This window comes from Dendropsophus ebraccatus, chromosome 1 (genome assembly GCF_027789765.1).
Source record: "Dendropsophus ebraccatus isolate aDenEbr1 chromosome 1, aDenEbr1.pat, whole genome shotgun sequence".
Classification (NCBI taxonomy): Eukaryota; Metazoa; Chordata; class Amphibia; order Anura; family Hylidae; genus Dendropsophus; species Dendropsophus ebraccatus.
Window position 1 is genome coordinate 171153983 of NC_091454.1, and position 144179 is coordinate 171298161.

General features: G+C 43.7%; 1 protein-coding gene across 2 annotated transcripts; it reads right to left on the bottom strand.

The window, feature by feature from the left end:
* Positions 1–34730: 34730 nt before the first annotated feature.
* LOC138801642 (ammonium transporter Rh type C-like) lies at positions 34731–91617 on the bottom strand. 2 transcript variants are annotated; one of them, XM_069984693.1, is made up of 10 exons: positions 91377–91617; positions 69233–69419; positions 55678–55828; positions 52266–52413; positions 49225–49391; positions 47846–47983; positions 44923–45059; positions 44483–44607; positions 37982–38055; positions 34731–36190 (listed from the first exon to the last, which is right to left on the bottom strand). In XM_069984693.1, the coding sequence occupies exons 1-10, from the start codon at positions 91561–91563 to the stop codon at positions 36101–36103; spliced, it is 1404 nt and encodes a 467-aa protein (XP_069840794.1). In that variant the 5' UTR covers positions 91564–91617; the 3' UTR covers positions 34731–36100. The 2 variants fall into 2 exon arrangements, with proteins under 2 accessions (XP_069840794.1, XP_069840787.1); XM_069984686.1 differs by lacking the exon at positions 91377–91617 and adding an exon at positions 79714–79976.
* Positions 91618–144179: the final 52562 nt, after the last annotated feature.

Below are 144179 nucleotides of genomic sequence, written 5' to 3' on the forward strand. Positions count from 1 at the left end.
CACCCACCCATTGTAGGACCCTGCTCTCCCACCCACCCATTGTAGGACCCTGCTCTCCCACCGAAAGGGAAAATGCCCCAAGGAGTGTGTGTATACAGTGCTGGTGCAGGGCGAAGAATCACAGAATCTGTTTACCATAAATAATCTCTTGTTTACTCTGAAAGTACTTGTGTGCAGCAAAACATACAGCTGTGCCTTGACAGGAGACATTACACTTGATAACACGCTTGATAATACACTTGATAATACAGGGTCCAGATCTGTGATAGGAGTATAGCGAGGAGTATAGTCGTGCTGACTGGGTTGCATATTGAGAGATACGTAGAAAAATCAGAGGAGCAGAGAGGAGGATGTTGTGAGAGTCCCAACTCAAGAAGTAATATGCTCTGCCGGGATGTTGGAGGATGAGGTAGAGATATAAGAAGATTTGAGAGAGAATACTTGTGCCCATGCATCAACCTTTGTCGGACTGAACCACCTGTTGCCCTACCAGTGTCAGGAGACCCGTCCTAGAGAGTGACACAAGCCCCAGACCCTGTTACCTGGGATGAGCGGAATGCTGAGAGTTTCCCTGCTGACAACCGCGCTGCGAGATACAGTTCATAGGTCTATAGCAACTTTGCTCTATCCGGATCAGTTCCTAGCTTTTTGCTCTTTGTGGATACTGTCCTGCACTGTGACTTTCCTAGTCCATGGTGTGGGTTGAGATCATCTCTGATGTGTCCTCTCCTGTGAGGGGTTTAACACTGCATACTGCTTAGTAAGGATACTTGAAGAGTTAGGTGCGTCCTAGCTCTAGAGTCTAATGATTAAAAGCCTCTACACTTCCTCTACCAACATAATTTCCTATCTACAGCTCCCTGGAAGGTGCATTGTGAATGGGTGAAGAATGCATAAAGAAGAAGCAAAGTGACAGATGATAGGACAGAAGAAGAAGATATTCCCATAGGTTCACAGATTCATGTGACACATAAGTAAACAATAACCCTTTCCATAATTCAGCCCTGCAGCAACTGAGTACACATACCTATAATAGCGACATCTAGTGGCGAAATTTTATCACTACTACATCACCTTTTACTTACAATAAGTACAGGCTTTTGCAAAGGGTATAACCAACAGCAACACCCGTGGTGGGACACCACAAATGTGTCGTTTAACTGTCTCTGTGCAGCATGTATGAGGGCTCACACATAAGATGTCACTGTCCTGCTGGCTCCAGCGCCCTCCTCCTTCCTGCTATCCCTATCCATCCGTACTTCTGCCCCAGCAGTGAGGGAGCTGACGGTGCTGCTAGGAAGAGGAGTGTAGGTGGCTCCAGGTGGCAGCCTCCCGGCCCCTTAGTAACAAACTTTCCTGTGACCAGCGCTCCGCAAAGCAAGGAGCAGGGCTCAGCCTAACTGCTGCCCACACTCTCCAGAGTCTAGAGGCTAGATCGTGTACTAGCCGCTGCACAAGTCCGTGCCAGGCTTCTAAAAAATGGCACCTACACCCTCCCACATTGGAATTAGGCTGTGTACCGCGCACATGCAGTACACAGTGTTGGAGGTGCATTGTAAGTTAACCAGACGGACTCTGTTGGTTCATTTCAATGCTCAGGGGGTGCCGACATCATACACAAATGCTATTGAACATGGCAGCCCCCTGTGCAGACATCACACTGTGTTGAAATAGTGATGCCACATGTAAAAATAAAAATAAAGTTATTAATGATGAGCGAGCATGCTCGTCCGAGCTTGGTATTCGTTCGAGCATTAGGGTACTCGATGGCACTCGTTACTCGGACGAGCATCTTGCAAAGATTCGGGTTCGAGTTTTATAAAACAGCTAATCAATTGTTTGTTTGGCTGTAGTGATGAGCGAAAAGTGAAATATTCGAATATTTGATATTTGTTCAAATATCTCCCCGATATTCGAATATTCGATCGACTTTGAAAATAGGCGGGACCCTATGCATTTTTTTAAAATTATTTATTTAAAAAAAAAAAAAAAAAAAACGCATAGGGTTCCCCCTATTTCTATAACTAGCTGGGTTAAAAACCAAGCAACAGCAGCCTGGTAACACCAGGGTGGGAGGGGCCATTGGTTTAGGCCCTCCCCAGCCTAAATATTACCAGCCTGCTGCCGCCCGGTCCAGGAGCGCCAATTTTGACGCTCTGGGACCACTGGCACCCAGCTCTTCCCAGTTCCCCAGGTGGCATTGGGTACTGGGGTAATAATGGGGGGGTTAGTGTTAGCCATTTTATACCGGCTAACACTAGGCCCCAACTTAGTAATGGATTCCGTCTATTAGACGGCTTCCACTACTAAGTCTATATAGTAAGGAAATAAAGACAAGACACAAGTGAAAAATATTTTTTATTCAAATAAAAACACCCCCACACCCCTCATTGACCATTTTAGTAAAAAAAAAATCCAAACAACCGCTGGTCATTGACGTAGTCCAGCGAATCCGACGTAATCCACAGGATACCGATATCTGAAAAACAAAAAGGGAGAAACACACAAAAAACACACAAACAGGAGCACAACACACATCATTACAGATCGCTGCTTACAGTCTGGCAACCAAGGGGTTAAGGGAGGATGCATTGCATCCCCCTTAACCCCTTGGGGGCCAGACTGATGTCAGACTGCACCCATACCAGCAAGAAAGGGGTTAAGTGACCCCCCTTCTTTGCTGGGATGGGTGCATTGTAGGGGAGGGGGTGGGGAGAGCTTTATACGCACCCTCCGATGTCTTGACGTTGTCTCTTCTATCTTCTCTCTTCGTCGGCCCGCGGCACAATGAAGTCACTGTGCTGCGGACCCGCCCTTTATATGTGCACTCAGCCAATCAGCTGAGAGCACATATGAATCAAAATGTTTCTTCTAATAATGCTACTGTGATAGCATAATTAGAAGAAACATTTGATGTTTTAATTAAAGTAAATTATTAATTATTACAGTCAGCTCTATTACCAGCAATATGAATTAATGGCTTTAATAGAGCTTCCTGTAATAGTTAATATTTAATTAATAAAACATATTTTCGTTCTAATAAAGTCACTTTCGTTTCGTTGTTAAATATACTGTAAATAAATAAATATATATATATATATATAAATATACATTTATTTATATTTATATATTTATTTTAACAGTATATTTAATTGCACAAGTATGGATTCGTTTTAATTAAATTATTGAACAACAAAAGTAACTATTAGAACGAAACTTTGTTTTATTAATTCATTATTAGAGATGAGCGAACGTGCATTAGGGTACTCGATGGTACTCGTTACTCGGACGAGCATCTCGCGATACTCGAGGAAATCTCATCATCCGTTTCCTGTAAGTTTGCGCACTTTTTCGCAACCAATAAACATGCAGGAGACTCTTTGGTACATCCTGCGATGACGTGGGACCCATACATGTCGATAGCAGCGATTGGTTGGCCAGATCAGATGACCCTGCCATATAAAACTCGGCACTGGCAGTGCTCGCTTCAGACACATGCTGTGAGAGATCAGGGACAGAGCTGCTGCGGGTCAGTGAGAGTGTCAGTGTAGGATTTAGCGTTCCATTAGGCAGGGTATATAATAGCAATATAAACAAACAGCCCTTTTCAGGGCTTAAAATAGTTTATTATTACTATTACTACAGACTGCTGGCTGGGAGTTGCAGTGCTGCTACCGCGATTTAACCAGCACACTGTGGTGACCTGCTGCTGGCAGAAAGGGGGCATTAGGTGTTGTATACACACCCCTAAGAAGTGCTCAGTGTACTCCTTTTCGATTTTGGGGCTGGTGGTCCTGGTGTACTGCACTGTATAGCTGGGAGTTGTAGTGCATCCTGCATAGAACTTACTTCACTGCTCATTGTATTGGGGTGACAAAATGTGTACAGTTGTTGCCCATACCAGATAGCACCATCAAGCCCCCCCTAAAATAGTGTGTACTGCACTGTATAGCTGGGAGTTGTAGTGCATCCAGCATAGAACTTACTTGACTGCTCATTGTATTGGGGTGACAAAATGTGTACAGTTGTTGCCCATACCAGATAGCACCGTCAAGCCCCCCCTAAACTAGTGTGTACTGCACTGTATAGCTGGGATATGTAGTGCATCCTGCATAGAACTTCACTACTCATTGTATTGGGGTGACAAAGTGTGTACAGTTGTTGCCCATACCAGATAGCACCATCAAGCCCCCCCTAAACTAGTATGTACTGCACTGTATAGCTGGGATATGTATTGCATCCTGCATAGAACTTCACTGCTCATTGTAAGGGGGTGTCACAGCGTGTGTGTAGAGTTCCGGCCAATACCAGATTGTACCGTACAGCCCGCCCTAAACTAGTGGGTACTACACTGTATTGCTGGGATTTGTAGTACACCTGCATAAAACTTCACTGCTCATTGTAAGGGGGTATCCCAGCGTGTGTCTAGGTCCAGCCACTACCAGATTGTACCATATAGCCCCCCTAAACTAGTGGGTACTACACTGTATTGCTGGGATTTGTAGTACACTACCCCTCAAGTGATGATCCCTTTGCATGAGACAATTGCCAGATGCTCAAGGATGAAAGTCAAATTCAAAATCAAAACAGCGGTGGGGGGAGAGGTGGTGAGTCACATTATGCAGGGAAGGCAGTCAAATTGAAAATCGAAAGGGTGGTGGCGGGGGTAGAAGTCAGTAGTTACATTATGCAGGGAATGTTACCCTAACTGCTGCAGTCAAATTGAAAATCAAAAGGGTGCTGGGGGTTGTTGGCTACTGCTGGGCCTTAACTGGCACCCATGTAGACTACTGGTGTGCCTGCCCTTGCCTCGTTGTTGCTGGGCCTTAACTGGCACCCATGTAGACTACTGGTGTGCCTGCCCTTGCCTCATTGTTGCTGGGCCTTAACTAGCACCCATGTAGACTACTGGTGTGCCTGCCCTTGCCTCATTGTTGCTGGGCCTTAACTAGCACCCATGTAGCCTACTGGTGTGCCTGCCCTTGCCTCGTTGTTGCTGGGCCTTAAGTGGCACCCATGTAGCCTACTGGTGTGCCTGCCCTTGCCTCGTTGTTGCTGGGCCTTAAGTGGCACCCATGTAGCCTACTGGTGTGCCTGCCCTTGCCTCGTTGTTGCTGGGCCTTAAGTGGCACCCATGTAGCCTACTGGTGTGCCTGCCCTTGCCTCGTTGTTGCTGGGCCTTAACTGGCACCTATGTAGACTACTGGTGTGCCTGCCCTTGCCTCATTGTTGCTGGGCCTTAACTGGCACCCATGTAGCCTACTGGTGTGCCTGCCCTTGCCTCGTTGTTGCTGGGCTGTAACTGGCACCCATGTAGACTACTGGTGTGCCTGCCCTTGCCTCGTTAATGCTGGGCCTTAACTGGCACCCATGTAGCCTACTGGTGTGCCTGCCCTTGCCTCGTTGTTGCTGGGCCTTAACTGGCACCCATGTAGACTACTGGTGTGCCTGCCCTTGCCTCGTTGTTGCTGGGCCTTAACTGGCACCCATGTAGACTACTGGTGTGCCTGCCCTTGCCTTGTTATTGCTGGGCCTTAACTTGCACCCATGTAGACTACTGGTGTGCCTGCCCTTGCCTCGTTGTTGCTGGGCCTTAACTGGCACCCATGTAGACTACTGGTGTGCCTGCCCTTGCCTCGTTGTTGCTGGGCCTTAACTGGCAACCATGTAGACTACTGGTGTGCCTGCCCTTGCCTCAATGTTGCTGGGCCTTAAATGGCACCCATGTAGCCTACTGGTGTGCCTGCCCTTGCCTCGTTGTTGCTGGGCCTTAACTGGCACCCATGTAGACTACTGGTGTTCCTGCCCTTGCCTCATTGTTGCTGGGCCTTAACTGGCACCCATGTAGCCTACTGGTGTGCCTGCCCTTGCCTCATTGTTGCTGGGCCTTAACTGGCACCCATGTAGGTAATGGCCACTTAATTTTTTTTTATTTTCTAACCTTCAATTTAAATTTTAAAATAAAATCGACTTCAATTAAAGTGCAATTTTCACTGTTCAAAGTAAGAGACAGTGATAATGGTGGATCCTAATTTAGCATCCTTGTGTTATCCATTTCAAACCATATGACCTGTGGATGTGAACTTGCGTTGATTCTCTGCTGTCCTTTCATTTTTTAGCTCGGGGCTTGGGGGAAGAAGACTGTATTGTTATTCTTCGTCCCTACCTCCAAAGAGATGCCTATCACGCACAACTGCATGATGGTGTGAGGCTAAATCTAGCCATAATACGGCTATTTTACTTTTAGGCGCAGCAGCACTGCCGTGGGTAAGCGCCAACAGGCGGTGCTCAAACTGCTGAATAGCACCTTCTACCTTCCTTGGATGTTTTAGCCGTTTTGAAGGCAGGATTGACCAGGCCTTTTACCAGTAGCTTCTTTCCTTTCTTGGATGTTGTAGTAGCTTTTTTGAAGGCAGGATTGACCAGGTCGTTTTAATACACAGGCTACCGCACTTGCCGTCTCTTAGAGACTCTTTAAAGGATTAAAAGTGTATTTGATCAAATTCCGTGGCCTCTTAAGCAGACTGTATTGTTCTCTGTGTCCTCACTGCCATGCTCTGATGTCACACTACGTCTGCGGAGGAGCAGGACTGCCGGGGGCCCGCCGATCGCGCCCTTGACAGACAGCTGTTTTATTTTAGTCTTTTTGGTTTAGCTGTGGTCGGGGCCTCACCACCCCCGGTCGAGAGGCATCAGGTGTACCCTTGATGGTCACTGACAGCTGGCCTAGCCAGTTAGCTGTCAGCACCCGGGTTCGTGTGTAATTAGCAGTGAGCTTGGTTGCGTGCGACAAGGGGCGGAACCTGGTGGCGGCTCTGCAACTCGGCAGCCTCACACATGTACAATGCCTGGCCCTTGTCTTCAACCTAATGTTGCTGCGGTTCCTTAAAGAGTACCCCAATGTGGCTGACTTGCTCAATAAGGTGCACCGCATCTGTGCGCATTTCCGCAAGTCAACTGGCATCCATGTTGACTACTGGTGTGCCTGCCCTTGCATCCTTGTTGCTGGTCCTTAACTGGCATCCATGTTGACTACTGCTGGGCCTTAACTGGCATCCATATTGAGTACTGGTGTGCCTGCCCTTGCATCCTTGTTGCTGGTCCTTAACTGGCATCCATGTTGACTACTGGTGTGCCTGCCCTTGCATCCTTGTTGCTGGTCCTTAACTGGCATCCATGTGGACTACTGGTTTTGGACAACACAGATTACTGGGTGTTCACTCTCCTGGACCCTTGGTAGAAACCGAACTTTTCCACTGTCATTCCTGCCGAGGAACGCAGTATGAGGCCAGGTTCAGACTATGTAAGTGTGCGGCTGTATTTGCGGCTGTAATTGTGCGGTGGTATTTTTGGTGGTTCATGCGTACGCTGGAAAGTATACGATATACGGCTGCACAGTGCACACTATGTATGAATCTATGGCCCGATCGTAAACGGACCCGTAAAAAATGAACAAGACCATTGTTTGCGGCTGAATATGCGGCCGTGGATTGACAGGCGGTCCGTACGGAGTACTTCAAAAATAGCCGGCAATGATGCCGAATGCCGATGCCTCTAATAGTTAATATATTAAATTACTAAAAAACATTTTCTTTGTAATAAAGTCACTTTCGTTGTTCAATAATTTATTTCTAACGAATCCATCATTTTGCAATTAAATATACTGTTAAAATAAATATATATATAAATAAATGTATATTTATATATATATTTATTTTTTGACAGTATATTTAATTGCACAATGATGGATTCGTTAGAATTAAATTATTGAACAACGAAACTGAATTTATTTCAACGAAAATGTGTTTTATTAATTAAATATTAATTAGTACAGGAAGCTCCATAAGCCGTTAATTCATATTCCCGGCAATAGAGCATTCTGTACTAATCATCACATTACTTTAATTAAAACATCAAATGTTTCTTCTAATTATGTTATCACAATAGCATTATTAGAAGAAACATTTAGAATTATATGTGCGTTCAGCTGATTGGCTGATCGGCTGAGCGCACATATAATGAGCCGGTCCGCAGTACAGTGACTTCATTGTGCTGCGGACCAGCGAAGAGGACACATCGGGGTGAGTATAGAGCTCTCCCCACCCCCTCCCCTGCACTGCACCCCTCCCAGCAAGGAAGGGGGGTCAGTTAACCCCTTCCTTGCTGGGATGGGTGCAGTCTGGCATCAGTCTGGCCCCCAAGGGGTTAAGGGGAATGCAATACATCCTCCCTTAACCCCTTGGGGGCCAGACTGTAAGCAGCGATCTGTAAAGATGCTGCATACTGTAATGAGCACAACACCGCTCACAATGATGGGTGTTGTGCTCCTGTTTGTGTGTTTTTTGTGTGTTTCTCCCTTTTTGTTTTTCAGATATTGGTATCCTGTGGATTACGTCGGATTCCGTGGACTACGTCGATGACCAGCGGTTGTTTGTTGTTTTTTTTTTATAAAATGGTCAATGAGGGGTGTGGGGGTGAAGTCACTGTACTGCGGACCCGCTAATTATATGTGCGCTCAGCCGATCAGCCAATCAGCTGAGCGCACATATAATTCTAAATGTTTCTTCTAATAATGCTATTGTGATAACATAATTAGAAGAAACATTTGATGTTTTAATTAAAGTAAAGTGATGATTAGTACAGAATGCTCTTTTGCCGTCAATATGAATTAACGGCTTATGGAGCTTTCTGTACTAATTAATATTTAATTAATAAAACACATTTTCGTTGAAATAAAATCAGTTTCATTAAATATACTGTCAAAAAATAAATATATATATAAATATACATATATATATATATATATTTATTTTAACAGTATATTTAATTGCAAAATGATGGATTTGTTAGAATTAAATTATTGAACAACTTAAGGGACTTTATTACAAAGAAAATGTGTTTTATTAATTCAATATATTAACCATGAGAGGCATCAGCATTGGCATACTGCAGAGGATCGCAAACCCCGGTAATAGCAATTCATGTAAACTGTTTCCCTGCTTTCCCAGATGCATCCAGAGGTGTTTGCATCACTTTCTTAAGATTTTATTTGTTATTTTTAGTTGAACCAGATTTCCAAGTAAATGACCGTATGTTTTCAGCCGCATGTCGATTTTTTCCCACGGCCGTAGTTTCATCCGCACATTTACAGCTGCATAAAAAATACAGCCGCACAGTTACATAGTGTGAACATAGCCCGAGAGTAAATCAATATCAACAGGCCCTGATGCAGAAGCTGAAAATGTACTTCCCATCTGACTTGTAATGGTTTTCTGGGTGCTCAATGCCATGCAGCTTCTGGCCTAATTTTTGGGAGTCTGTAATGGTTATCTGTGTGTTCAAGGCCCTGCTGTGTCTGGCCTAATTTTTGGGAGACTCACTTGCTTCCTCACTGACTTGTAATGGTTATCTGTGTGTTCAAGGCCCTGCTGTGTCTGGCCTAATTTTTGGGAGGCTCACTTGCTTCCTTACTGACTTGTAATGGTTATCTGTGTACTCAATGCCATGCTAGGTCTGGTATAATTTTTGGAAGGCTAACTGGCTACTGTTTCTACCTTGTTCGCTCTGTTCTCACCGCCATGTTGTGTCAGGGTGGTTCATGATATGCTACCTCTGTTTTAATGGTTCCCCATGTTCTCAAATTCCAGGGCCTCTTAAGGCGAGGAGCGGGACTGGTTGCATGTACCCTTGATCGTGAATGCTGACTGACAACTGGCCTAGCCAGTTAGCTGTCAGCACCCGGGTTCATGACCACTACATATCCCAGCCCCTGGACTTACTCCAATTTTTGGGTGGACTCACTTGTAATGGCTCTCTTTGTCTGGCCTAATTTTTGGGAGGCTCACTAGCTTCCTCACTCACTTGTAATGGTTCTCTGTGTGTTCAAGGCCCTGCACTGTCTGACCTAGTTTTGGGGAGCCTCACTAGCTTTCTCATTCACTTGTAATGGCTCTCTGTGTGCTGAATGCCATGCTGTGTCTGGCCTAGTTTTGGGGAGCCTCACTAGCTTCCTCACTCACTTGAAATGGCTCTCTGTGTGTTCAAGGCCCTGTAGTGTCTTGCCTTGTTTTAGGAAGCCTCACTAGGTGTGCCTGCCCTTGCCTCCTTTTTGCTGCCCCTTAACTGGCATCCATGTTGCCTACTGCTGGGCCTTTACTGGCATCCATGTTGACTACTGCTGGGCCTGCCCTTGCCTCCTTTTTGCTGGGCCTTAACTGGCATCCATGTTGACTATTGCTGGGCCTTTACTGGCATCCATGTTGACTACTGCTCTGCCTGCCCTTGTTTTTTTAAATTTTTTTATTACTTGTATAGCGCACACAGATTCCGCAGCGCTTCACCTATCTGTATGTTTTTGGGTGCGGGAGGAAACCGGAGTACCCGGAGGAAACCCACGCCAACACGGAGAGAACATACAAACTTTTTGCAGATGTTGTCCTTGGTCGTCTTTGAACCCAGGACTCCAGCGCTGCAAGGCTACAGTGCTAACCACTGAGCCACCGTGCTGCCCTTGCCTCCATGTTGGCTACTGCTGGGCCTTAACTGGCATCCATGTTGACTACAGCTGACTACTGGTGTGCCTGCCCTTGCCTCCATGTTGGCTACTGCTGATCCTGCCTGGCCTCCATGTTAACTACTGTTGCTCCTGCCTGGCCTCCATGTTGGTTACTGTTGCTCCTGCCTGGCCTCCATGTTGGTTACTGTTGCTCCGGCCTGGCCTCCAAGTTGGCTACTGCTGATCCCGGCAGTTCTCTGTGTGCTCAATGCCATGCAGTGTTTGGCCTAATTTTGGGGAGGCTCACTTCCTTCCTCACTCACTTTAATGGTTCTCTGTGAGCTCACTGCCATGCTAGGTCTGGTATAATTTTTGGAAGGCTGATTGGCTACCGCTTCTACCTTGTTCACTCTGTCCTCACCGCTATGCTGTGTCAGGCTGAATTTTTGGGTGGTTCATGATAAGCTACCTCTGTTTTAATGGTTCCCTGTGTTCTCAATGCCATGCTGTGTCAGTTGTTGGGTGGTCCCTATGCCTACCTCTGTTTTAACCAGGCTGTTGCACAGAATTAGGCATAATGGTGCCATTAGGCAGCCTCGGAGGCATGCATACATGCTGCCCCTGCTGTTTCCTGTCCATTTCCGTTGTGTTTCCATCAATTTCTGAGGTTGATAGGTTTTCACACAACCTTCTCTCTACCGAACTTGAGTCCCCTCAAAAAATGGTCGAGTCTCCCATTGACTTTAATGGGGTTTGTTACTCGAAACGAGCACTCGAGTATTGGGAAATACTCGACTCGAGTAACGAGCACCCGAGCATTTTAGTACTCGCTCATCACTATTCATTATATTAACCAATACAGGGATCGGCATTATTGCAGAGGATTGCTAACCCCGATAATGCATATCCCTGTGTTACTGCTGTTTCCTGTCCATTTCTGTGGTGTTTCCATCATTTTCTGTGGTTGATAGCTTTTCAAGCAACCTTCCCTCTGCCGAACTTGGGTCCCCTTGAAAAATGCTTGAGTTTCCTATTGACTTCAATGGGGTTCGTTATTTGAAACGAGCACCCAAGCATCGGGAAATACTCGTCTCGAGTAACGAGCACCCGAGCATTTTAGTACTCGCTCATCACTAAAAGTTATGTAAAACACTTATTTTGCAAAGTTACATTAAAATAAAATTAAAAAGTGACACATTCCCTTTTAGATCATCCAGGATAGATTGTGTGAATGACACATACCATATGGGAATAAAAGTAGTAGAAATAGGGGAAAACCAATGTTGTTTACTACAGCTGTTAAGAGTGCAATAAATGATAAGAAACAAGCATTCAGACTTCTAAAACAAGAAGGTAGTGGGGAAGCTTTGAGAAACTATAGACAGAAGAATAAAATGCTTAAAAACAAATAAAAGAAGCAAAAATTGCAACAGAAAGAAGGATTGCCACAGAAAGTAAAATGAATCCCAAAATGTTCTTCAGTCACCTATTAATAACCATAAATACCATGAATAACAAAAAAAATAAAACTGAAAATGTTGGTCCCCTCAAAAATAATCTGGGTGTAATGGTGGAGTGGGAAAAGGAAAAGGCCAATTTACTAAATACATTCTTCTCTACTGTATTCACAGAGGAGAATCACATAACAGACAACATGACTAGGGATAATGTAAATCCTCCCATAAATCTCGTCTGCCTAACACAACAAGAAGTGGGGAGATGCCTTAAAAACATTAAATTCCATAAGTCACCAGGCCCATCCATTCTAGAGTTTTGCAAGAATTAAGTACTGTTTTAGACAGACCCTTATTCCTAATATTTAAAGATTCTATAATGACAGAGATTGTTCCACATGACTGGTGCATAGCTAATGTGGTACCAATATTCAAAAAGGGATCAAAGAGTGATCCTGGAAACTACAGGCCCGTAAGTCTAACATCTATAGTTGGTAAAGTATTTGAGGGGTTTGTAAGAGATGCTATACTGGAGTATCTTAATGAAAATATTCTTATAACACAGCACCAGCATGGATTTATGAGGGATCGATCTTCTGAGACTAATCTGATCAGCTTCTATAAGGAGGTCAGTTATAGACTTGACCTGGTTGAAGCTGTGGACGTTGTGTATTTGGGCTTTTCAAAGGCATATGATACTGTTCCGCACGAAAGGTTGGTCTATAAAATGAGGATGCTGGAACTAGGGGAAAACAAATGCAAATGGGTTAGTAACTGGTTGTGTGATAGGAAACAAAGGGTGGTCATTGATGGAACATATTCACATTTGGTTTTAGTTACTAGTTGGGTACCACAGGGGAAAGTGTTGGGTCCACTTCTTTTTAATATTTGTATTAATGACCTTGTAGAGGGGCTACAGAGTAGAATCTCAATTTTTGCAGATGATACTAAATTGCGTAAAGTAATCAGCACAGAGGAGGATAATATCATATTACAGAGGGATTTGGAGAAGCTGGAGGTGAAATGGCAAATGAAATTTAATGTGGATAAATGTAAGGTTATGCATTTGGGCCGTAGAAATAATTACAGTTATGTGCTAAATAATAAAACACTGGGTAAAACTACTACCGAAAAGGACCTGGGGGTATTGGTGGACAGTAAACTCAACTTTAGTGTGTACAGTTTTGGGCACCGGTATATAAGAAGGACACAGCTGAACTGGAGCGGGTACAGAGGAGGGCGACCAAGGTCATTAAGGGAATGGGTGGGTTACAGTACCAAGACTAAGGTTATCAAGCTTGGGGTTATTTACACTAGAAACAAGACGTCTTAGGGGCGATCTGATTACAATGTACAAATATATGAATGGACAGTACAGAGATCTTTCTAGTGATCTTTGTACTCCTAGGTCTGTAACCATGACAAGGGGGCATCCCCTACGTCTAGAGGAAAGAAGATTTCACCATCAGAATTGACGCAGATTCTTTACTGTACGAGCAGCAGGACTGTGGAACTCTGCCACATGAGGTTGTCATGGCTAATTCATTAAATTATTTCAAGGAGGCCTGGATGCTTTTCTTAAAAAAATATAATACTACTGTCAGGAATGTGCAGTCAGCCTGGTGTGAACTGGGCCTGTTTTTACCTTTTGTCTGACACACCCACTTTTTTTACGCCTCCTGGCAATGCAGAAGTTACACTGCTCACTGCTAGCCTTTATCGCTGCAGCTGAGCAGTGTTTTTTGATTGACAGATGCCTCTACCTGTCCGGAACCTTGAGGATCAGAACTCGTTACCTGACCTCCCGATTGACTTTTTTACTATCCGTTTGCTTCCTGACTTTGTACTGCATAGTCCGTTTGGTTCTGACTAGAGATGAGCGAACTTTTCAAAAGTTCGTTCCCACCGTACTTCTGGATTTTTTTGAAAAGTTCGGTTCGACCGAATTTTGGATTTCATAGTTTAAAGCATCTATATGATACGGGGGAAGTGTATTTGGTTGAATTTAGGGCTCTACATGTCAGTAACATCATTATCTTTTCAATATCTCAAAGTCAATTTTTTTTTTTTAGACTTCAATATTCACCATTACAGGGTCTATGCAGGAAATTCACCATTACATGGTCTAGGAAAAATGTCACAAATGGAGTGAAGGAGCAGCAGTAGTCATTGGAGGCCAGTGGAGGTCCAGCAATAGTCATTTGAGGCCAGTACAGGAGCAGCAGTAGTCAACATGGAGGCCAGGCAGGATCAACAGTAGTCAACATGGAGGAGAGGCAGGATCAACAGTAGTCAACATGGAAGCCAGGCAGGATCAACAGTAGTCAACATGAAGGCCAGGCAGGATCAACAGTAGTCAACATGGAGGTCAGGCAGGATCAACAGTAGTCAACATGGAGGCCAGGCAGGATCAACAGTAGTCAACATGGAGGCCAGGCAGGATCAACAGTAGTCAACATGGAGGCCAGGCAGGATCAACAGTAGTCAACATGGAGGCCAGGCAGTAGCAACAGTAGTCAACATGGAGGCCAGGCAGGATGAACAGTAGTCAACATGGAGGCCAGGCAGGATCAACAGTACTCAACATGGAGGCTAGGCAGGATGAACAGTAGTCAACAAGGAGGCCAGGCAGGATCAACAGTAGTCAACATGGAGGCCAGGCAGGATCAACAGTAGTCCACATGGAGGCCAGGCAGGAGCAACAGTAATCAACATGGAGGCCAGGCAGGAGCAACAGTAGTCAACATGGAAGCCAGGCAGGAGCAACAGTAGTCAACATGGAGGCCAGGCAGGATCAACAGTAGTCAACATGGAGGTCAGGCAGGATCAACAGTAGTCAACATGGAGGTCAGACAGGAGCAACAGTAGTCAACATAGTGGCCAGGCAGGATCAACAGTAGTCAACATGAAGGCCAGGCAGGAGCAACAGTAATCCACATGGAGGCCAGGCAGGAGCAACAGTAGTCAACATGGAGGCCAGGCAGGATCAACAGTAGTCAACATGGAGGCCAGGCAGGAGCAACAGTAGTCAACATGGAGGCCAAGCAGGATCAACAGTAGTCAACATGGAGGCCATGCAGGAGCAACAGTAGTCAACATGGAGGCCAGGCAGTTGCAACGGTAGTCAAAATAGAGGCCAGGCAGGAGCAGCAGTAGTCATTGGAGGCCAGTGGAGGTCCAGCAATAGTCATTTGAGGCCAGTACAGGAGCAACAGTAGTCAACATGGAGGCCAGGCATGAGCAACAGTATTCAACATGGAGGCCAGGCAGGAGCAACAGTAGTCAACATGGAGGCCAGGACAGGAGCGGCAGTAGTCAACATGGAGGCCAGGGCAGGAGCGGCAGGAGCCAACATGGAGGCCAGGGCAGGAGCGGCAGTAGTCAACATGGAGGCCAGGGCAGGAGCGGCAGGAGCCAACATGAAGGCCAGGGCAGGAGCAGCAGCAGCCAACATGGAGGTCAGGGAAGGAGCAGCAGTAGCCAACATGGAGGCCAGGGCAGGATCAGCAGTAGCCAACATGGAGGCCAGGGCAGGAGTGGCAGTAGCCAATATGGGGGCCAGGGCAGGAGTGGCAGTAGTCAAAATGGAGGCCAGTGAAGGCCCAGCAGTAGTCAACATGGATGCCAGTGAAGGCCCAGCAGTAGCCAACATGGAGGCCAGGCAGGAGCAACAGTAGTCAACATGGAGACCAGGCAGGAGCACCAGTAGTCAACATGGAGGCCAGGCAGGAGCACCAGTAGTCAACATGGAGGCCAGGCAGGAGCAACAGTAGTCAACATGGAGGCCAGTGAAGGCCCAGCAATAGTCAACATGGATGCCAGTGAAGGCCAAGCAGTAGCCAATATGGAGACAAGGGCAAGAGCGGCAGGAGCCAAAATGGATGCCAGTGAAGGCCCAGCAGTAGCCAACATGAAGGCTAGGCAGGAGTGGCAGTAGCCAACATGGAGGCTAGGGCAGGAGCGGCAGTAGTCAACATGGAGGCCAGGCAGGACCAGCAGTAGTTAACATGAATGCCAGTGAAGGCCCAGCAGTAGCCAACATGGAGGCCAGGCAGGAGCAACAGTAGTAAACATGGATGCCAGTGAAGGCCCAGCAGTAGCAAATATGAAGGCCAGGGCAGGAGCAGCAGTAGCCAACATGGATGCCAGTGAAGGCCCAGCAGTAGCCAACATGGAGGCCAGGCAGGAGCGGCAGTAGCCAACATGGAGGCAAGGGCAGGAGCGGCAGTAGCCAACATGGAGGCCAGGCAGGAGCAACAGTAGTCAATATGGAGGCCAGGCAGGAGCAACAGTAGTCAAAATGGAGGCCAGTGAAGGCCCAGCAGTAGTCAACATGGATGCCAGTGAAGGCCCAGCAGAAGCCAATATGGAGGTCAGGGCAGAAGCGGCAGCAGCCAACATAGAGGCCAGGGCAGGAGTGGCAGGAGCCAACATGGAGGCCAGGGCAGGAGTAGCAGTTATAATGGGGTGACATGAGCAGCGGAAGCAGAATAATGAGGTCCATGGACAGGCAAGAGGTAACAGGGTGTAGAAAACTGGGAGTCACCTGTAATTTATGGCTCGCCACAGTAGGATGACATCAGAGGGGTTTCTTTATAAAATGGAGATTTATTGCTTCTTCTTCAAAAGTAATGAAAGTTACAGAAGTGAATAGAAATGAATATCAGAGAAATGTCTTACAGTCCTTAGTGTCTAGTGTCCATAGTTCATATGAAGTGAAGGGTCTATTTGCAAATCCTCACGAGCTCCAAGCAGCTGTTGCTTCACTTAAGCATCCTGGATGACACTCCTTCCTTCACGCTTCCATCATGGATTCCCCATGCGACACAGTCTTCTCCTTGGATCCCTCTTGTGACATAGGGCTCACAGCCCTGATCCAACCCCTTCCATCTTGGTGACTACCATTTATATAGGGTTCATGACTCACTGTCAATGTCATGTGTGGGTGTGTTTATTATAATTGAATGTGTGTGTCTGCACATATATGACAATAACAAATATAGCTCATCTTCTCTATGTAATGTTTCTCAATATAGATTTTGCTTTGTTGCTTATGTAGCTATTCCCAACTTATACACGTCTCCCTAGTATACAGCGAATATGATATTATAATGTCAGTATTACAATTTCTTTATACAGTGAATAGTGTTGTGCTATTATGGTGAGGTCAGTAGTATATATGACTTACATTATATTATATCAAGATATTGTTCATTGTAAAACACATCGTATTTAACACAGGGCAGCAGCAGCAGGAATGGTGGAATGACCAGTAAGTCTAGTTTACATATAGGCCATAATATAAGCAGAAAAGGTCCTACATCTTGGTGACAACAGGACCAAATCCTACTCTGTGGTATCAGGAGCAGATGTCACAAAGTCCTTATTTATCCATGTGGTGTTCATTTTGATGAAAGTCAGACGTTCCACACTATCACCGGACAATCTGGTTCTCCTGGGACTGACAATATGACCTGCTGCACTAAAAATTCGCTCGGATGACACCGACACTGCTGGCCGGACAGGGGAGTATGTCCAAAGCAAATTCAGCGAGTTGTGGCCAGACATCTAATTTTCCCACCCACTAGTCCAGGGGGTCCGGCACGTTAGGTGGCAACGAGTCCAAAAACACCTGGACTTGCTGTTTGAGGTGTGCCGCCATGTCCTGCTGCTGTGAGGGTGCTCCTGTTACCCCGGCCTGTGGCTGCATGAAAGCGTGCATCATGGACATCTGGCTCAGACTGATGCCGCTGCTCATGCCACCCAAGCTGCTAGAGGAGGATGTGGAGGAGGCAGCGCTGCTGGTGTGGCCCTGGTGGGAATGGCGTAAATGAGAGCGCCATGTTCCAAAGGCTGCCACTAACTGTGCACCCAGCTCCTCTCTATAATAATTAATTTTCTCCTCCCGCTGGGAAGGGTGAATGAATTCACACAGCTTGTTGCGATACCGTGGGTCCAGTAGTGTGGCCAGCCAGAACTCGTCCCTTTGATGAGTCCTTTGCAAGTGTGGGTCAGCCTGAAAGCATATCAACATGCGCTTAGCCATTTTCACCAGGGAGTGGGAAGGAGTCCCCGCCTCCATCTCCACAGCATACTGCCAATGGGTACTGCCTCCATCCAGGGGCGGTCTTGGCATTTCTGGGGCCCCAAGCGAAGCTATGTCTGCCCCCCCCACTCGACACGCGATCCAAAACAATAGACCGCTGTGTGTTGCCCCCAGTAGTATTTACCCCTTGTGCGCTACCGCCAGTAATATATACTCCTTGTGTGCTGCCCTCAATAGTATATACCCCTTGTGTCCTGCCCCCAGTAGTATATACCCCTTGTTTGCTTCCCCCAGTAGTATATAGACCCCTGTGTGTTCCCCCAGTTTTTTATAGCCCCCCCGTTTGCTCCCCCAGAAGTATATAGACCTCCTGTGTGCTGCCCCAGTTGTATATAGACCCCCTTTGTGCTGCCCCCAGTTGTATATATCCCCTGTGTGCTCCCCCACTAGTATATAGGCCCCCTGTGTGCTCCCTCAGGGGTATTTAGCCCCCCAGTGTGCTCCCCCACTTGGATATAGACCCCTGTGTGCTCCTCCAGTAGTATATAAACCCCCTGTGTGGTTCCCCCAGTAGTATAAAGACCCCCTGTGTGCCCCACCAGTATTATATAGACCCCTTGTGTGCTGCCCCAGTAGTATACAGACCCCTGTGTGCTCCTCCAGTTATATATAAACCACCTGTGTGCCTCACAAGTAGTATATGGACCCCCTGTATGTTCCCCCAGTAGTATATAGACCCCTCTGTGTGCCCCACCAGTAGTATATAGACCCCTGTGTGCTCACCCAGTAGTATATAGCCCCCCTGTGTGCTCCCCCACTTGGATATAGACCTCCTGTGTGCTCTCCAAGTTGTATATAGACCCCATTCTGCTGCCCCAGGTAGTATATAGACCCCCTGTGTGCTGCCCCCAGTAGTATATAGACCCCTCTGTGAAGCCCCAGTAGTCTATAGCCCCCCTGTGTGCTCCCCCTGTTATATAGCCCCCCTGTGTGCTCCCACCATTTATTTAGACCCCCGATGTGCGCTCCCCCAGTTAAACAGACCCCTGTGTGCTCCCCCTCCCATATAGTATATAACACAATAAAACAAACACTTATTATCACCTGGGTCCGGGCGTCTCCTCTTCTCTTCACTCTTGTGGCCGCAGGAAGGGTTTTCCCTGCGATCACAAGAGACAGCACTCCCCTTGTCCTGGCGTCGATGCTCCAGTGATGTCACTGGAGCGCCGGCACCACAAGGACAAAGCTGCCACTTGTGACCGCAGGGAAAACCCTTCCTGCGGCCACAAGAGTGACTGACAGGAAGGGGGCCAATGTCTCCCGCCCTGTCAGTGCTGCTGCATGTAACTATGAGCGCTCATTATGAGTGCTCATAGTTACAGTTCAGATGGCAGCAGCGAGCGGGGCAGCGGCCCTGTCCAGCGGTCTTGAGCACAAGAGCGGGGCGTGGGGGCCCCCCTGGATGTTGGGGGCCCCAAGCGATCGCTTGGGGTGCTTGGTGCCAAAGACCGCCACTGCCTCCATCCTCCTCTTAGCCCTACATATCCTCCTCTGGCTCCCCTCTGGTCTGGCAGGAAGGCTCATCTCCTTCTCCTCCACCCGTCTCCCCTAAGAGTTCCTGTGCGTTCAGGTCCTCCTCCTCAACTTCCTCTCCCTCCTCTTCCACCAAGCCTTCCTCCAGCGACCCAGGCTGCGACAGTGGCAAGACCTGTTCCCCCTCGCCACTGAGTCGCATCAGCATCAGCTCCAGTACATGAAGCATGGGTATGATGGGGCTCAGTCCTGTGTCTTGCCCACTGACCAGAAAGGTGGCCTCCTCAAAGGGTCGTAGCAAGCGGCAGGTGTCACGCATGAGCTGTCACTGGCTGAGCTCCAGGGGGGTCGCCGTGTCCGCCTGCACCAAGAGGAAATCCGTCAAGGCCTTCCTCTGCTCATTGAGCCGGTCCAGCATTTGGAGGGTGGAGGGTTGAGTTCCACCGCATGGCTACATCGCAAATGAGACAATGGTTGGGAAGACCATTCCTCCGCTGCAGGTTGAGGAGGATGTTGTGAGAGCGACTTGTATAGCTGAACTTTAGAAAGTGTGTAACTATTAGGTTTAAAACATGTGCCATACATGGGGCGTGCCTCATACCTCCTCGACGCAGTGCGGAGAGAATGTTGCTCCCATTGTCACTCACCACCGTCCCAACTTTCAGATGGCGTGGATTCAGCCACGAGAGGATTTCTGTCTGGAGCAGGCGGTGCAGCTCTTCCTCTGTGCGTCTCCTTTCCTCCAGGCAGGCTAGGTGCAGCACAGCGTGACACCTCCGTGCTACACCCAAGTGGTACAAGGGAGGAACACTGTCGGTTGAGGAGGCTTTGGACCTACTGGAGGAGGAGGACTGCGACACAGGAACCCTGCTGTGACAACGGGGTGGTGTCATCGCCCTTCCCTGGCCAAGTTGCTGGGGGGCCGCCGGCCATATTACATTTACCCACTGAGCAGTAATGGACATATACTGCCCTTGCCCGTAATTACAGCTCCAGATGTCTGTGGTTAAATGTACATGTCTGCTCACTGAATGTCTCAGCGAGTGAGGAACCTTTTCGCGAACATAGCTGTACATGGCCGCCACAGCTGTGTTGGAAAAGTAGTGTGGACTCGGCACCTTCCACCGTGGCTCCGCACACAACATCAGTTCACCACTTTAAACGGCAGAGCCTGGAGCACCAGCAACTTGGCTAGGTGGTGTTCAGCTTGACTGTTGGGGGATTGCTGGGTGCATATGTCTGCCTCCGGTATAGGGACTCCATGATGACAGGATGCCTACTGCTAGCAACACAGGGGCCACCAGCTGAAGAAGGGAGTGAAGCCACACTCCCTTCTCCAGAGGAGGTCTGACTGTGTGAAAGGCCACCCTGACTACTGCTGCTTTCTGCTGCTGTTGACTGCAGCTCTGCCTGGGCCTGCTGTGACCCACTATCACCCCGTTTCTCCCAGGTGGAAAGGTGGTGTCGCTTCATATGGGCAGCCATGGCGCTGGTGCCAGGATGGCAACTCTTGCCTCTTTTAATGCGCCTGTCGCACAGGCGACAGATGACCACATAGGTATCCTCCTGGCACTTTTTAAAAAAACTACCATACAGGCGAGGTGCAGAGTCTAGTACCGACAGGCTGCGAGGATGGGCGGGCGCTGCCGATACTAGGACCTGCAGTGGAGGAGGTTTCCCCGGTGGTCATCTGCTTGTCCCGGCTACGCTTCCGACTTATTTGACTACTGCTGCCTGTCTGCTTTTTAGTTGTGGCGGGCCTGCTGGTGGACGGATTCCCAGTTGATGAATCCGTCGAATGAGCCAACTCCTGCCGTGGATCCCCTGTAACATCCGATGTAGCATCATCCAGTTCCAGAATGATGTTATCATCCTCATCAGGCTCCTGCCCAGCCCTCTCTCGTCTACTGCCTACTGCTCTCCTGCCAGGCCTATCACGGGCCTGCTCTGATATCGCCTCCGACACAGCTATGCCCTCCACTTGATTGTCCCCTGTCTCTTCCCCCACGTGCTCATAGTCATCAAAGAGCAGTTGGCTGCTCATAGACGCCAACAGTTCCCTTGCAGACGGCGGTTCAGAAGTTAGCGGGATGTTGCTTATGATGTCAGATGGAGGAGGTGAGGGAACTGCTGCGTGCCTGTGCCAAGTCAGGGACATGTCCGAGGTACCCACAGATACCTGGCTGGCTGTCTCACTACTCATCCTTGTCGACGTCGAAGTGTGAGCCAGCCACTCCAGGACTGTGGACACGACCCTGGTGTGACAAAGGAAGCCTAGGCCTGCCACTGGACCCTCTTCCTGCACTACTTCCTCTTCTGGCCCTTGAGCCAGACTCTTTGCCCTGCCCTCTGCCTGAAACGCTTTGTGAGGTTTCCTGCTGCCGCTGTGCCATAACTTTATATTCAAATTATGATTTCTACACTTGGTAGATGAGAACAGTATTTTCTGTAATACAGTCTAGCAGGCGTCCCACTTTAGTACTTGTATATCTGTATAGCAGGTTTTTTTTTAGTTTTATTCTACACACATGCACAAGAGATATATATTTGTGCCTCAGGAAAACACGTATGTCATATACACTCTCACAAGGGTTCAACTACAGAACTTGGATATATGTATAGCACTATTTTTAGAGTTTTATTCTACACACATGCACGAGGTATATATTTGTGTCTCAGAAAAACACCTATGTCATATACACTCTCACAAGGGTCTAACTATAATACTTGTATATCTGTATAGCCCTTTTTTAGAGTTTTATTCTACACACATGCACAAGGTATATATTTGTGTCTCAGGAAAACACCTATGTAATATACACTCTCGCAAGGCTCTAACTATAATACTTGTATATCTGTATAGCCCTTTTTTAGAGTTTTATTCTACACACATGCACAAGGTATATATTTGTGTCTCAGGAAAACACCTATGTAATATACACTCTCGCAAGGGTCCAACTATAGTACTTGTATTGTCATGAATGTTTCTGTTGGGACCTTGGCGCAGTCCTCAGTTTGTAAGATACGACCGAGACTGCGCTTTTGGCCATGATTCTACACTTTTATGTTTGTATTTCATTTATTTCTGAACCTGGTCTGAACACTGTTTTATTCCAGCCCTTGCTGGGTGGTGATTAGCAGGCTTCCACTACACTTGTGTCCACCTGTGTAGCTCTCTGGCAGGTTCAGAGTTAAGCTTTCTTGCTCTGGTTTCTCTGTGATTGAGGGATCTTGTAGCCAGTCAGTTTCCTTGTTATCAGCTGTGTATGCTCTGCAGTCAGGAGGCTGCTCCAATGGGATTCTGGACCGGGCTCTGGTTCACTATAAGTCATTCTCAGTATCCCAGTTCATTGCTGGTTATTTAGTATAGCTTCCTGTCCTGCATTCCAGCTCTGCCTGCATTTATATGTGTTACCTCTGTTTTTCTGTCCCTTGCTTTGTATTCTGACCATCCCTGCTTGCTGCCTGCCCCTGATCATTTGGCTCTATTGGATTGAGATCTGGTGACTGTGGAAGCCATTTGAGTACAGTGAACTCATTGTCATGTTCAAGCAGAAATCGAGACTCATCAGACCAGGCAACGTTTTTCCAATCTTCTACTGTCCAATTTCAATGAGCTTGTGCAAATTGTAGCCTCAGTTTCCTGTTCTTAGCTGAAAGGAGTGGCACCCGGTGTGGTCTTCTGCTGCTGTAGCCCATCTGCCTCAAAGTTGGACGTACTGTGCGTTCAGAGATGCTCTTCTGCCTACCTTGGTTGTAACGGTTGGCTATTTGAGTCACTGTTGCCTTTCTATCAGCTCGAACCAGTCTGCCCATTCTCCTCTGACCTCTGGCATCAACAAGGCATTTCCGCCCACAGAACTGCCGCTCACTGGATGTTTTTTCTTTTTCGGACCATTCTCTGTAAACCCTAGAGATGGTTGTGCGTGAAAATCCCAGTAGATCAGCAGTTTCTGAAATACTCAGACCAGCCCTTCTGGCACCAACAACCATGCCACGTTCAAAGGCACTCAAATCACCTTTCTTCCCCATACTGATGCTTGGTTTGAACTGCAGGAGATTGTCTTGACCATGTCTACATGCCTAAATGCACTGAGTTGCCGCCATGTGATTGGCTGATTAGAAATTAAGTGGTAACGTGCAGTTGGACAGGTGTACCTAATAAAGTGGCCGATGAGTGTATATAAATATACATTTATTTATATATATGTTTATTTTAACAGTATATTTAACCCCTTCAAGACCAAGCCTATTTGTACCTAAAAGACCAGGCTCATTTTTCAAAATATGACCTGTCTCACTTTATGCGCTTATAGCTCAGTGATGCTTTAATGTATGCTAGCGATTCTGAGACTGTTTTTTCGTCACATATGGCACTTTATATTAGTGGCAAAATTTGGTCACTACTTTGTGTGTTTTTTGTGAAAAACATCAAAATATCATGAAAAATTAAAAAAATTAGCATTTTATGAACTTTGAAATTCTCTGCTTCTAAAAAAGAAAGTCGTATCACATAAATTAGTTACTAAGTCACATTACCGATCTGTCCTCTTTATTCTGGCTTCATTTCATAAAGATATTTTACTTTTTTAGGGTGTTACGGGGCTTTTTTTTAAGTTGATTTAGGAGGTTTGTATACTGGAAACCCCCATAAGTGACTGCAATTTGGAAACTACACACCTTAAAGAATTAATCTAGAGGTATAATGAGCATTTTAACCCTACAGGGGCTGGAGGAAAGTATTCACCATAAGGCTAGGTTCACACTATGTAACTGTGCGGCTGTATTTTTTATGCGGCTGTAAATGTGCGGATGAAACTCCGGCCGTGGGAAAAAATAGACATGCGGCTGAAAACATACGGTCATTTACTTGGAAATCTGGTTCAACTAAAAATAACAAATAAAATCTTAAGAAAGTGATGCAAACACCTCTGTAATGCATCTGGGAAAGCAGGGAAACAGTTTACATGAATTGCTATTACCAGGGTTTGCGATCCTCTGCAGTAATGCCGATGTCTCTAATGGTTAATATATTAAATCAATAAAACACATTTTCGTTGTAATAAAGTCCCTTTTGTTGTTCAATAATTTAATTCTAACGAATCCATCATTTTGCAATTAAATATACAGTAAATATGTAGATCTTGTAGAGGTAAATAGGATTGTAGATAAAAGATTCTGGATTAAACGAGGGGTAATTAAAATATATCAGGTTATTGATAAGGGGAAAGGGGTTTGAGTTGTTAACTCAGGAATATGATATTAACACAAATCACTTATTACATTACTATCAGCTATCTCATGCACTGGAATGCACACAAAATAAGCAGTGTTTGCAAATTCACACTCACTTTTTAATTGAATCTCTGGTTAATTATAAGGGTTATAAAGTCGGTGAATTAGGGAAATTATACCGTAGTATTAAGCACTTTAAGGATAGTAATATGTATAATAGAAGCCACGATAGATGGGCAAAGGAATTAGGAGATTTAACAGAAGGGGAATGGTCACAGATTCATAAAAATATCACGATTGCATCTTTGAATTTTAGTTTTCGGCTCATTTAATTTAAAATTATTTGCTACCTGTATTATACCCCTTGTGTATTATTTAAGATGGGATTTCAGGACCACTCCAGATGCCCACGCTGTAAAATGGAGGATACAAATATGCTCTGGAGTTGCCCTAAAATGCAGAGATTCTGGTACTCCATAATCCAGGCTATAGAAATTAAACTGGGAATTAATATTCCCTTTAAACCCGTAGTAACAGTACACGGGTGTATAGATGAAATTAATAAGGACAGACTGATTCTTCTACGACTATTAACTATTGCAAAGGTGTTGATAATGAGGGCCTGGATTAGAGGAGAGCCTCCGTCTCTAAAAGAATGGGAAGCTCTGACCTGTAAAATTTTGAAATATGAGAGAAGGCACTATCTATATACAAATCGAATTAGGACTTTTGAAAAAATCTGGGGGAAATGGTAATTAAATCTTCCGACCCCTTTTGTCCTCCGTTTCTTGTCCTTTTTTTTTTTCTCTTTCTTTCTCTTCTCTTCTTTTCTTTTCTTTCCTCTCCCATCGCAGGTCGCCGCTCAGGGGTGGGGGGGTGGGGGGGGGGGGTGTTGGGGGCGGGTAGTTGGGGAGGGTGGGGGGGGTTGGGCTGGGATGGGATGGTTGCAATGCTTATGTGTATTTTATATTCGTGTATAGGTTGCATGGTACTGTGAAAAAAGGTCAACTTCTGATATGTGCTGTGTAGGTTGAAAATACACTTTTGACATCTATGTATCCTATACGAAATTGTACAAGCTTCGTTGGTATGCCATGACGTATCTATTATGTTTAGATTGGATGGATGTTTTCTAATTTTCCAATCATGTTTTTTACTAGTAAAATATTCAATAAAGACCAAGAAAGATAAAAAAAATATACAGTTAAAATAAATATATATATAAATAAATGTATATTTATATATATAATTATTTTTTGACAGTATATTTAATTGCTAAATGATGGATTCGTTAGAATTGAATTATTGAACAACGAAACTGATTTTATTTAATTGAAAATGTGTTTTATTAATTAAATATTAATTAGTACAGGAAGCTCCATAAGCCGTTAATTCATATTGCCGGCAAAAGAGCATTCTGTACTAATCATCACTTTACTTTAATGAAAACATCAAATGTTTCTTCTAATTATGTTATCACAATAGCATTATTAGAAGAGACATTTAGACTCGACGTGCCATTGACATCATTGATGCAGTCAATCAGCAGTCAGAGAGGGCCCTGATACTTAGTTTAGATGCTGAGAAAGCGTTTGACCGCCTAGGGTGGCCATTCATGTTCGAGACCCTCCGTTGCTGTGGTTTTCGGGGACCCTTTATGGCTGCGATTGAAGCCTTGTATGCACGACCTACTGCTGCCATCAAATTCCCACATATGATGTCTGGGACCATTCCGATTCGGAATGGCACCCGCCAGGGCTGCCCGCTCTCCCCTCTTTTGTTCGTCCTCTGTATCGAACCCCTGGCGGCGGCCATCCGGAATTGCCCAGACATCCGTGGTGTATCAGTCCGAGGCAAGGAGTCCAAAATCATGCTCTTCGCTGATGATGTCCTCCTCACCCTGTCGTCTCCTCATACGACCCTGCCGGCGCTTAGGGCCTTACTTTCCCGATTTGGGGTACTCTCTGGTTATAAAGTAAATACCTCTAAATCTGAAATCATGCCCCTTAACCTCCCTAACTCCACAGTAACACACCTTCGATCTGTCTTTCGGTTTAAATGGTCTGAGTCTTCTATTAAATATTTAGGAATTCATCTTACGCCTACGTACTCTTCTCTATATACGACCAACTATCCTGCTCTCTTTAGAGAACTCAGGGCTCTTTTGTCCAAATGGAACTCCCATTTCATCTCCCTCCTGGGTAGAGTGGCTTCGGTCAAGATGACGATTCTCCCGAAGTTGCTTTACTTCTTTGAAACCCTTCCAGTTCGCATACCCCTATCCGAGATAAAAGCATTACAGCGGGACATTTTTAAATTTATTTGGGTGACAAAGCGGCATCGTATCCCAGCTTCGGTTATGATGAGTAGTAAAACTCAAGGAGGTCTTGCGGTTCCTAATATCCTACATTATTATTATGCAACTCATTTACGACAAATTACTGCGTGGTCTAAGTACCTAGCCTATAAGAAATGGGCTGAGATTGAAAAAATATGGCTAGCGCCCTTCCATCCTAACTCCTTTCTTTGGCATCCCTCTCCGCCTTCTTTTTCCCGTTTAAATCTACTTGGCCCCATTAACTTTACTTTGCACATTTGGTCCACTTGCTCCTCCAAATTCAAACTTTATTCCAAAGCGTCCCCCCTAAATTCTTTCCTTCTTTATCCTGACTTCCAGCCTGGTTTACAATCTCACACAGTTAGGCTATGGGGTTCTAAAAAGCTGTTTCAGTTCGCTGACGTTGTAGACCCGCTTACACGCACCCTTCTCCCCTTTCATAGGATTGTGGACAGATTTGAGCTACCGTCCTCAGAGCAATATACCTATTTACAGATCCGCCATTTTATGCTGTCTCGCTTGGGATCCCTCACAGTCTCGAAACCATCTGCCTTCGAACAATTAGTGAGAGGTGGCATTTCTACATCGGGTTTGATACCAGATATTTATCGAATTCTTAATTCACCTTCTGATGGCTCCCAGGCTAGACATCACTACATGGATAAGTGGGAGGCAGTATTGGGCAGACAACTCCCGCCAGAATGTTGGGCTGTGATATGGGAGAGGGCGGCAAAATCCTCTATTTGCACCACATATAAGGAATCCCACTATAAGCTGTTAATGCTATGGTACCATACACCGGAACTCCTCCATAAGCTAAATAATGCTATCCCTTCACTTTGTTGGAGGTGCACAGGTAGTGTGGGGTCGCTCCTCCATATATTTTGGGACTGCCCCCTTATCCGTCCATTTTGGGTGGAGGTTTGCAGGTTGGCCTCGACAGTCTTGGGCACTACCATTAATAGGGACCCAGGAATTTGTCTGTTGAATTTGTTCCCGAAGACCCTCCGGAAAAAGCAGACAAAGTTATTACTCACTATCCTAACGGCGGCCAAGTCCTTGATTGCCCGTGCTTGGAAGCAGACGTCCCCTCCTTCCCGGCCCTGTTTGCTTACCAGAATTCGGGAGTTGCGCTCCCTAGAAAAGCTTACTGCTTCCCTTAATAATGCCATTGATAAATTTGAGTCCATATGGATTCCGTGGGATTCCTTTGATATGACTTCCTCTTCTGGCAGCAGACCCTAGTTTCCCCGTCTCCCCCACCTCCCCTCCCTTTCCTTCCCTTTTCCCACCTCCTTTGTATTGAGTCCTGTTTTAGTCTATCTGTGTTGTATGTTTGTCAAAGGGTTTCATTATTGGGCTGTAATATGGTTACAACCCCTTACCTGGGCCATGAGTAGCAGTAATCTCTCATCTGCTGGCAGCTGCTGCGTTATTCTCATATACTACCTTTCTTTGTAGAAATACGCTGTACCGCCATGATTATGTAAGACCTAGCTGTCACCACTGTTGCTTTCTACATGTGCCTGATATGTTTTCTACTGCTGATACCCCATTATTCTACTGTTTTGTACATTATTCTATATGTTTCCTGTACTCCTTTGTTATGTCTTTGCTAAAAATTTGAAAAATCTTTTCAATAAAAATTACAGTTATAAAAAAAAAAAAAAAAAAAAAAAAGAAGAGACATTTAGAATTATATGTGCGCTCAGCTGATTGGCTGATCGGCTGAGCGCACGTATAATTAGCGGGTCCGCAGCACAGTGACTTCATTGTGCTGCGGACCAGCGAAGAGGACACATCGGGGTGAGTATAGAGCTCTCCCCACCCCCTCCCCTGCACTGCACCCATCCCAGCAAGGAAGGGGGGTCACTTAACCCCTTCCTTGCTGGGATGGGTGCAGTCTGACATCAGTCTGGCCCCCAAGGGGTTAAGGGGGATGCAATACATCCTCCCTTAACCCCTTGGGGGTCAGACTGTAAGCAGCGATCTGTAAAGATGCTGCATACTGTAAGGAGCACAACACCGCTCACAATGTTGGGTGTTGTGCCCCTGTTTGTGTGTTTTTTGTGTGTTTCTCCCTTTTTGTTTTTCAGATATCGGTATCCTGGGGATTACGTTGGATTCCGTGGACTACGTCGATGACCAGCGGTTGTTTTTTTTTTTTAATAAAATGGTCAATGAGGGGTGTGGGGGTGTTTTTATTTGAATAAAAAAAATTTTTAACTTGTGTCTTCTCTTTATTTCGTTACTTTATAGTCTTAGTAGTGGAAGCCGTCTAATAGACGGAATCCATTACTAAGTTGGGGCCTAGTGTTAGCCGGTATAAAATGGCTAACACTAACCCCCCATTATTACCCCAGTACCCAATGCCACCAGGGGTACTGGGAAGAGCCGGGTGCCAGTGGTCCCGGAGCGTCAAAATTGGCGCTCCTGGACCGGGCGGCAGCAGGCTGGTAAGATTTAGGCTGGGGAGGGCCTAAACCAATGGCTCTTCCCACCCTGGTGTTACCAGGCTGCTGTCATTTGGTTTTTAACCCGGCTGGTTATAAAAATAGGGGGGACCCTATGCGTTTTTTTTATAAATAAATAAATAATTAAAAAAAAACACATAGGGTCCCCCCTATTTTTATAACCAGCCGGGTTAAAAACTAAACGACAGCAGCCTGGTAACACCAGGGTGGGAAGAGCCATTGGTTTAGGCCCTCCCCAGCCTAAATCTTACCAGCCTGCTGCCGCCCGGTCCAGGAGCGCCAATTTTGACGCTCCGGGACCACTGGCACCCGGCTCTTCCCAGTACCCCTGGTGGCATTGGGTACTGGGGTAATAATGGGGGGTTAGTGTTAGCCATTTTATACCGGCTAACACTAGGCCCCGACTTAGTAATGGATTCCGTCTATTAGACGACTTCCACTACTAAGTCTATAAAGTAAAGAAATAAAGAGAAGACACAAGTTAAAAAAAAATTTTATTCAAATAAAAACACCCCACACCCCTCATTGACCATTTTATAAAAAAAAAAAAAAAAAAAAAAAAACAACCGCTGGTAATCGACGTAGTCCACGGAATCCGACGTAATCCCCAGGATACCGATATCTGAAAAACAAAAAGGGAGAAACACACAAAAAACAAACAGGAGCACAACACCCATCATTGTGAGCGGTGTTGTGCTCCTTACAGTATGCAGCATCTTTACAGATCGCTGCTTACAGTCTGGCCCCCAAGGGGTTAAGGGAGGATGTATTGTATCCCCCTTAACCCCTTGGGGGCCAGACTGATGTCAGACTGCATCCATCCCAGCAAGGAAGGGGTTAAGTGACCCCCCCCCCCTTCCTTGCTGGGAGGGGTGCAGTGCTGGGGAGGGGGTGGGGAGAGCTCTATACTCACCCCGATGTGTCCTCTTCGCTGGTCCGCAGCACAATGAAGTCACTGTGCTGCGGACCCGCTAATTATATGTGCGCTCAGTCGATCAGCCAATCAGCTGAGCGCACATATAATTCTAAATGTTTCTTCTAATAATGCTATTGTGATAACATAATTAGAAGAAACATTTGATGTTTTCATTAAAGTAAAGTGATGATTAGTACAGAAAGCTCTATTGCCGGCATATGAATTAACGGCTTACTGGAGCTTCCTGTACTAATTAATATTTAATTAATAAAACACATTTTCGTTAAAATAAATTCAGTTTCGTTGTTCAATAATTTAATTCTAACGAATCCATCATTGTGCAAATAAATATACTGTCAAAAAATAAATATATATATAAATATACATTTATTTATATATATATTTATTTTAACTGTATATTTAATTGCAAAATTATGGATACGTTAGAATTAAATTATTGAACAACAAAAGGGACTTTATTACAAAGAAAATGTGTTTTATTAATTTAATATATTGACAGACAACCTACAAAGTCCTGCCTACACAATTGTGCTGCGCAACAACAAACCCAAGGAAACCAAAAACACTTGCACAACAACTATAAATATACAAAAAGTCTTTATTGAAGCTCAATCAATTCATAAAAGCAGCTAAAATAACATATGGGATAGAACACAGAGGTCAAAACCAGAGGGGGAGAAAGACATCAGTGTGGTATTACATGAATGAATAGAAAAGAGTAGGTGGTTGCTACAATGTAATCATGTTAGAGCACTGCCATCTAGTGGTCATTACTAGTTATGGCACAAAAAACAGGCTTCTAAAACATAGAAAGCCAATGGTGACTAAAATTACTCAAAAAGGATATTTCAAAAAAGATTACAAATGCTGAGGGAAACTGGTATGTAATCCCAAAGGTAATTTTCAAAATATAGGTGGGTAGATACAGTAGTCAACCCACCATAGTATACAGAGATTATACACTTATGCCGTTCATGATATCAATACCACATAACCACCACTGAGGTCTTACCCCCCGTCCAGCACAGCAGCCCGACGTACGTTTCGCTCACTTCATCAGGAGCTAATGATGAAGTGAGCGAAGCGTACGTCGGGCTGCTGTGCTGGTATTGATATCATGAACGGCATAAGTGTATAATCTCTGTATACTATGGTGGGTTGACTACTGTATCTACCCACCTATATTTTGAAAATTACCTTTGGGATTACATACCAGTTTCCCTCAGCATTTGTAATCTTTTTTTAAATATCCTTTTTGAGTAATTTTAGTCACCATTGGCTTTCTATGTTTTAGAAGCCTGTTTTTTGTGCCATAACTAGTAATGACCACTAGATGGCAGTGCTCTAACATGATTACATTGTAGCAACCACCTACTTTTTTCTATTCATTCATGTAATACCACACTGATGTCTTTTTCCCCCTCTGGTTTTGACCTCTATGTTCTATCCCATATGTTATTTTAGCTGCTTTTATGAATTGATTGAGCTTCAATAAAGACTTTTTGTATATTTATAGTTGTTGTGCAAGTGTTTTTGGTTTCCTTGTAATTTAATATATTACCTATTAGAGGCATCGCCATTCGGCATCATTGCCGGCTATTTTTGAAGTACTCCGTACGGACCGCCTGTCAATCCACGGCCGCGTTTCCAGCCGCAAACAATGGTCTTGTTCATTTTTTACGGGTCCGTTTACGATAGGGCCGTAGATTCATACATAGTGTGCACTGTGCAGCCATATATCGTATACTTTCCAGCGTACGCATGAACCACCAAAAATATCGCCGCACAATTACAGCCGCAAATACAGCCGCACACTTACATAGTCTGAACCTGGCCTCAATCCGTAAAAAAAAATGAAAAATTAAAATTTTCCAATAATATATACTTTTATATTAAAGTTTCTCATTTTCAAAAGGAACATGAGAGAAAAAGCACCACAAAATTTGTAACGCAGGTTCTCTTGAGTACTACGGTACCCTATATGTGGGCGTAAACCACTGCATGGGCACACAGCGGGGCTCAGAAGGAAGGGAGTGCCAATTAGCTTTTCCATTGCAGATTTTCCTGAAGAAGTTTCCGAGCGCCAGGTGCATTTGCAGAGCCCCTGTAGTGTCAGCAGAGAGAAAAACCCCTATAAGTCACCCCATTTTGGAAAGTGCAACCCTCAAAGAATTCATCTTGGGGTAGGATGAGCATTTTGACCCCACAGGTGTTAGAGGAAAGTATTCAAAATTAGACAGTAAAAATGAAAAACTCCAATTTCTCCAATAATATGTTCGTTTAGTTTGAAATTTCTCAATTTCACGAGGAACAAGAGAAAAAAAAGTACCACAAAATTTGTAACGCAGGTTCTCCTGAGTAAAAAGGTACCTCATATGTGGGCATAAACCACTGCATGAGCACACAGCAGGGCTCAGAAGGGAAGGAGCGCCAATTAGCTCTTTCAATGCAGATTTTGCTGAAGAAGTTTCTGAGCGCCAGGTGTGTTTGCAGAGTCCCTTTAGTGCCAGCGGAGTAAAATCTCGCCATAAGTCACCCCATTTTGGAAAGTGCACCCCTCAAAGAATTTATTTTGGGTGTGGTGAGCATTTTGACCCCACAGGTATTAGAGGAAAGTATTCAAAAGTAGTAAAAATGAAAAACTCAAATTTTTCCAATAATATGTTCCTTTAGTTTGAAATTTCTCAATTTAACAAGGAACAGGAGAGAAAATTCACCCCAAAATCTGTAACGCAGGTTCTCATGAGTAGAACGGTACCCCATATGTAGGCACAAACCCCTGTGTGGGCACACAGCCAGACTCAGAAGGGAAGGAGCGCCAATTAGCATTTTCAGTGCAGCTTTTTCTGAAGAAGTTTCGGAGCGCCAGGTGCGTTTGCAGCGCCCCTGTAATGTCTACAGAATAGAACCCCCCCCCCAAAAGTCACCTCATTTTGGAAAGTACACCCCTAAAAGAATTCATCTTGGGGTAGGACGAGCATTTTGGCCCCACAGGTATTAGAGGAAAGTATTCAAAATTGGCCAAAAATGAAAAACTTTAATTTTTCCAATAATATGTTGGTTTAGTTTGAAATTTCTAAATTTCACAAGGAACAGGAGAAAAAATGTACCCCAAAATCTGTAACGCAGGTTCTCCTGAGTACAACGGTACCCCATATGTGGGCATAAACCACTGTATGGGCACACAGCAGGGCTCAGAAGGGAAGGAGCGCCAATTTGCGTGCGGTGGTCAAAGGCGACGTGCGGTGGTCAGAGGCAACCTGCGGTGGTTGTGTGCAATCTGGGGGATACTTGAAATCTGGCATGATTACGGCATGGTTATGCGCAACCTGCGGTGGTTACGGGCAACCTGGAGGGGTTACAGACAATCTAGAATTGGGGGTGGTTCTGGGTAATCTGGAGGTGGTTACGGGCAGTCTGAGGTGGTTCCGGGTAATCTGGAGGTGGTTACGGGCAATCTGGGGTGGTTACGGACAATCTGGGGTGGTTACAGACAATCTGGGGTGGTTACAGATAAACTGAAGTGGTTATAGGTAATTTGAGGTTTGTACCTGTAATCTGGCATGGTTACGGGCAATCTGGAGGGGGTCACTGGCATTTTGGGGTGGTTAGAGGCAAGGTGCGGTGGTCAGAGGCAAGGTGCGGTGGTCAGAGGCAAGGTGCGGTGGTCAGTGGCAACGTGCGGTGGTCAGAGGCAAGGTGCGGTGGTCAGAGGCAACGTGCGGTGGTCAGAGGCGACGTGCGGTGGTCAGAGGCGACGTGCGGTGGTTGCGTGCAATCTGGGGGGTTACATGTAATCTGGCATGATTACGGGCAACCTGGGGTGGTTATGCGCAACTTGCGGTGGTTACGGGCAACCTGGAGGGGTTACAGACAATCTAGAATTGTTACGGATAGACTGAAGTGCTTATAGGTAATTTGGGGTGGTTACAGGCAATCTGGGGTGATTACGGACAATCTGGAGGGGGTCACTGGCAACGTACGGTGATTAGGGGAAACGTGCGGTGGTTACGGGCAACGTGCGGTGGTTACGGGCAACGTGCGGTGGTTACGTGTAATCTGAGGGGTTACATGCAATCTGGCGTGATTACGGACAACCTATATATATATATATATTATATAATATATATATAATATATAATAAATATATATATTAATCATTAGTGATATATTCGCTTTAATTAGGATGTGACTATAGAAGCAAATGACACAGTGAAGTAATATCAAATATATTTATTTATTCATGCTTATGCGAGATTCATTTAGAATAAACAAAACCATCACTGCATGCCGAACCCAGTTATTGGAATGAAGAGAGCTGTGAGACTTGAATTGACTTGAATGTAACGCATTAAAGTCAATGGAATGATTGATGTCCAATGCACACAATGTATAAAATGACGTTGTCTGTGCGAACATCAAAATAATGATCGTGTCAATTATTTTTGGACATCTATTGCAAACAGCGGATGTTATTTTTTGTTGTTGTTCACACACAGTTTTTCTTTTTTTGCCATCCTTTCACCATTTTTTACTATTAAATTCAATGGACTTTTCAAGACACAGCCAAAGGGCAATCAGTCCACCTGAGCTAGAATAATGTACCCCGCACTGACGGGAAGTCAAACAGCAGAATGGACGTCATTTTAAATTGAGAGGAAAAAACGTTGTGTGAACGTCGCCATAGACTTTACATTGACTAGACATGTATTGCAGTCTGAAAGAATATTGCACATACATTCCTGAGTAGGTGGCAGCACTGAATACAGGCCCTTCTACGGTAGTGCTTCAGGAGAAAATTTTGCAGATGCATGCAGACACAGCTTTTATTTACTGCCACTGCAGATTTCTTTTCCCCAGAGAAAGCCAAGTGTGGGAACAAAAGGGAATGAGAAATTTGAGGGAAAACGCTTATACCTGTCCTTTCTGCTGCACCCACTTCTGGCTACAAAAAAATGTGGTCACATATATAACAATACAAAAAGAAAACTCTGGTGCTTGACACCAGCCTTATAATATAATTTAACTTGGTACTATAACTTGCATTATTCCCAGAAAATAAGTGCCAACAAACTTCACAACAAAATGCTATATTCTTTTGTAGTAAAGATCCCGTTGTTGCCTATTGTGACCCATCCACAACCCACGATTGTACAGGTGACATTGCATGCTTTACTTTTACAATTTTTATTTGGTTGGATGATGGCACAACCATGTATACTTACTATACTGTATATTATTTGAGAACCACCAGATATGTGACATATTTTATTGTGGAATATCGACAACTGTGGTTACCTGCTCAAGTTCATATATCAGTACATCTTGTGTGTGGTGTCTTATTACTAAAATGTAAAAAGTTTTTTGTTGTGATCGCTCTAGAGTTCTATAGGCAAATGGCACAGATCCCTCTACGAGATACATCTACCATTTGAATTCTTTCTGATTTATCTCACTGGAGCAAACAAAACAATAATTTGATACTCTAATAAAATCTAAAATGGGCCACAGTGAAAAAAAACTTGATGCACAAACAAGAGATACAGTTTAAATATTCCATGATAAGATATGATACTCCATTAAAAAATCTATGAGTTTTTATTGATTTCTTTCATTTCAGGTACATGAGTGACATAAGGTTTGGCAGCCTCCACATCTTCACCTTCGTCCGAAGGAAGCTATAGAAATAGAATAATTAAAAAAAGAAAGAAAGCAATGAATCCCTACTTTAGGAGCCCCGACAAGAATAAACAAACAATACTGAACTGAATTATGTACAGATTATGTGCAGTTTATAAAGCCAATGACACAACAATGTACAGTAAAAGAAGTTGTCTTATGAACAAACGTTAATTTACTGTTGGGGCGTGCATAATGTATAAAAAATGCTCCTGTAACTAGATATTGCTGTGATATATGTTATGGTGCCCCTTAGTGTTCTTTTGCTCCCCTCTCAGAATTTCCACATATTGTGCCCAGTGTTGGTGGTCACACGTGCTCAGGGTTTTATCACTTTTTATCAGCAGTCATTGTGCATGTGGCGCCTCCTGACCCCCTCAGCGCGGCTGCAATGACATAGCCAGGTCCGTGCCGCCTCTCTGGTATCCTCACAATGCTGCCCCCGCCCCATATTTGTGACGTGCCCGGCCTTTCCCCGCCCTTCCTGCGCCGCCATGCCCCCCCCCCCCCGCATACCATTGTGCCGCCCGCTCCCTGAATCAGCTGGTCCTCTTCTCCGCGCATGTGCTGTTGCGCTATGATTCCGCGCATGCGCAGTGACGCTACCGGCTTTGTGCGTCACTGTGCGGGATCGTAGCGCAACGGCACATGTGCGGAGAAGAGGACCAGCTGATTCAGGGAGTGGGCAGCACGATGGTATGCGGGGGGGGGGGGAACTTGGCGGTGCAGGAGGCAGGAGAGGCGGGGAAAGGCCGGGGCGAGTCACAAACACGGGGCGGGGGCAGCATTGTGAGGACACCAGAGAGGCGGCGCAGACCTGGCTACGTCATTGCAGCCGTGCCGGGGGGGGGGGGGTCAGGAGGCGGCGCATGTGCAATGACTGCTGGTACTGTGCGACCCGACAGAGGGCGGATCAGGAGGCAGGGGGAGATGGACAACCACACCATACAGGCGGCGCTGGCCTAGGGCAAGATCGCTCTAGGCCACGCCTCTTTGGCATGGCTACAGCCTGAATAAAGTATAATTTCGGTCACAAAGTGGGTAAAAAGTGGCTTTACGCATAGTATATGGGACCCTCTTGCCATATAGACACAAAGTTGGTAGTTCTCTCTTTGTCATGGTCTGAACACTCAGATCCCCATTGTCTCTGTGATATGTTGAAAAAAGAATTTAAAGGAATACTCCGGCGAAAATCTTTTTCCCAGTAATTGAAACACATTACAAAGTTATATAACTTTGTAATATGCTTCAATCACCTATCTGCCCCCCTCAACCCCCCACCAGGAAGTGAAGTAAACTCATTCTTACCTAATGGCTGTTGACCCCGGGCTTTTCTGTGGCAGCCATTTTGTGACAATGACATAATCAAGAGGTAAACTGATCTAAGCCCTGTTAGGCCAGCCTCCCTTTGTCAGATGACTCAGGTTGCTCAGCTCTGATTGGCTGAGCAAGCTGTAAGCCATCTAACAGTTCTACAGAGTAAGTTAGACATCACAAGAGACAAAGTGCATCACAAGAAAGTCCAAACCAGGAAGTGAAGAAAAAATGAAGACACCAACTGGAGCTTCAGTTCAGTTTTTTTTTATCAGTGCCAGAGTTGTCCTTTAACATACATATTTAGACACAGAAAAATTTTTCAAATAGAGATAGGAATACCTCTTTAAAAGGCAACATTGAGCTTATAGGATAAAGAAATTGGACAGATAAACAAACTTATGCAACCAATAAGAATAATTCAATACAACTTTTTACAGTAGTTATGCCACATTATACAATAACAGTAACCTTACCTCCCAATATGGAGCATCATAAAAGCACTCCTCATCTGACGGATCCCCCCAGAATGGCAACTTCAAGACGAGTGCTAAATGAAAGAAGGAATGTAACAATGATCAACTAAATTCCTTGAACACTTGCGTCGATGAGCTACAGAAATGATATAAGTGTAATGTCTGTTTGTTATGTACCTACGAGAACAGGACATAGAGCACTGGGCAAAATCTTATGCACATTTCCACACTTTGCACGTAATAGTCTATGGCACTTTGTTTCTCGGGCATGTCAAAAGTTTTGAACAGTCGGGATCTGGTTGTTCACACAATGTCCAAATGCTAAGGAGTGTGCGGCTAGGCATTGATTTTCCTCACGCTCTGTGCACCAACGCCCAGACCTCAACTAGTCAAAACTTTTACCATGTCCTTAGAAAAGTTTTTTGGAAGCTCACTTAAAGGGGTTATCCAGTGCTACAAAAACATGGCCAATTTTGCTCCACTCGTCTCTAGATTGGGTGGGGTTTGAAACTTCGTTCCACTGAAGTAAATGGAGCTTAAATTGAAAGAGTGGGGCAAAAGTGCCATGTTTTTGTAGCACTGGATAACCCCTTTACCCCTTTGAGCATCAGGCCCAAAATGACCCAGTGGACCGCGCAAATTTTGATCTTTGGGCTTTCATTTTTTTTCCTCCTCCTTTTCTAAGAGCTCCAGCACTTTCAGTTTTCTATCTACAAGGCCATGTAAGGGCTTGTTTTTTACAGCAATAGTTGTACTTTGTAATGGCGTCTTTCATTTTACCATAACATGTATGACGGAATTCCAAAGTTATTATTTATGAAGATATAAATAGGTGAAGTCATAAAAAAGAATGCAATATGGTAACTTTTGGGGGGTTCCTGTGTCTACGTAATGCACTATATGGTAAAAGCGACATGATACTATTATTCTATAGGTCAGCCTGAACACAACCACATGCAGGTTTACACAGATTCTCTAATGTTACATGTATTTTTTTTATGAAATCCTTATCTTTGGCAATTAATTATTAATAAAATGGGCCTATTGTGAAGCTTATAACAGTTTTATTTTTTCACGTACGGGGCTGTATGAGATGTCATTTTTTCCGCCATGATATCTAGTTTTTATTAATACCATACTTGTCAGGGCACTAGGGTTGAGCTTGCTCTGCAGGCGTGCAGAAGCGCGGGTCCCAGCTCTCTTACCCGCTTCATGAGGTGCAGACTCTGTGGGAGACCCGGTGGGGGCTGACGAGACAGACCCTCGGCGTCTCCCTGCTTCTGAGTCTGCTACCGGAGGAGCCTGCCACGCCGCTCCGGCAGCCGATGTGAGGAAGTCCAGGAACGAAGCTGCAGGGGAGCCGGCGCCATGTTGAGGAGCTTGTGCCTTAGGGAGGGAGGATTGAAGCCTCCTCCGTGCTGCCGCCGTTGCTCTTCTGGAAGTATTCCTCATCTCAAAAGGCAGACAAGAGATTGAGCTTGCTCGGGGTGTAGAGAAAAAGCAGTTCTGAACGCTGGATCAGTCGCTATATAGCCGTTATAACGGGAGCTCGGGAGATACGCTGCTACTCTCTTCGGCTGCTAGCCATGCCCCCCAATACCATACTTGTGAAGATCGGATGTTTTGATCACTTTTTATTATTATTTTTATATATATATATATATATATATATATATATATATATATATATATATATATATATATAATGTAACATAAAATCGGTACTCCGCGCACTCCGACGCTGATCCCGGCTCGGCAATCTAATCAGATGGTCTGCAGCAGACCATTATAATAGAGCCATGATCTGATGGATCATTGCTCTATTATATACACAGTATTGATCTCAATGGGAGATCAGTGCTGTGTATATAGAAGTCCCCCAGGGGGCTTCATATTACTGTAAGTGAAAGTAAAAAAAAGTGTTTTTATTAATAAAAAATCCCCTCCCCTAATAAAAATTTGAATCACCCCCCTTTTCCCATTTTACAAATAAAAATAAATAAATAAATAAACAAACATGTTTGCTATCACCGCATGCGTAATCGCCCGAACTATTAATTTATCATATTCCCGATCTCGTACGGTAAACGGCGTAAGCGCAAAAATATCCCAAAGTGCAAAATTGCGCATTTTTGGTCGCATCAAATCCAGAAAATTGTAATAAAAAGCGATCAAAAAGTCGCATATGCGCAATCAAGGTATCGATAGAAAGAACACATCATGGCGCAAAAAATGACACCTCACACAGCCCCATAGGCCAAAGGATAAAAGCGCTATAAGCCTGGGAATAGAGCGATTTTAAGGAACATATATTTGTTAACAATGGTTTGAATTTTTTACAGGCCATCAGATAATATAAAAGTTCTACATGTTATATATCGTTGTAATCGTAATGACATGAGGAACATATATAACAAGTAAGTTTTTCTATAGGACACACGGCATAAAAATGAAGCCCCCCCCCCCAAAGAAAAATAATTGTGGTTTTTTTTTTGTTTTTAATTTCATTGCGCATAATTTTTTTCTGGTTTCGCAGCATATTTTATGGAAAAATTCAGCCTGTCATTGCGAAGTACAATTAGTGACGCAAAGGGCTCATGTGGGTCTGTAGGTGTAAAAATGCAAGTGCTATTGCCTTTTAAGCACAAGGAGGAAAAAATTAAAACGCAAAAACGAAAGTCAGCCCGGTCCTTAAGGGGTTAATCGATTTATTTATTTACTTTTATAAGTTTTATTTATATAATGGGAAAGGGGGTAATTTGAACTTTTATTGGGGGAGGGGCTTTGGGGTAGCGTAATAATGCTTTTTTACACATTTGAAGTTCCTTTGGGGGACTTTTACATACACTTGTGTGATTAGTCACACTGATCACTGCTATGCTTATTCACACTGATCACTGTGCAGGCTTAGTAAGCAGATCGCCGATCGGACAGCACGGAGGCAGGTGACAGACCTCTGGTGGTCCGTTTTAACGATCGGGACTGCTGCAGTCACACTGCAGGGGTCCTGATCGGTAAGTGACAGGGGACTCCCCCTGTCACTTACACTTAAACGTCGCGGCCGCAGCGTTTGAGAAGTTAATGACACGCTGCAGTGCGATCACTGCAGCCTGTCATTAACGGTGAGGCGCCGGCTGCTCACTGCACTGGAGCAGCCTTCATAGATCAGGACGCAGGACGTATCGGTACACCCAGCGTCATCTGGGCACAGACTTCCAGGGCATACCGGTACGTCCTAGGTCGTCTAAGGGTTAAAAGAGAACTCCGTCCAAAATGTATTTTTTTTTTTTTATTTGTATGTTATTACATAAGCAAGGTTAGACAAATTCCTAATGTACACTAATTATGGGAAATGCACCTTTCCCTCAATTTAGTAGATCAGATAGGCTTCAATTTCTCTCTAAAAAAAAAAAAAAAGTTATGTCACGAATCGGGTGTATTTACATGAAGTCTCCAGTAGGGGGTGCAGTACATGTAGAAATTACACTGTAAAAATAACTGGGGCCTTTCCCATGCTTTATTCACAAAATTCAGCTACACGCTGCACACAGGAGGTCATGGTTACTGGAGGGGGGGGGGGGGGTTGAGCTGGGGGGGAACCGCATGCCAAGTGCCAACAGCCCTGTCCTATGTGCTGTGGACAGGGCTGCTGACACTTCTGATTTTGTGAATAAAGCATAGGAAAGGCCACAATTATTTTTAAAATGTAATTTCTACACATATTGCACTTTTTTGAGGGGGGAATTGAAGCCTGCCTGAACTACTAAATTGAGGGAAATAGCACTAAATGTGCATTTCCCATAATTAGTGTATATTAGTAATTTGTCTAACTTTGCTTATGTAATAACAGATTAAAAAATACATTTTGGCTGGAGTTCTCCTTTAAGTGTCCCCTAATAATGACAGGTTCCATATAAAAGGGGTGTTTAACAATGACATTCACTGTCTAATAAACAATCCATGCAAAATAAGATGTAATAAAAATTCAATTACATTAATTATAGATACGTTTTGTGTATATGATAATGACCCCTATCTTTTGTATTATTTTGTATGGGTGACCAAACTTTTGTCATCCAAGTACAGTAGCCCTGTTTCTCCTATAAATGCAAGTGTTGGGCCAACCATGCTCATGCACTTTCTCTTTCTAAATCTCTCCACTACAGCCAATGCTATATCTCTGTATGTTATTTGGTGACTGGTTGTTGTGTCTGCACAATTCCATGTCTCTGCCAACTGTATAAAGGTTTTTACTTACAGCACTGTGTGGGAGCAATAACATCAAATAGTTCTGACATGTGCACACACAATACTAATGTTGGTCATTTTCTGCAGATTACATTTTATTGCGGGTGTCAGTATTGTCAGATTTATGCAACTGATGCTATTGGCTGTGGCATCTAAGGGGACAAATGACAAAGTGATCTGGAGTGCTGTAGGGTAACTGTTAGTTTGCTTTGTATTCTCTGAGTATGCATCCACTGTACATTTACAGCAAGTATTGCCAGGGGGTTTAAAAAATGTAAGCTTTTGTTTCACCATAGTCCATCTGATTTTTCATGTGACACAACAATGTGAGGGCTTCTTTGTAGCAGGATAAGTTTTTTCTACTAATACCCTTTTATTTATACTTTTTGACTGCTCTTTACATCGTATTGGGAAGTGGAACTATTATTATTATTTATTTATTTATTTTTTTACAATAATCATGACAATCTGCACTGTGCACATCTGAAAAAGTCCTATAGACTTACATTGTGAGTTTGTCTCGGCCATGTGGCACAGAGTCTCGGCCATGTGGCACAGAGCTGGGAGAGCGTTTAGCAGGCAGTTCTCCTCGCTCATTCTAGCAATCGGTGAGGTCTGAACACCCAACACTGATATAGACTTTTAACATGTCTCTACAACATTTCAAAGGTTGTGACAGTTGTAAAAGTGACAGTGTTTATTTAACTTCTTTTTCACAGTTTTTGTTTTTAACATAACCATGTGATCACCTGATTGCTATTATAATAAACTATATGCCTCCCAGCATACGGCTCTGACTCTGTCTTGTCCCTGCACTCAAAGACACAATCAAGGCATTCTGGGGGTGACCATGGCCTTCCCAAAGACTAGTTAGTGCTCACTGGCCATACTGTATATTGAATACGATATAAGAGAACAGCGTTGAAAAGCTGCTCTCCTCCTCTATGAGGTTATGGGGCCAGTGTAAGGGAGGCCTGGCAGGTTTCCTTTAATGGATTTTCTCGATTTTATGTTTTTGAACTTTCTATGGGCAACTTTTAGAGATGAGCGAACCTACCGAGGTTCGGGTTCGTATGAAGCTGAACTCTCGGCTTTTGATTCCCGCTGTCTGCCCGCTCCGTGGGGAGGGTGCATACAGCCGGAGGACCGCCTGGAAAACTGGGATACAGCCTATGGCTATGGCTGTATCACAGTTTTCCAGGCGGTCCTCCGGCTGTATGCACCCTCTCCTTGGAGCGGGCAGACATCGGGAATCAGAAGCCGAGAGTACAGGTTCATACGAACCCAAACCTCGGCAGGTTTGCTCATCTCTACCAACTTTGTAGGAGAACTTTGTATGGGCAACCACCGGTACCTCAGTCTTTTTGTTTTTTTTACATGAATAGACACTGTGGATACCACAATGCTTTTTTTTAATCGTCGCCCGATCCCAGAGCACGGCGCCGGTCTATTACTCAGCGCCAGCCATTCATGAAGCACTGGAGGCCGGCTGGCCCCTAGTGTGACGATCTCCCCTCCCCTCTGTGATGCGGCTCCGTTAATTCTAAAAGAGCCACATTACAGAGGAGAGGGAAACTAGTCACATTGGGGCCAGTTGGCTTGTCCGCCCCAAGCACTTCAAGCCCGGCTGGTGCTCGGTAATAGACCGGCGCCATGCATGGGAACCGGGTAGTGGTTCAAAAAAAAAAAGGACCGCGGCAATGGCATACCTGCACTGGTGCTGCTCTATTCCTGTTAAAAACTAAAAAAGCAATGTACCTGTGGTACAATGGCCGTTGTTGTGCAAATAACGGCTGTTTTTTGAAAAATAATGACAGTTATTTGCCCAATAGCTATTATGAAGTTCTCACTGTTTTAACATAGTGTGGACATAGCCTAAAACCACTTGATAAATTTCCCCCTTTGAGTATCAGCTCTTCACCATTTTCAAGGTTGCTTCTTACTGTCAGCAAATGGGAACATTCTTATCTACACCTGGCTGTTAAAAACTGATATATTTTAAGAGTTTCTGTGAGCTTAGCAGTCTGAATACTGATAGCATTAATAGCACCATTAATAGCACCAATACATTACAAATATATAGTTTCATATGTATCGACATGTTGCTAGACAGGGAAATTGTGGATAAAAACTATTCACTATGTTTGACAAAGTAATAAAAACAAATAAATAAATAAAATTATGGTCTCAACAATCTAGTCCATCATCATCGAGAGTTCTTGTATGGTCAATGGAGAGTGAGCTCTTCCTTACCTACTGCAGTACCTCCAACAAAGGCAAACGCCAGAGACACACAGATACCCGCGGCTTGATATCCTCCTTGTATGCTGGGAGTTCTGCCTGCATAGTCCCCTTCAAATCCGAACAGAGTTATCAAGCTAAAGAAAAAAATGTTGTCCTTACATTGTGCCCACATACGTATTATACTGTATGTATCACTGTGAAAAATACATTAATTGGTGGACATCTGCTTTGTTTGTCCCATTGTTCTTGCAAGGATGCAAGGATGAGATGACTTTGAAATAAACATTTCTGACATCACACAACAGGATCAGATCCTAGCAATATCCACTTTTGGACACTAGATGGTGCAGTTCCATTACAAGGCAGAAGATACCACATTATGGGACAACTTATTCCTATTTACATGTATTCATCCTTTTCAATCATTTTTATTCTGTAACATATCTCACCCTTCATCTGTGTAAACACCGCCGGTAGCACAAGCTGCTGTTACTGCTCCTACTATCCCTCCAATTATTCCGGGCATCCCATGAAGATTGTTGATTCCACACGTGTCATGGAGGTTAAGCTTAGATGATAAAAGAGGCTGAAAGGTATGGTATGAAAAACTTAAACATGTTGCAAACTTTTTACACCAAACAGTAACTTTAATTATTTTTCATAATACAAGTTACTGTATTAAAATTAATGCATTGCTGGATTAGAAGGTGTATGGGCTCTTGTTTAGACTTAAAGAGTAACTGTCATATTTTTTTTTATTGCAGAAATCAGTAGTATAAGCGATTTTAAGAAACTCTGTAATAGGTTTCATCAGCCAAAAAAGCCTCCTTCTGTACTCAAGAAGCAATCTCCCAGACTCCCCCCCTGACTTCTTATCTGTGCATTATCAGGCAAACACGTCTTCATTACAGAGAAGCCAGTGAAGACGGACTCTGCTCTCTCCATTGTAAGCCTATGAAGGGGGGAGGGGCCGAGGGAGATGAGGGAGCAGGAAGAGGTGACATGAAGGTCAGCTGTTTGTAGACTCTCTGGGCACCTAAACCGCAGGATTCAGGTGTCAGAAAGGTCAGTGCTTATCTATGAACTTACTGAGAGAAGATTGCAGGGTGTTGTGCTGTGCAGGACTGCTCCGTGCTCAGTCACTCCTAACAGCCCCTCCCCTCTCCATAGCCACATAATGGACACAGAAATCCTGCTTCATTTGATGTGAGGGGGGAGGCTGGGAGATTGCTTTTTCAGTACAGAAGGAAACTCTTTTAGTACATAAAACCTATTACAGAGTTTCTTAAAATCGCTTGTACTGTTGATATTTAATGTTTTCAGAAAAATAACCCTGAAATGACAGTTACGCTTTAACACTGGAGCATTGAGCAGCTTGCTATCACTGGCGTAGCTACCATGGGGGCAGGGTACGCCGTCGCTATGGGGCCCGGGGGTTCAGGGGGCCCGGGACCCCGCGTTAAAACATGCCCCCGCCCCCTGTATTGCCGCTCACTATGCATATGCATAGTGAGCGGCCCTGAGCCATCCCCTCCGCCCGCCCCTTCTATCGCCGCTCAGCTGAGCCGATCAGAAGCCCGGAAAAAAGTGCAATGAGCAGCACTTTCCTGGGCTCCTGATCGGCTAAGCGGCGATAGAAGTGGCAGGCTGGGCGGGCGGAGGGGATCACTGTCCTACTCACCTGTCTGCCGGCCCCAGCAGCTCCTCTCCCGACACTCCGGTCTCCCGTCATCCTCTGGGCATCCTCTGTGTCCCGGAAGTGTTCTGCAGCGGCAGTCTCTCTGTCCCCGGCTGCCTGTGCCGGAGGATGACGGGAGACCGGAGTGTCGGGAGAGGAGCTGCTGGGGCCGGCGGACAGGTGAGTCGCCTGTTTGTCGTTTTTCTGGTCGCAGGGGGGGATTGGCTACTATGGGGGGCACTATATGGGGGCATTGGCTACTGTATGGGGGCATTAGCTACTATGGGGGGCATTGGCTACTATATGGAGGCACTGTATGGGGGCATTGGCTACTATATGGGGGCACTGTATGGGGGCATTGGCTACTATATGGGGGCACTGTATGGGGCATTGGCTACTATGGAGGGCGCTGGCTACAATGGGGGCACTGTATGGGGGCATTGGCTACTGTATGGGGGCATTGGCTACTGTGGGGGCACTGGCTACTATATGGGGGCACTGTATGGGGGCACTGGCTACTATACGGGGGCATTGGCTACTATATGGGGCACTGTATGGGGGCATTGGCTACTATATGGGGGCATTGGCTACTATATGGGGGCACTGTATGGGGGCATTGGCTACTATATGGGGGCATTGGCTACTATATAGGGGCACTGTATGGGGGCATTGGCTACTATATGGGGGCATTGGCTACTATATGGGGGCATTGGCTACTATATGAGGGCACTGTATGGGGGCATTGGCTACTATATGAGGGCACTGTATGGGGGCATTGGCTACTATATGGGGGCATTGGCTACTATATGGGGGCACTGTATGGGGGCACTGGCTACTATATGGGGGCATTGGCTACTATATGGGGGCACTGTATGGGGGCACTGGCTACTATATGGGGGCATTGGCTACTATATGGGGGCACTGTATGGGGGCATTGGCTACTATATGGGGGCACTGTATTGGGGGCATTGGCTACTATGGAGGGCACTGGCTACAATGGGGGCACTGTATGGGGGCATTGGCTACTATATGGGGGCATTGGCTACTATATGGGGGGCACTATATGGGGGCATTGGCTACTATGTGGGGGCAGATAGGACTTTGCCTGATCGGGTGAGATGGGGGGCCCCAAGCTAAAATTTTGCACCAGGGCCCATCAGCCTTAAGCTACGCCCCTGCATACTGGATTTGATTGGTAACAATATAGTGGTAATGGCATTGGTCATGGTGCTATAATGCTTTTCCTAATACTATATATACATATTGCTCTCTCTTCACAGCCCTAGTGGTCAGTTGTTTGGGGGGGGGGGGGCAATCAAAAGTTTGCTATGGGGCCCAGCTAGTTCTAGTTACGCTCCTGCTTGCTATGTATTGTTATCTGCAATCTGCACAAGCCAAGTGGTGCACAATGTGTAGCAATGAGCAACCCCGTAATAGATTCAGTTCAATAACAATAATTTAAAAATGTCCATAGTCTTTAAAGAAGACCTGTCAGCTTTAATGGCTTACTGTATATGTCTTAGCACAAGTACCTCTTCCACAGGTCCTTTTCAATTAACTACATATTGCTCCATTGTTACACAGGGCAATATTTTGTTGAAAATTTTTAAATAACTCCCTGGGCCCATAGACATTTATTGTGCTGCCATATGTGTCCTCATACATAAATAATAGTAACAAACCATATAACTTACCGTAAGGTAGGTAAATCCAAGAGTAGAAACTATTCCACAGATGAATCCAACTATCAGAGAGCCATACGGTGTCAGAAACATTTCTGCTGCTGTTCCAACTGCGACCCCTCCAGCCAAGGTTGCATTCTGAATATGCACCTGGGAGGAAAAGGCTTCATAAATCAGTCTGACATTTTCTATAAAATAATATATAGATACAAGAGATATTGCACAGAGTCATGCCACATCATTTTTAGTAGTAACACTTGAAACACCTGGCATAGAGGAAAGCCAATAGCAGCTGTATACATACACATGTTGTACGCTTGGCTCCCCCTAGAGGAGGGTGCAAGTAGCCTAAGTTTTATCATTTGTTGTGCAAAGGAAAGAAGTGCTCTAAGGGGTGGATTTATCACTGGTGTAAATATTATTGAAAAAGTTGGTTTTCAGTCTAAATACCCTATCTATGAAACATTTGTATCACTTTTTCAACATGAATGTATCATTAAAAATAAAAAGGTCAGTACATTAAAAAAAAAAAAAATAGTCAGTACATTACAGTTGAATTTTTTTGTTGGGGAACAATGCCAGATTCAACCTGTTGATAAATCTGATCCAATGGAGATTCTACCAAAGCACAATGAAGTATTACATACATTGGGGGGTCTTTATTTTGCCATTCCACCCTAATATTCTTTGTATGCCCTTGTAGGTTTAGAACAAACATTTGTGTTGTTGCAGAGTTATGTAAAAGGGGACTCAATGGACCTGAGATAAGGTAAATCAGAGATTGGGTTGGTGGCACGGCATCATAAGCAATAGTCAGTCTTAAAGGGGTAGTGCGGCGCTAAACAATTATTCACTAAATAACACACGTTACAAAGTTATACATGTGTTACAAAGTTATATAATGTTATGCTAGTGAATGGCCCCCTTCCCCGTGTTCCACCCCCACCCACGCTAGAGCCGGAAGTGTAGTGCTCTATACTCACCTGATCTGTGTCGACCCCCATCTTGTGACAATGATGTAATCTTCGGGAGGCCGGCCGAACCGCTCCAAGCGTCCCTCGTGCCGGCCCCCCTCTGCTGCGTCATCAGCTGCTCAGCCACCATTGGCTTTACAAATTCCTTTCAATTTCCTAAGCTTATTGTTTTGTTTTTTAAGCATTTTTATTGCTTTTTTGTCTTTTGTGATTTATTTTTATTAAAAGCATGGCTCCCCACAGGGGCCACATGACCTGGTCATATACCTGATTCATCCAGTCATTCATGCCTGTACTGACATGTTTTACATCGATAAAATACTATTTTTATAGAACCAATTTAAAAACATGTTGTGGCAGGAGAAAAATATTTATGAAAGATATATTTAAAACAAACTGGCAAATGTTTGGACTTACCATGGATAGTTTACCCTGTTTGTTTACCACACTGGAAATGGCAACGGTTGTCACAACACTTGCGGCCAAAGAACAATATGTGTTAATGGCAGCCCTGTGCTGGGCATCCCCATGATGTGATACTGCTGAGTTAAAGCTGGGCCAATACATCCATAGAAATAAGGTTCCTGCATTAAAACAAAAGAGACAAGTCATCACAACTCTGAGGGGAGATTTATCAAACATGGTGTAAAGTGAAACTGGCTCAGTTGCCCCTAGCAACCAATCAGATTCCACTTTTCATTCTTTACAGACTCTTTGGAAAATGAAAGGTGGAATCTGATTGGTTTTGTTCTTTTTGTTGCATTGTTCTTAACCTTATGGTAATATTCGGTGCTGCAGTATTGCAGTAACTTCAGCCTGAAGGTACCTAATATTGGGGAGTTGTAGTACATATTATTTATATATATTTTATTATATATATTTTATGGTATTTTGCAGTATTTGTGCAGCTACAATTTACCAGTACAGTAACTACAGTATAATCTGATAAAATTAAGATGTCTGGTCTGGGATCTGAACATAAATCTCTTCACTAAAAGTGCTCTTTAATTTAAAGGCATTGCATTACAGAGAACAGCTGAGCAGATAGATATATAGCTTTGGGAGTAAAGATTCATTTACTCAACTAAATCTCTGTTTATTTGATGCTTTGGATTGCATTACGCAGTCCCTTTCAGTTGCTGACAGTCCATTATATATGAGTACACATATGCTGTCAGTCACTCATTAGGACCACCCACTGGAACCCCAAGCCTAAAATCAGCAGAACTTCAATCTAAGAAATGACAAGCATCAGGGGCGTAGCTAAGGTCTCCTGGGCCCTGGTGCAAGAGGTCAACTTTGGCCTGCCCCCCCCCCCCCCCCTTCCTCGACCAAGCAATGCTATTGGTATAAATATATATATATATATATATATATATATATATATATATATATATATATATATATATATATATATATATATATATATAGTGGGGATCTTTAGTAGGGGGTAGCGAGAATAATGCAGTCCTTATGCCAATTTAACATAAAAAGTCCAACTTTGTTTTATTGTGGCATAAAAATAAACATAGCAGCACTGTGCAAAAACAGGATACAAAATAAACACCTGCCCGGCTGGGCTCTAACTAAACAGAGGTCTCACCTGACTCAACCAAACAGAAATAAACAGCAGTAGTATCTGACACAGATCAGTGGCTTCCAGGCTCTCAGCAACATTCAGCCCTCTGAGCTGCCTTTTATGAGCTGGAGCGATTAGCACCTGCTTACACCTGTGCGCAAGGTGTGGACTGGAGTGGGGAGGGAATGGCAGGTCCCACTACCAAACCTACCCGCCATTCCAGTAAAATCCAGGCCCGGAAATAATAAACAACAGCTCAGCAGAATATCTCTGCTGAACCACATCTTTCCCGGAGTTTACCATCTCAGCCCAGCTAGCAGTCTGAGTGAGATGTACACCCCCTCCAGTATCTTACCATTCACCTTTCTACAATATATATATATATATATATATATATATATATATATATATATATATATATATATAAAAAAAATCTCAAGACTGGTATTACCAATAATACCAGTATATAGGAAATATTATCACCATACATATTACTACCATACTGTCACTAACCAGATCCTGTATACTGAGACCAATAATACCAGTACACAAGGGGGAAATATTACCACCACAACCACTGCCATCACCACCATATTGGTACCGACCAAATCCAGTATACTAAATCCAATAAAACACAGTGCCAGATTACAAGTAACAACCGCCATATACTGACTAACACCACTGCTGCTACTGACTAACACCACCGCTGCTACTGAATAATCCACTGTACACAGATCACTATCACCTGATACAGTCATGCAGAGGTACCTAGCTCTACACAGGTTCTGTACACTACAGTATATACATTACACTGCAGTTATATCAGGTGACTCACAGGGAACGTCTTCTCTGATCAGAGTTCTTCCCTTTTCATCTTCTTCTCCATCTGTCCTGGGCCGTTATGAGAACTTCTCCGAGCCACAAATCCACAGAATCTGCCAGACAGACATATTAGGCTCCTCACTTTGGCACCATCCTCATCTCTCTACTAACTGCACATCTGTACTGGTCCCTTTACACCCTCATTTAGTGGGTAGGCTGACACTATGTTATCCCCTTGTAGTATATGGCCCCCTCTGTGTGGTCCACTATAGTACATGCCCTATTGCATACACCCCCGTGTAGACCCCCTTATAGATGGCCTCCCGTGTTATCCCCCTTATAGATGCCCCCCATGTATTCCCCTTTATAGATGCCCCCATGTATCCCCCTTATAGATGGCCCCCCATGTATTCCCCTTTATAGATGCCCCCATGTATCCCCCCATATGTATCCCCCATGTATGCCCCCTTATAGATGCCCCCCATGTATCCCCCTCATAGATGCCCCCAGTCTGTGCAAAAAAAACAACTCACCTGACAACTCGCTCCCCTGCCGTGTCTCTCTCCTCCTGTCCTCCGGTCTGGCTAACGGCTGACGTGCGGCTCCCGGCTGTGTCCCGTCCCCGGCAGCACACACCGGTGACCTCAGAGTGCGCTGGGGATGTTACTTCCAGCACAGCGCGCGCTTGTTATAGACGCTTGCTGTGCCAGAAGTACTTCCCTGGCGCACACAAAGATCACTGGTGTGTACTGCCGGGGACGGGACCGGACAGATCCGGGAGCCAGGGAGCTGCGCGTCAGCCGGGGGCCCGTCCCTGCCTCCCTCTTGTGATCGCAAGCAAAACCCTGCTTGCGGTCACAAGTGGATATGGAAGGGGGCAGTGCGGTGGCAAGGGGGGGCCTCGCAGGCCCCCCATTAGCAGCGGCGGTGACCGCGGTCGCTACGCCACTGACAAGCATTCTATCTCTTTCTCTATCAGCTTCCTTCCTTCTGTTCTATAACTGCTCCCATAGTTTATTGTGACAGATTCCCTTATCAAATGAACAGAGCAACTCACCAATCATGGAAAACAGATCGGAAACATATGTTGATCCTTCTTTGTTGTTATTTTCACTAAGATGTGGACGCTTTAAGATCCAAGCGACTGTCAGTCCAAAATATGCCCCAAAGGTGTGAATTGTCATTGATCCACCAGCATCAATGACCTGTGGTGGGATACAGAACATATCAGCGTTACTTGCTGTAAGATGTGATTAGGAAATACAGGGCAACTTGTATCAATTGTATTAGTGTATCAATTGTCAATGGTGAAGAGAAAGTATCCTGTGAACCAATGCTCCTGACCTCCACAAATTATAATATAAACTAAATTACCAATATGATCTACAGCGCTATAGTATCTGGGGGATATGTTGTCTGAAATTGGTATGGCAAAAGAAGAATAAATATAGGTATACTCAGATGGTTATACTAGAAGGCAGCTGATTACCCTAGGTATATAGATCAGCTGTTACTCAGCCTACAATCAAGTGATATATGGCTAGTTGGAAACTCTCGTTGTTCCTACCTGTTTAATGCCGTTACAATGTATAGTTCACACGTGTAGTTTCATGATGCCCGAAATGTAGTCTTGAAAAATTGGAGGAGAATATAGATGTCCTTTTTGATCGGGGTCGGGAGCGAGCCCCGGCCGGTGGCTCCGCTGCTACCTTACACCCGGCGTAGTGGAGTAGATCGGGAGGAATCCACAGTTGAGTGACGTCACTTTGGGCATCATGAAACTACACGTGTGAACTATACATCGTAACGGCATTAAACAGGTAGGAACAACGAGAGTGTCCAACTAGCCATATATCACTTGATTGTAGGCTGAGTAACAGCTGATCTATATACCTAGGGTAATCAGCTGCCTTCTAGTATAACCATCTGAGTATACCTATATTTATTCTTCTTTTGCCATACCAATTTCAGACAACATATCCCCCAGGTACTATAGCGCTGTAGATCATATTGGTAATTTGGTTTGTAATTTTCACTGAGGATACGGAATCCTCAAGATCTATATAGCAGCAAATTAGTTACCTTTCTGCAGTGCAGCGCTGACGAGTGTTTAACTCCACGGAGTATACACTCTTTTGTTTTATTTATAATATAAACTGTATAGTATTGTATAGAATTGAGATTCCCTTTAAATCTATGTAAAGAAAATGTAAAATTTTTACATGTCTGTTTACTGTATGATAGTATGAGGACAGCACCAAAAGGTACCACGCTGGTACTATCCAACCTAAGGCTGGAGCAGGACTTCATTTATGTTTATCTTTCCATACTTTGGGCAAAAACATCTGTGTTTTAATGTAAGTTTAGTTTTTAAAAGTCATCTGTTTCTCCATTTCTTGGCATGTATTTGTTCAAAACAGGTTCATTTAGGGACAATCCATTCTCTAGTAGCTGAACACCATGATTATGTTTAATAACTTTTATTTATTGTGCATGGGTATTATGAAGGTGTGATATAAAGTTTTATTATTGCTAAGGGTAGGTAATAAAGAAAAGAAAATTTTTGTTTGGCAAGGTGTCAGGAATGACTGATAAACAACTCCCAATCCTTACAAAAGTCATTTACATCAGATCCATAGAACTCCAAGAGAAAGATCATCATAACCAGTCTAACAATTGCCACATCCCTCCTCTACCCAAATGACACGCTGTGGTTTAGTGCCATAATTATTTTTAGGGAGTGGGTTATCCTCTAATGACTTATCAGCGACAGCAAGTCACCTGCAGCTAATATCAATGTAATAAAGCTGCTACTATGACTGGTAATGTGTAATACTTCATCGACCCTGTGATGGTGCTACAGAGGAGTTAAAGGGAACCAATCACTTAAAAAACGCATGTAAAGCTATGGGAATGTGCTGTAGCAGCACCCAGCACACTTCCCAAACATGCTTTTATACCCCCCGTCCCTGCAATGTACAAGCCAAAAACGTACTTTATAAACTCGGCGCCCTGTATGTAAATTACCCCCAAGTAGTCCTCTGGGCGGGGAGCTGCGGGCAAGTAGTCACGGTCCCTGGGCGTTCTGCAGTGCTAATCACGCCCCTCTGGGTGTGATTAGCCTGCATAATTGTGGCGGCGTCATCGGAGGCGGTCTGTCTCTAACGTTAGCACGCCTACGTTCTTGCTGTGCCGCTCATGCGCAGTACAGCGGGTCCGGTCTGCGCCGTACTGCGCACGTGCAGAAAGCCTCAAACTCATTGCTGGAGATCCGGCAATGAGTTCGAGCCTATTTTGCAACTGCGCAGTACGGCGCAGACCGGACCCGCTGTACTGCGCATGAGCGGCACAGCAAGAACGTAGGCGTGCTGACGTTAGAGACAGCGCGCCTCCGATGACGCCACCACAATTATGCAGGCTAATCACGCCCAGAGGGGCGTGATTAGCACTGCAGAACGCCCAGGGACCGTGACTACTTGCCCGCAGCTCCCCAGAGGATTACTTGGGGGTAATTTACATACAGAGCGCCGAGTTTATAAAGTACGTTTTTGGCTTGTACATTGCAGGGACGGGGGGTATAAAAGCATATTTGGGAAGTGTGCTGCGTGCTGCTACAGCACATTCCCATAGCTTTACATGCGTTTTTTAAGTGATTGGTTCCCTTTAAACACCTACTTTCAGGGCCCCCCACAGATTAACTGACTCACCACAAAAGAAAAAAAAATTATAGTTTTTAATTAGTATAAATTAAAACAATATTTTCCCATCTCCAATTATTGCTTACATACTGGTTAGACAACACCCTAGTGTTCTATAGATTGCCTCTCAGAATGTCCACCAAATATTGTCCGGTGAGGTGGTCACACATGCTTAGTAGCTCAGTCCCACTAGCAGGATCTTCTTGTAGACAGGTAACAATGTAATCACTACTATAGTACATGACAGCCAATAAGAATCAATAGAGCACTAGGGGGCACTATGCCACCAAAATATCTAAATTAGTGTTTATTCGACATCAGAAAAGCCATATAAATCTAGGACATCAGAATGTAGGAACCATAGCTGAAAAGTAAACTATTTGGTGACATCTCCAACGTTGTCGGTTTTTAACAGTAACTAACAGAATTGTAAAATAAAGGCCCTATTGCACAAAGTGATTATCAGCCGTATTTGGCCGATTAATGGCCAATAAACGCTTGGTGTAACAGCTCCTGTTAATAGGCAACAATCAGCAAGGCGTCAGCTGATCGTTGTCTTTCAACATTTTCAGAAAAACTACAATGATAACAACAGTCTGCTGGCTGTCACCCTGTGCAATAGGAGCGGCAGCAGACTGCCCGCCGCCATCTCCTATGGGTTCCCCGGAGGATCTAAAGACTGTCCGGGGAGTCCCTCCCTCAATTCACCGTATCACTGTGAACTAGTTGGATTCAAATACACAGATAAAGGCCATTAGATGTATATCTTACATGTAGTTTATTTAGAAGAATGAATTCATTCACAGAGAAGAGGGTCACTTGAAAAAGAGTCATCAGCATTACTTGCACAGGGCTGACCTTGCCCAGAACACCTCCAAATGCAATGCATACAGAGCCCACACAGAAGTCGGCATTGATTAAGCTGAAAAAGAGAACATCAAGTTATTTCTAATTTATTAACAGTCATCTGGATCACATTCTTATTTAGAAGTTGATTTTTTTTATTTAAAAATTTCTTTTGAATTTATAACAGAAACATAAGATAGTGGTGGTAGTATAAGGATATATTCATACATCACGTACAATATTTTTGTCATGTTTTAGGACAACCTTCATTTGAGGTGAAAAGACTTTATGGCTCACAGAATAGAAAATTAAGGGCAAAACACGGTCATAATTGGATAAATACGGCCTCAAATAATGATCATGATTATTTTGTCCTTAATTTTACGTTGTGTAAACATGGCTGTATTTTGTTAATTATGGCCGTAAATAATGATCATGTTCTTTATTTACAGCCATTATTTACTGAACAGAAGTAACTATTAAGTCAGCGACTGCCTTATCCCCATCACTAATCACTCCTCCTTGTCACCACAGGCAGGATTACAATAAAAGGTGACACCAGTATAAAAATTCAAAAAGATTAGGCCATTCCCAGTTGGTGATGATCAGCGCTCAACCTCTCCCCTCCCAGCGTGATGACCTGTGCACAGATTACAGAGCATGCCTAGAAAACGCTCACATGGAAGTCAATAAGCCTTTAGTCTATTGTTCCTATATTTATGGGGCTTGCTGTAAAGCAGCTCAGGCAAGCTGACACCTCCTGTTAGAGAAAACCTTTCAGCAGTCTTCTCCTTCTCATCATGGGTCAACAATGAATGACACCAGTGACACCAATGTGACACCTGTGTATAGATAAGGTCATTAGGCCATTAACAATAGGTGATGGTCACCTCCTTCCCTCCCTTTATAATGACTTCCATACAGGTCACATAGCATGCCTAGAAAACTCTCCCATAAAAGTCAGTGAGGTTGCCTTTAGTCTACTGTGCTTACACTTGTGAAGGGATGCCCACATAATAATGCACTAAAAATAATAAACAAAAAATAAAAAGATAATGAATAAAGAACATGTTTCAGTATTTAGTTTCAATCAGCAAAAATAAATCTAGTTGACAATTTTGCTCTAAAGGACCCTTTTAAAGATAGAAAGTGCTCGAGAAAGAAACATTGTAAGCTATGTGCTATGTATATCCAGGGATCTGAATCACACCATAGCTGTGATCCTCTATTACCTGAATTACCCATACAGTATATTAATTTCAGTATGAGGCTGAGTTCAAGCTGCGTTTTTGCAATACGTTTTTTTCATCCATTTAATGCAAATAAAAACGGATGAAAAAAGGATGCCTTTCTGTGCATCCTTTTTATTCTGATTTTCCATTGACGGTTATCATAAAAATAAAAAAAAAGGATAAAAAAAATCAGTTTTTTTTAGCATACACAAACACATGGTCGACCACATTTTTGTGTACACCAAAAAAGGGAGGCTTTTGATCAGTTTTTTTTTATCCCTTTTTTTAATGGATGCACACAAATGCACACATTTTTTTCATGCATTTCCTTCCGTTTTGAAAAATATGGATTGCAAAAACACAGTGACGCCAGCCTAATATAAAACAACGTAATGGTTATCTCAACCATCTAATGTATACTCAAAGCTACTTTACCTATATAGTAAATAGGCCCTTCCTAGGGTGGAAGCATTTACTTTCCTACATACTAATACATAATTATATTAGACTTAGCATAGTGATCGTTGTATTCATTGCACCTGAGAGCTAACTGTAAATAAAAAAAAAGGAGACACCTAAAAATTCTCCCTCCAGGTATATTGTATAAGTGATGAATAAGCATATGCTGATCCCCACAATCATAAATTTCGTCACTTGTTTTATATAATGTCTATTAATCTTTACCGGGTTCACACAGGTTGAAAAATCTTTAGTGCAATAACAAAGCTGTTGATCGAAGCTAGTAATAAGTGAAAATGACCTGGGAAAAAAAAGTGACCAATCAGGATATTACTAATGACCTAGGGTCAGCAGACATATACATGGGTATGTTCTAGCATACACGTCAACTGTCAAAGGTCTAAGTTTTCACAGGCCCTTGGGAAATTACTGTCATAGAAAATCATTGGAAGGGTCGAAAAATCTTGTGGGACAAAGTGGAGCTCTGGCTTTTTTTCAAATTTCAGCTTTGTAGAGAAGTATCAGACACTGTGGGAGAATTACTTGTTTTTTACCTGGCACATGCAGCAACCATTATATCGAATATCAAAAAGGATACAGGAGTGACAAACATAGGACAACCCGAGAGATTACAGAGAGTACAGGGACTTCATTATAACTTAATAGCACGGTGCCATTTACTGTCCTTTTAACTGCAGCTGTTACTATACTCCAACAGGTGTTTGGTAAATGCATACATAAATGTTGAAGAGTTAGGTCAGTGTTTTCCAAGTTGACTTGGTGAGAATGGTCAAAGAGAAAATGTTAGAAACAACATTATTATGCAAAGACATTCTATAGAAGCATGCCATAATGCTGGATAACCGTGTTATAGAATAGCTGTGGAATGATGTACAATCATAATGGATTACAATACTAAACTGGTGGCCTTGCATACTTTCTATATGAAATGCTATAGCTGTTGGAAGAGAGTAATGGTAAAATCAATGTAACTACTGTAAGTGGTTTCTGAGTGCTGTCTCGCCCTATATGATTGCGATGCCCTGGCCCCTAGGGACCACTCCGCAGTGTAGATGGTGCTAACAGGCAGGAACCAGGACAGCTGTAGGGCATAGGGTTGTCACAGTGAAGGCACAAGGGTGATACAGCTGGAAACTGGGCTCCTGACCATGCGGGGATAATGGGCATGCGATTCCTCGTTGTCCTTAGTCAGGGCACCAATTATCACACCAATGCCAAGGTTCAGAAACAATGGTAGTTGTATGATTATTGTAACGGTGGTAACTAGTAGCAACAGTCTCTCCGGATGCAACCGGGTATAAGGCAGACTTGAATAAAGCAAAGTAATGGGTGATGCTGCAATAGGCTGTGCTGATAGCGTGCTGAATGATGGGAGTAGTAGTGATACTGAGGATAAGATGCTGGGCGGAATGGAACTGAGATGAATACTTGCTGTTGATGATTAGAGAAGGTGATGATGAGAGGAATGACTGAAGAACGGCACCCAGATCTGGAGAATAGATGAGAATCTTGAGGACTGGAGAAAAGCACACAGCCAGGAACACTTCTGGTGGAACTGGAGAAGCAGAGCACACGTATCTCTCTCCTGACAGGGGAGAGAGAACACACACTTGTCCCCCTGAAGGTGGAAGACAAGACTAAGCCTGAACAGGAAGTCACATGGTATTCCCCAGCCAAAGCTCGATGGCCATTGGAGTTACCATGGAAGTAGGGGCACAGTCACGGGACATCCAGCCATTGCATCATCACACCATTAGGCATATACAGTGAAATATACATGAGAAGTACCATACTTGAACACTGGGGGGCGACATAATACCATTAGGCACTGATAACTGAATATGCATACAATAAATGAATGGAAAAGCAGACCTGAACACTGAGAGGGGTGACACAATACACCCAAGTGTGCAACTTAATATAATCGAGTACTGTTACAGGGAAGTCATGTATTTAAGTTATTTTTAGCCAAATAGTAAAAACTGTGACCCCTACCCTTAAGCCCTTATTACACAAGACGACGTTGCCACCACTATTCCGTGTACCGGAAGCGAGCGAGTAAGAGCCGGGGGGGGGGGCACGGGGAGGCTGCCCGAGTGATTGCTGGATCGTCCGGGCAGCCCGTAGAAGGTAGCAGCAGTCTGTTGTCTTCTATTACACAAGACGCTTATTAGCCGTAACGGACAATATCTGGGGAATACGGCCAATAATTCCTTTGTGTAATAGGGCTTTTATTCTTTACCCTTATGTAACTATTACTGCCAAAACATCATGTGTCAGGACTAGTCGCCAAGAGAGACAAAATGGCGGGCACAGACAATGCATCCTAAGCTCAGCCCCGCCCACTGACCCTACCTACTTGCCCCCCTAGGCTAAACCCTAGGGCAGCAACTGGGCGGCGGTCCCTGTACTGGCTTGGTGGGACACAAAGACAAGACAGACAGACAAAACACAATAAAGAATAGTCGACAGTCCGGGTCACAACAATCGGGCAACACGGTACAGAATCACAATCCAAGAAGCAAGGTCAATAAACAGGCAATATGGACAGAGCAAGAGAAACAGAACCAGGCAGAGACAAGCTCAATATCCGGCAGTGAGAGGCAGGCTGGCAGACACTATATAGGAGACCAGAGGTCCAGTGCAGGAGCTGATTCGACCAAACCCCTAATCTCCTCAGAACACCTGGGGCAAGAGCAACCTGACTGGCAGGGAGAACAGTCTGTCAGACTAGCTAACCAGCATCAGAGTTAACTCCGGAGTGGCCAGGAGTATCTCAGGCAAAGCGGGCGTGGCTGAACAAACATAGAAGGAAATAGAGCAGTGTTCAGACAAGGTTCAGGACACTGCACAAACATAAACACTGAATATCAGCGCCATCTCAGGCGCGCAGCACGAGACAAGGGGCGCACGGAGTTCGGCACAGGCACATTCATGACATCATGTGTGTGTAAGTGTTCCTGTCAGTGCAGTGAGATAGCTGTGCCAGTGTCAGGTGGGCCTGCAGGCCCCATCACCATACTATGGCTGACTGTCGCTCTGAAGCTGCCTGATACAGTAGAGTTGGGTACTTCTCTTACCTTCTGCTCCAGACTCTTTCATCTGCATCCTCTGAGACTCCAGAGAGAGTGCAGGAGATAGGGGGAGGGGCAGAGAGTACACACAGGTTGTCAGGTAGCAGAGGTAGATATCACATCCCAGAAGGCTATAGAACCTTAAATGGGGTTGTGCCATGAAGCAAAGTTAGTAGAATCAGATCTGTACTACATCTTTATATGTAAAAGAGTACAAATGTGCGGTCTTGTTTTTCACTCCCGTGAATCTAATCTCTCCTTGGTTTACTCCCTGTGACCCTGCTGTGGCCATGCACACACTTTCCCACAATCCTCCTGCCTTGCAGGTTTAGTGGAGACCAACTGCCAGTTCTTCCTGGAGATTGCGGTTGAACTGAGCATGCCTGGCCCATCTAAGCTTCCTATTAGGTGGGCCAATGACAGCCTGATCAATAAAGTAAACAAGCATTGATCTGCTGATGTACCAAAGTGACTCAGCACAGCAATCAGAGTCTCGGTCAATACTATAGGGGAGACTTGTCAAAAAGAGCAAATAAAGCCCTGGCCCCATTTACCCCACTGGATCTACTATGAGGTGCACGCTTCTTAGTAAATCCGGCGGGACCTATACCTGTCACATGATGGGCCCATCAGGCAACATTGCTTACTCCACGGAAAGGGTGCAAAATTTTGCCCAAGGCACTTGGTTTGCCCAAAGGTCTGTGCCTCCGGTGTATGCCAGGGGTGCATTTGATAAATCCCACTTTGTGCTGCCTTCAGGTAGGAATGAATACACCTGGTAAGAGGTTCCCTTTAAGGGACCTACAGTAGTGATGCAGCTGAAAGTTACAGGCGGACTTGGCTGGCAGTTGTGAATAGAAGTTGCATTGTGTGCCCCAAATTAAACTCTTGCAGCAGAACCCATGAGTCACTAGCTATATCCTTATCTACACTACTACATAATGAACACCAGTTTTAGCAAGTGTGCTGTAGGCAATATACTAAAATAGCAGTATAATTGCCTCCTTCTCAGTTACAGGGCTGCTCACCTTGTTTTATATTTCCATGTATATTAACAGGTTTTCTTTGTATACAAAATGTTTAATACTGTACATATCAAAAAAGTAGAAGCTAGAAACAACAAGGTTGCCAACATGCAATGATATGCATGGGGTCTTCAACCAGGAACTCTTTCTGCCACGACTTTTGTCCCTGTATAGGCATGTTGTACCTATCATCTTCTTAACCATGATTTTTTAGGTGTTCTCTATTTCAGATCACTAGCACCATTTTTTTTTCATGTCAATATTTTAAGCAGTGAACAGCAACAACGGCCGTACTTTATCCACCTGTGAACACTGCCCTATCTGCTATGGGATCCCTGCCGGGGGGTATACACATCGTATACGCTCTGGCTGGGATCCCATGCGGACCAGCAAATAACTGACATGTCAGTTTTCTGCGACCGCAATTCAGTGAATTGCGACCGCAGAAAGCTCTGTCAGTTCACACAATGAAGCGAGCGGCTCTGGCCGCTTGCTTCATTGTGTGCTGTGGAGTGTTCTGATGCGGGCAGAACACTATGGCCATAAAGAGCATCCAGCCGGTACTGCAGTACGGGCCGGGATGATCTGTGCAGAGACCAGCCATTCCGTGACCCGGCCGGTGTCACGGAACAGCCGGTCTCTTACAGACTGTGAACATAGCCTTATACTGTAAAAATCACATCATTTATATGTTTCACAACCTTAGAACTTTACTTGTAAGAATTGTGTTGAGGGTTAATATGTCATTTAAATGAATTTGAACTAATCATGGCATGAATTTATTTACTTTAGAAGTTCCTAGCGAGGATGCCTTATTTTGGGTCCTCTATGTGTAATTTTATATCCCGTTCTGGGCTTTTTAATAGTTTTAACCAAACGTAGTGTGTTTATTGTGTCAAATAAAGGTATTGATTTATTATATTTAGTCCATATATTCATTTGTGTACACTTAGGGTCCTATTACACGGGCCATTGAAGGCCCAATCAATACTGTAAACTGGGCCTATTACTATGCCTATTAGGCTGGGTTCACACTGCGTTTTTGCAATCCGTTTTTTTCATCCTTTTTTTGCAAAAAACGGATGAAAAACGGATGCATTTGTGTGCATCCGTTTTGATCCGTTTTTCCATTGACTTCCATTATAAAAAAAAGGGATCAAAACAGATCCGTTTTTTTTACGGACACAAAAACGTTGCTGACACTATTTTTTTGTCCGTTAAAAAAAAACGGATCAGTTAAACGTGGGAGAAGACTGGGAGCGTGGACAGGTAAAGCTTAACTGTTTGGGCAATCGTCAGCTGCGCATCGCTTTAATATGTAGGGATATGTGGTCTGTGACTGATGAATTAGGTCTTGGTCTAAAGAAATGATCAGCCGATGATCATTTCATTAGCTGATCGTTGTCTCTATTCTACAAAGCGATAATCAGCCCATTCATGTAATAGGGCCCTTAGAATGCATTCCCTTAGTTTTTTCTTTCTGTCATGAATTGTCTGTTTTTGAAGTAGCCTTGCAGCACCAGGTCTGTGGTAGACTAAAGCTCCCTACTGTTTTCGATCTCAAACAATATGGGGTAGAGTTATCAAAATGTCTTATAGTAAAAGTGACAGCAGCCAATCACAGCTCAACTTTCATTTTACCAGAGCAATATGAAAAATAAAAGATAATCTGTGATTGGCTGTTATGGGCAACAAAGAAAATCTTACTATAAGACAGGGAAATAACTTCCCAATATGAATAAAGAATGATTTAAATCTAGACTTTATACGTGGTAAGGATAGGGGATTCACAGTATTATGCATTCCTAACTGAAAAGTAGTTAAAAAAAAAACTTCTGCAGGGAACAGAGTGAATATAGGTCAACAGATAAACAGTGCTGCTGGAATGTTTGTGAATCAGAATTTTCTGTATTTCTGTATAAGTTCGCCTTGAAACTACATCAAATTTTTGTTCAATTTGTGCTTCCACATTCGCAAAGAAAACACCTATTGTCAAAAAGCCATCCTTCGACCCATCGTCCTAGTCCAGCTACCAGCCCATCTCACTTCTCCCCTTTGCTTCAAAACTCTTTCAAGGTCAACCTTAAACTCCACCCCACCATTTCATCCTTTTTGACACCTACAATCTGGCTTTTGCAATCACCAATCCACAGAAACTACTCCATCCTTTTTTTGGGGAAAGGATACACATATTACCTTTCATTTAGCAGTCTGACTGCAACCTGCTGAAAAATACAGCTTTAGGCTACGTTCACACTACGTAAGTTTCCGTCCATAGCGCGCTCCGTGAATAAGCGGCCGGAGATTTACGTAGTTTGCGTACAATGGAAAGTATACGATCTATGGCCGCACAGTTCACACTACGTAAAAACTTACGCCCGGATCATATGCGGCGCCGTAAAAAATGAACCAGACCATTGTTTCGGGACGGAAATGCTGTAACTTACGTCCGTAGCGTAACATGCGGTCCCGTACGTAGTGGTGATTTCTTCATTTTTAAAGCTTTTTGTGCCGATCCAAAAGGTTCTGTGGGGTGTCCAGGGCTAGGCGAAGCTTTCCAAGTAAAAGACCGCTGTCAGATCGCTACGTACGCAGCTCGGGAAGCATACGTAGCTTACGGGCGTAAGTTCGCGGACCGTACGTAGCCGGCCGCAACTTGCGTAAATTCCGGCCGGAGTTTTAAACGTATATGTCCAGCCGTGAAAAATATGCGGCCGGACATATACGTAGTGTGAACATAGCCTTAGGCTGCGTTCACACTACATATATTTCAGTCAGTATATGTATATTTCAGTCAGTATACTTCAGTCAGTATTGCAACCAAAACCAGGAGTGGATTAAAAACACAGAAAGGCTCTGTTCACACAATGTTGAAATTGAGTGGATGGCAGCCATATAAGGGTAAATATTTGCTGTTATTTTAGAACAACGGCTGTTATATTGAAATAATGGCAGTTATTTACTGTTATATGGCGGCCATCCACTCAATTTCAACATTGTGTGAACAGATCCTTTCTGTGTTTTTAATCCACTCCTGGTTTTGGTTGCAATACTGACTGAAATATAATGACTAAAATATACGTAGTGTGAACATAGCCTTATATTGCTGTGAAGTGTCAAAAAGACGTGGCCCTAGCAGTTCATTGCTCTAATCTTCCTCCTAGGCACTTCACTGCAGCATAAAAAATGAAGACTAACATGTGTATCCTTTTCCTAAGAACTATGTCACTGTCAGCACATTAGTACTGAATATCCAGGTGACAGGTTCACTTTAAGATTTTAAACTGATATCCTCTGCAGGGAAAAGTGGGTAAGTAATCCTACAAAAATGTAGAACAATTTCGGATGGATACGAGTCAACTGAAAAGGTAACTGGTTATTTTTTGTAATACAGATGTGACTAGATAATTCAGATATGTTTGAAAGAAAGTTGAAAGAGCGCAGAAATTATTCTTGAACAAAAGGGCACAACAAGGATCATCCTAACTCAGCTTTTACTGTCCTAGCGTTGGAACAAAGAAACGTAAATGTAATCAGATTGTTCTAATACACCTGGTCCTGTATATTCATATATAGATATGAAACTGAAGCTGAAAACATGACTTTATGCCCCAGCGAAAATGACTACGTGTTTCTCTGTGCCTTCAGCATCAGATAGAAATCAACATCATTAGGAGATAAGATTTTAATTTGAATGGAACTGACTTTTGCTTCTGCAGTGGGTGAAGACTTTGTATGACCTCTGTGAGTGAATTCTGGGTTGCTATAAAACTGCATATCTTGATCTGCAATGCTTGTACCTAATATTAATGTCCTAGTAAAAATGACATTCCTCCAGTGCATATGGTAAGTACTATATATGCATGCTAAAAGGCTAGGTTCACACTACGGAATCCACACGGATAAGTTCCGACAGATTCCGTCGCTCGTACCCGTTCGCGGCGACATGCATATCAGCCCGTGACATAAACACCATTCTATGGCCAGGCGGATTCCGCATTCCACCAAAAGAACTGACCTGTTAATTCTTTCGCTGGAACACGGAATTGGCCCGGCCATAGAATGGTGTCAATGGCACGGGCGGATATGCACGCCACCGTAAACGGGTACAAGCGATGGAATCTGCCGGAACTTATCCTTGCGGGTTCCGTAGTGTGGACCCCCCCAAACATAGTAAAATTCATCCTTCTACTATTGTTCATGCTAAGGCTAGGCTCACACTGCGTTTTCAGCATCCGTTTAACGCATCAGTTTTTTGCAAAAAACGCATGAAAAACGGATTGCAAAAAACTGATTCATTTGTGTGCATCCGTTTTTCCATTGACTTCCATTATAAAAATAAACGGATCCGTTTTTTTTGGCGGACCAAAAAAACGTTGCTGACCCTATTTTTCTGGACGTTAAAAAAAACGGATCCGTTAAACAGATGCTGAAAATGAGTGTGAACCTAGCCTAACTAAATTAAACATCTATTTCCGGCTGTTTCCAATGTCCCAAATAAGTATACATTGTCTCAAATGGAGGCAGCTCATCTTAAAAGGCAAGTTTACTTGATCTGTGAGTGAATTTTATTTGTAATATTTAAAGAGGTAATCGGGAGCAAATCAACTGTTATCAGAAAGTAAGATCTCCATTCTTCCAGTACTTATCAGCTGCTGTATATCCTAAAGGAAGTGGTGTTTTTTTCCAGTCTGACAGTGTTCTTCTCTGCTGCCACCTCTGTCCAGGAACTGTCCAGAGCAGGAGAGGTTTTCTATGGGGATTTGCTGCTGCTTTGGACAGTTCCTGTCACAGGTAGAGGTGGCAGCAGAGAGCACCATGTCAGACTGGACAGAATACACCAATTCCTGCAGGACATACAGAAGCTGATAAGTACTGGAAGATGAGATTTTTAAACAGTAATTAAAGTAATTAAGTAATTTACAAATCTGTATAACTTTCAAACACTAGTTGGAAACCTTTTTTTTTCCTCCCGAGCACACCTTTAAGTGACTGTTTTGTGTATAGTGGTAATTCAATTTTTTTTTTTTTTTTTTTTTTTGTGGGTAGTGTGTTGTGGATATGATGAGCAAAGTAGAATGATACCAAGATAATCATTTTTAGATCACTCAGAAGTGTTACCCATCAATCCTTTGGAAGGCAACACATGTGATCCAACTCACAATCAATCCATATGACCTAATCCCAAGTCTAAAAATTAAAAAGCATACTGCTGCTGATACGAATCATGCACTATAAAGCCTGAACATAGGTATACATATTTTACTTATTTTGTTGCATACACATCCAGAAGGTCTTCATTAAAAATCTTTGTTGATTTTCTTTTGCTGCCTGCACATTTTTGTCTTTCACACTGCAGATATATTATGATAGAAATATCCATTACAATAATCTTACGGTTACTCCTATGAGATCATGGCAGAAATAAGTCTGATCCTGGCAGTTTAACTCCACTGACACTGCCGTTAAAGGGGTATTCCATTCAAAAATAACTTATACTGTATGTTGCTGCCCATGGTGAGACTATAAAAAGTTATGTTGGAGTGGAATATCCCTTTAATAGTGACTATGGCATATAAGGTGTTGGACAGAGAGAGGAGGCTAAGCCCATTTACATCACACAATACAATTGTTTGGCACCAATGGGTTACCGTGACATGGAGTTACCATGGAGAACTCCAAGTCTGTCATATGGAGTCTATTAGGTTGACTGTAAGGGATTTATTACATGGTACAGTAAGTGAGTGCCAACATTCTACATCTGCTTACGAAGCCCATGGGATTGTGGATAGCCATAGTGTTAATTTGTTACCCTGTATACTGGTATTGGGGCTTAGGAAGTAAGGCTTATAAATGTGGCCTAGCTTGTGAGGTATAGATAGTAGAACAGACTAGGATAATGTCATAAGTAGTGGGCTGGGCCCAGTAGACAGTGAAAAAGATGGAAAATGGGGTCCCTGTTGGAGGGGTCCATATATAACAGACCCCTAGATCTTATGGGAGTAATTCTAGAGATGATATATATCTTGTAGTGGGCCCTAGTGATGCCCAAACAAGGTAGAAAACTATGTACAGATCAGTGCGCAAGGGTCGATAATAGGAAGTATTAGTCAGGCAGAAGGTGAGGCAATTCAGTGAACTTGTCTGAATTATACCAGTCTGCACTTGTCTTCTTTTATAGGGAAATCATTGTGTGGGGAAAAAGCCTGAACCACATGCTGCAAACTTAAACTAGTAGAAACCAATGTCAAAAAGTCATATATTACAGTGTAAAATGTATAAACAAGGTTACTCTATGAATTCTTGTTAGTTAGTGATTAATCCAGACCACCCCTGCAAACAGATTACAATGTTGTTGTATCACACATCATGCAATGCCAACAATAGTTGAAAACCAGAGTTTTATTGTTGTTTACAGTATTTAGAAAGTGAAATTTGTAGTTAAACAATAAATGACATAGGGTAACCCTTGCATAGCAAGACATGTCTGAAACTTCTAAAAAAAACAACAACTTTGTTATAATGGAATAACACATGGCAGTTTTGTTCCAAACCCAGAAGTGGATCCAGCAGGAAAGAAGTACAAGTTCTCCCTTTATATTTTCAATCTCATTTGGCCTTGCACAAAAACTGCAATGAGCAGAATGGCTCCTGTATTACAGACTATAAGGAAATTAGACATGTGACATTCGGGAAATTTAAGTGATCTGAGCTAGTTTCATTAAACTTAGTCTAGCCAAAGCCAGTATTTTCAAAGCTACCAATCTTGTGGGATCCAAAGAATGCAGAGATTGGGGTGATTAAAGTGATACTGTTACCTCTCTAACTGTTGCTTCATTTTATCGGTTAACAGTGTCACCTCGGTGGGGCTTCATGGCAATTAGGCCGAAACTTCTGCTGCAGTGGGACAGCGCACTGATTGGCTGAGCGGGATGTCAGGATGCTGGGAAACACAGAACAAGCCGGAGCATGGAGCAGGTAATGTATGCACTGGGTTGCGGGGGGGGGGGGGGGTTAAGGGGGCAGTTGACATACTCACAGCTGGAGTTTTGGGGGGGGGGGAAGCGGGGTCACAGCCGGGAGAGCGTGACTAGTGATTGGCTGGCTGCAAAGGATTATGGTTGATTACTTGCACCCACCAATTATTCATACCATGCAAAAACATGGTGGCCCCCATGGTTTTTTTATTGCAAATTTTTGCCAGAATCGCTGCTAATAATATTCCCCAAGAATTGCTTCCCTCATCTCTTTTTAGAACGTTACCCTTGAGTAATGGAAGAAGGTGACCTGGTCTAATGAATCCCAAAATACCAGCAGTTCTGAGGACAATAAGGCATGATGTTGTTGGACAACAATAGCGCTAACAGCAAAGATACCAATTAATATTGTGCAGATGAAGGCAATGATATGTAATGTAGACACATAAGGGGAGATTTATCAAACTGGTGTTAAGTAGAATTGTCTTAGTTGCCCCTAGAAACCAATCAGATTCCACTTTTAATTCCTCACAGATTTTTTGGAAAATGAAAGGTGGAATCTGATTGGTTGCTAGGGGCAACTGAGCCAATTCTACTTTACACCAGTTTGATAAATCTCAGCCATATTGCTTATAATCCAGAACTCTATGTGGATAGAAATTACTGAATGAATAACATTATATTCTGTTCACCTTGTCACGCTGACATGAATCTTTCCACCTTCAAACGTGTGAAGCCATCCCTGCATAAGAATAGCCCATTGTATTCCAAATGCCGCCAGCAAGAAGTTGAACGCGACACTGCTGAAGCCATACAACTTCAGGAAAGTCATAAGGAAACCAAAGCCAACAAAGATCATGACATGGACATCTTGAAAACCTATAAGAAAAAAAAGGAACAGTATTGATTTATTCTTCCAGCACAATGCAGTAACCCTGAAGCAGTTGGCTCAGTCCGGGCCTTGTTTCTGCAGCCCCCTGCTTCCAATGACTGGTCACTCCGTTGTCCCACCTAAGTCAGTGATTGGCTGAGTGAGCAGATCCTGTGTCCTTTTGGAAGCATCAGTGATGGGTGGGGACCAGATGGCGTCACACCAGGAGGTACGAGTGATTGGGATAGATTCGGGGTTTTTTATAATGTACCCCCAGCCATAATAAAAAAAATGTATATTACCAGACATGCCCTTTAATTCATAGAAATGCTTATAATGAAAGGAAATAATTAGAAGGATGCATTATGCCGATTCTGCAAAAGTACTTTCTGGTATCTGGCCTATTGGATGTGAAATAAATAGGTTTTAGTATCAGTTAAAAAAAAAAAAAAAACTTGATTGCATTATTTTAAAGGTATATTATTCCAAACTTATATTTTTCTCTCATTTCAACAGATGCCACCACGTTTAAAAAGATTTGTAGAGTTCCTGTAATTTATCCAGCTAGTGCATGAAAACACAAGCTACACATTCCCTGCAAGGTTAAGCGAAGGTGACAATGGAACTGAATGCTTTCTCACTATAATTTCTGATAATAATCAAGCATATTTGGGTTAAGCACAACATAAGTAGTTAGATATTAAATCATTAAACTCACTTCAATTACACCTATGACCCTGTATACAGAGTAATAGGTCAGTCACAATTAAAAAAGTGGCACAAAAGTTGAATGAATTTAAAAAATAAATAAATCCAAGATTTAAAAAAAAAAAAAAAAAACACAACTGCTCAATGACTGCTATAAATCAGTGAAATACACTGAAATGTTCACATGGGACTCAAATCCTGCAGATTTGTAGCAGATCTTAGGCTTATATTAGGCTATGTTCACACATAGTATTTCCAGCAGTCTTTTGGTCATTATTTTTTCAACCAAATCCAAGAGTGGGTTGAAAACACAAACTGTGCAAATATTTCCATTGTAATTTTGCCACTCCACCCCCATAGACCTTCACAGTACATGGATTCGCTGCAAACTCGCAGCATGAAATCGGCTTCGGATCGGTATGTGTGAAGCTACCCGAAAGGAGATTTATCTAACATGGTGTAAGGTAAAACTGGCTCAGTTGCCCCTAGCAACCAATCAGATTCCACCTTTCCTTTTCCAAAGAGTCTGTGAGGAATAAAACGTTGAATCTGGTTTCTAGGGGCAACTGAGCCAGTTTCACTTTACACCATGTTTGATATATCTCCCCCATTGTCTTTGCCTTGAGGTAGTCCTCATTTTCAGTGGAGAGGTGGCTACGTGTACAGCAGTCAGTGCCTTGATGACTTAGGGTAGCTTCACACATACCTAATCGCAGCGGAATTAAAAGGGGTTGTCCAACAAACAAAAATTTTCTTTAAATCAACTGGTGCCAGACAGTTATATAGATTTGTAATTTACTTCTAAATAAAAATCTCAAGTCTTCCCATACTTATAAACTGTTGTATGTCCTGCAGGAAGTGTTGTTTATTTTCATTCAGAAACAGTGCTCTCTGCTGACATCTCTGGCTGATTGAGGAACTGTCTAGAGTAGTAGCAAATCCCCATAGAAAACCTCTCCTGCTCAGGACAGTTCCTGACTCGACCAGAGATGTCAGGTGCGGATCCACAGCAGATTTGATCTAAATAAATGAACACAGCATCAAATCTGCTGCGGTACTTGTATGTGTGAACGCACCCTTAAAAGGGTTACCCAAATAATATAATGTATAACTAGTGATGAGCGAGAATAGGGACAGAGCTGCTGCTTGTCAGGGAGAGCGTTAGGAAGGAAATTAGTGTTCCAGTAGGCAGGGATACTATAGAAAGAACCCAACAGCCCTTTTAAGGGCTTAAAATCTTTTTTTTATTACTCCAGACTGCTGGCTGGGACTTGCAGTGCAGCTACCGCGATTTTAGCAGCACACTGTGGTGATCGGCTGCTGACAGAAAGGGGACAGATGGTGTTGCATACAGACCCCAAAGAAGCCCTCAGTACTACTAATTTTTTTTGTGGCTGGTGCTGCTGCTGTTGCTGTTGTACATTGTATTGCTGTGATTTGTAGTACAGCTGCATAGAACCTCACTGCTCATTGTCCTGTGTAACAGGTGGCATAGACCATATACCACCACTTACACACAGACTATACGACAGCCTCCAAAAACTAGTGTGACCAGTTTATTTTCTTATTTCTTCATTTCTGACTACAGTCAAATCCAAGCTCACTGCTAATTGCCCTGTGTAAGAGGGTGGCATACACTATATTCCTGCAGTTACCAACAGATTGTATTATACGACAGCCTCCAAAAAACTAGTGTGACCACCAGTATATTTTCTTATTTCTTAGTGCAGCCATATCCAAGTTCACTGCTAATTGCCCTGTGTAAGAGGGTGGCATACATTATATACCTGCACTTACACCCAGACTCTATACGACTACCTCCAAAAGTAGTCTGAGTAATAGCTGTGATCTGTAGTGCAGCTATCTCAGTCTTGACTGTGCAGTGTCCATAAAATGGTGAACCCCAGGGATAAGGGTCGAGGATGAGGACGTGGGCGTGGGGTTCCAATCGATGCAGTGGGCAGAGGCCGTGGTTCAGGGCAGGGTGACACAACAGCACCCGTTGAGGAGGGAGCAGGAGGGAGGGTCTCAGGGTACACCGTTATCGAAACCGCAGCAGTGTGAACAGGTGATCACGTGGATAGCGGATAATGTGTCCAGTGACTTATCTACCACCCAGTCTTCCACGCAGTCCATGGGAAGGGAGTGGACCCCTTGCTCCAGCAGCTCAGCCTCCTTCCCCACAGCCTGGCCCCTATAGGGAAAGGAGGTATTCAGATCCACCACCATGCTCCCAGGAACTCTTTTCTGGACCCTTCCCTGAGTCTGAGCAACCGGAGCAGTCAATCTGTCCCGATGCCCAAACTATGCAGCTCACGCAGTCAGTGGGTAATGAGAGTGGGGACTTGCAAACGGGGTTTGAAGAGGTGTCTGATGATTACGATGAGACCTGGTTGTCAGACAGTGACGTTGTTGTCATGGATGTAACTCAAAGTGGGGAGCAGAGTGAGGAATTGGAGGAAGAGCTGGTGAATGAGGACGAGGTGACTGACCCGAGCTGGGTGGATAAGCCTAGTGAAGACAGTGCTTCTGAGGTGGAGGCAAGTTAAGCCACAGGACCGGTTGGAAGAGGAAGATGGGAGGACAGAGGAAGAAGCAGGCCAAAGCAAGTAGATCAGCAACTGTTTCACAGGGTCAAACTCCCATGGCCAGGCCTAGATGTCCGCAAGTCTGGAGATTCTTTGAAGAAATTGTGGATGACCGACGGACTGTAGTGTGCAACCTGTGCCATGCCAGGATCAGCAGGGGAGCCACCACTACCAGCATGCGAAGGGATATGAGTACTAAACACTCTACTCAGTGGAACCAAGACCGTTCAGTTACTGCAAGTCACAACCACTGCTCCTTCCAATGTAAGGAGCAAACTGCATAGGCAAACTGCTGAGCCTGGAGATGCTGCCCTATCGGCTGGTAGAGACAGAGGCTTTTAGGAACCTCATGGCGGTGGCTGTTCCTCGGTACTCTGTCCCCAGCCGCCACTACTTTTCTACAGAGGGACTACTGGTCACTCTATCCTCACCGCCATTCTGTGTCTGGCATAATTTTTGGGAGGCTCATCTGCTACAGCTTCCACCTGGGTCACTCTGTCATCACCGCCATGCTGTGTCTGGCTTAATTTTTGGGAGGCTCACCTGCTACTGCTTCTACCCTGGTCACTCTGTCATCACCGCCATGCTGTGTCTGGCATAATTTTTGGGAGGCTCACTTGCTACCTCACTTTTAATGGTTCTCTGTGCCCTCACTGCCATACTGCGTCTGGCATGATTTTTGGGAGGCTCACCTGCTACCTCACTTTTAATGGTTCTCTGTGTCCTCACTGCCATACTGTGTCTGGCATAATTTTTGAAAGGCTCACCTGCTAGCGCTTCTACCTGGGTCAGTCTGTAATCACTGCCATGCTGTGTCTGGCATAATTTTGGGAGGCTCACCTGCTACCTCATTTTTAATGGTTCTGTGTGTCCTCACTGCCATGCTGTGTCAGGCTAAGTTTTTGGGTGGTTCATATGCTACCTCTGTTTTAATGGTTCCCTGTGTTCTCACTGCCATGCTGTGTCAGGCTAAATTTTGGGGTGGTTCATATGCTACCTCTGTTTTAATCCTTCACTGTGTGATCACTGCCATACTGTTGCCCATAATTTGGCGTAATGGTGCGATTAGGCAGCCTCAGAGGCATCCATGCCTGCTGCCCCTGATGTTTCCTGTCCATTTCCCTAGTGTTTCCATCATTTTCTGAGGTTGACAGGTTTTCACACAACCTTCCATGTGCAGAGCTTGGGTCCCCTGCAAAAATGTTTGAGTTACCCATTGACTTCAATGGGGTTTGTTACTCAAAACGAGCACCAGAGTTTTGGGAAATATTCTTCTCGAGAACTCGAAACGAGCACCCGAGCATTTTAGTACTCGCTCATCACTATGTATAACCTATCCACAGGTGATAAGTATGTGATGGGTAGTGATCCCCTGCCGACTACACTGTTCCAAGAGTGAATAAAGCAGCATTGCACATGCTTAGCCACAGCTTTTTTCTTTTTCTATGGGACTGCAGAATAAAACCCAGAACAGCGTTCAGATATTTTTGAAAGTCCTAAAGCAAGCGAATGTAAAGTAGCCAAGGATGCATACTGTTGCTGCTCTATACACTTGGGGAGCAAAGGACCCCCTTGTTTTTAAAAATCAAAAATTACATCCATTTTTACCACCTGTAAAAGAAACGTGTAAGGGTTATCTGTCACTGGTTTCCCTAAAGGGAACCTGTCACCCCCCGTGCCGGGGTGAAGGCCGCCCGACCCCCCGCTAGAGCCCCGGATATTTACCCCATCTCGCCACGTCCCACTCCTGGAGACGGTCCCGGGACGGAGATATCCTTGTCGGAAGCCTGACGTGCGCTTCCGACAAGGATATCCTTGTCGGAGGCCTGACGTGGGCTTCCGACAAGGATATCTCCATCCTGGGACTGGCTCTAGGAGCGGGACTTGGCGAGATGGGGTAAGTATTTAGGGCTCTAGCGGGGGGTTGGGCGGCCTTCACCCTGGCACGGAGGGTGACAGGTTCCCTTTAAAGTGTAACTGTCACTTTGCAGAAATCAATAATACAAGCGATTATAAAACCTATTATAAAGTTTCTTACAAAGCAAAAAAGCCTCTTTTGTACTCAAAAAGCTGTTTGCTTTTTGTTGTTGTTGTTGCTGCTGCTGCTGAGGTACTCCTTTAACATTGCTGCCTGGCAGATTATTGGGGTGCGGCTGTGAAAACACAATCTTAAATGTAATGTTATTTGCAGATGGGAAGATGTAGGACTAGTCACTGGGCTAGATTTATGAAAACATATACAAAGAAAAACATACTGCATATCCAGTGCATTCCTATAGTTTAAAGTATTAACCCTCAAACCTGTTTTACAGGTTTGTTTTTATTTTCTGAGGGTCTGTGGTTTGTACGATTTGATTGTATTTGCTTTATGCATTTATTGCCTTTGCTCGTGCTTCTTGTTGAATTGTCAGTCTCTTAAATTATATTTGTCAAGTCCTTTATTTTGGCAGGGAAAAAGCTAGAATTATTAATTTTTTGGGGGAGCTGTCTAGTACTCTTTGTAGGGGGTCCTTAGTATAAGAGATATAGTTGTGTTATGTATATTTGTGTTAACTAATCATTCAACACATATAGTGCTCAAAAGAATTGTTAACTAATCACTTACAATTCTTGTGTGATTTGCGTCATACAACATATTAGCCTGAGGATTGTTTCACATTGACATTGCTCCCTTTGATCACATTGCTTAAGTCTTCGTATTACTTCAGACCTTCATTCCTGTCTGGTTAGTTCTTGTTGAAATACTAAGGTTGGTTTCAACTCCCTCACCTGTTTATATAATACTAGGATGATGATACCCTTGGCACAGCTCCATTCGGACAGGTTGGTGAGCTCTTCATATGCAGATAGGAGGAGGTCAGAACCAGTTTGTGACAAGTACACACTTATTCAAGACAACATTTCCAAGAGATCTAAGAAGTGATTATTAAAATGAACATAACCTTAAAGGGTTATTCCCCCCCAAGAGCTAAAAAAAAAATTAAATTCTCCCCAACCTAGCTGCCCTGAGTATTTTGAGCCATCTCCCGTCTTTCTGGTGCCGGCCAGAAAACTACATCACCCATCATCCAATGCTTATGCTTGATTGGTCCATGATGTAGGAGAGCTGATATCCACAAGATAGTAGAGTTGAGGCAGTTACATAGCAGAGTTGAGTTCTACCTCACTAACTCAACTGTGCTATTTCACTACCTTAACTCTTCTACCTCACTAAGAGTTGAGTTAGTGAGGTAGAAGATTTCAAGCAAGTGGTCAGAGGGTCAATTAGGAGGGGGATGCTGTGTGAGGTGAGCACAGAGGGGGCGGTTCACAGTGGGGGGTGCTGATTGAGCGCTGGGGGTGGGGCCTCAGTCAAGGGGCGGGTTCAAAGTTCGTGGGGTGCCACGGATGAGAGACGGGGAGCGGGGCTGCAGTGTGGGTGAGCACCGGGAGGGGTGACTCGGGTGAGCGCTAACCCAGCCCATTGAAGAGACAGAGGACACGTGATCCTGACACAGACAATGGGGGCCAGGAGCATGAAGTGGTATCGGAGTGGACTGAATTTTCATGACTCTATGCGTTTGGTGGGGGTGAATGCACCTACATGACAGCAAAACTGTGCAGAATCTGTAATAAATTGATATTAGAAAGATGGAAAGCTATGGTTGGGCAACGTATTAATGCAAAAATAATTTTTGGGGGAATACCCCTTTAAAAGCTTTCCTGCAATGAATTAATGTTCACTTTGTTCAGATTACGCATATGTACAATATGTAATCAGGGCCTGCCTTAGGTATGTGCAACCTGTGTGACCCACTGGGTGCATCACCCATCAATCAAAAAGAAGGCGCCATCACCCAGTGAACATTGGAAAGTAGCAGGGCTGCTGCTGGGAGCGGTCCTGGCCCCTTTAATGACATGCTTATAGTTGAATAGGGTGCTCTGATTGAAAGCCCAAGAAACAATGTGCTCCTCACTCTGTCAATCACTCTTGTTATCCAAGGCAGCGTTATAACTGTGGTCACAAGAAGCCATTCTGTATCTTAAGGGGTGGGCTGGGCATGGGTGCATATGTTTTGCCCCTTTGAAAGCTGCACTATTGGTAGACAATGTGCCGCACACAGGCATATCTGCTACAATATGAGGCTGAGGTCGCTAGTCTGGGCGCATGGAGGAACCAAGCTGGTGACAAAAAGAGAAAGGCGCCACCAGGATGGAGCAGGACACTTCAGGGAACAACAGGCTGTCAGCACCGGAGATTGGAGCTTCAGTAGGAGAGAAGGGAGTGATGCGACAGGGGAGTATACATTTGTTTTGTTTTTTTTTTACATAAGGGCTGTTGCACACAGAGGGCCTTTACTATATGGGGATGCTGCACAGAGGGGGCCTTTACTGTATGGGGAAGCTGCATGGGGGGGGGCTTTAATATATGAAGAGGCTGCAAGGTGTAGCTTTTATTAAATGGTTATGCTGCACATGGGGGGCTTTTACTATATGGCTATGCTGCACAGCAGGGAGGCCTATACTATATGTGGACTGCTGGACAGGGGGGCTATACTATGTGGGGACTGCACCAGTGATGTAACATGGGGAAGGGGGAGTGTGGGGGCAGATGCCCTGGACACAAAATTTTGCCCCCTAAGAATGTAAGGTGAGTGGTCATGCATACAATGCACTAATAGTTAACAGATATAAAAAAAAAACATTTTATGTAAGCAATGCATTCTATAGCATCTATCTAAGAATAAACTAAATGAATGGGAGAAATCTTTCATATCCAGTCTCAGTTCAGTCTTATTGCCTTACTTCATTTATCAGTTATGCATTCTGGTATTATAAGGTATGTGCCTGACACCCGCTGAGGATATCCTAAGGCCATCCTTCTTGAATGCATTGTTTTGCTTTGTGACGAATCAATTACTGTCTATGTTGCGTGTATATTATAGGCTTTTGTGACATACTAATCTCAGCTTTCAGTTGATATACTACCCGTTACCAATATAGCATAAAGAAAATGAACTAGCGGCACTCACCCGACTTCTCTTCAGTCTTTATTAGGGTTCTTAGTACAAAATAATCCACTGGGACATCACGCAGGTGAGGGAGGACGCATAGGGGTGCATAAAGCGACGGCCGTTTTGTGCGCAGGCGCACTTCGTCACGGTGTGTTAGCTGTGTGCAGAGCACCACCTATATCTCCACTATACACTTCCAGCTTCCCACGAGGTCAGTTACAGTGTGCCAAAGACGCAGTGCGTGTCAGTATTAGTGCAGGTCCGTATTTTCCTTTCTCCCTGGATTCATACTACCCGTTACCGTTTGTATTTTATAAGGCTCAGAAAGTAAAATCCATTTTGTATATAATATGTGTGATGCACCGGTTATGCTTGCTGCATGATATCAATGCCGATCTGGTAGCCTTACAAGGCACAATTACACGGCCACATCATTGTTGGATCACCAACATGACCTTTCTCTTACGTCATTATTGGCTGCACATCCCCTGTTTACACAAGACTGCCAATGTTTTTTAGTCCCAGCGATCAGACAGCCGCTTGGCTGATTGCTGGTTCTATTACAGTCTCTCATACGACAGCAGATAAGCATGGCAGACAAGAAGGAGGTGAATTTATAGCAAGATTATTGATACAGACCTTGTATAATCTGGGCAAAAAAAAACAAAAAAAAACACACACACGGGAGTTAGGGGGTGGTGAGAGGATAATAAACCAGTTATACTTCCCAGTGCCCTGCAGCTCCACCACTTCTGGGTACTCTTTGTATGTAGTCTATTACTGCAGTGTGAGTATTAGTAATAGTTCTTAACCCTGAGGCTTGTGGCTGCATGCAAAATTGTCACAAAAGTTTGCACAAGTTGCAGGCATGTATCTAAATCACTCATCTCATATTCATTTGTTTTATGCTGGGAAATACACCACCAGCGTACAAGTCACAGATTGTGCAACTACATGCAAAGTTTTGCAATTTTTTTTCCTGCCAATCAGTCTTTTGATATCTGATATAGAGTGATATTGATTAATTCTGCACATAATGTTTATGTTCTCACCGCCCCCTGCCCACCCTGTTTTTTGTTTGTTTTTTTGCCCAGACCACCCCTTTAAATATTAAATATTGGATAAATCCATTTAAAAAATTGTAAATAACTTTGAAAAAATTATGTGCAACATTCAACATTACTAACTGCTCTTTGTATTCATACTGTATTGTAAATGTGCTCATGGTTGGCGTGAATTTGCACAACAATCTGCGCTAAAAATAAAAAATTGCTTATAATACACAACACATTAATAAAGTGAGTTCTTACATTTTTGAGCAATGAAGTGATTTAGTCACTTAAGGAACGCATCCGCATATAAATTCTTAGTAAAATTACCCCCCCCCCCCCCCCCATAGTTGTTTCTTCCATAAACAGTGCCAGTCTCGTCCTTGGTGTGAGGTATTGCAGTTCTCAGTCCCATTAAAAAGAATGGAACCAAGCTGTAATACCACACACAACCACAGGATATGTTTGGTGCTGTTTTTGATAGAAAATGCCTTTTTTTTTTTTTTTATCCTGGATAACTTCTTAAAAAAAGTAGCTTGAAAGGGGTAACACTGCTCCCCCTTATTGTATATTTAGTCCTTATGTGTTATTTTCCCATAAAATAGGGGTTTCTACCATTCTGGGAAGGAAATAGGGACCACTGTCTCTGAACATACAGGTACTTGGCTGTGTACAAGCCATATCTTTGAAAACTGTACTGTACTCCTGCACCTGTGTGACCATCACATACCCAGATATTAAAAACCAAAGGGAATCAATACAAAAGTATATTGTCCACAATTTTGTTATAACATATGACTTCTGAACTTCCACCTTCTAAAACACATAAATAGTTTTCCAAACTTCCTTAGATTCCAATAAACATAATGCATGCCACTCAACTTGTCACTTATTCTGTGTTCTTTAAAAGTTTGCTAGATTATTCTGTGTTACCTTGGATCTAACACATGATATTGTACTTACTTGGGTATCTATAGTAATATTCATTCTCATTGTCACTGGAGATGCCATTAAGTTGCTTGTACTCTGTCCAGTGGGGATCAGCCTCAAAATCATAACGTACAAAGACTCCAAACAGGACTATCATAGCAATCTGTAATAGGAGGCAGATGATTGGCAGTTTCCATCGCATGCAGGTATTTTTCATCATAGTGGAGCTTCAGTGATAGAATGTCCTTCTAGTAGGAGCTGGTGGAATTATACACAGCTCACTGTTGTTTTTTGTTTTTTTTAAAGGATCTCTTTTTTTAAATGGAGCATTTTTATGGGTGTAACTGTTTAGAATTTATATTGTCCGGGTAACACACCTTATTATGTATAGGGAGGAGATTGGAGACGTGCATAGTAGGTTTGGTAACATACTGTATATAGACAATTGGCAGGTAAATTAAGTATAATAAGGGAGTTGACTTACATCTTGTGCAAGGATGCAGCCAAACAATGATAATTTCATTTACTGCATGTCTAAAGCTGCTGGAATGGGTTAGCATAACACTTTGTGGAAGTGCATTAGCATATATTGTCTTTTTCAGTACTCATTTGGTTATATATACCTGAAAGTAATATAACATTTTTGAGGGTTTGCTTCATTTCATGTACCTACAACTTTAAACATTTTGGCAGGGTATTAGTTGTGCAATACTTTTAACAATTGTGCACTTTTCACTTTTATTTGCGATTGTCTATTTATTTCATTAGGCTGGGTTCACACTAAGTTTTTGCAATCCTTTTTTTTTCCCCCATCCGTTTTTTGCAAAAAAAACTGATGCATTTGTGTGCATCAGTTTTGATGCAGTTGTTTATAATCAAAGTCAATGAAAAAACAGATCAAAATGGATGCACACAAATGCATCAGGGTTTTTTTTTCATCTTTTATTGCAAAAAATGGATGAAAAAAAAAAAACGGATTGTAAAAATGTAGTGTGAACCCAGCCTGAAACACTGGCCCAGATTTATCACATTGTCTGAGAGAAGAAAGGTGTCTAATTGTGGCTCAGACAGAGAGCAATCAATCAATCAGTCAGTCAATCTGTCAATCTCAACTCGGCTTATATTTCTCAAAATAATGGGACTAGCATTATTAATGAGGGCGCTGTCCTTGGGGGCAGTAGTAATGGGGTCATTCTTTCTTTAAGTGTTTGTGGGGGGGAGGGGGGAGTGCTGACTACATCTGCAATCTCTCTTAAACCTGTTTTCAAAAACAAATATGCTTCAGTTATGTACTTATATGTTTTGCTCAAATGCTTACTATTCTCCTCCTCCTCCTCTTTGTTAAAGCATTGTTGATAAATAAATTATGTTGATGTGAGATATCTGCATGAAGACATCATAAAGCAAAGATAGAAGTTGATAAAAACAGTAGAGATATCACTTTGCTAACACTCGACACCCTAAAGCCACATTTTAGACATTTATCATTGCACTTATTTACAGCTCTGACATATCCGTAACTCCTTCGAGGATTTTTGAACATTTTTTTTTAGCTCATGTACGAATTTATCATAAATCACAGTTAAAATGTCACAGCTTTAGAAAACTTTTTGATATAACTTGTTCCACAAATCACAGTTGTGGTAGCCTTGCATACAGTCATGACCAAAAGTTTTTAAAAAATGACACAAATATTGTATTTTCACATGATCTGCTGCCCTCTGGTTTGTCAGATTTCTTTTATCACATACAGAAATATAATTGCAATCATATTATGAGTAACAAAAGCTTATATTGACAGTAAGGGTCCATTTACACAGAAAGATTATCTGACAGATTATCTGCCAAAGATTTGAAGCCAAAGCCAGGAATGGATTTGAAAAGAGGAGAAATCTCAGGCTTTCCTTTTTGACCAGATCTCTGTTTGTAGTCTGTTTCTGGCTTTGGCTTCGAATCTTTGGCAGATAATCTGCCAGATAATCTTTCTGTGTAAATGGACCCTAAGAATGAGTTAATGCAGCAAGTCAATATTTGCAGTGTTGACCCTTCTTCTTCAGGACCTCTGCAATTCTCCCTGGCATGCTCTTAATCAACTTCTGGACCAAATCCTGACTGATAGCAGTTTATTCTTGCACAATCAGTGCTTGCATTTTGTCAGAATTTGTTGGTTTTTGTTAGTCCACCCGTCTCTTGATGATTGACCACAAGTTCTCAATGGGATTAAGACAGGGCCGTTTCTTGCACCGAGTGGGCCGGGCGACGGCACGGGGCGACGACAGTTAGGGGGCGCTGGTGGCCCCCCCGGGACCTCACACAGCCTGGGTTGGATAGCGCACTACACGCCCCCACACCCAGACCGTCACCCGGCCACCCGGCAGCTCGCCCCCCCCCCCCCCCGGTCTGTCAGATGAGCGGGATTGTTGCTCATGTGAGTGACAATCCCGTCCGCAGCTGCTGCGACCGCGCTCATGTGAGCGCTCAAGACTTGCCCCGGCCGCCCCTGCGCCTCACTTACTGCCCGCACTCCTCCAATCAGTGCAGAGCCGGAGCCACTAAATGGAAGATCACGTCGATATGTCGGGCGATGCACGCTACTACCGCTGCAGCATTCATCTGAGAGGTGGAAAGGCAGCCATCTATGTAAGATGAAGTGGGGAAGTGTGTGTGTGTTTGGGGGGGGGGGGGGTAGTGTATGTGTGAGGAGGGGGGTCAGGGGGGATAGTGTGTGGAGAAAGGGGGGCTAGGGGGGATTGTGTGTGGACAAGGGGGGGTTAGGGGGGATAGTGTGTGGAGAAGGGGGGTTAGGGGAGATAGTGTGTGGAGAAGGTGGGGTTAGGGGAGATATTGTGTGGAGAAGGGGGGTTAGGGGAGATAGTGTGTGGAGAAGGGGGGGTGGGGTTAAGGGGGATAGTGTGTGGAGAAGGGGGGGTTCGGGGGATAGTGTGTGGAGGAGTGGGGCTCAGAGGGAATAGTGTGTGGAGAAGGGGGGTCAGGGGGGATAATTTGTGGAGGAGGGGTCAGGGGGGATAGTGTGTGGAGAAGGGGGGATTGTGTGTAGGGGGTCAGGGGGAATAGTGTGTGGAGAAGGGGGTGTCAGGGGCAATAGTGTGTGGAGAAGGGGGGTCAGGGGGATAGTGTGTGGAGGAGGGGTGTCAGGGGGGATAGTGTGTGAAGGAGGGGGGGTTAGGGGGGGATAGTGTGTGGAGAAGGTGGATTGTGTGTGGAGGAGGGGGGTCAGGGGGCATAGTGTATGGAGGAGGGGGGTCAGGGGGCATAGTGTGTTTGTGGGGGGTTAGGTGGGATAGTGTGTATGTGTTGGGGGGTCGACTGGCGTATTGTGTGTGGAGGAGGGGGGGTCAGGAGGCATAGTGTGTGTGGGGGTTAGGTGGGATAGTGTGTATGTGTGTGTGTGGGGGGGGGGGGATCTTTTATCAAGATTTGCTCTGTAGTCAATTACCTAGAAACTGCCCTGGATTAAGATCTGGGGAGTTTCCAGGCCATGGACCCAAAATCTCTATGTTTTGTTCCCTGAGCCATTTAGTTATCACTTTTGCTTTATGGCAAGGTGCTCCATCATGCTGGAAAAGGCATTGTTGATCGCCAAACTGCTCTTGGACGATTGGGAGAAGTTGCTCTCCGAGGACATTCTGGTACCATTCTTTATTCATGGCTGTGTTTTAGGCAAGACTGTGAGAGAGCCGATTCCCTTGGCTGAGAAGCAACCCCACACATGAATGGTTTCAGGATGCTTTATAGTTGGCATGAGACAAGACTCGTGGTAGCACTCACCTCATCTTCAGTTCATCAGAGAAAATGACTTTACCCCAGTCCTCAGCAGTCCTCTCCCTGGACCTTTTGCAGAATATCAGTCTGTCCCTGATGTTTTTTCTGGAGAAAAGTGGCTTCTTTGCTGCCCTCCTTGAGACTAGGCCTTTGTCCAAAAGTCTCCGCCTCATAGTGCGTGCAGATGCACTCACACGTGCCTGCTGCCATTCCTGAGCAAGCTCGGCAGCTGAAACGCTTTTAAGAGACAGTCCTGGCGCTTGCTGGTCTTTTTTGGGCGCCCTGGAGCCTTTTTTGGCAACAATGGAACCTCTCTCCTTGAAGTTCTTGATGATGCGATAGATTGTTGACTGAGGTGCAATCTTTCTATCTGTGATACTCTTCCCTGTTAGGCCATTTTTGTGCAGTGCAATGATGACTGCACGTGTTTCTTTAGAGATAATCATGGTTAACAGAAGAGAAACAATGATGCCAAGCACCAGCCTCCTTTTAAAGTGTCCAGTGGTGTCATTCTTACTTAATCATGACAGATTGATCTCCAGCCCTGTCCTCATCAACACCCACACCTGTGTTAATGGAGCAATCACTAAAATGTTAGCTGGTCCTTTTAAGGCAGGGCTGCAATGATGTTGAAATGTGTTTTGGGGATAAAGTTCATCCTAGGCAAATATTGACTTTGCAAGTAATTGCTGTTAAGCTGATCACTCTTTACAACATTCTGGAGTATATGCAGATTGCCATTTTAAAAACTGAAGCAGTAGACTTTGTAAAAATTAATATTTGTATCATTCTCAAAATTTTGCCCATGACTGTACACAGAACAAAACCCTAGGGGTTCAATGCACTGACTGAAAAAGTTCAATGGATTCTCAAAGAAAACCTTAAGGAAATAAACCCACACACCGTATATGCAGCGTATTTACTGCTGCGATACGCAGCAAACTCGCAGCAAACTCGCAGCAAAATCGCAGCAGATTAGATCTAAATAACTGAACACAGCATCAAATCTGTACCAACAAATCTGCTGCGTATTTGTTGCATATCTGCTGCATATACGGTGTGTGGGTTTATACCCTAAAGGGACTTATCAATTAGAAAAACATAGTTAGTTCCTTCCTGAAACAGTGCCATTCTCATCCTTAGTTTGTGGGTGGCATTGCAGCTCGGTTCCATCAAAATGAAAATGAATCCGTCAGCTACAATGCAGGCTCCAAACTGCTAACACTGTTAGAGGAGGTCAAGGAGACACATGGTATCTCTCTGCTTGATTGACAACTAGAAGCTGAGTCCCAAGCAGAGTATTGGTACATTTCCAATAGTAATTTTGTTGTTTTTACCTTTCCATCAATGTAAAATTAATTTTAGTGTTTATTGGTGTGATTTTTGGGTACATTAACTAGCTTTTATTATTTTTGTTGGGTTGGGGTTAAGTTTTTTCTATAGTGTTCATGATGAGATTTTAGTAAATAAAATTAAAGTTTAGTAAGTAAAACTATAGTTTACTTCATTACCTGGGTTTACTGAACATTGCAATACCATGTGTTGAAAACACAGAAAGGCTCTGTTCACACGCTGTTGAAATGAAGTGGATGACCGTCATTTAATGGCAAATATTTAATAATATGTTAAAACAATGGCCGTTGTTTTTAACCCTTTGAGGACCAACTCCATAATGACTCAAAGGACCGCGCCAATTTTCATTTTTGCGTTTTCATTTTTTCCTCCACCCCTTTTAAGAGCTCTAGCACATTCATTTTACTATCTACAGGCCATGTAAGGGCTTGTTTTTTTCAGGAGTAGTTGTACTTTGTAATGGTGTCTTTCATTCTACCACAACATTCATGTATGATGGAACTAGGGATGGTCCTAACCTGCAGAGATTCGGGTTTGTACGGATTCGTGATTCCCGCTGTCTTAAACCTCCGTGGAGAGGGTGGATACAGCGGGAGGACTGCCTGGAAAACCAGGATACAACCACATAGGCTGTATCCCAGTTTTCCAGGTGGTCCTTCCTCTTTATCCACCCTCTCCGAGGAGGTTTAAGACAGCAGGAATCATTGCCGAGAGTCCCGATTCGTACGAACCCGAACCTCGGCAGGTTCGGACCATCCTTAGATGGAACCCCAAAATATTATTTATGAAAATATAAATTTGTTAAATTGTAAAAAAGAATGCAATATAGTAACTTTTGGGGGTTCCTGTGTGTACATAATGCACTATATGGTAAAAGCGACATGATACTATTATTCTATAGGTCAGTCCGAACACAACCAAATGCAGGTTTACACAGATTTTCTTATGTTATACTTTTTTGCAATTCATTATTAATAAAATGGAGCTATTGTGAAGCTTATAACGGTTTTAGTTTCTCACCTATGGGGCTGTTTGGGGTGTAATTTTTGCGCAATGATCTCAAATTTTTATTAATACCATATTTGTGTAGCTCGGACGTTCTGCTCACTTTTTATTCATTTTTTCTTATAAATATTGTAACAAAAAAATCGTCAATCCTGACTTTCTCCCTCTTTTCGTTTACGCCATTCCACGATGATGATTGTTATATTTTAATAGATCAGACAATTACGCACGCTGCGGTATATAATAAATTAATATAATATATAATTAATTATTTTTATATGTTTTATTTATATAATTGGATAGGGGGGTGATTTAAATTTTTATTAGGGGACAGGCTTTGGGGTATTTTTAAAAACATTTTCATTTTTTTTTTTTTTACACATTTTAAGTCCCCCTGGGGGACTTTTACATGAAATCTTTAGATTGCATACACTGATCATCGCTATGCCATAGGCATATCATTGGTCCGTGTAATAGGTGTTCTGCTGATTGAGCCTGCCTGTGGTAGACTCAATCAGCAGAGCGCCGATCGGACCGCACGGAGAAAGGTAAGAGACTGCCGGCGGTCCGTGAAAGCGATCTGGACCCCCGCAGTCACACTGCAGGAGTCCTGATCGGTAAGTAACAGAAGCTGCTCCTAACACTTAAATTTACACTTAAACCTAAACAGATTGCGGCGTTTAAGGGATTAATGGCGGGCTGTTGCGCGATCGCTGCAGCCTGTAATTAACAGTGAGGGCCGGCCCCCACCTGCTATGAAGCGAGCTCCGCTCCAGAGCACGCTTCATAGCTCCCTAGGGACCCAGGAAGTACAGTTACGTCCAGGGTCGTCTGGTGACAGACTTCCAGGGCGTAACTGTAAGTCCAGGGTGTTCTAGGGGTTATATAATGGTCGTTGTTTGACGTTAAATGACAGCCATCCACTAAATTTCAGCAGTGGATGAACATAGCCTTTCTGTATTTTGGTTGCAAAATACTGAACAAAATACTGTGTGTGAAGGAGCAAACGAGCACTGTCAGCACTTGCTGCCACCGCTATTACTCGCGGCAGCAGCGAGCGGGTGACTTGGGGGGGGGGGGCAGGAAGCTGCCCGGGTGATCCAGGCAGTCCATAGCATATAGCAGCGGTCTGCTGCCGCGGCTCCTTTTCCAAGGGGTCTCGGCAGCATATCGCTGCTTTATCATGTTGAAAGACAAATGACTGCAGAGATCAGCCAACATAGATAATCGTTCCGTGTAATAGGGCCTTAAGTGTCCCTGTCATTACCAGAGACATGTCAAAAGTTTGATTTAGTTGGGACCTGTGTGTTCAGACCTCCACTGATCATTAAAATGAGTGAGAAGGGCGGGGCTGTCTCTGCGACATGTCCCCTGTGGCATTTGTGGAAACATATCGTAGAAAGTCAATCTTAATAAATAGTAATCGGTGAGTGATTCCAATCTTTGGATTACTCACTAATTACTGTTTGTTAGAACTCACTATATTTTCCCACGGTTGTAATTTTCCTGTGCTCCTGTTTGTTTTGTATTCTGATATATTGTTGCTTTCCATGAACATATATATATATATATATATATATATATATGTATATATATATATATATATATATATATATATATATTCATATTCTCGAGTAGTAATCTTTTGTATTGTTTAAAACATATTTCTGCAAATAAGCCATTTTGATATTTTGACTTTCCAAAGGAATCCTTGTGTCCCTTCCCATTCAGTATTGTTTATAGATATATGATGAGATATTAGTTTGTTAGTCCTACGATATTAGTGAGGTATTTATGCATATTCCTCTCTACTCAACTGTCAAAGTGATTGATATTTTATCTATTGGTATGGTCTGACATGAGTTTAGGTTTTTGTAACTGTTCTATAGACTGTATCCATGTTTTTCTAGGAAGCCCCAGTGCTGCATCCATCTTCTCCAAGCTGTACGATTCAAACACCAAGCGTCTGGGTTTGTGCGAACCGGAACTTACTGTAAGTTTGCACATCTCTAGTGCAAAGTACAGTGCCACATGAGGTTGTAAAACAATTAGTATGTGGTGCAAGTGTCCAAGAGGTGGGGCTAAGCTTCTTAAGTGCCATAGCATTGCTCATCTTCTCCCTGTCCTGCATGATTACTGTACAGGAAGCCAAGCTGTGCACTTTAGGTACACAAGGAAAGACAAGGCATGCTGCAGCAGCACATAAAGAGGCACTCCCAGCAACAGTTGTATTTTGTGGCCTTTATATCAGTATAAGGTCAGTATTTTAAAATGATGTCCCCATTCAGGATTCATAGAATATCAAAACTAGCATCAGCCATTTACAAGAGTTATCATTTACATAAGAAGGCAGCCATAAGGTTGCAGGAGGGCAGGACAGTAATGTGGATCATCATAAAGGTAGAATTAACATGAATCCAAGAGCAACATGAAGTTGCATATGGATCATGGAAAAATCATGCTTATGGCTATGTTCACACAATGGGGAAGATTTATCAAACATGGTGTAAAGTAGAATTGTCTTAGTTGCCCACGGCAACCAATCAGATTCCACCTTTCATTTTCCACAGAATCTGTGAAGAATGTAAAGTGGAATCTGATTGGTTGCTAGGGGCAACTAAGCCAATTCTACTTTTCACCAGTCTGATAAATCAATGTCTTTTTTTTTTTTTAGCAAAATAATAATCCTTCTTGACAGCCATCATTTTAAAATAATGACTGTTAATTTTAAAACAACGGCCGTTATTTTGCATAAAAAGATGTGTGAACATAGCCTATAGTAGATTGTCAACTGTTCCCTACTAAAAAAAAACAACCTAAGGGCCCTATTACACAGAGCAATAATGGTCCGACGATCTGACCAATTATTCCTCCATGTAATAGAGAGAAAAATCACCCAATGAAACGATCATCGACTGATTGTTTTTTTTAGGTCTGGACCTAAGAAAAACATCAGGCATTAGGCACATATTGCTACATATAATAGTGATGTTGGCCGATGGCGGATGATTGTAGTATTAAAAAAAAACTTACCGTACCACGTTCCCTGGTGTCTGCAGCTCTGCCTTCTCTGCACTGACAGGCCTCCGGCGGCTCAGCCAATCACAGGCCAAGACAAGCTGCCAGCAACTCAGCCAATCACAGGCCGAGACAAGCTTCTGTCAGTGCAGAGAAGAGCAGCAGACACCGGGAAGACCACAGAGGAAACCAAGGAACATGGTAAGGCGAGTTATTACTTTATTATTTTATACTAAAGGCAAGAACTGCACGGACATCGCTAACAATGACAACATTGGTGCATACACAGACAAGGAGGCTGGCAAACATGCAGGAAATGGTCCCGGTCGGTTCCAAGGGCTGACAAATTCTCTTTAAAAACCCAGTACTTATCAGCTGCTGTATGTCCTTCAGGAAGTGGTGTATTCTTTCCAGTCTGATACATGTGTCCCTTTAGCAGAAAACCCGGAGGGGCTATTGTAAGACTTGTAAAGTTTCATCTTCACGCATATTACACATATTTTCTTTCTGCGGCACTGACACCAACATTATGTATCCACAACACCTGGGCCCAGTATTAGATAATATAGATTAATTTCATTCATTTTCATTCATTCATTTTGTGTGTTTTTATTTGGAGGTTCATCCCCTCAATTTTTTTTCTCATTACAAATCATGTGATTCTTTCAACCTAGGATTTCTATAGGGGGGGCTGAGGGGGATGTCCTAAGCATTTTTATGCTATACTTTTCCTGCCTATAGAAGTATATATGAAAAAAGATGTCACTATTTCTAAAAAAAAAATTGTACCCTAAGCATACTGCGATTTTGATATAAACTGCAAGCCTAAGGGGGAAATGCTGGATTTAAAAAAAAAAATTACTTCCAAAAATGATGTCACTCTTCTCAGTTTGGGTGTGGTTATGCAGATCAGTTCCACTGAAATAAGTGGAGCTAAGTTGTAATACCACACACAACCTGACAACAAGGGGTGGTGCTGTTTTTGCAAGAAAGTAATTTTGCTTTTCAGAATGAAAAAAATATGGCTGCTTTCTTTATTTAAAAAAAAAAACAAAAAACACACATCTCCACACCTGCTCATAGGTTGTATGTGATATTGCAGCTCAACTCCATTAAAGTGGATGGCACTGAACTACCACATACAACCTGTGGACAGGGGTGGCACTGTTTTTGGAATAAATCATCAATGTTTTTCTAATCCTGGACAACCTTCATAATGCTAATATGCATTCATGTTTTGTTTTTTTCAACTCTTCCTACTACAAGATGTGTCCAGTAATAATAGCACATCTACAAAATAATAATTAATAATAATTAATTAATAATAAAATATTTTTAAACACAACTAAGAAAGTACCAGACTGTAAACTAGCAAACATTGAGAATACTAATCATAGATCGATAATGTAGATTTATAGATGGCAACTAATGACACAGCGTATAATTTATGGCCATGCGTCTATGACTGGTTACAGCTAGCAGATACATAATGCTGTTCCTAATATTTCATTCATACAGGGACATTTCATCACGGAATTTAAGGAGTGCCCTGAACGCACAGACCTTTTCTTACTCTTAGATAATTACATTAATGATAATAGTCGTTATAGCAAGTATGAAAAGGTCATTGGAAGTAAGTAAAACAGGTCAAATGTTTCTAACCATAGATTAGCTACATGACTTACTCTTTATCCAAAAAATCTGCACATAACTAAAATGCCCAAAGAGTCTGCAAATAACTAAAATGCCCAAAGAGTCTGCAAATAACTAAAATGCTTTCTCTCTCTCCAGTCAGTATTCACTGCATATGGAAATGCAAGATGAGTTGGAAACTACAACGTGAAGGAAAGTATATATGACAAGTGTGGATGAGCTTCAGGCATTCCATTTGGACCAATGGCCAGAGGAAGAAAAACCCTCAGTCAGACACAACACTTATTAGTAAGGAGTAGAAACATATAGCAACTTTCTTCCAGAAACAGTGCCACTCTTGTTCTCAGTTTGGGTTTGGTTTTGCAGTTCAGTGCAATTTAAGTAAATAGAACTCAGTTATAATACCAAACACAACCTGGGGACAAAAGTGGCGCTGTTTTTGGAAGAAAGCTGCTATGTTTGTCTAATTCTGTACAACCCCTTTAAATGAATGTAATAGAGTTATAATGCCACACACAACCTTAGAGCAATTAGGGCTCTGTTTTTGGAAAAAAGTGGACATTTTTTTTTAATCATGGATAACCCCTTTAAAATTTACTTAAGGGGCTGCAAACGGGAACATAACTACAATGTGGTGTCTAGTATTAGGTTTGGGGAGCTCTAGGAATGTTAGAGAATTAGCTGGTGTGTTGCTGATAGGAGAATTTCCATATTGCAATGAAAACTTTTTAGCCTTTAATTGTCTTATATGCAGGAAAAAAATCTAAACAATTTCCCTTCCCCTGGCATTATACCAAGTCTTGTTACCAAGGTTATGAAATAGTCTTAGAAGAATATGTTGCAAGAAGAAACAACTGTTATACATGAGTAGATGATGCACTTACTTGGATACCTGAAGTAGAAATCATTTTCAATATCACTGGTAATATTTTTGGCTATTTTCTCCTCTCTCCAATGGGGATCAGCAGCAATATCATATCGAGCAAATACTCCAAACAGTATTATCATAGAAATCTGCCAGATGAAGCAGATGAGGGGCAGCTTCCATCGCATGTAGGTGTTCTTTGCCATATTGGATGTCTAGCGTTATATGGTAAGGCAATGCTGGCTTATATGGATGTCCATTCAGCTCTAAGAAAGTTTAAATGATGAGTTGAAGGTTTTCTTTCTTCTATATATAGGAGAATTTAGGGGAGTGAAATGTGTGTTATACCACAACATACCACTCCTGGGATAAAGGTGGAGCCACAGTGACTTGTGTGTCAGCTCTCATAGTATTTCTGCCTGTCATTTACTTTACAGGATGAATTCTAGTCAAGTCAAGAACAAGTGAAAGTCTGCAGCTAGTTACTCATTGCCTTGGGGTTAAAGTGAAAATTTACTGCTGTGTAACAAATAGTCTAATAACCATGTACCCTGCTTAAAAGCCAGAAATAAATCCCAATTACTTATGCTCTCACTTGACTAAGGTCACTAGACATAAACTACAGAAAAATGCAATATTAAAAGTTTGATAGGCTACATTAAAAAAGATACACAACCAAAGCTAGCCTGCAGTCTAGACACACAGGGTAATGTAATGGTGTATTCCAGAATATGGTCACTAAAAAAATGGGGAGGGGAAAAATAGAATAAAAACCTATATATACCTAGCCCTGATCTCCCATAGCTTCCATTGTTTTGTTTTTTTTTATTATTCCCTGATCTTCTTTCTTCTCTATGACTCAGAGATGAGCGCCAAGGGCAGGACCTACCTGCTCAGCGAATCATGGCCGCAACAGAGAGGACTGGGGGTGGGAGCTGGTCACATATGATGAACAAAGTGTGCACTTTATGATCTGTAACCATTCGGTAACCTAACCCCTTAATGCATTATGAGGTCCTGGTATGTCATAGTGCCATTATGGGGGTACAGAGAATCACAACACTATCAGCTAAATAAGCATTTAAATGTCTTGTACAAGACATCCCTGAAAAGCCAGTGGCAGGATGGAGCCGACATACTTACAACCCGGGTCCTCTTCTGGCTCCAGGCACTGTTCCCAACTCTGTGATTGTTTCTGACTTTTTGCAGCAACCTGAAACAATCAAGCATAGAAATCTTTTGTATAGAGTACACATGTATTGCTTTGATCACTATGAGCAATCATGGTATTGCTCATATGAGTTCTCTAGGGGGACTACAAATAAGTGTAAAGGGATTTCACAGTGTGATTCCCATACTGTCAGTTTGAATAGGATTACATACTCGCAGTGGAATTTTTATCCCACTGCGAGTATGTAAATGCCGTCCCCCTTAACCTGTGGCGGTCCGGTGAATACATTACTTGTCCATGCTCAGGCCTGCTTCTGGATCTCCCAGCCTCCTGATGTCTTGCTCAGCCAGACTTCAGTGGGATAGCGCACTGATTGGCTGAGAGGGATGCCAGGAGCCCCAGAAGCAGGCCTGAGCGTGGACAAGTAATGTAATTACTTGCAGCGTGAAATCCACTACAATTCCGTTACGTGTGACAGAACTAGAGAAAGAGGAGTGGCTGTACCTCACACCCATGGTTTACATTAATGCCTCTCGGCTACATTTAAAAACCGATGCCAGAAAGTTAGAGGTATATAATTTAATCAGAAAATATTGCCTCATGTACCGTGTGCAGGTCTTCTGGCACACAGAAGAGTCCCTCTCGGCTACATTTAAATACCAACGCCAACGTTTACATGAATGTAAACCATGGGTGTGAGGTGCAGCCACTCCTCTTTTTCTAGGTCAGTAATTAAAATGTTCTCCCCTTTCTGGTGGCTAGCACTCCTCCCTTGTAAGACCCCAATCAGTAGGAAGCACCTGTGCGCATGTGGTACGTACCTCCTCTCGCTCCCATTCTACCTGCTGTTGCATTGGCGAGTAGAAACACCTTGTTCACACTTGTGTTGCTTAGCGGCCGCCTTCTCCGCTGGCGGTGCCTGCGAGGTGTGGGGGGGCCCTGGGGTTTGGTCCTGTGACAGTGGGGTTGCAGGGCCATTGTGTGGGCCCCCCCTCCCCTGTTGGTGTTTGCTTTGCGGAGTTGGCGGTCGCTGATCGGCACGGTGTTGTTTTAGAGTAGAGACTCATGTGTGCCAGAAAACCTGCACGCGGTACATGAGGCAATATGGTTTGATCAAAATATAAACCAACATTTTGGCGTTGGCTTTTAAATGTAGCCGAGAGGCATTAATGTAAACCATGGGTGTGAGGTAAAGCCACTCCTTATTCTCTAGGTCCTTTACATGTGACACTACCCTAAATCACCCCTTTTCCTAATATATATATATATATATAAATGAACAAACTTATTTGATATCAACACGTGCGAAATATTGTGAACTATTAATTTATTTATTTTTTAAATCAACTGGTACCAGAGAATTCTAATTTACTTCTATTTAAAAAATCTCATGTCTTCTAGTACTTATCAGCTGCTTTATGTCATAGAAAGACAAAGATATGTACGACATACAGCAACCAGCAAATGATAACTACTGGAAGACTTTTTTTTTTTCAAAATAGGAGTAAATTACAAATCTCTGGCACTTTCTGACACCAGTTAATTTGAAAGAAAAATTTTTTTGCCCATTATCACATTCCCGATCTCGCACGACCACACATAGTATTTTGGTCAGTATTCGATCACTATTAAGATCACTATTTCTAGCTAAAACCAGAAGTGGAACCCACGAACAGAAAAACTATAATGGAAAGATTTGCACCTTCTTTGAGTTTTGGACCAACTGCTGGTTTTGACTGTCACTATAAAGTATATGGGGCTCTCCAGAAACTCCATCGAAACTCATCATTAGGAATACTCCAGGCAGATTGCTTCCTATTCCCCACCTGTGGCAGCCCGACACATGGGCTGGATCGTTAATACACCTGTGCAAAGCTCAAACAGCAGTAAATGTTCTTGGATCATTCCTAAAGATGAGGAGGGTGGGGAGGAAGGACAGAGAGGGTGTGCCAGCCTAATGCATATACAAATGTAAGCCCAGGCCGTTAGACACAGCGCTGCCGGATTAACAGTTGTTTTTATGACAATAACTGCATCCCCTGCCAAACGGACCCCAGGACAGATCTTGGATTAAAAGCAGCTATCTGAAGGTACAAGTAGTTTGGGGGGGACAGATTGTGGGTACAGAGTTGCTTTAAGGACCATGCAGATGGATTGCACAATAAAGTGTCAATCATTTTAAGCTGATACTAAACTATGTAAATTAGTCAGATGTGCTTTTAAAGGGGTTGGCCACTTTATAGTAAAATTATCCAGTGTACATTATTAGTAAGTATGCTCACTGTATATACTGACAGCAGCTCCCTGTGTACCTCAAAGAGCTGAAATCACATTCTCCTTCTCCAGGCTGGGCTGTCCTGCTTTGTGGTGAGTCTGTCTATAAGATGGCTGACATGCATGTGACCATTCCCCGCCTCGCCCCGAGTGCCCTCCATAGACATATACAGGCGTGGACACTGGGGGTTGGACACTAGGTGGCAGGGCATAGTCACATGCTCCTCCATGTGAGCCATCTTATGGACAGAATAACCACAGAACAGGACATCACAGCCTGGGAGGAGTCTGATATTAGCCCTGTGAGGTACACAGTAAAGCCAGAAGGAGCCGATCAGACATCTACAACTGATCTGGAGCAAATGTAGGTTTCTGCATGGCCACGATTCCTTACCACCTTGCCTTGTCTTCCACCTGCCCACCGATCAGTCAAGCAGGGCTTACAGTTTTTCACATGCCATGGAACAGACAAAAACCTGTGCCTTTACTGTGGCGTACACCAGGGGCGCATTTTAGATAAATGTGACCGTTAATGCGTTCACTCCAACTTTCTTAAAGAAAAAATTTGCCGATGTAGTTAACCTTTACCTGGGCTTGCATGTTTGCATCGACAGGGTTGAAAAATGTTAGTTTTTTTGAAGTTGTGAAGCAATATTAACCATTGTTTGGTCTGAAGTCTAAATAAACCTCCTACAAGGAATGTTACCTGCTATGGATGACTGAAACAGATGATGGATGAAGTATATGAAATGGCATGACATAACATGTTCTGTAACATACTTGTTAGTTATGTAATAAATATACAACTTGTATACTTAGAAAATGTGATTCTTATCTGGAGAAGGGCTAAAGGTTTTATAAAGTGCCCAGGAACTGACATCTCTTGTGAGAAGGTAGTGTTTTTGTAAAAAAAAAAAAAACACAATTTATCATGCTTTTTTCGAGATTTCAATATTGAAAATACTTTAATTATCAGAAAACTTGAGTTAGGTAGGATTGTGTTGTTTACACAGGTGCTAGACTTTATGTAAAGTTACGGCTATGTCTTGTGCTGTAAAGGAAAAGTGGAGCAGTCACCCATTGAAACCACCCAGATTTCCACTTTTCAGAAGAGGCAAACTGTCTTTAATGGGAAACTGCTCCACTTTAAGCACCTGTTTTAATAAATCTCCTCCGGTGTGGAAGTAGGAAACATGGGACAAGGTTCTCAAAGGTGTTCCACCTAGCTATGGCCTACTCAAGCTAGAGTATTTAGCGGGAAGATACTTCTGAGGTGCTTGTTTGCCCAGCATGTACCCTATGAGATATGTCCTTGCCTGGAAATTTATTTTGTACAAACTTTGCTTCAATATTTGATGACACACTAGAATAAATATTAAAGTGAATCTGTGAGCACCCCCAATCCCCCAAACCGCCGGTACCATTGTATTGTGGCAGCGCCAAGCCCTCCCGTACTCACCCAGCACTGTCCTCCCGCACTCTCGCAGCGCTGCCAATTGGAGGTTAAGGGCCTCTGACGGACCGAGTGTCCGGCAACTCCCTTAGTCCGGTGGCGGCCCTCAGCCATCAATTAGCAGCGCGGGCGCAGCGCTACAATCTTATGCTCAGGACTGGGGGGAGGGGGGGTTACCAGGGTAACTCACCTGTCCCGCTCCCCAGCAGTTCCTCTCGTATGCCGGCACAGGAAGCAGGGTACAGGGATGCTGCTTGTGCCGGATGTGACCTGCAGCCTATGTCATTTATCTGCAGGGACACCCAGCACAGGCAGCGTCTCTGTACCTGGCTGCTATCACGGCCGCGGCGGCTTCCCGCGTCCCGGGTTGCCACCGCGACCGCCTCCTGTCCCGTGCAGCTGCCGGGGTCCTGGTGCAGGGACCCGGCGCTGCGGTCTGTTCGGCCCCGGGGGGCGCCTCACCTCGTCCCGCTACTCCTTCCGTCTGTGCCGGCCGGCGCGCGCGTCCCCGCCTCCTAGGGCGCGCGCGCGCCGGCTGTCTCAGATTTAAAGGGGCAGTGCGCTCCTAATTGGTAGTTGCACCCAATCACTCCCCTATAAATCCCAGCATGCCCTGTCCCCTGGGTTGGAGCCTCTACATGCTTCCCATAGCGTTGGCCCAGCCCCCTGTTGTTCCTGTGTCCTATTCCGCTACCTGGTCCCAAGTCCCTGTTCCTGAGTCCTGTCCGTTACCTGGTCCCAAGTCCCTGTTCCTGAGTCCTGTCCGTTACCTGGTCCCAAGTCCCTGTTCCTGAGTCCTGTCCGTTACCTGGTCCCTAGTCCCTGTTCCTGGTTCCTGTTCCCCTGTCACTCCATCTGTTCCCGTGTTCAGCCTGTCACGTGCGCTCTCACCTGCAGACCATTGCCTGTGCCATCTCCTGCCACGCCTCGCCTGCCGACACCAGCAACCAAGCCAGGGGTAGCAACCTGGGGGTCGCCTGCCGCAGCAAGTCCATCCCGCCTTGCGGCGGGCTCTGGTGAAAACCAGCGGCCCCTTAGACTCCGCCCCCTGGTGAGGTTAGTGCCATCGCTGGTGTCGGTCCAGTGGATCCACTACTCCAGGCGTTACAGCTGCCTATGCTGAAGAATGACAGGAGAACGCAAGCTGCCGGGAGAGGAGCTGCTTTGGAGCCAGCACAGGTGCATTACTGGTGGGGGCACTATATGGGGAAGAGGGGGCTACTATATGGATATATGGGGCACTGTGGAGAGACATGCTACTATATGGGCCACTATGGAGGGACAGGCTACTATATGGGGCACTATGTGGGGAGAAAGCTACTATATGGGGCATAAAGGGGGGGACAGGCTACTATATGAGGCACTTTGGGGGGACTGGCAACTATATGGGACACTATGGGGGAGATAGGCTACCATAGGGGGGACTGGCTACTCTATGGGGGACTGGCTACTATATGGGGCACTATGGGGGGGAAACAGGCTACTGTATGGGCCACTATGGGTGGGGGACAGGCTACTGTATGGGGCACTATGGGGTACTGGCTACAATATGACGCTTTATGGGGGGGAATGGTTACTTTATGAGGCACTATTGGGGGTGATTGGCTTCTATGTGGGGCAGGTCGGGGGAAAGAGTACAGTGGCTTTAGATGTGGCTGGGAAGATGGAAGGGGTCACAATGTTGCGGGGTGTTTGGTCAGCGGAGGGGGGGGCAACAGTTCACAGCTCTGCCCAGGGGCGCATAATGCTCTTCCCCTTTCCCCCAGACCCCACTGAGCTCTGGGCTAAATGTCCGAACCAGCCAGCCCCCACCAAACCCTCCCTTCCTGCAAACCCCATTGATCTCCCCATCACTGCCCCAAGCATCACCCCTAATCTCTCTAGCAGAAGGAACCTCCAGCTGACGGGCTGGAAAGGAGGAGAGCCAGACGGGAGGAAGACCAGCTCCATACCAGGATTAGGTGAAAATTTTGTTTTTGTGTTGGGGCAAGGCAGGGGAACATCATCACTATGGAGACAGAGCACAGTGAAACATTATTACAATGGGGAAGAGCACAGGGAGACATTATTTCTATATGGATGCACAGCAGGAGACATTATTACTATATGGGGCACAGTAGCGGACCCTACATACAGGGGGCAACCCACATACCTACTGACTTTACTGCACCCAACAGCAGAATTACCACAGTTTGGGACCATATGAGTGTGAAGGGGAAGGAAGTTTCTGGAATTGTGCAGAGGCTGAAATGTTTGTCTGGCAGGTTCTGAAGAGACGAATTGTAGCTGGAAGAACCTGTCATGTTGGTCTGGGCGGAATGGAGAGGAAAAGGAAAGTGACGCCTCAGATCAGAGAAGACGTCACCTGTGAGTCACTGTATGATGATTTTGTATTCACAATAGGACACTGCTTCCTAGCAACCTGAGTCTTGATAAATGCCTTTTATCAAGATTCGACCTGTTGCCAAAATGACCTAAAAACTGCCCTGAAGCTACCCTAAGGCTGAATTACATGGCCCAAGCCGATGCTAGATTGACACTCATTTACAGGTCCTATTACAGGGATTGATGGTCGTGCAGCCTGATCTAGACTGTTTGTACAATCGTTTGTTTTAATCTTTTATTACAATGGGAGATGTGCAGCTAGCAGCAGATTATTTTGTTGATATCTGCCTGATCTGGAAAACTGGATATCTGCCCACTGGAAATGTGGAGAGAGTGGAAAAGGCCTGGTTCCAAACAGAAAAGTGTGACTATTGCATGAAATACTGGCTGCCATCATCCTTTACACACAGCATGCAGTCACAGTAATGTCTTCAGCATTAATACATCCTCTTTTCTGTCTGCAGTTATCCAGTGCCCCCATATTTAACTTCTTTTCCCCCTCTTCCATTTACAGTATTTATCCTGAAGTACTTCCTCACCTAATAGCTGTCATTTCAGTATACCCAATATAGTACCTACATCTGATCTTATACCGAGTGTGGAAGAGTAAGTTGTATACTGTGGCTGCTGGTGTACATGTGCATGTGTCTCAAAACCTTTTTTCAGCGCCCCCCTTAAGGTAACATAAAGCTCCTTCAGCCTCCCACCCCTCCAGACGACATGCAACATCCATCACCCAACACCCCCGGCCATACACACAACTACACCCCCACACAACTACAGCCCCCCAGAAAACTACAGCCCTCCACAGACAACTACAGCCCCCCACAGCCAACTACAGCCCCCCCCCCCCAGCCAAAGTTACGAGGACTGCATGTCCCCTTACTGATTCACTGGACTTGCGGTCTGGTTGACACCTGCTACAACGCAGCGCAGGAGAGTGGAGGAGAGCGGCCAGGGGCGCTCTGGCAGAAAGACAGCTGCACGCCTAACTTAAGGCTCTATTCCACGGAACGATTATCGGCTGAAAGACAGCACATCTAGCTTCTTTAAGTTAGGTGTACATCTGTCTGTCTGTTAGTGAATAGTGATTTAAAGGGGTAGTCCAGCCAGGACCCCTTTTTTCAAAATTCCCAGGGATGGGGTAAATGAAAAAATAACATCCACTTACCTACCTGGCTCTGGTGCTGCTGTCCACTTTCTGCCACTCTCTGGCCCCCACTGCCACTTCCCGTTATTGAGACATGATGTGGCAGGCTAGCTCAGACATTTAGCGGTAGAGGTAGGACACCGCTACATCCTCTGGATGGCTTTTTTTCACCCACCCCTCCTAGGAATTCTGAAAAAAGGAGTCCTAGCCAGGCTTCCTCTTTTACATGGACACTGGATTATTATTTAAAAGGAACCTACCTGTCGCATTGAAAATACACTCCAGTCTGCAGGCATCATGTTATAGAGCAGGAGGATCTGAGCAGACTGATATATAATTTGGGAAAAGTTTCATCATAACTTGACATTTATTTATGTAAATCTGGTGGCTGACTGCAATGTATAAGTGTGCGTATAGAGAGAGATGTCAATCAATGAGCAGGACCACCCAGAATGAGCAGAGATTAACATGATTAAATGACAAATTATTCTGGAACTTTTCCCAGTAAACTATACATCAACCAGCTCAGCTCCGCCTGGTCTAGACATAATGCCTGCAGACTAGACTGTATTTTCAAAGTGACAGGCTCCCTTTAAGAACATCCTGTGTTTGACAGAATGATGAAGTTAGCATCAAAATTTTACTTAAGATAAGGCACAAGGAAGAAGATTAAAAATACAAAAAAACAAATATGATATGGGCTGCTATGTAAAAACAATTTATAACCCTTAGAGGACCGAGCCAATTTCAATTTTTGCGTTTTTGCTTTTCCCTACTTGTGTTTAAAAGGCCATAGCACTTGTATTTTTTCATCTAGAAACCCACATGAGCCCTTATTTTTTGCGCCACTAATTGTACTTTGCAATGACAGGCTGAATATTTTCATAAAGTACACTGCGAAACCAGGAAAAAATTTAATGTGTGGTGAAATTGAAAAAAAAAACAACGCATTTCTTTTATTTGGGGTTTTTTCGTTTTTACGCCATTCGCCCTGAAGTAAAACTGACTTATTATATATGCTCCTCAAGTTGTTACAATTACAACGATATGTAACATGTATATCTTTCATTGTATCTGATGGCCTGTAAAAGAATTCAAACCATTGTTAACAAATATATGTTCCTTAAAATCGCTCCATTCCCAGGCTTATAGCGCTTTTATCCTTTGGTCTATGGGGCTGTGTCAGGTGTCATTTTTTGCACCATGATGTGTTCTTTCTATCAATACCTTGATTGCACATATGTGATTTTTGATTGATTTTTATTACAGTTTTTCTGGATTTAATGCGACCAAAAATGCACAATTTTGCACTTTGGGACTTTTTGGCGCTTACGCCATTTACCGTGCAAAATCAGGAATGTGATTAATTAATAGTTCGGGCGATTACGCACGCGCCGATACCAAACATGTTTATTTATTTTTTTTTTTTTATTTATAACATGGGAAAAGGGGGGTGATTCTGACTTTTATTAGGGGAGGGGGCTTTTTATTGATAATAACACTTTTTTTTTTTTTACACTTATACTAGAAGCCCCCCTGGGGGACTTCTAGTATAAGTACACTGATGTCTCATTGAGATCTATGCTGCATAGATATGCAGCATAGATTGATGAGATAGGCACATTGATTGCTTCCGGCTGCTGCAGCCCACCCCACTAGGCACCAGGGAACGGCTGCATCAAGTTATCGGATGCAGCTGTCAACTTTGACAGTTGCATCCGATTACTTTATTAGTGGGCACAGCAATCGGACCGTGCCCGCTAATAGCCGCGGTCCTGGGCTACGAGCGGCACCCGGGACCGTAGCGGTTCACAGCATGGCCGCTACGCGGCCCCGCTCTTAACGCATGGGGGCAGCCCTAAGGCAGCCTAAGGGTTAATTTAACTAGAAACCTGAAATTGAGTAACTTTGCTTATCTTTCCTAAATGATCTCAATGTGATGGTCTCCTGGCAGGTCATGTGATGCCAGTTTTCATTACTTCTGGTCTTGCACCAATTGCATTGGCCATTGCATCCAATACAACACACAGGTAAGTCAGCTCCAGAGGCATAGCTAAGTGTTTTCACACAGATAAAGATGACACAATAATTTGGCACAATAACCTCCTCCCAATATTTTGACACAGCGTAAATAGCCTAAACTACATTCTGGAATTGACAGTTGCTGAATTTGATGTCCAGACATCCTTAATTGCTAATTTTTGCCGCAGATTCCCACCCATCAAACTAAGAACAGCTCCTTAAAACAATACTTTACTTAGCTACCAATCCCCCCAATCCGCAATTACCGTTCGTCTGCTGAGCTGAAGTCCTTCCTAGTCGTGTGTTGCAAAATATACCCGGTGCCTTGGTTTTGGAAAAAAAAAGGTCTTTAATCCACAGCAGCTGAGTCAAAAAGCTGAGTCAATAAGGCGTGATCTAGGGCATCCGTGCCATAGGCCTGCTACACCTCTCCTTTCTTCTTTTCCTTCCTCCTCATCATCTGTAATGTCCCTGGCAAATAGTTCTTCTCATCATCATCAGCTTTCACATATCCACCCATTCCATAGACTCAATTCAATGGGCGGACAGATTCCACTGTCTGCCGCAAGAATTGGCATGTCTTCCAGTGGACAGTGGAATTTGCACACCCATAAAATGGTGTCTATGGGACGGGCGGAGATGCGCGCCACTGTGAGTGGGTACGAGCGACAGAATCCGACGGAACTTATTCATGCAGATTCTGTATTGTGAACCCACCCTTACAGAGTGTAAAAGCCTAGTTTTTGAAGGAAAACACCTGAGCCATTTTGTTACTAATAAAACAAAGACTTTCTTTGAATTGATTGGAATCAACAACGTAACAGAATACTGCAGGGATGCTCTAAGAAGCCATGTGAACGCTGTTCAGGCGTTCAATGATACCACAGAAAGAGGAATGGCTCTAATAAAAGGTTTAACAAATAGGTCAGGGACGAACAACAAAAACAATTCTTGCTGAAGGTCGTCCAGCGTCATAGAAAAGTCATCACCAAGTGAACGAAAGTAGGGATAGCATTGTTCAAAGATGATTAATATAACACATGTTAATACTACCTATTAATCTTAGGGTGGAATTCCTCGGGCCGATGGGGCCCGATAAACGAGCGCCAATCTGCTAGATCGGCACTAGTTTACTGGGCCTATTCCACGGCCCGATTATCGTTAAACAAGGACTGCAGGAACATCGTTACCAATGTCCTTGCAGCCCTAGCTTAACTAGTATACATTACCTATACAGGGTGCAGGGCTCCTCTTTTCCTGCTTCTCCCGGATCCCACGCGCTCCTCCAGCGTCAGGGTGGCCTGCCTCGGCTGACAGGCCACTGAGCAGCCTAAGCCGAGACAGGCCGCCCTGATGCTGAAGGAGCGTGTGGGACCCGGGAGAAGCAGGAGAAGAGGAGCCTTGCACCCTGCATAGGTAATGTATATCGTCAATCGCCAGCCACGCACCGCTATTCCACATAGCGGTGCGCGGTCGGTGCCTGACGAATATAGGTCCTAACCTATATCAACGATCACCTGATGACAACGATCATCGGCTGATCGTTGTCTCTATTCCACGGAGCGATAATCGGCCGATTTGGACGATTATCGATCAGTGGAATAGGGCCTTTAGTGTCTAGATTTAATATTATTTTAAGTTTATGATTTCTAGTTTTCCCAATAAAAGTAATTAACATTGAAAAATAGTATTTTTTGCTTACCTTTGCAAAACCTATAAAAGCATGCAAACTCTAAATTTATCCAATTTTGTTAAAAATGTGGCAAATATATTATTTTTACCACTGAGACTTAGGGCATAAGTAAAGCCATATGAAATGTACACCTTGGGAAAAAAATTAAACACCCTAGTATACAGTGCCAACTTATAGGTAAACTAACAGCATGTTAGAAGCATGTACTCTACCCCTCTGTTATGTTTCCATAGCACACATGATTTTCTTACCTTCATCTTTAGCACCATTTTCTTTAAGTCTTTTAAATTACAGTACCAAGACAGGTTATCAAGCTTGGGGTTATTTACTCTAGAAAAAAGACATCTTAGGGGCGATCTGATCACAATGTACAAATATATGAATGGACAGTACAGAGATCTTTGTAGTGGTCTTTTTACTCCTAGGCTTATAACTATGACATAGTTCTCTATGTCTAGAGAAAAGAAGGTTTCACCATCAGCACAGACAGGGATTCTTTACTGTACGAGCAGTGAGACTGTGGAACCCTTTGCCACATGAGGTTGTCATGGCTGATTCATTACATTAATTCAAGGGAGGTCTGGATTTTTTTTCTTGGAAAATATAATATTACAAGTTATGGGCATTAGATTTCCGGTGATACGTTGATCAAACGTTAAGTCAAACATGCTTGATGTTCGATCATCTCTAGTCACCATCTCAAAGCTTTATTGAAGTGGTGGGATACATAAGCAGCATTACTCTTCAGCCCCCTCTATTTCCATTTTAATATGCATCTTAAAAAAAGGAAGTACTTCTGGGTAAGGACAATGTTAAGAACATCACATAAAAATTGGCATGAGGGAAGAGATCTAATGTATAAACGGCTTCCTTCCTTTTGCATGATCAATAGAGGTATACTGTATAATGAGGTGACATCAAACTACACCAAGATATCATCCTCCACCTTGATATTCTGCAAATTTGTGAAAAAAATCTTGTGTGTCTCAGTGTCAGCAGATGTAGCATAACCTTGAAAATGTTATCAAGATAAACGGCAATAGGATTAAAGATAGGTTATCCTTGTATCTCATCCAAATAACAGGAGGTTCACCATGGCCCTACCTTTATCAGCTGGCTTAATCCTTATGGTCTTGCTTAAAGGGGTTATCTAGTGCAACAAAAACATGGTCACTTTTGCACCACTCTTGTCTCCAGATTGGGTGGGGTTTGAAACTCAGTTCCATTGAAGTTAATTGCAAACCACACCTTAACTAAAGACAAGAGTGAGGCAAAAGTGGCCATGTTTTTGTAGCGCTGGATAACCCTGTAAGGTAAACTTTTTTTTTTTTTTTTTAGTCAGGTTATATCTTAAGGGTACATGAAAAGAGGCTTTCAGATTTTATCTGTTGTTTCACATTAAAAATTAATGCATTAAGAATTAGTAATTAACGGTGGAAAATTACTTTTTCTAGATAAGCCCATATCTATAAGTGATAGCTTACTATTCCCACCTATGTTATTGTTTTACCTTTTGTCTGCAAACCGCACTTTTAATTTTATCTGCCAGTACAGTTCAAACAAGTCCAATTCCTTTTGAAACCAATCTATTTTTTTATGAGGACAAAATGACAGAACCTTGTTCAACAATTCAAGTTCTGTATTGGTGAGAGAACGGGAAGCGATACTTACCACTAAGCAGTCATTAGTGGCAGATGTGTGGTTCAAGACTTTGTCAGCTGTTTGTTCGGTTGATGTGACTGTTCTTTGTCGTGTATGTGGTTAAAGTTGATCTTGTTTGGAAAGCAGCTTGCCATTCCTCTCTCATGTATTTTTGTCCCTTGTATTGTTGAGGTGGTGGCATTCTATTGACAATTTTGCCATCTGGAAGGGTGAACTTTCTAAGGGGGGGTGCCTTCACACGTACCGTATTGCTGCGTATTTATCGCTGCGTGTTTGGTGCGATTTTTACATGCGAGTTTTGATTTTCACATGATTTTCATGTGAAAATCAAAACTCACATGTAAAAATCGCACCAAACACGCAGCGATAAATAAGCAGCGATACAGTATGTGGGAAGCTACCCTTAATGAAAACATCAAATTAACGATGTAGAAAGTTTACAATTTATTAACACATAGGTGTATAAAGGGGGCAACTATTTAAATACTGATTTTTTTTTTGTTAAGCCCATGAGTCATAACAATTTAATACATAATACACACCCCATGCAGGGCCGTATTTGCCACTAGGCACCCGTGGTCCAGTGCCTAGGGCGGCGCCCTGCGGGGGGCGGCACCCGCAGGACACATTTCTTTTTTTATTTAATTTAATTTTTTTTTAAATTGACGTCACACGCACGCTGCTGAGCAGGGAAGTTTGGGCATCGCGGGGCTGCAATGTGAGCTTCCGGCCTGTGTGACAGTCTGTGCCGGAAGCTCACGCCGGCCCTGCATAGGGGGACCTTCCTTCCCAGCCTGCCTTTGTCCCTGCCGGCCGGCTAATCCACCGCCCCCCCCCCCCCCCCCCGCTGGTCCCTCTGCCCCCCTCCAGCTGGTCCCTCTGCCATCCCCCCCCCGCTGGTCCCTCTGCATCCCCCCCAGCTGGTCTCTCTGCGCCCCCCCCCCGGCTGGTCCCTCTGCCCCCCCGGCTGTTCCCTCTGCCCCCCCGGCTGCTCCCCTGTCACCCCAGCTGCCCTCCCATCTTCTCCCCCTGCTCCCCCTCCCCCTGTCGCCCCAGCTGCTCCCCCTGTTCCCCTAGCTGCTCCCCCTCCCCCTGTCGCCCCAGCTTCTCCCCCTGTTCCCCAGCTTCTCCCCTCCCTGTTAACCCGACTGCCCCCCTGTAGCCCCAGCTGCTCCCCCTGTTCCCCAGCTTCTCCCCATTCCCCAGCTTCTCCCCCTGTCACCCCAGGTTCTCCCCCTGTCACCCCAGCTTCTCCCCCTGCCACCCCAGCTGCCCTCCCATCTTCTCCCCCTGCCACCCCTAGCTGCTCCCCCTCCCCCTGTCGCCCCAGCTGCTCCCCCTGTTCCCCAGCTTCTCCCCCTCCCCCTGTCACCCCAGCTTATCCCCCTCCCCCTGCCACCCCATCTGCCACTCCATCTTCTCCCCCTGTCGCCCCAGCTTCTCCCCATTGCCCCAGCTGCCTTCATCGCCCCAGCTGCTCCCCCTGTTCCCCAGCTTCTCCTGCTCCCCCTGTCACTCCAGCTACTCCCCATCTTCTCTCCCTCCCCCTATCACCCCAGCTGTTCCTCCTGCCATCCCCAGCTGCCTCCTTTCCCCAGTTACCCCCAGCTGCCTCCCTTCCCCAGTCACCCTGCTCTGCCCGCCTGCAGACGAGTTGTGGTCGGAGAAGTCATCATGATGGCTGCACCAGATGGAGAAGAAAGAAAAAAGTGAGCAACGGCAATCGGAGAAGACGTCACCTGTGAGTCATTAGTAACTGCACTGTAATCACTTCTATAGTGTGCGGAGCCTGTGTACCATTGGGGTCTAAATGGGTCAGTGTATGGTTTGCGGTAGTGTACTAACACAGCCACGCGGTCACTACAGTACACTAGCACAAACTTTTAAACTAGAATGCAACTACAACAGCTGCAGGTACTAAAACTCCCAGCATATCCTGAGGGCTGCAGACTTTCAGTACATGCTGGGAGTTGTAGTGCCTGCAGCTGTTGTAGTTGGGTCCTATACACTAGGTGCTTTGTGGGAGATCAGAATACATAGATTTGTGGGGGCTCAGTGCAGGGAAGTGACCCCAGAACATCACTAATAGGGGATACAACAAAAACATCTCCCCCTATCCCCTATTAGTGATGTTCTGGGGTCACTTCCCTACACTGAGCCCCCACAGATCTATGTATTCTGATCTCCCACAAAGCATCCAGTGTATGATGCACCTAGGACCCAACTACAACAGCTGCAGGCACTACAACTCCCAGCATGTACTGAGTCTGCAGCCCTTGGGATATGCTGGGAGTTGTAGTGCCTGCAGCTGTTGTAGTTGGGTCCTAGGTGCATTATACGACATATAAGAATACATAGATCTGTGGGGGCTCAGTGCAGGGAAGTGACCCCAGAACATCACTAATAGGGGATAGGAGTAGATGTTTTTGTTCTATCCCCTATTAGTGATGTTCTGGGGTCACTTCCCTGCACTGAGCCCCCACAGATTTATGTATTCTGATCTTCCACCAAGCCTCCTAGGACCTAACAGCTGCATGCACTACAACTCCCAGCATGTACTGACAGTCTGCAGCCCTCAGGATATGCTAGGAGTTGTAGTACAGTGTAGACAGATGTATTGCTGGACCTTCAGGGCTGATGGTTGTCACCCACAGATTGCAGCCACCAGGATACTCTGCACATAGTGATTTATTACAGGGTTGTCCTCTCAGAGACTACAAATCCCAGCATACCCTGAGAGCTGTATAAATGGAGGGTGTTCTGAGATTTGTCACAGATACAGATAAATCCAGGAAAGGATCGGGTCAGCATGTCGCGTTTCACTGGTTCTATATTGGTGGGCCCCAGGTGCCCCAGTCCAACACTGGACAGAAGCTGTCCCCAAATTAAGTCCCCGCCCTCCTTCCTTCCTCCATCACGTCTGATGATGAGAAGAGCGGGCATCAAGCAAAAGGGCACCCCAGTACTACTGACAGTCGGGGGGTGCCGCTCAGTAGTACTGGGTGCTGGAGTGCCGGCCTGCCAGCTGTGCCAGGGTATACACCATGCATGTAACCTGCCAGTGCCGAGGGGAGGGGGGCACTAGTTCGCCGGGGGGGGGGGGGGGGGGGGGCGCCTCGGCATGCAAAGTGCCTAGGGCAGCATGAACTCTAAATACAGGCCTGACCCCATGGTAGAATCATTTCCAGGCACTCAGCTAAGCCATCCACAAAAAAAGTTCCTGCTAGATTAGGCAGTATGTGAAAAAAACTACAAATGGATTATGTTACAATATAAGGGAACACCTAATTGCCTTACTGGCTCTGTGATCATTCTATCTATCTATCTATCTATCTATCTATTACACATCATCTATCTATCTATCTTTATGTCCTTGTAATCTATTGTATGTAGTAGACACCACCTTGAGCCACAAGATTAGGATCCATAAGTCAACTGCTGGGACTGGGAGGCTAGATCTTCCAGCTTTTAAAAGCTGGGTGGTGATAGGGGTAATTGGGTAAAAGGGGTGATGATAGAGTAATTGAATTGGATACATACTGTCAACACACGTCACCCACATGGTCTCAACATTGATTTCAAAATATCCGCCTCATATAATAGATAGAATATAGAGGTATGTGCAAATCATAGTTTCCCTAGTATAAGTAAATTGACTCCTTGGAGAACTCTCACACAATATGTTCACTGTTTGATCTGAAACCCCTATCTGGCCTTATTTACACATTCAGGGAGGCATTTATTAAGTCCGGCGTTTTTTACGCCGGACTTAAAAATGCCCCCGCAGCTCCGGCGGTACGGGGATTTATGTAGAGGCGGACTGCCTGTACATAAATCCTGTGCGCGCCGGTGCGCACCGCCGAAAACCTACGCCAGTTGAGGACTGGAGTAGGTTTTCGGCGTAGAATTGGGCGGAACGGATGATAAATCGCGCGGACTCTGAGTCCGCGCCCTCCGTTCCGCCCACTTCCCGCCTACTTTCCGCCCCCTTTCCGCCCCCTGGCGTACTCGGCGGAAAGTGCCGATTTGCGATTATTTTATTCGCAAATCGGCCATTTGCGTATAAAATAATACGCAAATCGGCACTTTCCGCCAAAAATCATCCGTCCGCCGGATGATACATGTGGCCCTCAGTGTTTTTCCTGAACCACATAAAGACCATGGGGGAGATTTATTAAACATGGCGTACAGTGAAACTGGCTCAGTTACCCCTAGGAACCAATCAGATTCCACCTTTCATTTTCCAAAGAGCCTGTGAGCAATGAAAGGTGGAATCTGATTGGTTGCTAGGGGCAACTGAGCCAGTTTCACTTTACACCATGTTTGATAAATCTCCCCCCATGTTTTTTTACTTCTTCATTTGTGCAATTTGGTCTGTAATTGCATCCGTATCCACATCTGCATCCTGCTTTTTTTTTTTTTTTTTTGGGAGGGGGGGAGGTCATACATTTTAATGTAGATTTAAAGGAGTCACTACAAAGTACACTCGTTCCGGATAAAAACAAGCCCCTACGTGGCCCTGTAGATGGAGATATAAAAGTGCTATGGGAGGAAAAAACAAAATAAAAATTGGCATAGCAAAAAATTTTAAGGGGCCCCCCTCCCCTACGCACAAAACAAAGCACTGTGCCTATTACAATGGGTCACTTACACACTGCAGTACTTAAGGGGTTAAGCAGAAGGACACATGCTCTTACCTTTCCCCCTGGGCTCCCCTCCTGCACGGGCCCCATAGCAATTGCCTACCCTGCCTCTATGGTAGCTACGCCACTGTGGCCCGGTCATCAAGGCCAAAATCTACTATGTCCTTAAGGGGTTAAAGGTGGAAGTTATAAATTAAGTATAAGTTATAAAATTATTATTTGTGGCATGATTTTTTTACATGAAAAAAAAAACTGTCAAAAAACTTTCAACATGGTTGTGTAGACTTTATATCCACTGTCTATTTACAGTATTTCTTACCCTGAGTTGGAGAAAACTATTTTTGTACTAGAATGACAAATAATATGTAACACAAACAAGCATTATCCTTCAACCTTGCTGATAGATGAAGTGTCTAGGAAAGTACAAGGCAAACAAGCATTGTTATGGGTGCTAGTTTTCTGAAAGGTAACAATTTTTCCTGTTGTGGAAGTCCTAGGTGAACCCAGTTTAGATAAAACTGACTGTCAGGAGTTCAAATACCGACATATACAGTACATTCCATTTGTGAGTATTTCTCAATTGTTCTTTTGAGTCATGTGGCCTTTAGATTACTAGATTTATACAGTTAGCTACTATTAATGTATGCTTGAGTTGCGCTCATCTCTAGTACAGAGAATAATAAAAATATTAGCTACTATTAACCCCCCGTATCATATACGTCATGGTGCCACAGGGGGTGTTCAGAGAGGGGCCGCCGGGACCCCGCTCTGAACGGCGCTGATCCCGGCTGATAGAGCCGGGCAGTGGCTCTATTAGCCGACACGGGTCCCGTTGCCACACTGACTAATTAAGCCTCTAAATGCAGCTGTCAAACCTGACAAGTAAATTTAGAGGCTTTACGCCGCAAGTCCCTGGTGTCTAGTGGGATGGATCTCCCCCCCCGCAATGCGATCGCGGGGGGGGGGGGGAGATCCATTCTTCTGCTCATGCCGGGCCTCAGCATCGCAATGACACTGATCCCGGCTCGGCAATAGATTGCTATGGCCTGCAGCAGGCCAAAGCAATCTATGACCGATGTAATCGATCTTTGCTGTGTATATACACAGCATTGATCTCTATGAGAGATCAGTGCTGTCTATATACAAGTCCCCCAGGGGGAATTCTAGTTACAGTAAAAAAAAAAAAGTAAAAATGTTTTTTTATTAATAAAAAATCCCCTGCCCTAATAAAAGTCCAAATCAACCCCCTTTTCCCATTTTAAATATAATATAAATAAACAAATATAAATAAATAAACAAATAAACATATTTGGTATCGCCGCACGCGTAATTGCACGAACTATTAATAAATCACATTACTGATCTCGCACGGTAAACGGCGACAACGCAAAAAATTCCAAAGTGCAAAATCGCACATTTTTGGTCGCATCAAATCCAGAAAAAATTTAATAAAAAGCGATCAAAAAGTCGTATATGTGCAATCAAGGTACCAATAGAAAGTACATGTCATGGCGCAAAAAATTACACCTCACGTAGCCCCATAGACCCAAGAATAAAAGCGCTATAAGCATGGAAATAGAGCGATTTTAAAGAACATATATTTGTTAACAATGGTTTGAATTTTTTACAGGCCATCAGATAATATAAAAGTTATACATGTTACATATCGTTGCAATCGTAACAACTTGAGGAACATGCATAACAAGTCAGTTTTACCATAGGGCGAATGGCGTAAATGGAAAACTCCCCGAAATCAAAATAAATTCCTTTTTTTTTTCAATTTGACAGCGCAAATTATTTTTTTCCGGTTTCGCAGCATATTTTATGGAAAAATAATGCCTGTCATTGCAAATTACAATTGGTTTCGCAAAAAATAATAGCTCATATGGGTCTCTAGGTGAAAAAATGCAAGTGCTATGGCCTTTTAAACAAAGTAGAAAAAGCAAAAGTGCAAAAACGAAAATTGGCTTTGACCTTAAGGGGTTAATGTATGCTTGAGTTGCGCTCATCTCTAGTACAGAGAAAGGAGAAAGGAAGAATTAGGGTATGGTAAAAATGACAGTTTTATTTATAGGAAGGTGTCAGTCTGTAGGGTGGGTAAAAACAACTCTAAAGGCTTGGTCACTAGGTCTCACATTTCCAAGATGGAACACTTTAAGTGGGGGTGGGGCTTAGCTAGTACTATGTTTGGAAGAGAGCCTGGACTCGGTGGAAGTAACCTGAGCCAGTCTGCCGCCACCAGAAAGTCCATGCTATGTCTGAAAGGTAAATCAAGGCTTCCCTCTCATTTTTTTTTACCACACATACAGTCCTGGACAACTGTCCCTTGTGTAAATATTTGGGTTCCTACTATGTACACAGTGCTGTCTTCTAAAACTAATCCCTTTTTTCCCCAGCATTTAGTCATTATCAGCAGCAGTTTACTTGTTAGACAAGGGTTGTTTTGGTAACGTATCCACTTCCTCTCTGTGATCCTCTCTGCTACTGTTTGGGGCCTTTCAGCCCACATAACACCTTGCGAACCCAGTATCCTCAATACCCTCCCCCCCCCCTTCCATCAAAATCACTCAGGCTCGATACAAAGGCCCTGTAGCTTCATAGTAAGAGTACTCTGTGTTCCACCATACATTCTCATGAACATGACCCACGGCAGATCCTCTGTTATTGCACCCTTGATGTTAGAAGTACAGTCACATTAGCTCTACTACTGTATGCAACAAAAATCGGAGTGAAAAAATAGAAAATCCTCTCAGTGAACCACAGTGATGGATTTCATGTCAAGCATTATGTCAAAACATTTTTTTTTTGACTTGATATTATCCAGGTACGATGAATGAACAGGGAAATTCCGCATGTCGAACATAGTACAAAAGGTCACACCATACTGGTGCATATTTTGTGAGAGAGCAGGTGCACGTAAATGTAAAATCTATAGATTTCTGTTATGGCATAGGGTTGGGCAGACCATGGTCCATGTACCAACTATCTGTCAGCAGCCAAAGACATCACACCATTTTCCTAATCTAATATACAAAAATATCGCTCTACCTAGGTTATTCTTTATTGTATCTTAAGATGTAAAAAAATAATGCACCCAGACAGATATCAGATTGCTACAAAACTCAGCAAGGATATCCATAGAAGAGGGCTTGCTAATGTACCTCTTGATGAATGATAGTTAACATGCCTCTACAATACAGCAGAAGAAATTGGGGAACATTTATGAAGCATTCGCCCGAGGCGTACGCCAGGGAAAAGGTGCAGATTCGCCCCTTCTCTCTGGCGTACGCCTCCCATATGCCCCGCTCGCCCAGTGGGTGGGCTGGGGGAGCTTGGGGGCGTGACAAGGCAGGGAGGAGGCGTGGCCTCCTCCCACGCCTCATTTATCCTGATTTACACTTGCTCACAGGCATAAATCATGATCAAAATCTACACCTGCTGGAAGCAGGTGTAGATTTAGTACACCGGGCATAGGTTTGGGTGCCCGGCCAGCGTGCGCCTCTTAGTAAATCCTGCCAGGGAAAAGGGGGCAGGGCCTAATATAAGACCGGCATACTTGTACGTCGGTCTTCATAAATCCCCCCCATTATGTCCATTTTACAATCTTTGAGAGAGGGGGCACATAACTGGACTGGGAGAAACAAGATGGTTGTTTTGATAAATTGCTGGCCAACTAGACCACTTTGACCAAGCAGTTAAGTGTTGGGAGCAGTGGTTATACAAGGGCATACACACATGGTGAACAGGCCTTGGACAGCCCAGAAAGACCCCCAGTAGAGAGTATTTTTTGATCCACTATCAAGCGCAAGTAGCTCCCACTTTGTCCACCATTCAGACACAGGTGGCACCTTCATTATACACATCTGTCCATGTTTGGGCCATTTCTAGGTGCTTTGCAGAAGTATATTTGGTGTTGCAGTGCCCAATACATGAACTGCCATTGACAGCCGCTGTCATTCAGGTTTGCTGTGGTGTTGTGAATGAGAAACCAGGACTGCTGTGAACAAACTGGAGCTATGAGTGCAACTGTATTGTCTTTAGCAATGAATCCAGGTTCTGTTTGGGATCAGACGATGGTCAGGTTTGGGTATGGAGGTCTGGTGGTGAGCATATCAATACTAAACATTGCTGTGGAGCAACACACTGCTCCAACTGCTGGTGTGATGATCTGGGGAGCCATTGTGCATGTATTTTCTTTCCTCCTTTCTGGAGTGCCAAACAGGGAAACAGGTGACACCCATGGTGACCATAGGTGGCAGTTTCTCAGATTGTAATATGTCTAGTTTTATTGTGGTCCTTGGGAGTCGTACATTCTGAAAATGTGGCCCCTGGATCTGAAATGGTTGTACATATTCATAGGCATCAATATCAATTAGAGATAAGCGAGTAGTGCTCAATCGAGTAGCTATTCCATCGAATACTACACTATTCGAAATACCCGTTTTGATCAAGCATCCGACCAAAAATGCAGTAAAAATTTGTTTCTCCTCCCACCTAGCCTGGCGCCTTTTTCTAGCCAATACCTATGCAGGGGGTGTGACATGCCTTAGGAGCACGCTGGCATCATGAGAAGAGCGTCTACATTCATTGGCTGGCTTACTCTTGTAACCTCCAGAATATAATAACTTGGCTTTTCCTGCTTGTCATCAGAGGCCATCTTGAAGGTAGTCAGGGAGATTGAAGCAGGGCAGTGAGGATTTAGCTGATTGTAGACAGGCAAGACCGCAAAAGCCCTTTTTAGCGCTACAAATCTACACAGCACAGGATAATCAACGACCGGCTACCAGCACATCAGCTTATTCTCACAGACAGGCAAGCAGCTGCTGCTCACTGTGAAGAATAGGCTGCAGTGTATCCACTTCCTCCTTCAGTGTATGTGTTGCAGGTAGTTGAGTGGATAGATTTTGGAGTAGGGACAGTGAGGATTTTAGAAGATTGTAGGCAGGAAATACCATAAAAGCTCTTATCAGAGCACAGCACAAACAGCATATAGCTGCTTTCTCCATTAATAGTGCATAGACTGTCTAGCAGCATATCAGATAGTGACACAGACAGTCAAGCAGCTTATAATTATCTTGCATAGACTTGTGTCAGACTATTTTGTCCTAGTTAGTAATTGTCGCAATGGCTGATTGCCAAGTAAAGCACCTGGCAATTGTCACCATATATTGTGTTTGGAGTGTATTGTTGAGAACATGTGACAGTGGTGTAATACTGCAACTTGGGCATGTTAGATGCACCCAGGCATGCTTCCCCTGCTGTCCCGGTTGCATTCCAGAGGTGTGTGCATCAATTTCTGGGGTGTCATTGTGGAGTTGGAAACCTAAATCCAACAACTTGAAGGTCACCAAGAAACAAACATTTTTCTCCCATAGACTTTAACCCCTTTCCTCTAAAGCCTGTTTTGGCCTTAATGACCAGGCTCATTTTTCAAAATCTGACCTGTCTAACTTTATAAGCTTATAGCTCAGTGATGCTTTAACGTATGCTAGCGATTCTGAGATTGTTTTTTCGTCACATATGACACTTTATATTAGTGGCAAAATTTGGACACTACTTTGTGTGTTTTTTGGGAAAAACATCAAAATATCATGAAAAATTTGAAAATGTTGCATTTTATGATCTTCTGAAATTCTCTGCTTCTAAAAAAGGAAGTCATAGCACATAAATTAGTTACTAAATCACATTACCAATATGTCCTCTTTATTCAAGCATAATCTGGGAAACATATTTTACTTTTTTAGGGTGTTATAGGGCTTAGAAATTTATAAGCAAATTATCACATTTTGGGAAAGTTTCCAAAATGGATATTTTTAGGGACCAGTTCTTTTTTTAAATGGATTTAGAAGGCTTGTATACTGGAAACCCCCATAAGTGACCCCATTTTGGAAACTAGACACCTTAAAGAATTAATCTAGGTGTATAATGAGCATTTTAACCCTACAGGGGCTGGAGGAAAGTATTCACAATTAGGCCTTAAAAAATCGAAAATCAAAATTTCCAAATAATATATATACGTTTAGATTAAAGTTTCTCATTTTCAAAAGGAACATGAGAAAAAAAGCATGCAAAAATTTGTAACGCAGGTTCTCCTGAATACAACGGTACCCCATATGTGGGCGTAAACCACTGTATGGGCACACAGCCGAACTCAGAAGGGAAGGAGCGCCAATTAGCTTTTTTAATGCAGATTTTGCTGAAGAAGTTTCTGAGCGCCAGGTGCGTTTGCAGAGCCACTGTAGTGTCCGCAGAATAGAATCCCCCCAAAAGTCACCCCATTTTCGAAAGTACACCCCTTAAAGAATTCATCTTTGGGTAGGATGAGCATTTTGACCCCCCATGCATTAGAGAAAAGTTTTCAAAATTAGACAGTAAAAATGAAAAACACAAATTTTTCCAATAATATGTTTGTTTAGTTTGAAATTTCTCAATTTCCCGAGGAACAAGAGAAAAAAAGTACCCCAAAATTTGTAACGCAGGTTCTCCTGAATACAACGGTACCCCATATGTGGGCATAAACCACTGTATGGGCACACAGCTGGGCTCAGAAGGAAAGGAGTGCCAATTAGCTTTTTTAATGCAGATTTTGCTGAAGAAGTTTCTAAGCGCCAGGTGCGTTTGCAGCGCCCCTGTAGTGTCCGCAGAAGAGAAACCCCCCAAAAGTCACCCCATTTTGGAAAGTACACCCCTCAAAGAATTCATCTTGGGGTGTGGTGACCATTTTGACCCCTCAGGTATTAGAGGAAGGTATTCAAAATTAGACAGTAAAAATGAAAAACTTGAATTTTTCCAATAATATGTTCATTTAGTTTGAAATTTCTCACTTTCACTAGGAACAGGGGAAAAGCTGCATGCCAAAATCTGTAACGCAGGTTCTCCTGAGTAGAGCGTTACCCCATATGTGGGCATAAACCACTGTATGGGAACCCAGCCGGGCTCAGAAGGGAAGGAGCGCCAATTAGCATTTTCAGTGCAGATTTTTCCGAAGAAGTTTCTGAGCGACAGGTGCATTTGCAGCGCCCCTGTAGTGTCAGCAGAATAGAACCCCCCAAAAGTCACCCCATTTAGGAAAGTACACCCCTCAAAGAACTCATCTTGGGTGCAGTGAGCGGTTTGACCCCACAGGTATTAGAGGAAAGTATTCAAAATAAGACAGTAAAAATGAAAAACTCAAATTTTTTCCAATAATATGTTCGTTTAGTTTAAAATTTTTAATTTCATGAGAAATGGGAGAAAAAACGTACCCCAAAATCTGTAACGCAGCTTCTTCTGAGTAGAACGGTACCCCATATGTGGGCATAAACCACTGTATGGGCACACAGCAGGGCTCAGAAGGAAGGGGCGCCAATTTGCTGGAGCAAAACCGCAGCTAGTAATAGTTATTAGAATAGCGCAGTTACTAAAATACAATAAGAAAATGAGATTACGGGTAATGTGGGGTGGTCACGGGCAACCTGGGGTGGTCACGGGCAACCTGGTGTGGTTATGGGCAACCTGGGGTGGTTATGGGCAACCTGCGGTGGTTACGGGCAACCTGCGGTGGTTACAGACAATCTCGGGTGATTACAGGCAACATGGGGTGGTAACGGGCAACGTGGGGTGGTAACAGGCAAGGTGGGGTGGTTACGGATAAACTGAAGTGCTTATAGGTAATCTGGGATGGGTACCTGTAATTTGGGGTCGTTACAGGCAATCTGGCGTGGTTACGGGCAATCTGGAGAGGGTCACTGGCAATTTGGGGTGGTTAGAGGCAACGTGCGGTGGTCGGAGGCAACGTGCGGTGGCCGGAGGCAACGTGCGGTGGTCGGAGGAAATGTGCAGTGGTCGGAGGCAACATGCGGTGGTCAGAGGCAATCTGGGGGGAATTATGTGTGATTAGGGGCAACCTGGGGGGGTTACAGACAATCTACGGTGGTTACGGGCAACATAGGGTGGTTACAGACAATCTGCGGTGGTTACGGGCAACATGGGGTGGTTACAGACAATCTGGGGTGGTTACGAATAAACTGAAGTGCTTATAAGTAATCAGGGGAGGGTACATGTAATTTTGGGTGGTTACGGCAATCTGGTGTGGTTACGGGCAATCTGGAGGGGGTCACTGGCAACGTGTGTGAGTTAGAGGCAACGTGCGGTGGTTAGAGGCAACGTGCGGTGGTTAGAGGCAATGTGCAGTGGTCAGAGGCAACTTGCGGTGGTTACGTGCGATCTGGGGGGTTACGGGCAATCGGGGCTGATTACAGACCATCTGGAGGGGGTCACTTGCAATTCGGGGGGGTTACGGTCAACATGTGGTGGTTACAGGCAATGTGCGGTGGTTATGGGTAATGTGTGGTGGTTATAGGCAACGTGCAGTGGTTATGGGCAACGTGCGGTGGTTCTGGGCAATGTGCGGTGGTATAGGCAACTTGCGGTGGTTATGGGCAACGTGCGGTGGTTAGAGGCAACGTGCGGTGGTTATGGGCAACGTGCGGTGGTTATGGGCAACGTGCGATCTTATAGGCAACGTGCGGTGGTTATGGGCAATGTGCGGTGGTTATGGGCAACGCGTGGTGGTTATAAGCAACGTGCGGTGGTTATGGGCAACGTGCGGTGGTTATGGGCAACGTGCGGTGATTACGTGCAATCTGGCGTAATTACGGGCAACCTGGGGCGGATACGGGCAGCCTGAAGTGGTTACGGGACACCTGGGGCGGATATGGGCAACCTGCGGTGGTTACGGGTAATCTGGGGGGGGGTTAGGGGTAATTTGGGAGTAAACTGCAATTATTACTATAATAAAAAGTGTGTGTTTTATTTTTTTGTATGTTTTTCACTTTTTGTACTTTTACACATTCATTTTCACTATATTACTATGATTACTGTGATATTTTCTATCACAGTAATCATAGTTCAGTGACAGAGACCAAATTGGTCTCTGTAACTTTAAATTTTCTGAGATAACTGATTCTGGAGAGCATGCGCATTTCAGAATCAGCCTGGACGCCGAGGAGGACGGAGCTCCAGGATCAGGTAACGTATATGGGGAAGGGGGTGACTGGCGAACGGGGGTGACTGGGGGGGTGGGGGCGTCTTGGAGGGCGACACACTGACATTTTTTATCCCGTCACCAATGATTTATGGTGACAGGAGATAAAAAGTGCATCTTTGCACTGGGAACAGGCGATCAGCGGTATATAGTATATACCGCCGATCGCCTGCTCCGGGACCCCACAGGGGTGGGGGGGAGATGAAAGCTGTCGGCGGCGCCGGTAATGCCCGGTACCGGAAGATCGCCGCTATAATGGTAATAGCGGCAATCCGCGGATATCGGAGAATAAGGGGAGGGGGCATGGGGACATACTGGTAATGGCGGTGGGGGAGGCAACGTTCTGCAGCCTCCTCCCGCCGCCCGATCGGCGGGAGGACATTGAATCTCCCCATAGATGCTGCGGTCGCATTGACCGCAGCGTTTATGGGGTTAACTGCCCGGGGGGAGCGCGGCTCCCCTCCGGGCAGAGGCAGCAGGAGGAGGCTGTGTGACACAGCCTCCTCCTGCTGCCCGATCACCGTTAGAGAAGGCGGGGGGAGGCAGGGAAGCCATGACGTTTGGGAAACGTCATGTTGCAGGAACTACCTGCTTTACATGACGTTTCCCAAACGTCATTTTGCGGCAAGGGGTTAATGGGGTTCAATATTTGATCAAACATTGCGGTCTGTTCAAATTGAATTTCAAGCTTTCGAATATTTTACTACTCGCTCATCTGTAATATTTATATTTATCCAATATAACGACAGCACACATTTCTGAGGGGATTAGAAGAATGAACTGTAAGCCAAACAATATCTCAGCTAACAACTATATTATGTCTGTAGCTTTCATTTTATATTACAAATGGTATCATTAGGAGAAGGAAGTGTGACAATCACACTATACCACAGCAATTCTCCAAATGCTGAGCAAAAGAAACACAAGCACAATAAAGCATATGATAACATATTCCCTGTCCTGAGTTGAAGCGCTTGTAGTCATCACAGACATCCTGATTACAGTTCAAGTTAAAGGAGGCCAGTGAAAATTTTTATTAATTTATTGTATTGTCCCCCAAAAGTTATACAAATCACAAATATACACTTATTACGGGAAATCCTTTTCTTTTCCCTGCACTTACTACTGCATCAAGGCTTCACTTCCTAGATGAGGGTGCGTGCACACTACGGAATTCCCGAGTATAACCCGCTGCGTATTCCGTCGTTCACACCCGCAGTCGGCGGTGCGCATCTCCGCCCGTGCCATAGACACTATTCTATGCACGGGCGGATTCCGCATTCCGGCGAAAGAATTGTCACGTCAATTCTTTCGGCGGAATGCGGAATCAGCCGGTGCATAAAATGGTGTCTATTGAGCCAGCGGAAAGGCGTGCAGCCGTGAGCGCATACAGGCGACGGAATTCCATGGAATTTATCTGCGAGAATTCCTCAGTGTGAACCCACTGTGTGATGTCACAACCTAATAATCTGACTCCTGACTCCCAGAGCTGTGCGGGCTGTGGCTGCTGGAGAGGACGATGGCAGGGGGACACTGAGGGACACAGGGCACTGGAGGGACACTGAGCATCCCTCTGCCATCATCCTCTCCAGCAGCCACAGCCCGCACAGCTCTGGGAGTCGGGTCGTGATATCACCTTTTTATCCAGGAAGTGAAGCCTTGGTGCAGTAGTAAGTGCAGAGAAAAATCACTTTATAAGTATTTCCCGTAATAAGTGTTTATTGGTGATTTGTATAACTTTTGGGTGGCAATACAATACTTTAATAAAAAAAAATTCTGGACTTCTCTTTTAAATGGAGCTTATACAAAGACCTAGAGCAGTTCATATCTGGAATCATCACCTATGTATTAGGCATGTACAGGTCACACATAAACCATAGATCTATACTAGGATCTTAGGTGGTTCTATAAAGACAGCTGATAGTTCTAAGTATAGAGATCAGCTGTAACGCAGCCTGCAATATAGTGATATACGGCTAGTGAATTGAGTTTGTAAATCGTACCTGTTCACTACTTTTGAACAAATGGTTATAAAGGATATTAGACAAATATCGACAAATAACAAAAATTATGGAGACAAAAGATGGAGAAATAATTTAACCAAAAGAGAACAAAATTCAATTAAATCATTGCAAGAAAATAATAAAATCATTATCAGACCAGCGGACAAGGGGGGCAGTATAGTAATTATGGAACGAGAATATTACCATAAAGAATCCCTAAGATTGCTGGGGGACAACCAAACGTATGAACAGCTAAAGAGTGACCCCACTTCTAAATATAAAAAGGAACTTGAAGAACTTGTAAAGAATGGGGTCAATTCAGGGATAGTATCCATTGGGGAAAAAAACTATATACTAAATGCTGCCCCCTATATCCCCATATTTTACCATATCCCCAAAATACATAAATCACAGGAATCCCCTCCGGGGCGTCCCATCATATCAGGAATAAACAGCCTCACAGCTAACCTATCAGGTTATGTGGATACATTCTTACAAACATGTACTCAAAATCTTCCAGCCTATTTAAAGGACACCAAACATATTTTGCAGCTTTTAGACAAGGTGAAGTGGGAGGAGCATTTTATTATATGCACGTTGGATGTCACTTCATTATATACTATAATACAGCATGATAAAGGCAGGGAGGCAGTGGAATTTTTTCTTAACAAATCTGAACGTTTTAAAAAGGAACAAATAAATTTTTTAGGGAATTGTATTACTTTTATATTAACGCATAATTATTTTTATTATGAAGGAGTTTTTTATAGACAAAAGTGGGGGACTGCCATGGGGACGAAATTCGCGCCCAGCTATTCTAACCTCTATGTAGGGCGCTGGGAACAGGAGCACATATTCCCGGGGGGTAAGCTGGACGCGAATTTCGCCCTATGGCATAGATTTATAGATGATGTGGTGTTTATCTGGAAAGGGGGCTTAGACACCCTCAATAGGTTTTTAAATGATATTAATAAAAATAGTTTTTATCTGACTTTCACCCCCGAGTACAGTCAAACAGAGATACACTTTTTAGATTTAACTATTTATATTCAAGATAACCAGATTTTGACTAAAACGTATTACAAACCTACGGATAGCAATAGTTTTATTGATAGAAATAGTTGCCATTTACCCAGCTGGCTATTAAACATTCCTAAGGGCCAATTTATTAGGCTACGGAGAAATTGTACGTTGAAGGAGCAATACACAAAGGAAGCAACATTACTGCAGGTGAAATTTGCCTCTAAGGGATATGAGATTGCTAAGATGCAACAAACAGCCCGAGAGATAGGGGAGAAAAATCGAGATGCATTTTTGCAAGATAAAAACACAAGGATAGAAGATGTCACAGTGAAAGAAGAAAAAGAGAAAGAAAAAGAAGAAAAAGAAAAAGAAATTGAAGAATTGTTAAAAATTCCTATCATCACTTACAGTAAAGATAGTTATAAATTTAAACAAATAGTACAAAAACATTGGGACATTTTAAAGAATGATAAAATAATAGGTGATAAATTATCTGAAAAACCCAACTTTATTTTTAAAAAAGCGCAGAGTTTGGGAAATCTAGTGGCCCCCACGACAAAACGATATAATAAAGGAGGGGAAAATAAAGGAATAGCACAGGGTCAGTTAGGGGAGAAAAATGGTTTCTTTCCTTGCAAAAATTGCAAACCATGCAGAACAGTAGGGAGACAAACCATAATCACGTCAATCCAGGAAAGGGACACAACAATTCAAATCCGCAAACATATCACTTGTAAAAGCAGAGGAGTTATATATTACATAAAATGCCCATGTGAAAAAATTTATATAGGAAGGACAAAAAGACTATTATATGTACGCATCACAGAACACATATATAATATTGAAAGAAAATTTATGGGCCACCCTCTATCTAAACACTTTGCGGAGCAACACTCAGGATCTTTTAAGAATGCAAAATTTGCAGGAATAGAAGTAGTTGTGCCAAATTGGAGAGGTGGTAATTATGTGGAACAAATGTCTAGGATAGAAACAGAATACATTTTTAAATTCAACAGCCTTATCCCCCATGGTCTAAACGCGGATTTAGAACTTTTTGCGTTTTTAAATTGAATATGCTGTACGGACACTGTGGAAAAGATAATGTTGTACATTTATAGTGTAGATTAAAATGCATGGATTATATTACAGTACTAGATTATTATAGCAGTAGGAGATCAGGATATTAGCTCTATGTATGGAGTATTATGTATATATCTACCTTAGAAATATATAGCAAGAAGCAGAAACTGAAAATCCATCAGAGTATTGCGATCAGTGAGGGAAAAACCAACCTGTTTGACAAATACTACTGACCTCAACATGATTGAAATAGGAGGAGGAATGATAGGTGGAGTAATCAATATAAAGATGAAGCATTGGAGTCCGCTTCATCTCTGACGAGGGCGACCGTAAGCTCGCTGAAACGCGTTAGATGTCTTTTTTCCCTACATCGGCCTCCGTATCCACCAAAGTGACGTCACTGATCTGTGGATTCCTTCGGTTTACTCCATCACGTCGAGGGTAAGGTAGTAGCGGAGCCACCGGCCGGGGCTCGCTCCCGACCCCGATTGAAAGAACATTTACATTCTCCTCCAAGCCTTCAAGATCCCTTCTCGGGCATTACTGCAAAGTATATACATGTGAACCATACAACGCCACGGCACTGAACAGGTACGATTTACAAACTCAATTCACTAGCCGTATATCACTATATTGCAGGCTGCGTTACAGCTGATCTCTATACTTAGAACTATCAGCTGTCTTTATAGAACCACCTAAAATTACCTGCATTCAATCCTTCTGTCCACACCATATTCATACTATACTATACATCCTCCGGGCACTATAGCGCTTTAGATCATATTGTTATCATTTGATTTTTAAAATGTTTTGAAGATACGGAGTCTTCAAGATCTACATAGCTGCACATTAGTTACCTGTCTGCAGTGCAGCGCCAACGTGTGTGTAACTCCACGGAGTATACACCTTTTTGTTTGATTTATATACTAGGATCTATTAGAGACTATTATCCAACATTATCCAACAGTCTCTCTTGCTGCCAGATACTCAACTGAACTTAACAATGCTGCATTGTTTCTCTATAAACTTACGATATCACCAACAAATTAATTCAAGCGCTGAACACTTATATTTTATGGTAGCGTCACAAAATAAATTCCTAGAACCTAATGTACCTGAGTTGCCATTACTTGAATGGCCCAATTTTAACCAAACAATCACGGCACTCTGTGTATTGTACGTGAGTTTCTGTTTTCTGTCGCTTCTGCACTTGACCTCTGGAAGTCCTTGCAATTCAGCTCCTCTGATAGCGCAAGTTTTCCCTTAAACAATTTTGATTGTGACTTATTGCCTTCAATGATGAAACCAGAGTTGTAAGAATAAACCAGCTAGACAAAGAATCGATTAAACAGTAATTTAATGTACAAGGACAGAAGAGAGCACACTGCGATTTTAGAGAAGGAAGTTGATTGTGCAACAAGCTATCACAAGTTAGAGTTCTATCATGGTGGATATGCAAAGGTACATGAACAGCACAAATATCCTAAAGGAGGTTGACATGCAGATGCCTTGTCTTCATTGTTAGCTTAAAGGTCTTATCTCACTGATATCCTATACAGTGGTACTTTGGTTTAAGAGTAACTTGGATTGAGAGCATTTTGCAAGAAGAGCTCACAGTTTTTCAAAATTGTAACTTGGTTTAAGAACATTGCTTTGGTTTAAGAGCTCCCTGTACTGGATGGGAGGGCGAGTGGGGTCGGGACATAGTCTGCATAGCGTGGTCTACAGCACTGTACTCTGACCCAGGAAGCCTCCATCACCTTCCAATCATGGCAGATCCACTTCAGGCTGGGGCTTGCATCAGGGGACAGGACTGTGGAGTTAATTTCTTCATAGCTGTAAACCCTCTCTCCCAGGACAGAGAGTGTTGTATCTATGTGCCCACATATGCCCTGCTCATTCCTTCATTCTCCCTGCAGTCTCTGTCAGCCCTTGTGTTTCCCTCTCCATTCCTGCTATAATGTGCCTGCACTTACACTCAGCCATTCACACTGCTGTATATGAAGTTTCTGTCACTGTCACCCTGCACAGCTCTGTGATTCTCCCTTCCTGATTGGTCCATACTGAGCACATGCCCCTTCTCCATTGGTGCCATGTGACCACACAGACCTCTGACAGCAGCCCTGCTTATCTATTCAAGCCTGTTGTAGTCCACTACTGCATTATGGGGATCTGCAGTTCCATCCTGCATCTTCAAACTGCTGTTATTTATTTCAGGTTTATGCAGTTACTATACATTATACACTACATGCTGATTGTTATACTGTGTTATATTTAGCTGTTTCTAAATGTTTGTTTCATTTGTTTTACATATTATTCAGAATAAAAAAATCATTATTTTTGGAGTGTGGAACCAATTGTCTGCATTCCAATAATTCCTTATATGAAAATTTGCTTTGGTTTAAGAGTGATTTCAATTACAAGCACGGTCCCGGATTGAATTATGCTGGTAATTCAATGCAGCAATGTACTTTTCAAGCGAATATACAAGCAGTACATAAGCTTTAAGTGTTTCACATGGATAGAACAGCACTGACGCAGGGAAGCCGGTGCAATGGTCCTTTTATTGAATCGCAACCCGGCCAGGGCTGAAGCACTGGAAGCGGGCCAGCCCGCCCCCAGTGGGAGGAAACCCCCTCCCGACTATGACATGGCTCCTTTAGAGGGACAGGGTTTGAAAAAAGGATCGTGTCACCGGCTTCACCACGCTGGCAATGTTCTATCCATGTGATGACTTAAAGAGAAAGTACTGCTGGTACATTCGCTTTAACACCTTAAGGAAGCAGCCAGTGCTATTTTTTTTTGCCTTTAAAGAGTTTGAAAGCAAGTGACGAGTGATATTGGGTAGCTACTTACTGTTAATACTAAAATATGCCATATGTTCGTCATAACCATTGTTTGGATAGCTGTATTTTCTTCCATGCTACTCTCCCATGCGTTTAATTTTTGACCAGATGGGACTAGATAGGCCCGCAGTTCCTTTTTGATGTTTGGTGGCTTTCTGGATAAATTTTCACCAAGTCCTTAAAGTCATTTTTGTAAATTGCTTTCCCACTGTCCAAAGTCTTCTTCTTGTCACTGTTACCACAGGTTTATTCTTATGGCTTCTCAGCAAAACATTGTAATGGTTGGCCACACACAAACCTAATGTTTTTGCAAGAACATTGTGGAAATTCTATAGGATGTTTCAGATAAGAAATGTATGTTTGAAATTGATATGGTATTATAGGGGCTTCTGAGATGGAAGGCATGACGGTATGCATCATGGTTCCAAAAAATATTTGTGAACTATATGCAAATGTGCTGACGGACAAGAATTTGATAAGATGGCAATTTTTAGCATATGGTAAGGGTAAAGATTCAAATCTCCAGGCCATGGTCTTTAACAATATCAGGACAAGAAATTAGGAGGATCCCCACTGTGACAGATCATTCGCACAAAAACGAACGCTCGTTCCAGGGAATCAAATGCTGATTGTTCAGGTTTGTGCAAATCTAAACTTCTGGTAAGTTCGCTCATCTCTAGTCATTACAGTCATACCAAATATGTGTCTTTTTTTTTTTTTTTTTTACATTTGTCCAGTAAGAACAGTTTTTATTTTGAAATTCTATCTAAGGGTACATACACACATTGTCTAAAGCTGCATGTTTTGATGACCTCACAATAAAATCAGCTACCTTTCAGTATTGAATTGGACCAGAATAACGCAATAACGCCTGGGTCATTTAACTCTTTCTATGACAAAAAAAAACAAATGACAGAAATTATGCGGTTTTTCCAGTTCACTTAAAAACTTTCATCATTTATACATAATGGTCAGCCAAGAATGTACAATGAGTCCTCATTAGAAAGGCTGTAGGCTGTATCCATTTTTTCCACCTTCCCTAGGCAGCGGGATTGAAATACCAATCGATCAGGTTTGTGCGAGTTCACTCATCTCTAGTCCTCATACTTGTGCAGCATACATTTTTTAACCTCCAGCGTGCAGGTAATAAAAAAAGGTAACATTTCTACCATCTCTAAAGGTCAAAAACATCTTGTTCTTAAGGGTGAAAGGTAATTGAGTCTTTACATTAAAGATTTAAAGATCAAGTTTTCATTTTTCATAAAGATGTAAAACTGGGTAGCACAAGATTGCTTTTTAAAAAAAAATAGTTTAAAAAATCCCACAAAATAAAATCCTGTGTTGCCCTTGTGAGGTTTTATTCGTTTCATGTATTTACCAGGTTACCATATATTTTGTCCACATTCCATCTAGGTCACGTGTCTTAGGTTTGGGACTTTCTGGAATGGCTGTTGACTTGTATACCTACATTTTTCATGCTTTTAAATCATCTTCATTAATCCCTGATGACAAGAATGAGTACGTTTGAAAAGCTTGATTTTTTTTTTTCTTTACATAGCTGAATGTTTGCTTCTGGCGCATGAACGGCCATAAAAAGAAAGGCCCACAGATGTCACCAAAACAGCTCTAACTAATTGAGGACATAATGTACAGCCATGGATGGTGTTTCTTTAGGAATGCTAATAGTTCAGAGAAAGGGTTCTACAATTTTTTTTTTAGTTCCTCCAAATTCTAATGCCCTCTGCCGCAGTTTACCCCTTTATTGACAAATTAAAGATGATTAGAAGCACCAGAGTCTTATTCATTTTTTATCATGAGCCCCTGGTGTATATCTCTAATGCAATGCTGTGATGAAGAGTTGCAAAGATGGGTTCAATATCAAACTCTTGAACAGAACACCCCTACCCCCAAGGGTTATCCGACACTTATGTACTATTCACATATTGTAGGGTAGTTATGTTATGTAATGACTGTCCACACAGTAACACCACCAAAGGGAGCATCTATGCTGAACAGAGGACCAGTGGACCTCAATACTGTTTACTGATATAAGTTGAATGATGCTACGTAAAAATGACGGCCATTAGGTAACGGCTGCTGAAGACTGGGGGACCTCAAATGGAGTGGTCTGCACTTTCTCCAGACCTGAATCTCATAGAAAATCTATGGGATCAGCTGAATGGCTGCACAGAGGCTCATAACCTCAATGACCTGAGAGCCGTCCTTTAAGAAAAAAAGGGATGCCATGCCTCAGCAGATAATAAGTCGACTTGTAAACAGAATGAGATATTTTATTGGGGTATTCCCACGACTGTTGTTGACTTTTCAATACATTGTTTGATATGAGGAAATCACCATGGAAGGCTTCTACTTTAATGTCCTATTTTCATGATATTATATCACTGTAGCATGAACTTTTTGAGTTTTCCATAAATGTCACTCACAAGCCAAATATCCCTAACTTTTTGTGACATGTCTCTCCAGCAAAGTTATTTCCTATGTATGTAATGCCATAACAGGCTGTAATTGTCTTAAAAAGTTAAAGACAATTACAATAAGATGACAATGCGTCACATGGTGAACCCCTGGTTTGCTCATATTATGAACCCACTTCTGGTTTCAGTTCACAAATACTGACCAAAACACTGCTGTGTGAAAGTGACCTTGTATGTTTGCTGCACAATAGGGTTAAATACATAAAAGAAGCTAAATTAAAAGAAAATCTCTGCCTGCAGTTCATTGCATAAGCTCATATATTCTCAAACATCCTGGTTGGCTTCTCCGGGAGGCTTGGCCCATCTACGTTAAGAAACTGTCATCAGTTTATGCTGGAGGCAACATTAAGTCCAACCAATCAAAACAGTGGGAGTTTCCTCCTATTTGCTTCCCAAAATGTGAGCCATGGTATCTTCCAGTACAAAAGAACTACATACCAAACCTATGAAAATCAGAAACTGTACAGACAGCAATGACAAAACTATGAGCTGAAACTTAAAAGCAGGAACGTAAGAATCCCAAATATGTTGCTATCCTACGGCTTGTTGCCCTTAACATATAAAAGGTTAATTACGTTATTACCACAGTGTTCAAAGCATCTAGAATAATCCACAAAATATTGACATTTCCGACTAAAAATGAAAAGTAGCATAGTTTTACAACTATACAGAAATTGTGATTACAGCATTAGTAGAAAAACAACTCAGTGAGGAGTTTAAGACAGTTGAGTGACAACACCTAAAAAAATAATTTGTAATTTATAATTTGCTCCTTAGAGTATGATCTTTGGACTACTGGTAAAATGTTATGGTTACAAGTCTACGTACAGGCTACGGCCCAAGTGGATAATCTAACATTTATCCACATTGAACGCACTGGCTGGTGACAGGTTCACCCACCCTTACCTGCACAGCCTTATTTATAAAGATGGCCGTACCATAAGAACAATGATGCACTTTGCCCCTCTGTCATTTTGTCTCAAATCCCCTCCTGATAGTATATAAGCTCATGCATGCGAGCAGGGACCTCATACCTCATGTATGGATAAATATATGTATATCTCTGTAATGTCTATTTTTTGTCTATGTATGTACCCCCAGAATTGTAAATTGCTGTGGAATCTGTTGGCGCTATATAAATAAAAAATAATAATAATTATTATTATTATTATTTGTCATGTCTTAGCCCAAGCCTCTAGCTTCTCCAAATTCTTCTGTAATATTATATTATCCTCCTCTGTGCTGATTACTTTACCCAGTTTAGTGCCATCTGCAAATATGGAAATTGTACTCCATAGATCTTTTATAAGTTCATTAATAAACAAAATAAAAGTGGACTCAATACAGACCCTTGAGGTACACCACTAGCAAATGTTATCCAATCATATTATGTTCCATCAATGACCACCTTTTGTTTTCTATGACTTAGCCAGTTACTTAGCCAATTACGTATATTTTTCTCTAGTCCCAGCATCCTCATTTTATAGACCAACCTTTCATGCAGCACATTATCAAATGCCTTTCCCTCATAAACCCATGCTGGTGCTGTGTTATAAGATTATTTTCATTAAGATACTGCAAAATAGCATCTCTTACAAAACCCTCAAATACTTTACCCACTATAAATGTACAGGTCTATAGTCCAGGATCCAGCATTATTTTTTTGACCCCTTCTTAAATATTGGCACCAGATTAGCTATGCGCCAGTCTTGTGGAATATTCCCTGTTAGTATAGATTTTTTTAAAAAATGAAGACCCATGAAAATAAAAAAAGGCATGAAGGCAAGGGGGTGCAGGGTGGTATCTGGATTCGTCACCTGGCTCCCCCAGCTGCAACGTCACTGCCCAGCTAATCAATTGCCCACTCAGCCAATCTGTGACTGGGGCAGGTACATGATGTTTCAGCTGAAAGAGCTGCAGGAGGCTGTCGGCAATAGGAACAGAGCTATGAGCCGCAAGGATAGGTAAGTATACTTTGTGAATTATATTCCCATACCTACCTGCCTTCCTGTCATTTTTTTTTGTTGTATGAGAGTTCTCCTTTAAATATTGGGAATAATGATAGATGTTATCTAAAGCAGAAGTATATTGCCACCTAAGTATAGCACTTGTATGTAGGATGTTTAAAACAGGCTTAGGAGCTGCACCCACTCCACTTCCAGTAAGTTCTGGCTGCTGTATCTGTAGTTGGTCCCTGCCACCAGTGTACGGCATCACAGATCACTCTGATGCTGGTCTTTTAACTTTCACAGGTGCCATTCTGTCAGATTTCAGATTAGCCCCTCACTTGGGTTACAGATCTATTTGGTGGTCACTAAAGGACACATTACACCACTCTTCCATTCTTAGGGAGGACAGACACAAAATGCTGAGGTGTCCTATTTATAGGGGGAATGGGGGAGAAGCCAAAACTCCTGATGCTAGGATGCCAGTAATATTAGTATGCAACCTGGCATGAGGAGTGTACGCACCAACATGCAAGCAATGCTCTGAGATTACAATACTACTGGGAGCTGGGAACTTGGCACTTAGAAGGGCCACAGAAAAAGTGACACAAATGGGGCAAAGAACACACCAGAACAAGGTTAAAATAGTCAATATGATGCAGATATATACAAGAAATGGGGAGATGATAATGCCCTTTAAACATTTAAACGCTGTAGATATCAGCACACTGCCATTGAAGTACACAGGTGTAACTTGGTTTGATGCACATCGTAAACAACTGGTTTGTCATGTAGGTAGAGACATAGGAACACAATTGAAAATTTAGAAGGGAAGTGTGTACATTTTTACAAGCTTGGGGAAATTATGTTTCACGAGCATGCTGTTTTTTTTGCACTGAAACTGTAACCCTCTTGTAGGACCTGTACCATATAAAGCCACGGGGCAGTAAAAATGGCTTTTGTTCCATCATACAATAGTGCCTTTCTATAGTATTAATGCTCCCCCCCATGCTTCACTATGGTCAAAAGGCCTCCCGTGCCCCCTTAGGGTCCTATTACATGGCCTGATCATAAACTGTCAACTGCTAGATCGGCACTCGTTTACTGAGCAATTACACGGCCCGACTATTGGGCAGCAAGGGCTGCACAGACATTGTTAGTGATGTCCATTCAGCCCTTGCCTTTAGTGTAAAAGTATTGACTTACCTTACCATGTTCCCGGGTGTCCTCGGGCCTTCCGTGATATCTGCAACTCTGCGTTCCGTTATGGTCTCTACACTGACGGGCCACCGGCCACTCAGCCAAAAACTGACTGTGGCCTTTCTCGGCCAGTGATTGGCTGAGTGTCCGTGGCCCATCATTGCAGAGACCGGAACAAAAGAGAGCAGAAGACAGAGCTACAGAGACCAGGGAAGGCAACTAAGGACATGGGAAAAGGCCCAAGGACACCCAGAAACGTGGTAAGGTAAGTTAATATGTTATTATTTTATACTACAACCATCAGCCGTTGGTCCCACATCGCTATGTGTAATTTACTAAATAGCCTGACTTCTAGAGATGAGCGAACCGGGTTCGGGTTCGAGTCCATCCGAACCTGAACTTTTGGCATTTCATTAGCGGGGGCTGCTGAACTTAGATAAAGCCCTAAGGAAAACATGGATACAGCCAATTACTAAATCCATGTTTTCCAAATAGCCTTAAGGCTTTATCCAACTTCAGCAGCCACTGCTAATCAAATGCCGAAAGTTTGGGCTCGGATGGACTCGAGCATGCTCCAGGTTCGCTCATCTCTACTGACTTCCAATAATTTTAGGTCTGGCCCTAAAGAAACGATGATTGTTCTCTCTATTACACAGAGTAATAATTGTCCAAATCGGCCTAATATGTACAGCACCAGAGATAATGAGAATCAGCTGCGATCCCGCAGCTGACCCCCATTAACCCCTTAGTGACCGCCGAAACGGCGGTCACTAATGGGCCGGTGCCGCCGCTGTATTTCATCTCCCCCCACCGTGAATCCACGGTGGGGGGAGATGAAATAAGTAAAATCAGACCCCAGATCAGCCCCCCTAGTGCCCCGGTAACTAACCCCCCCTCCGCGCGGCGGCCATCAGATCCAAGATGGCCGCCGCCATCACTGTGAACAGAGTATATCTGTTCACAGTGATCTCCTAGTAAAAATGAATGAAACACCCATGCTCTCCGCCACCGGAGGTAGCGGAGAGCATGGGGCAGTGATCGGGGACCCCCCTGTGGGGTCCCGGTACAAGCGATCAGCGGTATATACTATTTACCGCTGATCGCTTGTACCATGTGCTCCAGGCACTTTTTATCCCCTGTCACCATAAATGATTGGTGACAGGGGATAAAAAGTGATAGTGTCCCCCCCCCCCCAAGTCGCCCCCCCCCCCCCCCAGTCACCCCCGTCACCCCCCCCCCCCCCCCCTACCCCACATACTCACCTGATCCTGGAGCTCCTTCCTCCTTGACGTCCTGGCTGGTTATGAAGTGCGCATGCACTCCACAACCAGCCAATTTGGTCTCTGTCACTGAACTATGATTACTGTGATAGAAAATATCACAGTAATCATAGTAATACAGTGAAAATGAATGTATAAAGTACAAAAAGTGACAAACATACAAAAAAAATAAAACACACACTTTTTATTATAGTAATAATTGCAGTTTACTCCCAAATTACCCCTAACCCCCCAGATTACCCGTAACCACTGCAGGTTGCCCGTAACCACCCCAGGTTGTCCGTAATCACTTCAGATTGCACGTAACCCCCCAGATTACTCGTAACCACCGCACGTTGCCAGTGACCCCTCTCCAGATTGTCCGTAATCAACCCAGATTGCCTGTAACCACCCCAAATTTCATGTACCTACCCCAAATTACCTTTAAGCACTTCAGTCTATCCGTGTCTGTAACCCCTCCAGGTTGCCCGTAACCACCGCAGGTTGCCCGTAATCATGCCAGAATACATGTAACCCCCCAGATTGCACTCAACCACCAGAGGTTGCCTCTGACCACTGCACGTCGCCTCTGACCACCGCACCTTGCCTCTGACCACCGCACCTTGCCCGTAACCACCGCACCTTGCCCGTAACCACCGCACGTTGCCAGTGACCCCCTCCAGATTGTCCGTAATCACCCCAGATTGCCTGTAACCACCCCAAATTACATGTACCCACCTCAGATTACCTATAAGCACTTCAGTCTATCCGTAACAATTCAAGATTGTCTGTAACCCCTCCAGGTTTCCCGTAACCACTGCAGGTTGCGTATAACCACCCCAGGTTGCCCGTAATCATGCCGGATTACATGTAACCCCCCAGATTGCACGCAACCACCGCAGGTTGCCTCTGACCACCGCACGTCGCCTCTGACCACCTCACGTTGCCACTGACCACCGCAAATTGCCAGTGACCCCCTCCAGATTGCCCGTAACCACGCCAGATTACAGGTACCCACCTCAGATTACCTATTAGCACTTCAGTTTATCCGTAACCACAGCAGGTTGCCTGTAACCACCCCAGATTGTCTGTAATCACCCCAGATTGTCTGTAATCACCCCAGATTGTCCGTAACCACCCCAGATTGTCCATAACCACCCCAGATTGTCCGTAACCACCCCAGATTGTCCGTAACCACCCCAGATTGTCCGTAACCACCCCACGTTGCCTGTAACCACAGCAGGTTGCCTGTAACCACCCTAGATTGTCTGTAACCACAGCAGGTTGTCCGTATCCCCCCCACGTTGCCCGTAACCACCCCAGGTTGCCTCTAACCACCCCAGGTTGCCGTAACCACAGCAGGTTGCCCGTGACCACCCCATGTTGACATTATGCACCCCAGATTACCCGTAACCACCTCCAGATTACCCGGAACCACCCCAGACTGTCCGAAACCACCCCGGACTGTCCGTAACCACCCCACATTACCTGTAATCTAATTTTTTTATTTTATTTTAGTAACTGCGCTATTCTAATAACTATTACTAGCTGCGTTTTTGCTCCAGCAAATTGGCGCTCCTTCCCTTCTGAGCCCGGCTGTGTGCCCATACAGTGGTTTATGCCCACATATGGGGTACCGTTGTACTCAGGAGAACCTGCGTTACAGATTTTGAGGTACATTTTTTCTCCTGTTCCTTGTGAAATTTAGAAATTTCAAACTAAACCAACATATTATTGGAAAAATTCAAGTTTTTCATTTTTACTGGCCAATTTTGAATACTTTCCTCTAATACCTGTGGGGCCAAAATGCTCATCCTACCCCAAGATGAATTCTTTTAGGGGTGTACTTTCCAAAATGGGGTGAATTTTTTTTGGGGGGGGTCTATTCTGTAGACATTACAAGGGCACTGCAAACGCACCTGGCGCTCAGAAACTTCTTCAGAAAAATCTGCACGGAAAATGCTAATTGGTGCTCCTTCCCTTCTGAGCCCGGCTGTGTGCCCATACAGTGGTTTATGCCCACATATGGGGTACCCTTGTACTCAGGAGAACATGCGTTACAGATTTTGAGGTACATTTTTTCTCCTGTTCCTTGTGAAATTTAGAAATTTCAAACTAAACCAACATATTATTGGAAAAATTCAAGTTTTTCATTTTTACTGGCCAATTTTGAATACTTTCCTCTAATACCTGTGGGGCCAAAATGCTCATCCTACCCCAAGATGAATTCTTTTAGGGGTGTACTTTCCAAAATGGGGTGAATTTTGGGGGGGGTCTATTCTGTAGACATTACAGGGGCACTGCAAACGCACCTGGCGCTCAGAAACTTCTTCAGAAAAATCTGCACGGAAAATGCTAATTGGCGCTCCTTCCCTTCTGAGCCCGTCTGTGTGCCCATACAGTGGTTTATGCCCACATATGGGGTACCCTTGTACTCAGGAGAACATGCGTTACAGATTTTGAGGTACATTTTTTCTCCTGTTCCTTGTGAAATTTAGAAATTTCAAACTAAACCAACATATTATTGGAAAAATTCAGGTTTTTCATTTTTACTGGCCAATTTTGAATACTTTCCTCTAATACCTGTGGGGCCAAAATGCTCATCCTACCCCAAGATGAATTCTTTTAGGGGTGTACTTTCCAAAATGGGGTGAATTTTGGGGGGGGGGGGGGTCTATTCTGTAGACATTACAGGGGCGCTGCAAACGCACCTGGCGCTCAGAAACTTCTTCAGAAAAATCTGCACGGAAAATGCTAATTGGCGCTCCTTCCCTTCTGAGCCCGGCTGTGTGCCCATACAATGGTTCATGCCCACATATGGGGTACCGTTCTACTCAGGAGAACCTGCATTACAAATTTTGGGGTACTTTTTTTCTCTTGTTCCTCGTGAAATTGAGAAATTTCAAACTAAAGGAGCATATTATTGGAAAAATTCGCGTTTTTAATTTTTACTGTCTACTTTTGAATACTTTCCTCTAATACCTGTGGGGTCAAAATGCTCACCACACCCCAAAATGAATTCTTTGAGGGGTGCACTTTCCAAAATGGGGTGACTTATGGCGAGATTTTACTCCGCTGGCACTACAGGGGCACTGCAAACGCACCTGGCGCTCAGAAACTTCTTCAGCAAAATCTGCATTGAAAAAGCTAATTGGCGCTCCTTCCCTTCTGAGCCCTCCTGTGTGCCCATACAGTGGTTTATAACGACATGTGAGGTACCTTTTTACTCAGGAGAACCTGCGTTAAAAATTTTGTGGTACTTTTTTTCTCTTCTTCCTAGTGAAATTGAGAAATTTCAAACTAAAGGAACATAATATTGGAAAAATTTGAGTTTTTATTTTTACTGTCTAATTTTGAATACTTTCCTCTAACACCTGTGGTGTCAAAATGCTCATCCTACCCCAAGATGAATTCTTTGAGGGGTGTACTTTCCAAAATGGGGTGACTTATGGGGGTTTTTCTCTCTGCTGACACTACAGGGGCTCTGCAAATGCACCTGGCGCTCGGAAACATCTTCAGCAAAATCTGCAATGGAAAAGCTAATTGGTGCTCCCTTCCTTCTGAGCCGTGCTGTGTGCCCTTACAGTGGTTTACGCCCACATATGGGGTACCGTAGTACTCAAGAGAACCTGCGTTACAAATTTTGGGGTGCTTTTTTTCTCATGGTCCTTTTGAAAATGAGAAACTTTAATCTAAACGTATATATTATTGGAAAATTTTAATTTTTCATTTTTTTACGGCTTAATGGTGAATACTTTCCTCCAGCCCCTGTAGGGTTAAAATGCTCATTATACTCCTATATTAATTATTTGAGGTGTGTAGTTTCCAAAATGGGGTCACTTATGGGGGTTTCCAGTATACAAACCTCCTTAATCAACTTTAAAAAATAACTGGTCCCTAAAAAAATCAGTTTTGGAAACTTTTACGAAAATGTGGTAATTTGCTGATAAATTTCTAAGCCCCGTAACACCCTAAAAAAGTAAAATATGTTTATGAAATGAAGCCAGAATAAAGAGGACATATTGGTAATGTAACTTAGTAACTAATTTATGTGATACAACTTTCTTTTTTTAGAAGCAGAGAATTTCAAAGTTCATAAAATGCTAATTTTTCAAATTTTTCATGATATTTTGATGTTTTTCACAAAAAAACACACAACGTAGTGACCAAATTTTGCCACTAATATAAAGTGCCATATGTGACAAAAAAACAATCTCAGAATTGCTAGCATACGTTAAAGCATCACTGAGCTATAAGCGCATAAAGTGAGACAGGTCAGATTTTGAAAAATGAGCCTGGTCTTTTAGGTGCAAATAGGTTTGGTCTTGAAGGGGTTAAGAAACAGTCTGGGATTTATTCAAGAAGGTTAGAAAGTGCCCCCTGTAAAATCAGTCTATTGGGTAAGAGGAGAGCCACCTGCTGGAAAAATAGCAACTTTAAAAACAAACTGTTTCTGCCACCTTCTGGACATATTTAGTAATGCATTGTTAGTTTTTAGCCTATTGTAAACACAGAAAGTACAAGTATGAAGAAGAATCTCTTTTACCCTTTGTCTCTGACACCTATATTAGCCTTGATGACCGGGACATTTTTCATTTTTGCGTTATCTTTTTTGCCTCCTCCCATTCTAAGAGCCATAGCGCTTTTATTGTTTCACCTATAGAGCTTTTGCCACATGTCATTTTTTTGTGCCACGATCTCTAGTTTTTATTAGTATTATATTTGTGTAGATGGGAATTCTTGACACTTTTTATGACTTTTTTTCTGATAGATATTTTGACAAAAAATCAGCACCATGTTTACTGTGCAGGAACAATATTGTTTTATCTTACTAGATTGGACAACTAAGCATGCTACGATATTTAACCCCTTCATTTAACCCCTGATTTTGGCCTTAACCCCTAGACGACCCAGGGCGTAAATGTACGTCCTGGTGCCCCTAGGGAAGTTCAGAGGGGGGCTTCGTGACGACCCCGATCTGAACTGTCGCGTTCCCAACTGCTATGTGGAGCTCGGGACTGTGGCAGTTAGTGGGTACGGTCCGATGGCCATGCCCGCTAATAAGGCATTTAGATGCAGCTGTCAAAGGTTTTTCCCCCTTACTTGGTGGTGCATGCTTCCTGTTTTGCCGGGGGTCTGCGCCATAATGGCAATCTATTGTTCTTGGCTGCAGCAGCCGAGAGCTGTAGATCACTGATCACAATGATCTAAGCAGTATATCTATATAGCATAGATCTCAATGAGAGATCAGTGTAGTACTAGAAGTCCCCAGTGTAAAAAGAATTTAAAAAAATGTTATTAATAAAAAAATTACCTCCCCTAATAAAAGTCTGAATCACCCCCCTTTTTCCATTTTATAAATAAATAAAAAAAACATGTTTGGTATCGCCACATGCGTAATCGCCTAAAGTCTTCATTGTATCATGCCTGATTTTGTACAGTAAAAGGCATAAGCGCAAAAAAAATCCAAAGTGCAAAATTGTGCATTTTTGGTCGCAATAAATGCTGAAAAATTGTGATTAAAAGTGAACAAAAAGTTGCATATATGCAGAAAAGGTATCTGTAGACAGTACTGATTATGGCGCAAAAGATGACACCTCACACAGCCCAATAGACCAAAGGATAAAAGCCTTATAGGCATGGCAATAGAGCAATTTTAAGGAACATTAAATTTCTTTAAAAGGTTTATTTTTTTGTTTTTTTAAAAGCCATCAAATAATATATAATATAGTATAGCAATACTGACTTGAGCAACATATATAACACAACCCCCCCCCCCCCCCCCCCCCCCATAAAAAAAATTGTGTTTTATTTTTAATTTCACCACACATATAATTTTTTTCTGGTTTCACAGCGTATTTTATGCAAAAATTAAGTCTGTCATTGAAAAGTACAATAAATGGCTCAAAAAATAAGGGCTCATCTGGGTAAAATGGGATAAATGCAAGCGCTATGGCCTTTTAAGTACAAGGAGAAAAAACAAAAGCGCAAAAATGAAAATTGGCCTGAACTTTAAAGAATTAAGGACCTCAGCCCATTTTTTGAAATCTCACCTGTCTCACTTTATGCAGTTATAGCTATGCTATAACTTATCCATGATATTCTTAGATTATTTTCTCTTGACATATTGTACTTTAGGATAGTGGTAAATTTTGGACGATATCCGTACAATTTTTATTTAAATAAATGCAGTTAATTACAAAATTATTTTTTTTCCATTTTCAATTTTGCAGGGTATCAGCAGATGTGGCAGTTGCCCAGCTATCACTGACAGCTGGGACCCGCCATGGGAAAGATGCGTGACTGTTCAATGCCATGCCATTGCTTAACACTGATCAGTATCATCAGCAATCTTCCCATAGAGTCTGCCCGAGGCAGGCAATCGGCCCGCACAGAGATAAGTATAACACCTTCAGCAGTCAGGTAAAACGATTGTGATACTACGTGGATCCTGATAGAACTGCGCTCCTGTCACTAACACGTAAATGCCGCAGCTGGGGCATTCACGGGGTTGATGGCGGGCTCTGGAGCTCACTTCATAGAGCTCTTGCACAATATGACATGCTTGTCATGATGCGCGAACAAACTGCTTTTCATGACAAACCAACTTGTCATTTTGCAGCAAGGGGTTAAAACATGAGTCTCCAAACTGCGGCCCTCCAGCTGTTGCAAAACTACATTTCCCATCAGGGAAAAAATTATAAAATTTGACCAATCCTCAAGGTGTACTACAACAAAATGGAGAATTTATTACAATAAACAAACAATAATATATCATAAAAACAATAAAATTGGATTAGATTAATCTATTATAAAATAACCACTGGGCCCAGGGTGATCCTATCTGGTGGTTTAAGTCACCCATAAAAAACAATGATAATAACAATAACAATAAATCAATGTTGTATAACACAGTGGTACATCTGATGTTTCGACAGAGAAACGTTGGATATAAAGATCGTGATGGTCTCTTTTGTTATTTAGAGCAATGTATTTTCAAAAGACAAATGTCATCATCATAAAGAGTTGCTTTTTACTGGTTAAACGTGTATATATATATATATATATATATATATATATATATATATATATATATATATGGAAAAAGAGATCATTGGTGTCAGACACCGCTCACCGAATCCCAGCTCTGGATGATATCAGGTCAATGTGTTGCGCAGCCGGTCTAAAAGGTTCTTTGTGACCTGTAGTACGTCCGGAACTGCAGTCGATTGAATAGCTTTTAATGCGCTAGTGGTTGCTTCATTCACCATACAGCATGCGGTTGTCAGCAAGTTACCGTATTAATCATGAGTTTGTTGGCAAGTTGTCATATGCAGCTCTAAATAACAAAAGAGACCATCACGATCTTTATATCCAACGTTTCTCTGTCGAAACATCAGATGCACCACTGTGTTATACAACATTGATTTATTGTTATTGTTATCATTGTTTTTTACTGGTGACTTAAACCACCAGATAGGATTACCCTGGGCCCAGTGGTTATTTTATAAATAGATTAATCTAATCCAATTTTATTGTTTTTATGATATACTAGAAAATGTACCCGGCGCTGCCCGGGTATAAAGTGTCAGTGTGTTTAGGGGGTCCTGTATACCTGTAGTATAGAGTTGGTGGAGGTGCTGTATACCTGTAGTATAGAGTTGGTGGAGGTCTTGTATACCTCAAGTATATAGTTCGGGGGTCCTGTATACCTGTAGTGTATAGTTCGAGGGTCCTGTATACCTGTAGTATATAGTTGGTGGAGTTCCTGTATACCTGTGGTGTATAGTTTTGGGGTCCTGAATACCTGTAGTGTATAGTTTGGGGTTCTGTATACCTGTAGTATAGAGTTGGGGGAGGTGCTGTGGCAGTGTTATCCAGTCACAGTATGGTGGTATTGGTCAGGTCTGGTATGGCAGTGTTATCCAGTCACAGTGTGTCGGTATTGGTCAGATCTGGTATGGCGGTGTTATCCAGTCACAGTATGGCGGTATTGGTCAGGTCTGGTGTGGTGGTGTTATTCAGTCACATTATGGCGGTATTGGTCAGGTCTGGTATGGCGGTGTTATCAAGTCACAGTATGGAGGTATTGGTCAGGTCTGGTATAGCAGTGTTATCCAGTCACAGTGTGGCCGTATTGGTCAGGTGTGGTATGGCAGTGTTATCCAGTCACAGTGTGGCCGTATTGGTCAGGTCTGGTAAGGCAGTGTTATCCAGTCACAGTGTGGCTGTATTGGTCAGGTCTGGTATGGCAGTGTTATCCAGTCACAGTGTGGTGGTATTGGTCAGGTCTGGTGTGGTGGTGTTATCCATTCACAGTATGGCGGTATTGGTCAGGTCTGGTGTGGCGGTGTTATCCAGTCACAGTATGGCGGTATTGGTCAGGTCTGATATGACAGTGTTATCCAGTCACAGTGTGGCGGTATTGGTCAGGTCTGGTGTGGCGGTGTTATTTGATATGGTATGGTATGACGGTGTTATCCAGTCACAGTATGGTGGTATTGGTCGAGTCTGGTATGGCAGTGTTATCCAGTTACAGTATGGTGGTATTGGTCAGGTCTGGTGTGGCGGTGTTATCCAGTCACAGTATGGCGGTATTGGTCAGGTCTGATATGACAGTCTTATCCAGTCACAGTAAGGCGGTATTGGTCAGGTCTGGTATGGCGGTGTTATCCAGTCACAGTATGGCGGTATTGGTCAGGTCTGGTGTGGTGGTGTTATTCAGTCACAGTATGGCGGTATTGGTCAGGTCTGGTATGGCGGTGTTATCAAGTCACAGTATGGCCGTATTGGTCAGGTCTGGTATAGCAGTGTTATCCAGTCACAGTGTGGCCGTATTGGTCAGGTGTGGTATGGCAGTGTTATCCAGTCACAGTGTGGCCGTATTGGTCAGGTCTGGTATGGCAGTGTTATCCAGTCACAGTGTGGCCGTATTGGTCAGGTCTGGTATGGCAGTGTTATCCAGTCACAGTGTGGTGGTATTGGTCAGGTCTGGTGTGGTGTGGCGGTGTTATCCATTCACAGTATGGCGGTATTGGTCAGGTCTGGTGTGGCGGTGTTATCCAGTCAGAGTATGGCGGTATTGGTCAGGTCTGATATGACAGTGTATCAGATACCGGCACGAGGTATGTCTGATGTGTATGTCTGATCAGTGTGTCTGATGTGTATCAGATACCGGCACGAGGTACATGGGGCAGTATGGCTTGATCAATTCATACACAAAATTCTGATGTGTTTTTTATTTAGCCTAGGGGCACTAGTATCAGCCATAGGTGTGAGGTGCAGCACTCTTTTTCTTCCCTGAACCGCATTTTGTTTCTCTCTTTTCTCCGTGTTTTGCACTCCTCCTGGTGAGACCCATATGACCGCAATTAGCAGGAGACACCTGAGTGCACATGGTTTTAATCCCTCCTGTCTGTCCCATTCTGTCTGCAGCAGCTATGGTGAGTGCAATACCTCATCCAGACTTGTGCTGTTTGGGGGCGACCTTCTCTGCCGGCGGTGCTGGCCGGGTTCTGGTGTGGTGTTTTTGGGTCTGGTCCTGTGGCATGGGGGTCGCAGGGCAGTCCCATGGCCCCCGTTCCCTGACTGTGCGTGCCTGCAGGGTTGGTGGCCACTGACTGGCACGGTGTGGACGTAGTGTAGGGACCCATGTGTATCAGGTACCGGCACGAGGTACATGGGGCAGTATGGCTTGATCAATTCATACACAAAATTCTGATGTGTTTTTTATTTAGCCTAGGGGCACTAGTATCAGCCATAGGTTTGAGGTGCAGCACTCTTGTTCTTCCCTGAACCGCATCTGATATGACAGTGTTATCCAGTCACAGTGTGGCGGTATTGGTCAGTTCTGGTGTGGCGGTGTTATTTGGTATGGTATGACGGTGTTATCCAGTCACAGTATGGTGGTATTGGTCGGGTCTGGTATGGCAGTGTTATCCAGTTACAGTATGGTGGTATTGGTCAGGTCTGGTGTGGCAGTGTTATCTAGTCACAGTATGGCGGTATTGGTCAGGTCTGGTATGGAGGTGTTATCCAGTCACAGTATGGTGGTATTGGTCAGGTCTGGTATGGCAGTGTAGAGTAGGGGGTCCTGTATACATGGAGTAGGGGGTCCTGTATACATGTACTGTATAGATGGAGTAGGGGGTCCTGTATACATGTACTGTATAGATGGAGTAAGGGGTCTACAAGTTATTACTGTGGATGTTGTGAGGCAGCTGCCCTAGCAACCATTGCTCCCTGTGAAAAGTAAAGCAATAATCCTATTGGTTGCTAAAGCTCTTAACTGCCGTTTTCTCTGGGCAGCTGCAGCTAATTATGTGTGTGCAGTGAGGAGATTTTCAAATTCATCTCTATGGGGCGCTGCTCTTCCCCCTCCCCCTCCCCCCCTGTACATCTGGCGGGGACGGGACCTTCGCTAAAACCTTCCCGGGCACCCAATGTATCTGTGTGCCAAATTTGGGGTCAAACGGTTTAGGCGTTTGGAAGTCTATATGGGACAGACGGACAGACAGGACAGACAGACAGACTTTCATTTTTATGATATAGATTATTGTTTGTTTATTTTATTAAATTCTCCATTTTGTTGTAGTATACCTTGAGGATTGGTCAAATTTTATAATTTTTTCCATTTTTTGTATTCATCCCTCGGTACAGGGCAGGTGCATTATAGTGAGCTCCACTACCCCCCCCCCCCCCCCCCCCCCCTTTCATTACCAATTTTACATTTCCCATCGTGCCTGGACAGCCAAATCCAAAGCTTTAGCTGCCCAGGCATGATGGGAGTTGTAGTTTCGCAACAGCTGGAGGGCGCAGTTTGGAGACCCATGGGTTAAAACATACATTGGGAAATATAGAGGAGCTGCAGTAACCCGTTGCCACCACTACATAATGTACAGCACACACTGTACACTGCAGCTGCAGCTATGCAGAACAGTGTGCTGGATGTGAGTGACCCACTTATCAGCTAATGATGGCCTATCCTGTACATACAGATACAGCGTATACAAGATACTGTGTCTGTGGTAGAGCACGGTGCCACTGGGGGTGAGATGTTATCAGTGACACTGTACAGCTCAGCCAAAGGTATAAATGTTGTGACGCCAGTGCTAGTCCAGCACATTAGTGTGATGTTGATACCTGCTTTGTAGAGTGTGGCTGGCTGGCTGTATGGTTGATGACCTGCCGAGCTGTGATGGGTCCCTTGGGCTCTTGTCACAGTAGTCCTGAGTGGCAATTGACCCACCCGGACTATCGGTACCACCACCTGCAGAAAGGGGAAAAATGACCGAAGGTGTGTAGCAGATGTGTATTAGGAATGCCACTAGAACGTTTTCTCCTGTCTGAACACTGCACAGGTGCCTTAACGGTCCAGCCCATGTGTCGGGCAATAGGAATAGGAATAGAGAATAGGAGACAATCTGCCTGGAGCATTCCTAATGCTAAAGAGGGTGGGGAGGAGGGACAGAGGGGTGGTGCAAAGTTAGGGC

Excerpts from the sequence above, each read along its gene's own strand:
- LOC138801642 (XM_069984693.1), bottom strand. The coding sequence starts at position 91,563 with ATGGCAAAGAACACCTACATGCGATGGAAGCTGCCCCTCATCTGCTTC. Across the intron at positions 69,420-91,376 it reads TTTCTACTTCAGGTATCCAA|GTTTTCAAGATGTCCATGTC; the intron begins GTAAGTGCATCA and ends TTTTTCTTATAG. Across the intron at positions 45,060-47,845 it reads TTGGATTTACCTACCTTACG|CCTCTTTTATCATCTAAGCT; the intron begins GTAAGTTATATG and ends CATACCTTTCAG.